We start from the raw sequence: 144,179 nt of genomic DNA on the forward strand, positions 1-144,179 counted from the left end.
ACCGATATAATATGGGCCATTGATTTGGTGAGGGCGATGGACAGCTGAGATTGAGTAGGGACTTCGCTATCGGCGGGGTCATGGAGGCTGCCACATAGAAACGCCGAAACCCATCGGACCCGAAATCCTTTATAAGCCGCGCTTTATATCTTTTCGGCTCCGCCCAGTCGGAGCCATATATAGGAATGAAGCGATAAAACATTAGCCATTGATCTGGGGCCCAAATGGATGGCTGAGATTTGGTCGGTGTTTCGCTATCAGAGCAAGCTGGGGGCAGGACATTATATACATATGACTGCCGATGCGATACGCCGATCGGGGAAATCTCAATCGGCCTTTATTGATCAGACCCCCATATATGCACTGTGTTAACACACGACTCCCCCCCGACTGTGATATCGCATCGGAGGGGGTCGAAATAGAACTCTTTTGCAATCGGAGAAAGGCCCAAGGTAAGTGATGCAAGCTTTTATGATCGGAGGCAGAATTTTGGATGTTTTGAAGGGATTTCAAGGCATCGGAAGGGGTCTGAAAGCCCAAAAAAGGGATTTTTCATGCCTTGGAAGGATTCCAAAGGCACCTGGGAGGATTTTTATTTGTTTTGAGAGGGGTTTAATGGCCTTTAAAAGGGTTTGTGCCTTGGAAAAGGTAGAAACAAGGCCAAAAGATGGTTTTTTTATACATATGAAGGGAAACTATGCAAAGGAATGAGTCCTTATGCATTTGGGAGATGGTTAAAGGGGGTATTGAGGGCTCTTGCTAAGTTTTAGATAAACTTAGCAATTCCCGAGGATATACATGGTTATTTTTCAACCAGGGGGAAGGGATAAGTATATAGGGGAGTTATATACATAGTTTTAGTAGGGGAAGGGGAAATAGATAGGGAGCTACATAGTAAAATTAGGGGTTAATATGGATTTGAGATAAGAAAGCACTAAGTATGTGAATCTTAGGCTATTAAGAGGGAAAATGACTCATAGAAGCAGTATGGACCTTCCTTCAGTGAAGCAGATCTTCACGAAGGCAAATGATATGGAGAATGATGAAACTAAGAGGTATCAAGCAGATCTTGACCTCTTTGGGGAAAGTTAGTGAGTAATTTGGGGAAAGAGGAAGAAGGGGAGTTAGACATGCCTCGCTTGAAGTCCTCCAACTGAAAAACTACCTCAAACCAAAAATGAATTGCTTACCAAAAATTGGAACACAGCAGTGGCATTTAGACTAGCACACTCTCATGGACACTTCTTTGGCCATCTGTAGCAAATATGGAGCTTTGCAGCATGCATAGTACAACATATTTGGCATGTAAAAATGTCGATCATGAAAGATGATTAACCTACTGCAGCAGGAGGCTAACAGTGGCTCCACTTGGGGATGACTTTTCCTTGTGAAAAGCCAAGAACAGCAGGTCAGACTGCCTTGTATTCAATTGTTGCTGTGCTCTGCAAAATTCCCTTGGCTGGCTGCCTTATTGATCCTACCTACCTACCTACCCTAACCAGCACTTACTTTGCTGTTAGGTGAAGTGAAATAACCAATGCAGCCATTTAAGCAAAATAGACATCAGTGAGCTTTGCTGCTTGTGCTTGCCGGTGAGAAAAACTGAGATCTTGCAATCTGATTTGACTTTGTTAATATTTGAGAAGATCAGGAAGCTACTGACCTCCTTTGCTGTGTTTAAACACTGTACAAAACTATCCTGCAACATATATATACAATTGCTGGGCCGAAATAAAAAACTGTACAAAAGTTTGGGACAGTTATCATGCCTTGGAGTCGGGAGATCATCAATAACTCGATACTGAGCCTTGCAGCCTGCTAATGGAGAAAAGCGTTGATCTCTTTCATCATTCTACCTACCAGCAGATAGGTCATTCAAAACTTGTAGAGGTGCTTGCAATTTATTACAATCTGGCTCGAATAGGACTTGATTGATCTGCGCAGGCTGCTCCTCTTCTTCTTCTTCGAATAACTCAGATGGCTGAAAACAAAGAGGTAGGGGATCCACTTGGATCATTTGATCATATGTTGCTGCTTCTAAGTCTTCCTCAATCTGATATTCGATGGCTCTTTGGGGCTGCAAAACTAGAGGCAATACCTTTGGAACAATATTTTGATTAACCTCCAGGCGGTCAATAGCAACACAAGGTGACACTTGATCATACAAAGCATGATAATTATCCTTGATAAATATATTAAGATAATCTGCAAAAGCCTGGATATGTTTCTGGGTAGTAATACCATTCTCTCCATCAAATCTAGGGAGATACTCGGGATGATTTGCAGGCAAAGGATTCAGCATAGGAGGCAAAATGAGAGGCTTATATCTATCAGGAACTTTACGAGACACAGGAGTATATACAGGAACTGTAAGACTGGGCTCTATTTTTGGTTCCTCCTTGGCTGTATGATGATCTTCAACAGCATTTGAAGACTGCTGCTCTAATGTGCAAGGAGGCTTTTCAACAAGATTTTCCAAAGGAAAAACATAAAAATCTGATATAGAATCATCTTTAAAATACAATATACACAGCAAAACTTTATGGAGAAAAAACATGACCGCTTGGATAGTAATCCAGGTCAAAAGCCTGATTTGCTCATATATCTCTTTTGGGTTCATTTCTCTAGTGGAGTCTTTATTATGAGGATGATGTGGAGTCGCCAGGTGGATGAATTAACCTTGAAGTGCTTGATCTCTGTCCACCATCACAGATCAGAGCTAAACATGAGAAGCTCTGAAGAAAAGGAACACTTTCTCCAGAAAACAAGGCAAACTGATGAAAATTGGGGGTATACAGTAATAAACAAATGATTTCAGGTCCCCAGTGGAGTCGCCATTATGTTATCACTCAGGTTGTCCATTTTGACTCCCAAAGGGATACGGCTGAGGTAACCACAAACCAATCTTTGGACTGCAGGTCCTAGCCTACATGCAGTCAGAGAGGGCTCTCTCTTTAGGATTTAACTTTGTTTAAGGGAATATTTTAGGCTAGATATGATGCACATGGGTTTTGTTTAAGTTTGGTGGGATGGTTGATCTATTCAAGCAGAGTTGGCATACAAAGTGTAAGAAGTTCAAACCATTGGGCATGGAGTCAATGAATGTGAACTGAAGGGTGTGTTTTCCTTGGCAAAAGAGGGGAATATGGAGTAGGATAGCTACACATGGCACAATGATTAATGCTGGAACAAGGATGAAATGGAGGTCAGGGGATGAGAGGCAATTAAGGATCTCTCATCCAGCCAAAGAGGGAAAGTGGATGAAGGCTAAATAGGAGCAATGAAGAGTTTCCTAGACAACATTCATATGTGAAGGAAATAGCTTAAACATGATCAATTAAGTATGCATATTCATCACTAATTCGGAGGAAAACATAGAAAAGTTACAAGAATTGAGCACAGAGGGCATGAAAACCATTTCTGAACTATTCCTTCTTCCTGCAACTTAGATTATGATATATAGATGATACAAATACATATAAGCTGACAACAGAGGGAGGAAAGACTTATTGGACTATGAGCAAGCACGAGAATTCCATATCAAGTTCTTCAGCCATCGAAAGCACAACCAGCCAGTTCAGATGCAAATATTCCACAAATCTTTGATTACAGAAGTTCTTAAGCTTATAGCGCAAGTCTAGAATGAGAAATACAACCAACCAACCCTTTGCACTATCCAGAGGGTGGTATAAATAGAGAAAATATCTACAAAATATCTACAACAGCAGATCTGATAGCAGATCTGGAGAAATGAATGCTTCTAACCTAACATTTATTGCAAATAAATGAAAGAATGCCTATCTACCAGCTGCGCAGGGACTGCAGCCATAAGAATGAATAAATTATTGGTCTTTTGAGCAATGCGCTGGCACTTCTGCAATAACTGTGCCTTGGGACTTGCTGCGCTGCTCATATGTGTCTTTGTACACTGTCTCTGCAAAATCTGGGCTTTAAACACTTGAATTGCCCCTCTAGGCGGTTCTGCTGCTGTAGAGTTGCTTTAATTCTCATAACTGTGATCTGGTGGGATTTGATGGCTCTGAGCTGCTTTATTGACTTTGATGGAGGCCTCTTTAATGTTCTGCTGCTTCGGGCTGCTGATATTTTGATCTGATACTCTTTGCCGCTTCCTCTGATACACTTTGACACTGAATCAGGCCACTTTCTCTCTCTGATACTCTTTAACTGTCTAATCGCCCCTTTATCTGCCAATTTAATGCAAGAATAACTACTGCAAATGCTTCCGTGGCCTTTGGGATGCTATTGGCGCTTGGCCGATCAAAAATGATGCTTAAATCTTCAAAAAATGCTGCGAAACGGAGGAGAAATGCATGCTAATAGATTGCTGAGGCAAAACCATGCGTTTGGATGTATTATGGGCATGAAGCGATTTCAAAATAGTCAAGGAAACCATCATTTCCTTTATACCTGGGCGGGCACAGGCGCCGCACACAAAACATTAAAAATGGCCCTTTTATTATAAACAGCCAGAATGCCATAAAAACATGAATTTTCATTGAAAAACGGCCAAATAGCGACACTGTTCATTGAATTAAATTGTGGCCGTTGGATCCCGCGTGGGCCGATCCAACGGCCCAGATCTTATCGCAATATCGGTGTCGGGCGGACCGGGGGGTGGCACATAAACAATCGCTGAAACTGCGCGGACCCGATATGCTATAGGCTCTTCCTTTTATTTGGAATCGTGTCCGGCCCATCGGCGATGTCATATCGGCGGATTTACAAAAATTTGGTTTGCGGACCCGAAATGCCTTTGTGCCCATTTTTAATGGAGATCGAGTCCGAACCATCGGAACCCATCATATTGGCGGATTTACATTTGAAACGGGTCCAACGGACCCGAAATCCCTTTCAAAACTGCCCTTTATAAATTATCGGCTCCGGAATATCGGAGACCTCCCTTTTCGCTGTGCCCGGGGACCTTACGGACCTGATAGCTTTTATAAGACTCGCCTTTATAATATTTCAGCTCTGCTGGTCGGAGCCATATACATGGGGTGATCACCGATAAAATATGGGCCGTTGATTTGGTGAGGGCGATGGACGGCTGAGATTGAGTCGGCACTTCGCTATCGGCGGGGTCATGGGGGCTGCCACATAGAAACGCCGAAACCCATCAGACTCGAAATCCTTTATAAGCCGCACTTTATATCTTTTCGGCTCCGCCCAGTCGGAGCCATATATAGGAATGAAGCGATAAAACATTAGCCATTGATCTGGGGCCCAAATGGATGGCTGAGATTTGGTCGGCGTTTCGCTGTCGGAGCAAGCTGGGGGCGGGACATTATATACATATGACTGCCGATGCGATACGCCGATCGGCGAAATCGCAATCGGCCTTTATTGATCGGACCCCCATATATGCATTGTGTTAACACACGACTTCCCTCCTGACTGTGATATCACATCGGAGGGGGTCCAAATAGAACTCTTTTGCAATCGGAGCAAGGCCCAAGGTAAGTGATGCGGGCTTTTATGATCGGAGGAAGAATTTTTGATGTTTTGAAGGGATTTCAAGGCATCGGAAGGGGTCCGAAAGCCCAAAAAAGGGATTTTTCATGCCTTGGAAGGATTCCAAAGGCACCTGGGAGGATTTTTATGTTTTTTGAGAGGGGTTTAATGGCCTTTAAAAGGGTTTGTGCCTTGGAAAAGGTAGAAACAAGGCCAAAAGATGGTTTTTTTATACATATGAAGGGAAACTATGCAAAGGAATGAGTCCTTATGAATTTGGGAGATGGTTAAAGGGGGTATTGAGGGCTCTTGCTAAGTTTCAGATAAACTTAGCAATTCCCAAGGATATATATGGTTATTTTTCAACCAGGGGGAAGGGATAAGTATATAGGGGAGTTATATACATAGTTTTAGTAGGGGAAGGGGAAATAGATAGGGAGCTACATAGTAAAATTAGGCGTTAATATGGATTTGAGATAAGAAAGTGCTAAGTATGTGAATCTTAGGCTATTAAGAGGGAAAATGACTCATAGAAGCAGTATGGACCTTCCTTGAGTGAAGCAGATCTTCACCAAGGCAAATGATATGGAGAATGATGAAACTAAGAGGTATCAAGCAGATCTTGACCTGTTTGGGGGAAGTTAGTGAGTAATTTGGGGAAAGAGGAAGAAGGGGAGTTAGACATGCCTCGCTTGAAGTCCTCCAACTGAAAAACTACCTCAAACCAAAAATAAATTGCTTACCAAAAATTGGAACACAGCAGTGGCAATTAGACTAGCACACTCTCATGGACACTTCTTTGGCCATCTGTAGCAAATATGGAGCTTTGCAGCATGCATATTATGACATATTTGGCATGTAAAAATGTCGATCATGAAAGATGATTAACCTGCTGCAGCAGGAGGCTAACAGTTACCACTGATATTTCTCTCCTTGGCCTAGGGAAATTTATGGAGTGTTAACACCAAGCACGAGGTGCTTGTTTCAATCCATACAATGCTTACTTGAGTTTGCACACATGCGCTTCTTTGTTGAAGGTCTCAAATACTTCCAGCTACTCAATGTACACCCCTTCCTAAATCACTCCATTGAGGAATGTTATCTTCACATCCATCTGATATATATTCCATCCCATTTGCACTGAAAGTGCTAGAATAGATCTGGTTGAACAATACCTTGCTACTGGAGCAAAGGTCTCCTCTTAATCAATTCTCTCCACCTAAGAGAACCATTTGGCCAAAAATTTGGCCTTTTGCTTCTCCCAACTCCCATATTTTGCTTTCTTTACCTTGTAAATCCATTTGTAACTCACAATTGACTTGTCTGTTAGTCTTGGGACCACTTCCCAAACATTGTTTCTGATCATGGAGTCATATTCATCAACCATGGAATCAATCTATATCGGTTGCTGCACTTTTTCCTCAAATGATAATGGTTCAATCTCTATACTCTCACTCATCAGATCCATGTAGTCAGTGTACCGATATAGTGACATACTATGTTTGTGTTGTGATGTGGGTGCTCCCACATGATCTCTAGCATCATGCATCAATATGTCAACCTCTCTGGTGTGCTTCCTTCCATCTCTAGAAGTCTCTGCATGAGTGGGTGCTTCCACTCTTTGATCCTTTGCATGGGGCTACTCCACATCATCCTAAGGTTCTTCCTTTGGAGTTAAAATCTCCTCATCTCCATGCACCTGAATCTCCCTCTCAAGGGAACATCTCATGGCCTTCTCTTCATTGAACTTCACATCTCTACGAACCACTATCATCATGTGATATGGTAGGTACTACCGATAGTTGTGAGGTGTATCAATGTAACCCAAAAATATGCCCAACTCAGTTATTGGCTCTAGCTTTTTCCTTGCATCATTGGTAACATGGTAGTGAATTGATGAATCAAATATCCTGAAGTGTGACAGATACCGTTTCTTACCTAAAAAATATTCTTCTGGTGTACTCATCCCAAGAATCCAATGAGGAATCTTGTTCTGCACATATATATCTTTGTTGCATGCTTCAGCCCACAAGTGCAAAGGTAGGCCCTGATCCTGTAACATTGCCCATGCATCTCCCACAATACTTTTGTTCTTCCTTTCAACCACCCAATTTTGTTGTGGGTTATGGGGTTTATTAACTCTCATCAAATTCCTTCTAATGCACATAAGTTCTTGAATTGATTCAACACATATTCTCCACCATTATTGCTCTTGACAGCCTCCACGTTCCTACTAGTGTCTTTCTCAACAAGTGCTTTATATTCACAAAATTCAGAGAACGTCTGATCTTTCTTCCACATGAAGATAATCCAGCACTTACGTGATAAATCATTTACACATATTACATAATACATGTGCTTGGACATGGAGGCTATCGAGAATGATCCACATAGATCTGAGTGAACTCTTTCAAGGATTGCTTATGCTCAACTGTGCTTATCATGAAAGGTGGCTTTGGTGTACTAACCCAATATACATCCTTTGCATGTATATCTATCCTCTAGTGCACCCTTGGGAATTCTTGTTGAAAATAGGAACAAGAAATGATAAAAATAGAATCCAGAATATTCCAATTTTAATTTGTCCTTGAATTAAAACTGTGAATTAAAATTCAAATTTAGTCTCACCAGCTATTTGAAAATAATTAATTAATTCATTATGGATTAATTAGTTGGAGAAATTCAAGTTAGAAGTCTTTGTGAAGTCATGCAATAGTTATCCCTTAAATTAAGGAGATTATCACTTAATTAAGGAGATAAGATTGAGTTATATTTGAGTTGTAATTAGTTAACTCAGTTTACTGAGTTAAGTCCAGTTAAATTAGTTCCAAACTGTTTGAGGAACTAATTGTGAGTTATCAGTCAGTTGATGCATGCATACACTCAACAAGTGTACTTCAGATAACTGAAGATTCTCTCATTAGAAACTCATGCATGTCTATTCTGAGAAAGACCCAGTTCAGCTATATGTCAAGGACAGTGTACTGTCAGTTGCATGTTTTCTCCTTTAAAGGAAACTCATGCATGCAGAAGGACTAAGGTTCCTTGAGGATTGCGTAGTTCTGACAGGGTGTGAGATCAGTGTGAGAGATTAGTGTTACACTTTGTAACAAGAGGATCACCCAGGAGAAACTACGCAAGGAAATAGGAGGCTTGGAAGGCAGAGGAGAAGGCTTGTGAGAAGTTTTGGTTGCTTGTGAACATCCAAGAGGATTGTAATGAGAGTTGGCTAGCTGTGAGATCTAAGGCTTTTTGTAATTATGATATATTTCCACCTTGTATGATAATACAGATAGTGAGGTTTTTTAGCTGAGGCTTTCCCCTAAGTATTTTCTGTGTTTCCTGTGCATTGATTCTTCTTCTTATGGTTATATGTGTTCAGCTCTGATTAAGCTAGATCTTTAAGCTTCCGCAAAGAAAATTGATAGTAGAAGTAGGTTATAGTATATTTTTTTGGTATGTTGCATTATCGGGTAAATCTACAGTCAGATTTACTACATGATCTTAGAGGTAGATTTGTAGAGAATTTGCAGAATTTCTACAATTCCTATAGAAATAAGTTGCATGATATTCAAAGCTCTGTGGTTCAAGTGACCCAATATTCTATGCCACAATCCACCAATGTCGCAGCTCTGCACCTTCTCTTCTTTTGTGCTCAAATCAGCATAATCTTCTACATCCAATTTGTAGAGTTTCTTCACCCGAACCCCGATCTGCTTCACTTGTCCTGAGGATTTTTGATGAATGAAAGTCTTTCCTTTGCTAAATATCACATCTTAGCCATGGTCCTCCAACATAGCAAATGAAACCAAATTCTTCTTCAGACCCGAAACATACATGACATATTTTAATGTGAGAGGAGAACTAAATTCCCTATGAAAAGTAACAATACCAATGTCGGTCATGTTATACCTTCCATCATTTCCCATTTCGATGTGTATCTAGAGGCCCTTCTCCTTCAAGTCACTAAATAATTCTTTGTTTCCGGTCATATAGAATGAGGCTCCATTATCCAGATACCGCACAATACCCATCACCAATGTCACCATGCAACTGATGCGGGTGAAATCCAACTTGAATTGTGAAGCAATAGCTTCACCTATCACTCCTCCTAAAGGATTCTTGTCAGCCTTCTTTTGCAGACACTTTGTGGCATAGTTTCCCAACTCATGACATTGAAAATATTTAATCTTTGACAGTTCCTTCTTCTTGCCACCCTGACTAGAATTAGATTTCGAATGGGATGAATACCCTTTCCCTTTCTTCTCCTTTCCAGCTAAGGCACAATTCTCCTCATCATCATGCTTGGATGAGGATCCATCTCAAGTGTTCTGTCGAATATCTTCTTGCACTAAGTCAGGCAACAAACATTCCCACTCTGGTAGCTTCTCCCTTCCATTTACCAAATCCTAGTATTTGTGCCAGCTCTTGGGAAGGCTTAGAAGTGTTAGGCTAGCTAGATCATTTTCAACAACTGTCACACCAACACTTCCAAGCTCATCCCGACATTGGGTGAACTTGTTCAAGCACTTTGGTATTGTGTCGTCCTTCTCCATCTTGATTTTCCTTAGCTTTTCCTTTAGTTCCAGCTTCCTGTGGTCAGTGTTGTTTCGAAATAGGTCTGTCAAGGCCTTCCAAATTGCATATGGAGTCTCCTTACCATAGAGGTTCGAGACAATATGATCTAGAACTCCTTCTAGGTTAAACCTTCTCACCTTTGCAACACATTTTATCCACTCTGCCTGATCTTGAGCATCAGTTACTAAAGGCTTATGAATATCTTTGTCTATGAATTCCTTAATTCCATTTTCTTCCAACACAGCCTCCATCTCTTCCTTCCAAGCAATATAGCTTGAACTACCCTCAAGGGAATATTTGAGTCTCAATCCATAGAATCACATCCTGCTAGCTTGGAAGTATGATACTACAAATTCGATCTCACTTGTAAAAGACAAACTCGTATTCTCCTCTTCTAGAGTGATTTCTCCTCTGATACCACGTAGAAATTCCTTGTCTATTCAATCTACTAATTTTAATTTACTAAAATAATAGACTTGAATGTAATCTAGTCAACAATGGAAACAATTAAACGATTGTGAAATCACGAAGCATACAAGAGAAACAATCCAATCAACACATTACACAATGATTTCCTAGGGAAAGCCACAACTAAAAACCCTTTCTATCTATATATTGCATAAGTAAGAAAATATGAGAATATTACAATGTTTTTCTCAAGCCCGAGCAACCTCTACACTATCTCTATCTGTCTCACAGCTTCCTAGACAAGCCCAATCCAATATTTAACCAATTTTATGCTTGCCCAATTCATTATTTCCTTTTGTTATTTCCTTGGGAATTATCACATTATTAATTAGGAAATTCCTCAATATGAATTGTGCAATCCTCATAGGCCTTCCTCTGACTGCATGCACCACCCGTACAATTCAGATAATTATACAAATCATAGTACATTGTCCCTGAACTCTAATCTCAATTGGGTAAATCGTAGATCTGACATGCATGAGTTATTTATGAGTAAATCATCAGTTAACTGGTTGATCACTACAGGAAGCACCACACTACTATACCTTCCACTAGTTCCTCCAACATTTGGAACTACTTTAACTGACTTTAACTTGGTTAAACTGAATTAATTAATTACAACTCAAAATAAACTCAACCAGGGTTCCTACAAAGTATGAGACGCTCTACATGACTCAAGTTATACCCTCAACTCGAATTAACTAACCCAACTACATCGAATTAACTTAGCTAACTAATACAAGTCGTCATGTGATGTGGAATTACAATTTTATTCCTAATTTAGTTCAAGGAAAAAATTAAATTAGGATTTTCTTGTTTCATTTTCAACAAGGATAAGTAAATATGTGGGATATTCCTAGGAGTCGATGGAGACCATCACGTCCTCAATAAATCCATCGAGGGATATTGTGGATCTATCTGCTAGTTGCAGGATTATAGTGATCTTCCTCGAGGCTCCTCGGAGGTTGAGCTTCAACATTGTTTTCTTAGTCATGAAATTGATTGCAGCCCCATGGTCAATCAATGTGTTGGGGACTACAATGTTGTTAGTGTGCAAATCCATTAGTGAGCTACAAGGATATAAGTTGTTTTGGGAGATAACCCTCCTAAGGATTAGATCAGACAACTTCCTAGCAACATTGATAGTGGGGGCATCTCTTTTTCTTCTTCCAGGCCTCTTGAAACACTCTTCCCTGATAATTTTGTTATAAATGGGAACATCTTTGATGGCCTAGAGAAGGGATATATTAACACACAATTTCTTCAATTATCCCATAAATTTAGCTTCTTCTAGGGTGTGTTTTTTAGGTTTCACCAACATTTCAGGATATGGAGGTATATTTTCTTGAGGGGTACTATCTTCCTTCTCTTCTTTAATATCTTCAGGTGGAGAAGGTGGGTGAGCATCTGGAAGTACCTTCCTAGACCTAAGGTTGATCTCCTCGATTTCCATAAAATAAGCAGGATATGATCGTTCCCCACTATAGACTTGTTGTGGATGCCTTTTGTTTGAGTTCGGATTGGGTTAGGCATGCATCTGAGGTTTCTTAGGTGTGTTACTATGAGGTAGTTTTGGTTGAAGTTGAGGAGGAGGAATTAAGTGAGGAGGTTGTGTTTCTTGAGGCATCCATCCTTATGAAGGGTTGCCCCATTGAGGAGGTTGAGGTTTATAAGACTAGAAATGTGGATTGATAGGATGAGGAGGGTACTGAGGAGTATAGGACCAAGGAGAGGCATGGACCAAGATGAGTGAGATGGAGGATACCAAGGCTGGAAGGGCGCATTCTGATTTGGATTGAAAGAAGGTTATTGTGCACCCTACATGCCTTATTGGTATGGTCGAGGGCCTTATGGCCTCCTTTGGTTGATGAAGTAAAGTTTCTTTGATTCATTCTCTGTCCCTTGGTATGCAACCTTCAGGCCTAGAAGAGACGAAAATTTATTTGTTGCATGGTTCTCCTCGCAAACAAAACAAATTTCTACACTATTTAGTGGGATCTCATTTCTGGGGTGCCTCTTTGTGCACCTAGTGTAAAAGATAGCTAGTTCCATTTCTTCCTCTTCTTGCTTCCTTTTAATTTTCATAGTATACATCTACAAGGAAAATGTGTGCATCATATCACTCTTACAATCTTCTAGAATACTCTTATCTCATGTTTGATGGTTGAGGTGGAGGGAGAAGAGTTGACCATGCCTTGACTAAACCTACCTCTCTTCCTTGTAGCCTTAGAATGGTTCTAGAAAAATATCTTGATGTCTTCATAGGTTATGTTAGAGTTAGTATTTGCATACTACCATCAGTGATAAAAAATCCTCTTTTCGTATCATATTAGGGTCCCATTCTGAAATTTTTGTCATTCCACTAGGTCGTCATGCAAAAGTTTGGTCACTGAAGGTTGAATTAGGGTTCCTTTACTCCTTTTAGAAATTTACCCCTTTTTGGCTCATTTCAACCTTGTTGAGTATCCGTTGTCCATAAAGTTAATGGCATCATTCCATCACGTCAGTCATGTCACCTTGAAATTCAGTCCTTCAAGGTCTCATTAGGTCTTTTAGAGTTTTTCAAGGTTTCATTAGGTCATTAGGGTTTCGAAGGTTCCAATAAAACTCCATTCCATTGCATAAGACCAAAAAGTAAAGGGTGATCAAATAACATCTATTCACCATGTGAAGATGATTTGTAAAGACAAATGCTTATTTAATCATGTAATTTTATGTTCACTATATGTAATAAGTATTGTTCCTAAGCTGCCAACTCAATCTCTATATGCCAAATTCATTAAATCAAAGTCAAATTCAAATATTTCTCAAAGACCATCAAAAGATCAATTTTTCAAAGGAAATAGTCAAGTGAAAGGGTCATGTTTCAAAAAGTTAAGTGAATGCCAAAGGGAGTTGTCTTTTCCCAAGGGTGTCCAAATCATCATTTTCCACAAGCACTAAACCCTAAGTTCCTCTCCTACTAAGCTAGGGTTGGCTATGGAATCAGAGACATAAGAGTAGAGGAGGCCTATGAGAGGTCATTTCAGCAAGTATGAAGCTATTCCAACTCATAAGCATCATGTATCCATCATTTTTCAAGAAGTCATTCCAAGGGACAAATTATTTGCCACACGTATGGCCAGTTTTGCTTCAAAGTATGTTTCCAACCAAACAGAGATGAATTTTACAAACATGCAATAAGTTTTTTCCCATAATAGTCCATGGATGACAAACCTCCTTCTGTTTTTACACAGGTGTTATGGTTTTGGAGAAATGTCAAAATACAGTCACTGCAAGAGAGTTGTTGCATTTCTTGAATGATCTTGGGAAAATCAATTTTTCTCCTAGTTGGAGTGTCCAAATGACTTTCTTGATGAGTCAAATGATAACGAGACAGAAATATATTTCCAATGAGCTATCATGAGATCAATTTGGAGGTGTGGAAGACCTACAAAAGTTTCCTGCAAGATCACACTTCATTTTTGCACTCTCATTCAGCACTTTTTGACCAGTCTTGGGAGAATTGATTTTTGAGGGGCTATAATTGATCATTTTCAGTCTTTGATAGGTCCATTGTGTAGCCAAGAGAGAGATATTTCCAACGAGCTATCATGGGCTCAATTTGGACTTTGTGAAGGCACTAAAAAGTCGATTTGAAGTCGGTGCTGCGCACTTCCTTCTGGTGCTACGCACTTGCCCAGAAATCAGCAGCATGGTCAAACACGCAACGCCCTAGGCACTGCACACTTCGTTGCACACGTTTTTTGGGGCACTTTTTGAAGAAATGGAGACCACCACTGGATTCATAATGACAAATACATCTAAAAAAACCATGTTTCTATCCTTAATTTGCAAAACTGGCAGGTGAAAAGGGCAAAAAACTAGCAAAAACTCACATTTATGCCCTCTTTTTTAGCTAGGCGCTGCGCACTTTACTAGTCTTGGGAGAATGAATTTTTGGAGGGTCTAATCAGGTCCATTTTGGAAACTAAAGGGTTATTTGGAAACTAGACATGACAAGCTTTCCAATGAGCTATTGTGGGCTCAATTTTGACACTAGGAAGGCACTCAAAAGCAGCCTACAAGATGGAGGGTGCACTTGACAAAAAAATGGCACACTTGACAGAAAGATGGCGCACTTGACAATTTGCCTAATTTTTCACTGTTTTTCTCCAGTTTTGATTTTCACCTATGGAAATTAACTTTTTACTGGTGTAATTGACATTGTAAATTTAATTATGGTCTTTTACTATTACCTAGGGGTAAATATATTGGGTTAATAGACTCCACTAGGTATAATGAATCTGTTTCAATGTAATTAGGGATGAGTCATTTTGACCACCCGACACTCTAGCTATTAGTTCAGATTTTGGTGGAACTGCTCCTCCTCTCATGGATTCGATCCCTGAGGTTGGGATGAGTTTGGTTTAATGTCTATATCTTCCCTTTCTTCACTCTTTTTAGAGGTTGGACTTAGTTGGATGTTGTACTAGTGATCAGAGACACTATTGTATCAGATTTGGCCAATATTAATAGATGAGTTGCAACTATTTCTTTGGGATGCATGTGGTATGGATGTTTAGCATTGTTTCTTCTTTTTTATGATTTGTATGAATGTTTTGTAAGCTCATAAACCATTTCATGTATGTTATATGGTAATTTTCAAGTTGATAAGAAGAATACATGTTTTCTCATGCTTTGTTTTGGGAAATTTATCATAATTTGTCCATTTTCTTTAGTTTAGGAAGAATAAATCTCCTATGCTCTTCCTAACTTCTCATCAATCTTAAACCATCTCATCAAACCACGTTTGAAGTGCTAAGCCTCCTTCCTACCTTGCCCCTTTGAATCTCTGCAATCATATCTGATTTGCCCTGACCTAGCCTATTTGACCTAATACCCTCATCCAACAATAACCCCATCAAATAAAATCAAAACAACCTCTACACATCAAAACTAGCCTAAAACCCTAATCCATATAACCCTCCTGGCTATGATTTTTTTGGAGAGAGCCCTCTTCGGCCTGGTAAGGCTAGCTACCAAGTCAAAAGATAGGTTTGTGGTTACCTCAGCTAGACTCTTCCTTAGCCTTGGAGATCTAGAGGAGTGATAACAGGTTAGATGGTAAATATCTCCACCAGAAAGCATATTAAGGGTCTCCATTACATCCTCCTCGATCCCATGAAGGAGTACATGTAGAAATTCCTTGTAGGTTCAAATTGGATATTGTAATATGCTAAAACAATTTACTTGAATCTACTCTACTCATCAATAGAAACAATAAACTATCGATGAAATCATGAACCGTCAAAGAGAAAGAATTCGATCACACATAACACGATTATTTTATGGGGAAATCCACAGCTAAAAACCCTTGTTATCGGTATATTGCATTATTCATAAAATATGAGAAGATTATAATGATTTTCTCAAGTCCGAGCAACCTTTGCACAATCTTTATCTATCTCACTACTTCCCAGATAAGCTCAATCCAATACTCAGCCAATTCTGCTACTTGTCAAGCTCTTATTTCCTTGTGCAATTTCCTTGGAAATTAGCCCATATTTACTTTGGAAATTCCACAAAGATGAATTGTGCAATCCTCATAGGCCTTCCTCTGATTGCATGCACCATATGTACAATTCAGATGATTATACAACTGATAGTACACTGTCCCTGAACTCCAATCTCAACTGGGTATTTCTCTGATCTGACATGCATGAGTTAATTATGAGTAAATCTTCAATTTACTGGTTTATCACTACTGGTTACACTCCACTACTACAGGTTACACCTCACTGCTAGATCACCCACTAATTCCTCCATCAGTTGGAACTATTTTAACTGAATTTAACTCATTTAGGCTAAATTAAATAATTAGAACTCAAAATAAACTCAACTAGTGCTCCTAAAAAGTAGGAGATACTCTAAATGACTCAATTTAGACCCTAAACTTGAATTAACTGAGCCAAGTAAGTCAAATTAACTTAGTTAACTATTACATGCTACCATGATACAATTTAATTCCTAATTTAATTCAAGGAAAAAATTAAATCATGATTTTCTTGTCGCATTTTCAACACTCCCTCTCAACAAGAAAGGGAATATCTGCTACCCTGATCATGACTATGTGAAACTCAAATTTGTAGCTTGACAATGCCTCTCTCAAAATATTTGCATCCTGCTCCTCTGTAGGAATGTACTCGAGCAACATGATTCCTCTGCACAGAATATCTGCTACCCCGATCATGACTATGTGAAACTCAAATTTGTATCTTGACAATGCCTTTCTCAAAATATTTGCATCCTGCTCCTCTATAGGAATTTACTCGAGCAACATGATTCCTCTGCACACAATCTCGTATATGGTAATACTGGAGGTAAATATGCTTGGACCGATCATGAAAAATTGGATTCTCATAGAGTTTGATACAACTCTAATTGTCACATTAAATAACTGTATGATCCATATGTTGACCAAATAATTCAACAAGGATCTTCCTCATCTAGATAGCCTCACAAGCTTCTTGACTAGCATCCATGTACTCTACCTTTGCTGAACTGAGTGCTACTGATCTCTGCTTCTTGTTGTACCAAGAAACTGTTGTTGAACCAATACTGAAGATTCCCCCTAATGTGCTCTTACTGTTAGATGGACTCCCTGCCCAATATACATCTGTGAAGCCTTGAAGCTTCACTCCCTCTTTCCATTTGTACTAAAGATCAAACTGAGTGGTGCCTCTAAGGTATCTCAACACATGTTTAGTTGCCTTCCAGTAGAGTTTGGTTGGCTTAACCATGGCCTGACTAAGTTGTTTAACTGCAAATCTCATGTTTGGTCTTGTGTTCACCAAATCATTAAGTGAACCCACAACATGTCTATAAATAGTAGCACCCACCACTTCACCTGAAGTAGCATCTTCCTTCCTCCAATTACCTGCTAGAGGAGTCTCCATGGGTTTGTTTCTCTCCATGTGGAACTTCTTCGGTATCTCGTTGGCATACTTTCCCTAAGAATCAAACATCTCCTCATCTCGTTGCCATACTTCCATACCAAGAAAGTAATGTATGAGCCCCATGTCCTTCTTCTTGAATTCTCTTGCAAGATCCTCTTTGCAATATTTTATCAGCTTCTCATCACCTGTTAGAATCAAATCATCAACATATAATACCATAATCAACAATTTACGTTGAACCATAATATGGTAAATGTTATTATCTGCTTCACCTTTGGTGAAGGCCAACCCGATGAAACAACCGCCAATTCTAATTTACCAAGCACGGGGTGCTTGTTTTAGTCGATACATTGCTCGCTTGAGTCTACACAGATGTGACTCTCTATTGAAGGTCTCAAATCCATATGGATGATCAATAGACACCTCTTCCTCAATCATACCATTAAGGAATGTTGTCTTCACATCCATAGGATGTATATTCCATCCCATATGCGCTGACATTGTTATAATAGATTTGATTGAAGACTACATTTCTATTGGAGCAAAGGTCTGATCGTAATCAATTCCCTCCACCTAAGAGAACCCTCTAGCCACAAATTTGGCCTTGTATTTCTCCACACTACCATCTTCTACTTGCTTTACCTCATAAATCCATTTGGAACTCACCACTGACTTGTCTATTGGTCTTGGGACTACTTCCCAAACACTATTTCTGATAATGGAGTCATACTCCTCAACCATGGAATCAACTCATATTGGTTTTTGTACTTCTTCCTCGAATGAGGATGGCGCAATGTCTACACTCTCACTCATCATAGCTATGTATCCAGTGTACTAATCTGGTGACCTCCTCTAACTGCTTTGTGATGTGGGTGCTCCCACATTCTCTCTAGCATCATCCATCAATATTTCGACCTCTATGGTGCACTTCCTTCCATCTCTGGAAGTCTCTGCATGAGTGTGTGCTTCCACTCTCTTATCCTTTGTATATGTCTACTCCACATCATCCTGAGGTTCCTCCTATGGAGCTAAAATCTCCTCATATTCATGTAACTAAAGCTCCCTCTCAAGGGAGCATATCATGGCCTTCTCTTTATTGAACTTCACATCTCTACGAACCACTGTCATCCTATTGGATCACAAGCACACTCGATAATTGTGAGGTGTATTTGTGTACTCCATAAATATGCCCATCTTGGTTGTTGGCTCTAGCTTTCTCCATGCATCCTTGGTAACATGAGAGTATACTAATGAACCAAAGATCTTGAAGTGTGCCACATCTAGTATCTTACCTAGAAAATATTCTTTTGGTGTATTCATGTTGAGAATTTGATGTGGCCTTATCTTCTGCAAATAAACAGTTGTGTTGCATGCTTCAACCCACAAGTGCAACGGTAGGCCCTGGTCATGTAACATCACCTGTGAAACTCCCACAATACTTCTATTCTTCATTTCAACAACCCCATTTTGCGATGGGTTATGAGGTTCTATTAACTCCCTCTCAATGCCTTTTGATGTGCATAAGTTATTGAATTCATTCAACACATATTCTCCACCATTATCTCTTATGAGAGATTTAACTTTCTTGCTAGTATCTTTCTCGGCAAGTGCTTTAAATTCACAAAATCTAGCAAATGTATGATCTTTCTTCCACATGAAGAAAATCGAGCACTTACGAGAAAAATCATCAACAAATATTGCATAATGCCTATGCTGAGGCGTGGATGCTGTCGAGAATGGTCCACACACATCTGAGTGAACTCTATCAAGGATCACTTGCGCTTGGTTGTCTTCATCATGAAAGGTGTTAGCACCTAAATCTGCCTTAGGTTGAAGGAAGGCAAAAATTAGGGTAACCACAAACCACGCTCAATCTGGTAGCTAGCCCTACCAGAGCAGTAGAGGGCTCTCTCCGAGTCACGCTCAGTGAATAGATAATCGAAAATGGTCTGAGATGACTTACAATGAAATATTTACCTTAGGCTAGTAAGTGAATAGGGATTCTGGAAACAATTTTCATGAATGACCGGGCTTCTGGGATGTTATGGGACCGGCGCTCAACAAAGAACAGAGAATTTAATAAAAAGGAACAGATTATTCCGTGAGGCAAGGTAGGCGGAAAATGTAACAATTTAGTTTGAGGTAGCGCGGCATGAATAGATTGCTGAAGAAAGTGAAAAGGGCATAGTGACATGAATCCTTTTCAACAAAAGAATAACACTGAACATGAAATTTTCCCACAGGCAGAGCAATAAAATTGAATTCTACCTAATCTCACTCAGAAAATTTCACTGGAAATGAACATGAATCGAATTATGAAACATAACGAAATACATGTGAAAACATAAGAGACACATTTGTTACACTCACAACCACAAGAATCTCATGAAACAGAGCCACTGCCTTTCATTAATTCTCTGTCAAAAATACACAGTGAAGAAACAAAGTTTCTTTCCCATAGTCTCCCAGAAGTTACAAGCCAACCAACCCTTTGCAAATAGCTTGCATACAATATATAGAATGTGTAAGGAAGAGATAGAACGCCCAAGGGTTGGGGAGTTACTCAAATCATTACAAAATGGAGATGAAGAGCCAACCATCAGCTACAGGTGCAGCGCTACAAACATGACATTTGGCTTGGGTGACCATTTGCCTTCCTTCGCCACTTGGATAGAAGCCAATCTGGAGAAAAAATACTTTAAATTCTGCCTTTGGTGCCAAAAAACCGAAGTTTAGATGAGCGGGCCCACTTGGAGAAGTCGCGAACCGAAATTTCGCGAAACGGAAGCAAATTGGCAATTTTTCCTATGTGTGTCGCGCCATTTTCTCTGTGCGTCGCGCTACTTTGGGGAATATTTTGGGGCACTTGTAGGTGTCCAAAATGTGCCCAAGTGGGTTTTTTAGAAATCCTATCCTGTCTACTTTCTAACCCCACTGGAATTTTTGAATTTGGTGCTCATTTTCCCATCCAAATATTCATTCTCCCAAGACTGCTTTCTGTGTTGCAAAAAGGTGGCAAAGAGGTCATTTTTGTGTGTTTTTTGACCTTTAGGAGACCTAGATTTTGCCCAAATCTCTTGCCCGGACAACAGTAGTAGTAATTTTCCATGTTGAATATGAATATACAAGCCATTCCTCATTTGGAGCCCTAGAATTTTAGCGTCGCGCCAGTGGCGCGGCGCACAGGGAGAAAATCCCTGTTTTTTACCCAAAAAATTACCAAGTGACCAAAATTTCCCCAAATTTTTTGAAATTTGGGCTGGAGGATATCTATGGGGTGCTATGATGGGCCAATTAAGCCTCAGCCAAGATTTGAAGTAGATCTTGCTCTTTTTCCCTCTTTGCCCTTCTTGTTGCTTTCCTCAATTTTGCTTTCAAGTTCCTTATCCGGGCTTGTGCACTCATGTTTCGCACCCTGTAACGGAAAGCCATATGTCTCAATAGAGCAAGGTCCTGGTCAGCTTTGTCCAGTAGCCTCTCCAAATGCATGTTGACCCTCTCAAGGTTGGCCTCCCGATCCTCATTGATTGCTTGCTCCAAATATGTGAGCACAACCCTTCTTCTTTGAGCAGCTTGGTGATGCTCACGAATATTTTGCAGCTCCATGATCGTCTGTTTGTCCTCAAGCTATTTTTTTCTCTACTCCAGGTATTTCATGTTCCACTTGGCCCTCTCTAAGTCAAGGGACAAGGACTCAATCACTGACTGCTGCTCCTGGATGATCTCTGTGAGCTCCTCATTTGTTGGTTCTGCATCTGTCTCATCATCCTAGAGGAGAAAAACTCGGTCTCTCGCTCACTCGATGGCCCTTCCTCCTTCACTGGCTCCTTTCCCTTACCCTACTCTTGTGATGCTGATGTCGGAAGCGAGGCCCCTTCCACCCCTGGTGGAGATAACACTCGCTTTGCTGCCGCAAATAAGGGTCTACTGCCTTTCTGATAGGTGATGTATACTGGCATAGTGGCAGTCTCATAGTGGCAGTCTCATGTCGCTCATATTGATGAGATGGGACCCCTACCTCATGCTCTACCTCTGAAACCACCTGTGGAGTGCTGAAGAAGTCACAGGAGATGAAGTCCTCCCAAGCAATACGATGCAATCCCAACTGATGGTCTACCAAAATCCGGATAAGGGCAAAGTGATACACACTGTTAAGCTGCTGTCGAGGGGTCTTGTGATGCATGAAATTTCTCATCCTCTCTATGTTCCCGCAGATGAAAAATGGGAGGTTCATCATCCAAACCTTGGTAAAGTGCATGAGCAACCTGATGTGGTATGCATACAGGCGAGAAAACCTCCCCTTGCAACTAAAGTATTTCATGATCAATTTCATGGCCGGGGCATACTCATCTTTGAGAAATCTGAATGGAAAAACTCTCGTGAGGTGGCTCAAATAGCTGCCTTTGATGTAAGGCTCATAATGATGCCTTTCAACCTTCTTCTTCTTGTGCCATTGCTCTCCAATGTTTGGTATGCCTATTGCCACTGATATGGTTTTGGGTGTCAATGTGAAAGTGACCCCAGCCAAGATAGACTGTCCTCCATGTAGGTGAAGTGAAAAAAGACGGGCCAACTCATGATGAACTCTAACATTTGCCACCCTCTGACAAAATTCGAAACATGCTAAGTGTTGGAAACAAGACATAGCAAGAGGGCATGCCTGCAACTCAGTGAGGGTGTTTGGCTCATCTCTAAGATGTCTGCCACTCCGGTGATGTCTCCTTTGGGCCCTTTCTCCCGAAGATGTGTCACTGTGGGTCTCCTCCTCATACTCTGATGAAACTTCGGATGCCATTACTGCTATTTGTACCCTGAGTTTTATGCTTCCCTTGAATTCCAATGAAGCTGGTAGTTGCTCTAAAAATCTTCCACCAAGGGGACAATACAACAAGGAGTATTAGGAGGGGAATGATGAAAGGGGAATAGGGGTTTAAAGGGAGAGATTTTTCAGGGATTTGGGAGTAGTTTGGGTATAGTGTTGATGGGGTAGGGTTTGAAACACCTTGGCAGCACTGTTACTATAGCACAAACCCTAGGATTATGTTTTTTTTGTGTCTTCCTTTGTTGGCTTTATAAAAATGTTTGCATTTGATTTATACCCCTACAACCATGCTATTCCTTTCAAGTTTGATGCAAGAATGGAGGTAGGTGGTCTGCCTTTCAAATTTGGTGAGCATCCAAAAATTTTTAGGCAAATTGATTGGTTTCTAGGCTTTATACCTCTGTGCACCACGCGCAATGCCCAGTGCATCCCGCCAGTGGCGGATTTACACAGTGGACGGGCTCTGTGTGCACCGCGCACAATGAGTGCACCGCGCTCCTTGGTGTGTGCGCTGCGCACCCTGAAATCACCCTAAGTCGCTCCTAATCTTTTGACTCTTCGACCATGCACCCCTCTCCCACAGCTTGGCTTGCACAATGAGCTGGTCTTGTGGTGACTTTGAGTTGACCAAATAGTGGAGGAATAGGGAGAGGGTTATGATAGTGATTTAGGGTGGGGTTTTAGGAAAAATGAGAGGTGAGGGGAAAAAGGTGAGTGGAGTGAAACCTTGGCACTAACAACACAATTTTGCAACCCCAGCCATCGTTTTATTGGTGATTTTCTTATGGTTGACCTTATGCTTTTGGGTGACATTCAAACATCTTATGAACACCATATCATTGAAAAAATCCTCTTGAATTGATGGCATTCACCAAAATTTGGAGTGCTTTGGCAACGTGTTTCGGCCCCTAGACTGTGTACGTCCCGCGCAAATCCCAGTGTACCATGCACTGGGTATGTGTCGCGCCTGTTTAAATCTTCAACTACGGGCTGGCTACATGTGCGCCGCGCCCGGTGAGTGTGCCGCGCTCCTGAGTATGTGTGTCGTGCCCTCTAAAACCTGCTCCCACTCACTTCCAACGCTCCAATCTCACATTCACGCCTTTGCAATGTCTTCTCCAAGTCTTGTAGCAGCACAATGCCTTTGATTTGGGTCAAAACATGTCTTTATAGCCTTGGAGGAGATGGGTTTAATTTTTGCTTCCTTGAAAACCCATTTTTCTAATGTTGTGTTTTGCACTTTTTCACTGATTTCTAAACACACTGATTTTCACTTTCCCTTTGACCTTTTGGCTCAAATGATGAAATTTTTGACACATCTTTGCAGGGACTGTGTGACAGGGCATTTGGCCACGGAAACCACGACTGTATCTAAAAAAATCAACTGTCGATTTTTGGAAAATTTTGTCATAAATGACCTTGTTTGACTTTTCTTCAAAACAGAGTTTTGAAGAAGAGTCGAAGTCTATCCACGTGACGATGAAGCTCTCTGAACCATAGCTGTGTAAGGGCCTCCCTCTGGCCTGCATGGCTTTACTGGACATGTTTCAAAGACCAAATTGATGAATTCCTAGACCCAAACATAGAAAATGACTTTGTCCTGTAAAGGACCAGACCTTGATTGTCATGGACTTTGGTGATTGTTGACAAAAGACCTGAGCCAGCAGGAGCCAGACATGAAGGAAAATGATTAGCATGACTTTCTCCGTCAGATCATGGCATGCCCCTAGCGAAATGTAGCTGAGTGAATGGAGCGGGACACCTAAAATTGAAATGCACAAAGAGTTTTGATCTCTGACAGAGGGCTGACCAGACCGACTCTAACATTGGCTCCAATGGGGGATGGTAGCTCCTTGGAGGTGCCAAGAAAAACAGATATATGGAGGAGCTAGACAGTGCCTTTTTTCCATTGGGCTATGGAGTCATCATTTCGATAAACAACACAGGACTCTGACTTATTTATGAAACTGAAATGACCAAGAAATTGGCTCTACTTGACATTGAAATAACTCAAAAACTAACTTTACAGACTGAAACCAAACTGAAATAAAAATGGTATTTACAATGATAGTGGAAGCAACGTTAATAGATCAGCAGTGATACCGCTTGAGCAGCCGACCATTGATTGGCCATCCAGGACAATCTTCCCCGTTCATTTCCTTCAGAAGAAAGGCATTCTGACCCCTATATGCTGCAATCCTGAAAGGACCTTTCCAAAGATTTTCGAACTTTCCATGCTTGCCTTTCTCTTCATTCCTCGCATCCCACTTCAGCACCACATCCTCCAACTGAAATTTATCTGCTTTTGCTTTTCTGTCATAGATTTTCTTTATCTTCTCCTGCAACTTGGATGTGTTCTTGAAAACTTCTTCTCTTGTTTGTTGCAAGTGGATCATTTGATTCAACCTTCTCTGCATGGGATCTTCTTCCCTGCCGGCCTCCTGAAGAAGTCTGACCACCATGGCAGCAAGAGAAGCTGGGAATACTGTGTCAACTCCATAAACAAACTCAAATGGTGACATACCAATGGACTTTTTCTGACTGATCCAATCTTCCCAAAGCACATGGACCAACCTCTTATTCCAGCTCTTCTTATTTATTTCCAGCAGCTTCTTGATGATGTTGACCAATGATTTATTCGAGGATTCTGCCAATCCATTGCCTTGCAGATGATAGGCAGTTGAATGACCCAAAACTATGTGATATTTATGACAAAATTCTACCATCCTTTTCGATTTGAAAGCTGCTGCATTATCGGTGATTACTTTGTTTGGACAACCAAAGTGAGACAAGATGTTATTTTCGAGAAATGAAATGATTACTGTGTCAGTGGCTTGTCTGGTAGGAGCTGCCTCAATCCATTTTGTGAAATATTCCGTCGCTGTAAGGATCCATCTATACTATCCGAAAGAGGTGAGATGAATTTCCCCAATGAAATCCAACCCCCACTGCTGGAAAGGAGCGCTCACCTCAATAGGATTAAGTGGAAAAGGCTGTAATTTATGTTTCCCTTCGAAAATTTGACATTTATGACAGCGCTTGACCATCTTATACACATCAGCAAACAAAGTAGGCCAGTAGTACCCTGCTCTCAAGATTTTGTTCGTTGTTGACTTCCAAAAACGGTGACCACCACACTCTCCTCTGTGGAAATCCTCCATGACTTTCTTTGCCTCCTCTTCCACCAAACAATTTAAGAAAATGCCATTGGGATCTTTCCAATACAGTGCAGAATTCAAAATACAAAACTTGGCAGCCTTCAATTTGAGTGTTCTCGCTTTTTTTCTAGTCATGCCAGGCGGTGGCAACAGATTCTTCAGCACATATATTATATCAGAATACCATGGGGACAAAGCAAACATTTCGAATACCTGAATGGATGATATTTCCTCATTCTCATCGGACATGGCAGCGATCAGATTTATGTCCAAGGCATGCAAGTTTGATTCAGCCATTAGCTTCGCCAACCCCTGTCCTTTGACCAGCTTTGTGGGCTTTATTTCCACATCATATTCCAACAAGGCTGCAATCCATTTGCCTCTTCTCCCTTCCGGATTGGTCTGCACTAAAACATCTTTTACAGCAGTATTAGGAACATAGGCTAGAATGTGAGAATGTAGGATATATACCCGGAAATCCTTCAATGCCTTCACCAATGCCAGGGCTTGCTTCTCAATGATGTTGTACTTTAAAGCTGCATCCCTTATAGCCCTGCTGAATAATGCAATGGGTCTTTCATGATCATTTCTCTTCTGCAATAATACCGCTGCCATAGTGTGCTCAGAAGCAAATGAAAACAATATGAAATCCTGAGTGTAGTCCGAGCTGACTAGAACTGGAGCTGAAGAAAGGGCCAATTTGACCAAGTTGAAAGATTTTACAGCCTCCTCTGTCCATTTCACCTGGCTGTCCTTCTTAAGCATGTTGGTCATTTCTCTTAAGTGTTCTGCAAGATTAGGCACAAAGCGACACAGAAAATTCATTTTACCATTGAATGATTGTATCTCTTTTTTGTTCCTAGGCAGATCGATTTGCTGAATTGCTTGCACACGTGCTGGGTCTATACGAATGCCATCCTTTGAAATGATGTGCCCAAGTAATTTGCCTTCCTCCATGGCGAACAAGCTCTTCTTAGGATTCAACGATAGACCATATTTCCTGCACTTTTGAAAGACAATTTTTAGGTGATGCATGTGCTCTTCATCAGATTTGGAAAATACCGTCAAATCATCCAAGTACACCACCAAAAACACATCCTTCTCATTTGCAAATCCAAGTCCATTGCTCGCTGAAATGTGGCACCTACATTCTTTAAACCGAAGGGCATTTTGGTATAGTGAAAGGTTCCCCATGGAGTGGTGAATGCTGTTTTGTCTCTATCATCTTCATGGACAAAAATTTGGTTATATCTAGAATAACCATCAAGCAGTGACATACGAGATGCCCCCACTACTTACTGAAGTATATGGTCCATCTTGGGCAGTGGATAGTTGTCCTTCAATGAAACTTTATTTAGATTTCTGAAATCAATGCATAGGCGGATCTCATCGGTCTTCTTGCGTACATGCACTAAGTTAGATATCCAATCTAAAAATCTGATGGGCACAATGATACCTAACTTGTACAACCTGTTTACCTCCTTTTCGATAGATGGTAGCAACTTTGGATTTATCCTTCTCAGCTTCTGTCTAAAGGGTTTTTGATTGGGCTTGATGGGTATTTTGTGCTGAATAATATTTGTATCATAGGTCTTTAAATCAGAATAGTCCCAAGAAAACACATCTGCAAATGAAGCCATCAAACTGATGTATTTGTCCTTGATCTTTGGCGGTAATGCTTTGGACAATTTCACCAACCTTGGATTGGCATCTGTACCGATGTTGACTTCTTCTACACCCTTCTCTGTTGGCTGTAATGTTGGATTGTGGGCTACATCATCTTGATCAGAAAGTTCCTCTAGAGGTATCAAGCCTTTAGGAATGATGTTATTTTTCAGCTGCAATACGTCCATTTCATTGATCTGCACTTCATCTGTACCATTCCCTTTGCCCTCATCATTTTCTACATCAATTGAGGTTTCTTTGAACTTGCCTTTGTTTAGCAGAAAATCCTTAATCTCCTCATCATCTTGAAACACTTGCCAATATCGCTGATTGTCTGGAATGGTTGGACGATGCTTGACATGGATTTCAAATTTATTGCTGGAGTTCATGGGGATCTTCAAGCTGATCGCTGCCTTGGCAAGAGCATCAGGAATATTATTTCGTATACGAGGTACACATGTTGAGGTGTATTCTCAAAATAACTTCAAGATGTCTAAAACTGCATTACGATAAGCCCGCATCCTAGGATGTTTTGCTTGATACTCACCTCTGACCTATTTTATTACCAACTTGGAGTCGCCATATACCAAAATCATTTTTGCATTAAGCTTTCTAAGAATCTTCAGGCCAGCAATCAGAGCTTCATACTCAGCTTCATTGTTTGAACACTCAAAGGCCAGCTTGTAAGAGCAAACCCTCACACTTCTAGGCACTTCGTTTGGGGCGGAGAAAGGACTGCGTACCCAAATTCCAATTCCAGCGCCATCATTTCCTACTGCTCCATCGAAATCCATGGTCCACAAGCCTTCTTCCTCCTCTTGTAAGTGCTGGAAATCTGTTTGTCGTGCCTTGTCTGCTTGCTATCCATTACTTTCATCTGATTGCCCAACATTTTCCTACTTTTCTTGTCTTTCTTTCTTCAAAATTTCTCTGAAATTTTCTATTATTTTTGGAATGTCATCTGCTTCTAATATCTGACTATCTATCTCATTTAAACTATCTGAAAACAAAACAAAAGACTCTAAATCTGTATGTACATAGTTAATAGGATGATTTATATGTTTCTCCTTGCTTGTGATCATATATTTCATTTTATATTCTCGATATAACTTCCTCATTTGTCCAAACACCAGGATTGTTGCATAGGAGAAATCCAGTTGTAGTGTCCCTTTCAATTTCGCTACCCAAGACCTGGAAAGAAGCATGCCAAACCTTGGAGGAATATCTGCTACCACCACATCCATCAATACATTTTTCATAGGAAGCTGATCCAAACTCACAACTAAGTCTTTGATGAGTCCTATACATCTTACTCTGCTGGAATTGAATGAATAGAGATCATGATATTGCCGGGTGATGTCCAGACCAAGCTTATCCATGACAGCCTTGGGCATGAGATTGTGAGAAGCTTCGGAATCAAACATGGCATTGTGTAACACAAAATCATGCAATCGTAAACTGATATAGAAGGGTGACACATCGCTATCAGGAGACTCACCATTCGATGCTGGTCCAAAAATCATTTCAGGCTGATCATCTTCTACATTTACCATGTCGGACATTGGGTCCAAATTCAACATTTTAGTAATCTATCCTCTATAACTATTGTTCTTCATTATTTCAGTCAAGGAGATGGATACCTTTAACTTAGAAATCTCGTTTTCTAAGCTAAAAGCGGGAGTCTTTTCTACCTCTTTGACTGGGATCTCTTTCCTTTCCTTTTCTTTTGATGTGGTTGGTTGCTGTGATTGTTCTGCTGATTTTGATTTGCTGCTCTCCGGACCAACTGCCTCCTTTCCTTTTCTTTGTGTAGCTGATGAATCATTTTTTGTTGTTTCACCCTCCTTCTTTTTCTGAATTGGTTTAGCCGGCACATCTCTGTTTCTAAGTGAATATTGCTGCTATTGTGAGGACAAAGCATTCATATATCCCCTTTGATATTCTTCTGATTCTTCTTCCAACACAGTGTCGCTAGCTAGAATAAAATCAGTGTCTTGGTGTGCAGCTGAATTCGCTGCACATTCTTCCTCTTCGGTAATGTAAGTAGGTAGCTCATCTGGAGAAAAGAGATGGTTTTCTTCGCCTATTACATTGCCGTCCTCATCTGACTTCGGTCCATGCACAAAATTCTACTGTAGAGGTGTTTGTACCGACTGTTGTGCTGTCTGCTCTTGAGTTCGCTGATCTCTCTGTCTTATTCTATATTGTGGCTGCTGCTGGCCACGAAAGTTAGGATTCCTAACTTGTGGCTCGGACTTGTCAAGTTTTACCATTTCAAGCATTTGCTCTACCTTTTTGAGAAGTTGATCCATTGAAGAAGATTCTTCTTTCACCGTGGTTTTCTTCTCTGCTTTCGCTCTAGCTCTTTTGGATAGCAGATTTGCCTCAACGCTAACCGCAATTTTCTGCATGTATTCCATTGTGGCCAGTTCTCTTTCTCTTGATTGGTACGCCATGTCAGCATCAAAACCATCTGGAAACTTCATCATTGCTAGTCCCACAGGCGGCTTTAGATGATCTGGAATTTCGTTATAGACTGCATTAAATCTAACACAATAGTCTTGGACTGACTCACCAGCGTTCCATTTGATTTGTTCATATTCGGCCAGAATTTGAAGGGGATTCTTTTTCACTTCCCACCGGTTCAAAAATTGTCTTTGTAGTTCAGCCAAGGTAGTGATACTTGCTGCCGGCAAACCTCTGAACCATTTCCTCACATCACCTACAAATGTCTGTACAAAGAGCCTCATTGCCACGTTCTCTGCATCAATCTCATGAAGTTCATAGAAGTCTGCCATTTTGTCTACATGTTGCTGAGCAGTAATGCTGTTAGGAGTGCCATCAAAAAATAGGATTTTACTTTGATAATCCGTTGGCATATCATCTAGAACTTGGGGTAGAACAAGGGGTGCAAAATGGGCAGCCATCATTCTTGGTGGATTTGGCCTTGGAGGTGTTGGAGGAGTGTGCACAGTTTGCAAGGGGCTTGCAATTGGAGTTTGGGGCTGTGTTGCAATGTAATTATCAATTAATCTATTAGCTCTTTCTATTTCGAGGTCTACAAGAAATTTCAGATTGGGGACAGTATAATCAACAGCCCTTTCGGATTTAGACTCAGACAATGATATCTCAAACCGTTCGTCAAACTCAAGCTCTTCAAGATACTAAAAAATGTCAGGACATGAATGGGATTTGAACATGGGAGTTATGGTGCTTTCTTGACGAAGGAGTCTTGGGATCAAATTGGGGTTCTCATAAATATGAGGAGGATCCGGGTCTGGATTGGCTCTGGTATATCATCTCGAAGCCAACGTGCTATTGAGAAAAATCACAGGACACAACCAACTTACTTAGCCTTTCCAATCCTAAGCTTATCATCTGGAAGCTTAGAATTATTATGAAACAAGGGGATTTGATTTCAACTTAGTTCCCCAGTGGAGTCGCCACTATGTTAGCACCTAAATCTGCCTTAGGCTGAAGGAAGGAAAAAATTAGGGTAACCACAAACCACGCTCAGTCTGGTAGCTAGCCCTACCAGAGCAGGAGAGGGATCTCTCCGAGTCATGCTCAGTGAATAGATAATCGAAAATGGTCTGAGATGACTTACAATGAAATATTTACCTTAGGCTAGTAAGTGAATAGGGATTCTGGAAACAATTTTCATGAATGACCAAGCTTCTGGGATGTTATGGGACCGGCGCTCAGCAAAGAATAGAGAATTTAATACAAAGGCACATATTATTCCGTGAGGCAAGGTAGGCGGAAAATGTAACAATTTAGTTTGAGGTACCATGGCATGAATAGATTTCTGAAGAAAGTGAAAAGGGCATAGTGACATGAACCCTTTTCAACAGAAGAATAACACTGAACATGAAATTTTCCCATAGGCAGAGCAATAAAATTGAATTCTACTTAATCTCACTCAGAAAATTTCACTGGAAATGAACATGAATCGAATTATGAAACATAACGAAATACATATGAAAAAATAAGAGACACATTTGTTACACTCACAACCACAAGAATCTCATGAAACAGAGCCACTGCCTTTCATTAATTCTATGTCAAAAATACACAGTGAAGAAACAAAGTTTCTTTCCCACAGTCTCCAAGAAGTTACAAGCCAACCAACCCTTTGCAAATAGCTTGCATATAATATATAGAATGTGTAAGGAAGAGATAGAACTCCCAAGGGTTGGGGAGTTACTCGAATCATTACAAAATGGAGATGAAGAGCCAACCATCAACTACAGGTGCAGCGCTACAAACATGACATTTGGCTTGGGTGACCATTTGCCTTCCTTTGCCACTTCGATAGAAGCAAATCTGGAGAAAAAATACTTTAAATGCCGCCTTTGGTGCCAAAAAACTGAAGTGTAGATGAGAGGGCCCACTTGGAGAAGTCGCGAACCGAAATTTCGCGAAACGGAAGCAAATTGGCAATTTTTCCTCTGTGCGCCGCGCCATTTTCTCTGTGCATTGTGCTACTTTGGGGCCTGTTTTGGGGCACTTGCAGGTATCCAAAATGTACCCAAGTGGGTTTGTTGGAAATCCTGTCCTATCTACTTTCTAACCCCACTGGAATTTTTGAATTTGGTGCTCATTTTCCCCTCCAAATCTTCATTCTCCCAAGACTGCTTTCTGTGTTGAAAAAAAGTGGCAGAGAGGTCATTTTTGTGTGTTTTTTGACCTTTAGGAGACCTATATTTTGCCCAAATATCTTTCCCGGACACCAGTAGTCGTAATTTTCCATGCTAAATCCGAATCTGCAAGCCATTCCTCATTTGGAGCCCTAGAATTTTAGCGTCGCACCAGTGGCACGGCGCACAGGGAGAAAATCCCTGTTTTTTACCCAAAAAATTACCAAGTGACCAAAATTTCCCCAAAATTTTTGAAATTTGGGCTGGAGGATCTCTATGGGGTGCTATGATGGGCCAAGGAAGCCTTAGCCAAGATTCGAAGTCGATCTTGCTCTTTTGCCCTCTTTGCCCTTCTTGTTGCTTTCCTCAATTTTGCTTTCAAGTTCCTTATCCGGGCCTGTGCACTCATGTTTCGCACCCTGTAACGGAAATCCATATGTCTTAATAGAGCAAGGTCCTGGTTGGCTTAGTCCAGAAACCTCTCAAAATTCATGTTGACCCTCTCAAGGTTGGCCTCCTGATCCTCATTGATTGCTTGCTCCAAAGATGTGAGCGCAACCCTTCTTCTTTGAGCAGCTTGGCGATGCTCACGAATATTTTGCAGCTCCATGATCGTCTGTTGGTCCTCAAGCTATTTGTTTCTCTGCTCCAGGTATTTCATGTTCCACTTGGCCCTCTCCAAGTCAAGGGACAAGGACTCAATCACTGACTGCTGCTCCTGGATGATCTCTGTGAGCTCCTCATTTGTTGGTTCTGCATCTGTCTCATCATCCTGGAGGAGAACAAACTCCGTCTCTTGCTCACCTGATGGCCCTTCCTCCCACACCGGCTCCTTGCCCTTACCCTGCTCCTGTGATGCTGATGTCAGAAGCGAGGCCCTTTCCACCCTGGGTGGAGATAACACTCGCTTTGCTGCCGCAAATAAGGGTCTACTGCCTTTCTGATAGGTGATGTATACTGGCATAGTGGCAGTCTCATGTCGCTCATACTGATGAGATGGGCCCCCTACCTCATGCTCTGCCTCTGAAACCACCTGTGGAGTGCTGAAGAAGTCACGGGAGATGAAGTCCTCCCAAGAAATACCCTGCAATCCCAACTGATGGTCTACCAAAATCCAGATAAGGGCAAAGTGATACACACTGTTAAGCTGCTATCGAGGGGTCTTGTGCTGCATGAAATTTCTCATCCTCTCTATGTTCCCGCAGATGAAAAATGGGAGGTTCATCATCCGAACCCTGGTAAAGTGCATGAGCAACCTGATGTGGTATGCATAAAGGCGAGAAAACCTCCCCTCGCAACTGAAGTATTTCATGATCAATTTCATGAGCGGGGCATACTCATCTTTCAAAAATCTGAATGGAAAAACTCTTGCGAGGTGGCTCAAACAGCTGTCTTTGATGTAAGGCTCATAATGATGCCTTTCTACCTTCTTCTTCTTGTGCCACTGCTCTCCAATGTTTGGTATGCCTGTTGCCACTGATATGGTTTCGGGTGTCAATGTGAAAGTGACCCCAGCCAAGATAGATTGTCCTCCATGCAGGTGAAGCACAAAAAGACGGGCCAACTCATGATGAACTCTGACATTTGCCACCCTCTGACAAAATTCGAAACATGCTAAGTGTTGGAAACAAGACATAGCAAGAGGGCATGCCTGCAACTCAGTGAGGGTGTGTGGCTCATCTCTAAGATGTCTGTCACTCTGGTAATGTCTCCTTTGGGTCCTTTCTCCCGAAGTTGTGTCACTGTGGGTCTCCTCCTCATACTCTGATGAAACTTTGGATGCCATTATTGCTATTTGTACCCTGAGTTTTATGCTGCCCTTGAATTCCAATGAAGCTAGTAGTTGCTCTGAAAATCTACCACCAGGGGGACAATAAAACAAGGAGTATTAGGAGGGGAATGATGAAAGGGGAATAGGGGTTTAAAGGGAGAGATTTGTCAGGGATTTGGGAGTAGTTTGGGTATAGTGTTGATGGGGTAGGGTTTGAAACACCTTGGCAGCACTGTTACTTTAGCACAAACCATAGGATTATCTTTTCTTTGTGTCTTCCTTTGTTGGCTTTATAAAAATGTTTGCATTTGATTTATACCCCTACAACCATGCTATTCCTTTCAATTTTGATGCAAGAATGGAGGTAGGTGGCCTACCTTTTAAACTTGGTGAGCATCCAAAATTTTTTAGGCAAATTGATTGGTTTTTGGGCTTTATACCTCTGTGCGCCGCGCACAATGCCCAGTGCGCCACACCAGTGGTGGATTTACACAGTGGATGTGCTCTGTGTGCGTCACACTCCTTGGTGTGTGCGCCATGTTGGGCGATTTAGTTGTCTGCTAAATCCCTGTCATTTAATTTGTCAATCCGGGGTATCGTAAACTTAGAAGAAAACCAAAATATATGGGACCTCAGATGAAACAACTGTAGGAAGTTTGTTTAGAATGGAAATGCATATTACAAATCTAAACTATTAGATCTATTTTATGAAAGCATAAAAAAAAATGTTTGATCAATGGAATTATTTTACTTTAGAAGATAGAGAAGAGTCTCTTGTTCAAGAGTCCTGATTGTCCTTCTACAATCTTCCTATAATAACATTACCAAACACCTAAGAAAGCAAGAAAGAAAGCATATAAATGAAAGCAAGTAAATATTGTTTTTAGTTCAATTCTTAGCTCATGGAGAAGAGTCTCCTAACTTAGGAGGACTTGATTGCCCTTCTCACATAAAAACTATATACTGAAAGGGAATCAATATTCACATAAATGTAATCTAGGAAAGCATATGAGAAAGTAAATCTTATTTCAATTTAATCTAGCTCATGGAGAAGAGACTCCTAACTTAGGAGTTCCTGGTTGTCCTTCTCACATCAAAACTAGCTACTGAAAGGAGATCAACCTTCACACAACAAAACATGGCCACAACATGAATTCATACTGAAATTATCTACAAGTATTTACAACAAAGAAATAAGATGAACATCATAATTAAAATTAGTATATTCACAACATTACTTTACAACAAAGTGTACTTATCTCAGTATGGGGATCCTTCCATTCCTCAATGAGCACACGTGAACAACTATCACACCTTAAGAATCAAACAACACTCATAACTCATGATTTGGAGAAAGTGGTATTATTCATGTTGAATGAACATAATCTAATGCTAATGAATAACTGATAATTGTTTTCTCTCCCTCCTCTACTTTGAAGGATGCTCCTCTTATTTATACATGAATTAGGGATATCTTCTCAATAAATGTAGATCCCTTAAATATCTACTAGACCCATACTTGTCTCAAACTTATCCCTAAATACTAGATACAAATCCCATGACACATCAAAATCTCCATGATCTTTCTCCTTGGAATATGGTCCACCTCTTGAGTTGAAATTCGAATTTGATCTTGGGAGGCCACATAAGGGTGCCTTGGAAACTTCCAAATGATCTACACATGTCATCAAACTCAAGCCACTTTTAGGTATAAGCAAATACATGTTATTTATCTAACTTTTAATCATAGATTCACTCTAAATACATGAAATTAATAACTTTGGAAAATGTAGATATGAACCCATATGGTATTGGAAATATAGAGTTATGTAATGATAATGTGCTGAAATGAGGTGACAAAATGAGGATAAAGATGAAAATGGAGTGAAAATGTATGTTAATTTGGCGGCCCAACATACCCCCCAACTTAAGTTATTGCATGTCCTCGTGCAATCTATTACATTGATCATGATTTGAGCTTTTGAATTGTCTTGCTTTTACATGAACTTTGGCTAATATCAATTTTTTAACTTCACATAATTTTCTTTTTGACAACCTTGTTCCTTTTTGCAAAGTCTTCTCTCTTAAAAACACTTGATTGCAACATATTATTTTGGTTGGTTCTTGGGTGACAACCAAAATTTGATTAGTATTGGTTCTTGTGTAACAATACTTTCATTGTTTTTCTGTTGCATCAAAAGACTTTGAAAAAATTTAATCAACCATTCTTTCTTTGATCATTATTTGCAAAACATGTAACATTTGAATCATAATGTAATAGTAGTTGTTTGGAAAAAGTATGTTGGTTAGGATGATATGTGTAGAAAGGACATATATGACATATGGAAGGTGATAATGGAGTATGAATGTGAATATGAACATGGTGAAACATTTTCCAAAAATTATAATTTTAGTATTAAAGGAATTGTATGATAAAAAGCTAGAAAAGAACATACCTTTACTTACCTGAGTGGACAAACTGTGTATATATAGAAAAGTGTAGCTTCTGTTGTTGAATCATGGAATGAAGAATACACGAATGTGATCTGTGTCTTGGTTGCATATATGATGGATGAAGTCGCGAATGTGGATCTTTTATTGCTACTACTGAATTTGTTGAATCTACTCCTGAATCATATAGTCTTCATCTCGTCCCATATTGTGGCACAATTCTTTCCATGTGAATGAATGTGTCGATGTCGAACATGGAAAGAATTCATTGGATTACCGACCATTGATGAATGTCGTTAACCAATGCGAGGCAAACTCACCATTAATTTCAATGAGTGCCAAGGTACCCAAGTACATCTTGCGAAGTGTGAATGAATGAGCTGATGTCGAGCCACTTGCAAGATCCAACAAACAAGAGACATTAATGTATTCCCATTGTTCATTGGCGAGAAGACTTGCCATTAAGGCATGCAAGCCTCAAGGTACTAATAATGACTCTAGTATTTGTCCCAGATAAGGTGTTGAGGTCGATGGGTCAAGACTTGCTGAAAGGTGGGCCTTAAGGAATCCCACATCAGTCAACGTGAGTTCATACAAAATGATTGGTAGGACTATAGATACAAGATATTATGGCCAAACAGTTTTTATGGCAAGGAAAGCAAGGCAATGTAGAGAGATGGGTGGTTTATTCATGAGGCAAAAAGATGAACTGAAAGGTAGGCAAAAATGTATGCGACTCACAAAAGTAGACATGTATGAAGTCATGATGGATAAGGCAATGAACCAATGGACTTTAACATGGATGACTGATGAGGCTTTGAAGGAGAAGTGTAGGTAACATATCATGACGCAAAAGATTTTTGTCTATTGACAAATGTCCCGACATATGTAATTAGCTCCTTCAAGCTTCCAATGATGAATGTGATTTCTGGAGATCACATCGGCATGGAATTATCGCGCACCCGTAAAAGCTCAATACAAATCCTGCATGAAAACCGTGAGAGTTTTTTTTTTGAAGGACATAAAATGCAAGTATAAATGTTAGCAACAAAATAAAATGAATTTTTTTACCTGTTGCCTTTGCGCGCAAGTTCCTTTGAAGTAACTCCAAGAAAATATAAATTGTTTTCAAGAGGTATGAAATGTCCATTTGCAATTTATTTGTTTTTTCAATTGTTTTTGATGTTCATTTGTTTTTTTTTGTTTTTAATTATTTTTATTTGATTTTTCAAATTTTTTTATTGTTTTGGTTTTTTTTTTTTAATTTTTATTTATTAATTTGTTTTTTGACTTTTTTTTAAACTAAAATAATTATTTATTAATTAAATATACACATTGGAAAAAAAAATGAAAATCTATAATGATCAAACTAAATTAAATTAATATTAATAATAAACTAAAAACTAAATCTAAATTGGAATAAAAGTAAAAGAAAATGAAAATTATAAATTCAAATAACATTAGTACAAATTCTAAATCTAAGAAAAAGTAAATTTAAACTAAATTAAAAATAAAATATGAGTAATACCAAATATTTATTCGATCCAACCGCCAACATTCTCCTCCTCTTCATTTTAATTCTCTTCCTCTTCAGATTAGCTATCACCCTGGATCCAGAAATGGGAAGCCATGGATGAAACTTGTTCCAAATGTTCACTGAAAACTTCAAACTGAATGAAAGAAACCCCAGAAAACTCTGATATTGATCAAACGCCCCGCCGAAAATAACAGAGAGGTTTTACAAACTTGAACTAGCACAATGACTTTTCAAATCTCAGGTCTTCCTACATAATTCTTCTGAAATAGTGCTTGTTTCTAGGCATTACTTGGAATAATGATAACCTTTAGCCTAGAACGTAGACTCATCTGTGTAAGTTGAACAACTCATCCTCTCACTGCTAAGAAATGATCCCCACAGACAACATTGAGAGCAGTCACGTTGGTGGCTAAGGCACTATTTCAGTCTCCACTAGAAGGTGATAACCAACAATGCAAACCTCAGATATATGGCACACAGACGATAAACCCATAGGCACAATGAATAGTTTAGAAAATTTGATAACTCCCATGCACAGGAAGAGTAAGATAGATAACCTCAGTCAACAAGTGTGCACGGCCTTCCTCAAGGTCAGAATCGATCTATGGTAAGGATATATGCACAACAACTTACAAGGAAGAGTTTAGCTTCTCGAAACAAAGAGACATGGTCGATCTGAAAAATTCAGCGTCTTTCTCTTGATATAGAAAAGAGCAGTCGGCTTCTTGAACTTCACAATGTGATCTGGCTTGGGAACAAGCTTTTGGTCCGTGACATGCTTCAATGACTCAGTCTGAGTTCGGCTTCTGCACAGAAGGAGCTTCATGGAATTGACTCATAAAAGCTGTTTTTAGAGCATCGTAGGCCGGCTGCACTAGTTGGCTGATAACAATTCCCGTGACCAAAATAGTCCCTCCTCCAGTTGAAGTGAACTGGAAAGCGCTGGGGCACATCGAGGGTGGTGTTCCCCACGGTGATACCCTTAATTCCAACAAAATACCATGCCGTAACTATAGGACTCGACAACAGGGTGGATCCCCAAAGGAATTATGATAACGTAATTTCGTCCATTCGTTCTCTCCTGTGTTCTCTTTAAATAGATCCCAGAGTTACATCCCCAACCGAATTCCATTTGTTGTGTCAAAATTCGGTCTGATAGAATCCGCGTTCTCTTTAAATAGATCCCAGAGCTGTACCCCCAACCGAATTCCATTTTTTGTGCTAAAATTTGATCTGATAGAATCTAATGATTTGCTATGAATTCTTCGTTTAAGTCTGCAGAAAACGGTGTTTTTGGTCCTTCCAGCTCACTCAATGGGTCGATTTCGTTGATTTCGCTTGGATTTTTCTGCTCACACCTCCACAAAAGTGGCGAAATTTTGGACAATTACATCCTCTAGATACGTCTTAACTGCTTGGGCAGTTTCTCTTGTATTTAAAATGAACACGTAAATTAGACCCTCTCGCCTTCGCAGATTTGGTGGGATTGTTGAGCTTGACCCTATATCATTCCAATAAATAAGATTTTTGAAAGATTCATGGACTGGGAAATCGAGATCCTATGGAGAGAGATCACAGGAAATCACATCAAGATAGGATAGCAACGAATTAAAACAGAGAGGCCGATTTTAGGAGGATTTTTCTCTAACCAAGTTTAGCAGATGCGTGCAAAATTGAGGGCAGTTGAACCCGCCACAAAAGAATTTTCAATAGCTAGATTTCTTCATGTACATTGCCGATTCTGGAGCTGAAGATTGCTCATGCCAGAGAAATTGAAATTTTGGATCAAAATAACCCACAGCAGAATGATAGATGGTGGATAGTAGTTGGTTTTGATTTGTTTACATTTAAACTTTTCTTCTTGTCTTGATTCACTCGATATGAAGTTGCCTTAGATGATGGCGTGACTAACAACCTTCAATCCAAATATGAGATAACATAGATATAGAAATGTGATTTCAGTTTTAGCTTCCCGAAAACCATAGGTTGTCAGTAAAGGTGCGCTGAGTTGTAAAGGGCGCTTGAGCCAACCAGAGTTATGAATGACTTACCGAAGGGAGTTTGCACATTCTCCGTATAAGTGTCGGTATAGACTTTGATGGTGACATGTTTCTGGTTATTTGCTGCAATTAAATTGATAGCTGCTTAGTGAAATCACATCACAGAAAATATCCATGGCTTGATGATGCCTTAACCCCATCTCCCAAGTAGATCTTTCATCAATAGTTGTTCACAAGTTGTGGAGGTCATTGCCTGGTATTCTGCCTTTGCACAGGTCCTTTTGGATCGAGCTAAGATGACTGCCGCTACCGCACGAGAGTTTCTGCCAAAGAGTTCCCCATAGAAATGACCCAACTGTGAGGTACAAAATCTTGCTCCTGCCACAAGTCGAAATGAACTCGAGTGCAATCATTATAAAAGAAATGAATCAATCTCGCTACTACAATAATGCGATAACGATGAACTCACTGGTCAGGTATAACACTGTTTTGAACGTATCGGTACTGCCCACTGTTTTTTTTTTTTTTTTAATTGAAATTATTTTCTAATGATTTTTTTAAACTAACTTAAAAATGCTTTTTTTTTAAACCAATTTATTTTTTATTTTTTTATTTTTATTTTTATTTTTTTTTATTTTTTTTTTTTAACTTGAAAAAATGGATTTATTTTGTTTTCTTCTTAATTAATTTATTTTCTATTTTTTAAACTAAAATAAATCAATTTTTTGTTAACTATTTCTATTCCTAATTTGTTTATGTTACTACAAAAATAAATTTAGATAAATAAATAAAAATAAAAAGGAATTAAATTTATTCCTAAGAATTTTTATGTTAAAATAAAAATCTTTAAAAAAAAAATGAATTTATTTCTATTTTTTTTTTATTTTTATATTGTTTTAAAATCATTTTTTTTTTAAGAATTTAAATTTTATTCTAATCCTAAAACAATATGGAAAATTTATTGATTTAGGATGAAATTTTTTAGCAAATGGAGACAACTATATTGCAAACCCTGAAAACATTTATAAACATTCTACTTTCTGATCCTCGAGATCGTGTGAAAACTCAGGAGGAGAGCATACTTATTCGAAACATAAAATATGATCCTACCTACTCTATGCTAATTGAAAATTACAAACTATTACATGTAATTAAATTTCCAGTGTAACCATTCACGCAATAGTAGTAAAAATATATTCATTTTCAATTTCCCAATTTTAAAATGAAAATATACAAGGATGATCGAATCTAGTTTTTGTGAGTGTGATTTAAGGAAATAAAAACGAAATTGATCTAACCTCGTATTTGTTTGAAACCATCGAAACCACCTTTCGATAAAGCTTTCATAGGCGTGATTTCCACTCTCATTCAGATCATGCTGCAACTTCTCTTCGTCCTCCTCAGTCTCCTGTTCAAACAATTGTTCATCGTCAGATATACAGGATTCTTCGAATGTAAATTCATTGTTTTCTTCTGGAGGAGTAGTTAAGTTTTTGGTTGCTGTCAATATTTCTTCTTCGCAAGAAGAGGAGATCCTAACACTTGCTAGGAACTGAGCGAGTTGTTCCAAACTTATACCCATCGTTTTTCCATATATACATATGGATCTTTATTGTGTTTTTTTTGTTTTTTTAGTGAATGGGGGTTTTTTTATTTGTGTTCTATTTCTATGTTTTCTATATGAGAATAAACTTAAATGAAAATTCCTAAATGCAATTAACCCTAAATAAAAATGATCCTAAATAAAAATTCTTCCTAAACAATCCTCCTAACTAACTTACATCTAAGTTTGCTTCCCTGGCAACGGCGCCAAAATGTTGGGCGATTTAGTTGTCTGCTAAATCCCTGTCATTTAATTTGTCAATCCGGGGTATCGTAAACTTAGAAGCAAACCAAAATATATGGGACCTCAGATGAAACAGGTGTAGGAAGTTTGTTTAGAATGGAAATGCATATTACAAATCTAAACTATCAGATCTATTTTATGAAAGCATAAAAAAAAAATGTTTGATCAATGGAATTATTTTACTTTAGAAGATAGAGAAGAGTCTCTTGTTCAAGAGTCCTGATTGTCCTTCTACAATCTTCCTATAATAACATTACCAAACACCTAAAAAAGCAAGAAAGAAAGCATATAAATGAAAGCAAGTAAATATCGTTTTCAGTTCAATTCTTAGCTCATGGAGAAGAGTCTCCTAACTTAGGAGGACTTGATTGCCCTTCTCACATAAAAACTATATACTGAAAGGGAATCAATATTCACATAAATGTAATCTAGGAAAGCATATGAGAAAGTAAATCTTATTTCAATTTAATCTAGCTCATGGAGAAGAGACTCCTAACTTAGGAGTTCCTGGTTGTCCTTCTCACATCAAAACTAGCTACTGAAAGGAGATCAACCTTCACACAACAAAACATGGCCACACCATGAATTCATACTGAAATTATCTACAAGCATTTACAACAAATAAATAAGATGAACATCATAATTAAAATTAGTATATTCACAACATTACTTTACAACAAAGTGTACTTATCTCAGTATGGGGATCCTTCCATTCCTCAATGAGCACACGTGAACAACTATCACACCTTAAGAATCAAACAACACTCATAACTCATGATTTGGAGAAAGTGGTATTATTCATGTTGAATGAACATAAATCTGATGCTAATGAATAACTGATAATTGTTTTCTCTCCCTCCTCTCCTTTGAAGGATGCTCCTCTTATTTATACATGAATTAGGGATATCTACTCAATAAATGTAGATCCCTTAAATATCTACTAGACCCATACTTGTCTCAACTTATCCCTAAATACTAGATACAAATCCCATGACACATCAAAATCTCCATGATCTTTCTCCTTGGAATATGGTCCACCTCTTGAGCTGAAATTCGAATTTGATCTTGGGAGGCCACATAAGGGTGCCTTGGAAACTTCCAAATGATCTACACATGTCATCAAACTCAAGCCACTTTTAGGTATAAGCAAATACATGTTATTTCTCTAACTTTTAATCATAAATTCACTCTAAATACATGAAATTAATAACTTTGGAAAATGTAGATATGAACCCATATGGTATTGGAAATATAGAGTTATGTAATGATAATGTGCTAAAATGAGGTGACAAAATGAGGATAAAGATGAAAATGGAGTGAAAATGTATGTTACTTTGGCGGCCCAACACGCCGCGCGCCCTGAAATCACCCTAAGTCGCTCCTAATCTTTTGACTCTTCGACCATGCACCCCTCTCCCACAGCTTGGCTTGCACAATGAGCTGGACTTGTGGTGACTTTGAGTTGACCAAATAGTGGAGGAATAGGGAGAGGGTTATGATAGTGATTTAAGGTGGGGTTTTACGAAAAATGATCAAGGGGAGATGGGAAATATAAGAGGTGAGGGGAAAAAGGTGAGTGGAGTGAAACCTTGGCACTAACAACACAATTTTGCAACCCCAGCCATCGTTTTCTTGGTGATTTTCTTATGGTTGACCTTATGCTTTTGGGTGACATTCAAACATCTTATGAACACCATATCATTGACAAAATTGATGAACCGGTGATGTCATAAGGCCTACCTCTTGAATTGATGGCGTTCACCGAAATTTGGAGTGCTTTGGCAACGTGTTTCGGCCCCTGGACTATGTGCGTCGCGCGCAAATCCCAATGCGCCACGCGCTGGGTATGCACCGCACCTGTGAAAATCTTCAACTGTGGGCTGGCTGCGTGTGCACTGCGGCCATTGAGTGTGCCGCACTCCTGAGTATGTGTGTCGTGCCCTCTAAAACCTGCTCCCACTCACTTCCAACGCTCCAATCTCACATTCGCGCCTTTGCAATGTCTTCTCCAAGTCTTGTAGCAGCATAATGCCTTTGATTTGGGTCAAAACATGTATTTATAGCCTTGGAGGAGATGGGTTTAATTTTTTCTTTCTTGAAAACCCATTTTTCTAATGTTGTGTTTTGCACTTTTTCACTGATTTTTAAACACACTGATTTTCACTTTCCCTTTGACCTTTTGGCTCAAATGATGAAATTTTCGGCACATCTTTGCAGGGACTGTATGACAGGGCATTTGGCCACGGAAACCATGACTGTATCTGAAAAAGTCAACTGGCGATTTTTGGAAAATTTTGTCATAAATGACCTTGTTTGACTTTTCTTCAAAACAAAGTTTTGAAGAAGAGTCGAAGTCTATCCATGTGACGATGAAGCTCTCTAAACCATAGCTGTGTAAGGGCCTCCCTCTGGCCTGCATGGCTTTATTGGACATGTTTCAAAGACAAAATTGATGAATTCCTAGACCCAAACATAGAAAATGACTTTGTCCTGTAAAGGACCAGACCTTGACTGTCATGGACTTTGGTGATTGTTGACAAAAGACCTGAGCCAGCAGGAGCCAAACATAAAGGAAAATGATTAGCATGACTTTCTCTGTCAGATCATGGCATGCCCCTAGCGAAATGCAGCTGAGTGAATGGAGCGAGACACCTAAAATTGAAATGCACAAAGAGTTTTGAACTCTGACGAAGGGCTGACCAGGCCGACTCTAACAAAAGGAATCTTTGGTCTATTTCCCCAATGTACACCCTTTGCATGTGTCTCTCTACTCTAGTGTACCCTTGGGAGGTCCTATAGAAATTTGTTGGATGATCTTCAAAGCTCCATTGTGCAAGTGACCCAATATTCTATGCCACAACTCATTGATGTCTCGGCTTTGTACCTTCTCTACTTTTGTTCTCAAAGCAAAGAAATCTTCTACATCTAATTTGTAGAGATTCTTCAGCTAAACCCTGATCTGATTCAACTATCGATAGGAAATTTTAAGAAGGAAACCCTTTCCCTTGCCAAATATCACATTGTAACCACGGTCCACCAACATGGAAACTTAAACCAAATTCCTCTTAAAAATTGGAACATACATGAAATATTTTAATGTGAGAGGAGGACCAGGCTCCCTCTTAACGGTAACTGTATCGATTTTATTTGCGCTATACCTTCCATCATCTCCCATATTGGTGTGCATATGGAGATCTTTCTCCTCCAAGTCACTGAAGAACTCTTTGTTGCCGATCATATGGAATGACACTCCAAAATATAGGTACAACACACTACCTATCATCGATGTCACCATGCAAGCGATGAGGGTGAACTCCAACTCGAATTGTGAAGCAAGAGTTTCACCTTCCACTCCTCCTGAGGGCTTCTTACTGACCTTCTTTTGCAGACACTTTGTGGCATAGTGTCCTAGCTCGTGACAGTGAAAACATTTAATATTCGACATGTCCTTCTTCTTGCCGCCCTGAATGGAATTTGATTTGGTATGGGATGACTTCCCTTTCCCTTTCTTTGCATTTTGAGCTATGCACATTTCTCCTCATCATCATTTTTGGATGAGGATCCATCTATGGTGTTAAGAAAAAACCTCTTTTTGTACCAAGTTGAACCACAATTTCTCCCTCTCATTAACTAATTCATGGTAGTTTTGCTAGCTCTTGGGAAGGCCTAGAAGTGTTAGGCCCACTAGATCGTCTTCAAAAACTATAACACTGACACTTCCAAGCTCATCCTGACATTGGGTGAACTTGGTCAAGTACTTCGCTATTCTGTCCCCCTTCTCCATATAGATTTTTCTGAGCTTGTCCTTCAGTGACAACTTCATGTGGTCACTGTTGTTTTGAAATAGGTTTGTCAAGGCATTCCACATTTCAAATCAAGTTTCCTTACTATGCATATTCGAGACAATATGATCTCGAACTCCTTCTATAATAATCCTTCTCGCTTTTGCCACACATTTTCTCCACTCTGCCAGATCTTGAGCATCAACTGGCTTAGGAATATCTTTGTCTATGAATTCCTTAAACTCATTGCCTTCCAACACTGTCTCCATATTGTCCTTCCAAGCAATATGTTTTTAACTACCCTCAAGTTCATATTCAAGTCTCAATCCGTGTAACGACATCCAGCTGGCTGTAAAGTATGATACTACAAATTTGATTTCTCCTGCAAAAGACAAACTCATATTATTCTCTTCTATAGTCATTTCATCTTTGATACCATGTAGAAATTCCTTGTAGATTCAAACTGCATATTGTAATATGCTAAAACAATTGACTTGAATCTACTCTACTCATTAGCAGAAACAATAAACGAACGATGAAATCACAAAGCATAAAAGAGAAAGAATCCAATCACACACAACATAATGATTTTCTGGGGAAAGCCACATGTAAAAACTCCTACTATCTTTATATTTCATTAATCATAAAATATGAAAAGATTACAATGATTTTCTCAAGCCCGAGCAACCTCTGCATTATCTCTATCTGCGTTACTAATTCCCCGACACGCTCAAGCCAATACTTAACCAATTATTTTGCATGCCAATCTCCTATTTCATTGAGCAGTTTCCTTGGGAATTAACCCATATTTTATTGGGAAATTGCACAATTATGAATTGTGAAATCCTCATACGTCTTCCTCTAATTTCATGCACCATCTGTTCAATTCAGATGGTTATACAATTGATACTACATGGTCCCTGAACTCCAATCTCAACTGGGTCTTTCTCTTATCTAACATGCATGAATTAATTATGAGTGAATATTTAGTTTACTGGTTGATCACTACTGGTTACACCCCACTACTATAGGTTACACCCCACTGTTGGATCTCCCACTAATTCCTCCATCAGTTGGAACTAGTTTAACTAAATTTAACTTAGTTAGAATGAATTAAATAATTACAACTCAAAATAAACTCAACCAGAACTCCTAAAAAGTAGGAGACACTCTACATGACTCAAGTTAGACCCTAAACTCAAATTAATTGTGCCAACTAAATCAAATTAACTTATTTAACTATTAGAAGTTGTCATGATATATGGAATTACAATTTTGTTCCTAATTTAATTCAAGGACAAAATTAAATTAGGATTTTCTTGTTGCGTTTTCAATAGTACAAGCTTTAGCGACTCAAGGTCAAGGGTGTAGTTAGCCCTTCTATAGTTTATTTGGAACCTTTCCTCATAATATTCTAAGGAATCATCTGGCCCTAGGGTCATCCTAAATATCTCCTCTTTTGTCTCCCTAGACCTATAATACACCCTATATTTCTGAGTAAACGCTTGTTGCATTTTGTTGTGGGGAAAAATGCCTATGCAGGACGATCCTATCCACCTAAGGTGTGACAGTGCCTTAGCAACAAACGAGTACAACTATTCTGGTTTCTTCCTTTATGAAATGTGAAAGAAGAGAGATCAATAGACTTACCGGTGTCTTCCGTTTGTCCCTCGATCCGGTCTCTCTTCTCTTTGGGAGTTCACAGCTACTTGCCTTCTTGCTTATCCAGCTTCAACTTCCTGCAAGATCACAAGAGAACAGCTACTTGCGACAAGAGAAGAACTCTACTCAAAGACAGATGTTCACATTCATAACTAGTTTAGGATTAGAAATAAACTAAACATGCTAATACATTCATACATCAAAAATACATCAGCATATAGGAGAAACCAAGATAGCTTTATTGATGAATAACAAGGTTCAGGAAGAGATACAACCCAGAGGGCTCCAATCCAGCATCTCCTTCCCAGCAAATGGAATTCCTCTCTTTTCCCCCTTCAAAGCATTAAGCACCCAATGATTCCAGTCTCAAACCAACATCAATTCTTTGCAATAACAAAATTCCAGCCTCTAGATCTCATGGAGGAGAGATCCATATATAGATGTTTGGAGAGAGGATGAGTCAGCTTGAGATCTGACTAGTGTCCTCTCCCTCTGTCAGTTCTTGAGTCCACTTGGAGGTTCTTGCTTCCACTTGGAGATTTGGAACCTCTTACTCATCACCAGTCGAATTCCCTGAGGCAAGTGTCATTTTGGAAGCTTCCTGGGTTTTGACACCTTGAGAAATGAGCCTGCCACTTGTCCATTCTCGTTCAGCGCAGGTAGCCAGTGTTCCAGTTGACATTCAACGCAGGTAGCCAGTGTTGGCTTTGACATTCAGCGCAAACAGCTAGTGTAGCCACTGAAATGATCCTGAATTGACTTGTTTTTGAGCAGTTTTTGGTGGAGAACTTCTGTGAATTGCTGTGGTTTGTTAGCCTTGTTCCTCTAGGGGTAGGAACAACATGTTTAGGGACTTTGGATCCCTTAGATTATGGACATTTCATGCTCAATGCTGTAAGGCACAAAAATGTCTATAACAGTTGCCCCCTAAAGTATGAGGCTGTTTATCGGGCGAAATGCTTTATCAGGGGGATCCGAAGTTCATCCAATGCTAGGAGGAGACCTGTAATAAGATACAATACAATACATTATTTCTCATACTGCTTTCACGATCTAGCTGAGGCGGGCATTCCCATGCTCAGCTTTATAAATTCATTTTTCTGTACATAGAACAGACAATCGTTTGATGGAAGACTGATAATTTTGATGAAATTATCATCCTTTGAGTAGGATGATTATCTGCTGCAATGATGTACATGTCAATGTATTTATCTTTCCTGAATATATATCGCAGCCCGGATGGATGAAACTAGATCCGGGGTCTTCAAACTCGTTCGATCTTCACTCTAAGTACAAGTCGATCCATGTGAGAAATGTTCTGAAGTCGAACATGGAAAGACATCGCTTGATTACCGGTCAATGATGTAAACCGTTAACAAGCGCGAGAAGAATCACCGATAATGATAATGACCCTCAAGGTACTGCAGTACAATTCATGTGGTGTGAATAAAGGACTTGGCGTCGAACACCACGCAAAATCTTTCGGTCGAAGGTCATTGATGTATACCTGTCGCCGGAAGTGGGAAACTTGCCATTGTGGCATGCAAGCTTCAAAGTACTGAAGGGGTTGTTCCTAGATCAACTTCTTGGATAATGAGCTGATGTCGACAAGAAGCGATCCGTCACAGGAGGGCCTTAATGAATCCCACATCAGTGACACGGAACGGAGCTAATGATTTTAATGGAGGTGAAAATGATCTGTGACATACGATTCAGGGTGGCGGTCATGAAAGGATGAAGGATAATGTATGGCAGTGGATGGGACACGGTTGACTCTTCTGAATGACTTCTCTTGAACATGTGGCAACACTGATACGATGGATCGGTAGCATTACCCCAAATATGGATGGTATGGCTAGACCATGGATGTGACCGGTAAATGAAACAACCCAACCCGATTGTGGTACGGAGGAAAAGTGTCATGTTCAAGAGCGACTTGCTACCATCAAAGTTTTCTTTAGTTTCTCCCAATTTTTCCCCAGTCATTGCTGACCAGTACCTCTTTATTTTTGTCAAGCTTGAGGAGGATACATATGCTTGTTCTATAACCTGCCCTTCGGGCAAGCCCATCGCTATGTTTTAACGAGCCTAGCGATAGTGAAACTCGTTCTCGTCTAAAGACAAGTTTGTCGCTATTTAACGATTTTAACGAGTCTAATGACAAGGATAACTCGGTCCTTTTCATTTTTAGAGAGTCTGAAAAGGTACATAAAGTTAACTCCAAAAGTCCTTTTTCGTCATCTAATCCCTTAAGTCCGAAAATTTATAAAACAATACAGAAGGGATGAGATTTCGATAGTTTTAACGAGCCGAACAAAACAAGCGCTCGATCTTTTTGTGCTATAATCCCTCAGGTCCAAAAAGATTAAAATCTACAGGAGGGATAGCTCTTCCGGTCGCTTTAACGAGCTGGAAGGCCAAAACTCGGCAATCTTTTCATATTTTACGAGTCAGTTGAAAAGAGCTTAAAGAAGACTCGTCTTTTGAGGAACGAGTGATAAATAGGGATAACAGCTGATTCCAGGTACAGGTTGGAATTTTCCAATCTCGGCAGTGTCACAAGGATGGCTAGGTGAAATCACTCTTCGCAGCTGTTCCTCAAAATGGGTAAACAAACATATGGAGGTGAACGATCGGCCAAATGAAAAGTGGAGGTGACGGTGCAAACACGACCAAGGCTTTAATGACTGATGATATTACATTCACAGTGGTTATTTACCGGGATGGTTCATTTTTTATTTTAAAATGAGCTTAAACGCTGGTGGAAACACTTGTTCATTGCTTATGTTTATTTTTTAATGAGCATGAAGTCCGCGTTAAAACTGCTCGGATCTTGCGTTTATTTTTTAACGAGCATGAACTTTGTGCTAAAACTGCTCGATTACCCAGTCATATGATAAGAGTGTCTCATCAAGATTCTATTTTTTATGGAGCTTCATCTCACTAAGCTTTGCTCCGCATCCTTTCTTTATGCAAGTTAGGAAACGGCTAACCCAAAAAACAGATAAATAACCGCTCTTTGCTTGCACTCCAAAAGGTTTGCATGCCCCCAGGTATAAAGTACGATTTCAAGGTTACCTCTACTTCATTTCCGTCAAAACATTCATTTCACCGAGAGAGGCCTACCTCTTTCAGGTTACCCAAAGATTGTCTCGTTAATCTTTCAAACAAAACACTTCCTCGGCAATGTCTACCGAAATAGACAAAGGTGAGCGACGTAGCCCGCCAACTCACATAACTTTGACAAAAGAATCTTATTCTAGAATAACCCTCTTCCTAGACGGACGGGGTACAGACTAGTCATATTCTCCCGTGGAAACCTACTCTATACCCAAAGTTTCCCTGCCGAAGCAGACTAGGACGCATGCCCCCTGGGTTCTAGTCATATCCTCCCGGATTACTCGCGCTCATCAGGAGGACGGACCGTGGGTTGAGACACTTCTTGTGTGAAGAGACCATTTAGGGATGGTACATGACTATTTGTGATGCGTGATCCGGGATACGATAGTTGGTCTACGAGCTTGACCACTCTTCCTTCATGCGGAAAACACATTACTCTAAAGAGTGAGGAGACGATGGCTCCCATGCAATATATATAGTCTCGTCCAAGGAGTAGGTTATAATCCAAGGGTCCTTGAACGACCATCACGTTCATTTGAATGGTCTTCCCTTTCAATGTTATGGGCACATTGGGGAGGATCCCTAAAGGTTGACTGGTTCCTTTATCAAAGCCCGATAGATTTTTCATTTCAGGCAAAAGCGCTGGCGAACCAAGCGCTTTCCAAGCAATAGAGGAAAGGATACTCACAGATGCCCCCTCATCAATGATAGTGCCAGCCATTACCATTCTGTATATTTGAATGATAATCCTGAATGGTATGCTTGCTGGCAACCGGGGTCTGCCTAGTTGGTTCCAGTCGAAGGACACAACCAGGTTGCTTGGTGGTGGGACCGAATAGACGGCCGGATATCGCTCTGATGAACTTCCTTCCTGCGATAAAGGAATGGGTGCATTGCCCCCTTGTTCATCAGAGTGAGTGTTGATGAAGAGAATTTGGACGGTGTCGTCTTTATTCTCCTCTGTGATGGTATCATTCGAAGATAGAGCCTCTGAAGGCAAAACTGGGTCAACTGCCGTATCAACCTATTGACTTTCGTCAGGCATGGATCCAGACGGTTCATCTTCAATGATAGGTGCCTCGGCCGACCATCTGGGCGGGCCAGCCGGGTTCTCAACTAGTGAAGGACTTGGCAGGAGTTTTTGATATCCAGGAGGAAATTGCGCTCGTAAAATCGGGCGATCTTCCAAAACTCTTTTGGCCTCATCTAAGAAGGGACAACGGTGGATGGCGTGATCGCCTTCACACAGTTTGCAGGGAAATCTAGCTTTCCCTCTCTGTCTTGGGACTTCACTTTCACTAGTCGACGGTGAGCAATCAACATGGCTATCAGAGGTTGATGCTACCGAATTGTGCAAACGGGGAGACCAGTCCCTTAGTATTCGAGGGATACAGGGACAATCTTTGTGGAAATGGTCTCCCTTGCATATGACACATGGCGATTTAGGCCTGGTCAGTGCTGTGTGTGGATTTTTGTTAGACGACACTTGTTTGCCCCCAGTCGCCTTTGGCTCCTTCTTCTTCTTCTCTTTCTTCTTCTTTTCCTTCTTCTCTTTAGGAACTTGGTTTTTTGTTTTACCAGTTCCGTCAAGCGAAGAGGAAGGAGGAGAGGAAGAGTTAGATGAGGTAGAAGGCTGGTTGGCAACTCTGGTCTGGTCTGACTGTTGACTCGACTGTTCAGAAATGGTGGTGTTCTGAACGACATTGGTTGAAAAGAGCCAAACTGGCAGGCCAATTGTCAGTCCTGGAAGCGACAATGTGGTCATGTGGGGCGCACCAACATCTCCCCAAGAGGAGAAGGGAAGGGGATTTCCACCAAGGGGAATTCCTTGGTTGGTGTGCTCCATTTTTTCAACCTAAAGATCAACGCAGGAATTAAAGGGTGATTGTTCCGTTTAAAATAAATTTTAACGACGCTTTAGACACAACTTGCTTTTTCACTTTTAAAGAGTCGAGAAAAAGCTAAAGATGACTCTAGTCTCCTTCGATGTTTTAACGAGCCCGAAGTGACAAATGCTCGGATGGAATTTTTCCGTTATAGAGTCTGAAAAAGGCCAAAAGGAACTGCTCTGGAGTTCTAGGCAGAGGGTGTGCCAAACTTTTCGCAAAACCGCAGAATACTTTTTAGGGTACGGGCGGTCGATCTTCCTGAATGCTGTGTTCAGTGCATTGCGATCAGTAGGGCGGCCGACACGGCTTCCTAAGGATAAAGGTTTTATGCCTATAGGGGTCTCCCAATATATACGCGACGGTACGTGGGAGCACAATCCGTACTGGCGCTATCGTCCCTCAGGAGGAATCACCCACCATCCACGAGATCGACAGTCACCAGGCTTAACGACGCCGGAACACGTCTCTAGCCTAGACCTCTATGTTGTGCGTTATGTTGCAAAGCATTGTTAAGTTCATTCAATTTATTTTAGGTTGATATTTTTAGAAGTTTGCCTTTCAAGGTTCACCACGAGATGTATGATACAATTCCTAAATGCAGTCTAAAGATGATAAGCAAGCTTTATATCTTTTCAACTTTGAAAATCCTAGCTACTAAGGGAAAAGAAAGACACCATCTTTTCTCAAAGAGCAATCAGCACACTCTAATGCACTTTTCCTAAATCCAACATGCAAACTATCAAATGCAAATGCACAATGCATGTGTTTGTTTTCCGCTTTCTTAGTATTGATGCCTACAAAGAAAGCTTTTTTGTACAACTTTGAATTTGCTTTTAAATGATTAATACAAACAAGTTTACTTTTTCGAAATCAGAGAGGGTAGAAGAGATTACAACACTTAACGATTTTAGAAATAAAGACTTGTTTCGACACTTAAAAGAGACAAATTCAAACCAATAAGCAAAAGTAAATGTATAATCAATCTGCAAACAGCCAATGAATTCTCTTCTAAGATCACAATCAACAGATCTGAATCAAGGGCTACAGGATGACTATTTCACTCATGCAAAGGAAAACTGTAAATGATGCCACAAACACATAAAAACACTCACAGTATTTTTGTACAAAAGGAGGCGGAATCTAAGCAGAGAAAAGGAGTTATCAGACTGGTACCTATGCTGGTTACAGGCTGCAAAAATCAGAGATCAAAACAAGGCAAAACAGAGCAGAGAACCCCAGCTGCACAAGAGCAAACTGGTTCAGCGCAACCTCAACACAGGGGTTTTGACATTCAGCGCAGGTAGCCTTCATGGGACCTGCGTTGAAATGCAGAATCCCTTCACTGGGTCTGCGCTGAAGGAGAAACTCTCATTTCCCTCAGGTTCTGGGTCACAGATTGCTCTTTAATTCACTGTTTTAGGCCAAATAAAAGCAACAAGCAAGGTGTAATCAAAGGGATGCTTTGAAAGGCTACTAAGATCTATCACAAGGATCATCAAATCATTTGTGAATCCATTGTTCAAATCATAGACCAGTCCAGCAACTGGATCAAAGCAACAACTGTCTACTTTGCATCCGGGAAAGATACAGTTCGATTGTTGCTGTCAAGTCTATGAAAGAAACAATGATAGGAACACAAATAAAATGACTAAACAAATCTCCCCAGCGGAGTTGCCAATTTGTTGTGGGGAAAAATGCCTATGCAGGACGATCCTATCCACCTAAGGTGTGACAGTGCCTTAGCAACAAACGAGTACAGCTATTCTGGTTTCTTCCTTTATGAAATGTGAAAGAAGAGAGATCAATAGACTTACCGGTGTCTTCCGTTTGTCCCTCGATCCGGTCTCTCTTCTCTTTGGGAGTTCACAGCTACTTGCCTTCTTGCTTATCCAGCTTCAACTTCCTGCAAGATCACAAGAGAACAGCTACTTGCGACAAGAGAAGAACTCTACTCAAAGACAGATGTTCACATTCATAACTAGTTTAGGATTAGAAATAAACTAAACATGCTAATACATTCATACATCAAAAATACATCAGCATATAGGAGAAACCAAGATAGCTTTATTGATAAATAACATGGTTCAGGAAGAGATACAACCCAGAGGGCTCCAATCCAGCATCTCCTTCCCAGCAAATGGAATTCCTCTCTTTTCCCCCTTCAAAGCATTAAGCACCCAATGATTCCAGTCTCAAACCAACATCAATTCTTTGCAATAACAAAATTCCAGCCTCTAGATCTCATGGAGGAGAGATCCATATATAGATGTTTGGAGAGAGGATGAGTCAGCTTGAGATCTGAATAGTGTCCTCTCCCTCTGTCAGTTCTTGAGTCCACTTGGAGGTTCTTGCTTCCACTTGGAGATCTGGAACCTCTTACTCATCACCAGTCGAATTCCCTGAGGCAAGTGTCATTTTGGAAGCTTCCTGGATTTTGACACCTTGAGAAATGAGCCTGCCACTTGTCCATTCTCGTTCAGCGCAGGTAGCCAGTGTTCCAGTTGACATTCAACGCAGGTAGCCAGTGTTGGCTTTGACATTTAGCGCAAACAGCTAGTGTAGCCACTGAAATGATCCTGAATTGACTTGTTTTTGAGCAGTTTTTGGTGGAGAACTTCTGTGAATTGCTGTGGTTTGTTAGCCTTGTTCCTCTAGGGGTAGGAACAACATGTTTAGGGACTTTGGATCCCTTAGATTATGGACATTTCATGCTCAATGCTGTAAGGCACAAAAATGTCTATAACACATTTGTGCCCGGGTAGTGATGTTTCCTCTAGGAAAGCTCATTAACCAGTGAAAGGTTGCATCCTTAAGGTAGAGGGGGACAACTTCAACTTCAGAAGTATAATCATAGGTCCTACAAACCACATCAAATTCAAACATGAATGTGTCAGGGTCCTCAGAGGTTAGGCCATGGAAATGTGGCAGACCATTAGGGCTTATATTTTTCATCCAGGGCTCCCCTTTGGTTTCTTAGATAAGAAAAAGTTGAGTTTTCCTATTTTGAACCATGTTTTGGGTAGGTGATATAGGCTCTTCCTCCCCTATGGGTCCCCCAAATATTTTTGGTTGCTCACCTAAGGGACTCTCCAACTCTTATTTGGTCAGAGTAGGATGTCCACAGTCACCAAAGAAGAGTGATGGTTAACTGCTAGAAGGGGTGGTGGTTTTTGTTAGTAATTTCCCTTTACTATCCCTAATCCTATGAGGCATGAAAGTATTTGTGCTTTTGGTGTTTATTTTCCTCTTTTTTGAAAAAATTTTCAAATAAAAAATGTTATGGCAAAGACACAGAAATATGAAAAAAGAAAGGAAAATTCTAAGTAGAAACAACACCTACTTGGAAATGTCCCTAGCAATGGTGCCAAAGAGTGATGAACCCCAGTATTGTAACAAGGGTGTTGCAACTCCCAAAGCTACATGACTTATTTATCAACCCAATGTTCATACAAACTTAAGAGGTGACAATGTTATATGCACAATAGGCTATGCTTTACTGATGTCACTTTCAGACAATGGATCAGACCAAGGTATTCAAAGACCCTTCTACCAACTAAATTGACATTTTCAAGGAAAATAATTATATGAAAGGAAAGAACTAATCTATCTGCAAAGAATGGAAAGGCTACTTTCTCAAATATAAGAGCTACACTACTTGCAGAAATGTAAAGTCTATGCAACTTGAAAAAATGTAAAGATTAGGCTACTTGCAGAAATGTAAATTCTATGCTACTTGTAGGAATGTAAACACTAATCTAATTTCATAATGTAAAATTTTCATTGAAAAGGAAACCTAACCTATGTAATGGAAATAACAGTGCTTGTAATTGAAACCCTAACTTTAGAAGCATGAATCTAAGAAAAGTAGTCCTAGTCTACCTTACATAAGTAAATGAGAATGAAATCAACCTTTAATGACTATATTCAAAGAGATTAGCTTTAGTGATAGTATTCAATAGAAATCTCATGAGACAATCAAGCAAATCATTACTGTATAATCAAACTCATAAATCCATCAACTAAACCTAATTGCAGAAACGTGTTCCGATGAAGGAAAGGCAAGTTGTAAGTGGTCTTTGGTCTCCCTTAATCATGGTTTCAGAGCCTAGGGAAAATTATTCAAGGCTATAAGGAAAAAATAAATCTTTAGGAGAAATTATGGCTAAGCTTGCACAGTCCTATAGGATGCTACATAATTTCTACAAGATGCTATAGGATTTCCGTGTTTTGCTACATGATTGAATCTGTGAGCATTATAAGGGCGGAAAAGGCGATTTAAAGGTAGGAAATGGTATATTAGGGTATATGAAGTTTGTATGAGGATTTTTCCAAGCCTGGTACCCTTCAGAGGCCCACATTGCACAAAAACAAATGCATATGGTGTCCTTTAATGACCCAGAAATGTACTTTCGATGACAGAGTTATGAAGGGATTTATGGGGTAGAAGGAAGGGAGATGATGGTGGGACAATGAGAATGAATGATTTTGCTAACCCTATAGTTCCACAATAGTACTAGCACACCACAGAAAGTGACTCAAATCTTCCAATCAACTAGAACATGTCAAAAAGTAAAATTGTAGAGAAATGAAATGATAAGTAAAGGTTGAGTTGAATTTTATTAGAGTATAGCTACTGCATTGGAAATATAACATATCCCATATTCTACACAATATCTTAATTCCAAATGGAATATTATTTCTATGCTTAAAAAAACCACTAACTTAAATCACTATCTTATAGTAAATAGAGATGCAATAAAGAGCACTAATTTAAGATCTAAAAATTGTAAAGGAAAGTAACCATATGTTTTTAGCTTCCTACTACATATTTGATCCAGGTGGATATTGGTGGCCACCTGCCAAGTCCACCTGGACCCCCACCATTGTCTTTCTCAGCATTTTCAATTTCCTTAATTGTAGCGCAACTTACTATTTTTAGCAGTTTTTCGGGTCTTGAACTTCCGGAGCCGTTTTGAGGCCCTAAACGACGTTTTTTGGGGAATCCAGGGGAAACATGGGTCCATGCAATGGACCGATGTTGCCTGTTCCATCAATGATAGTGCTCAGATAGATCTTTCTAATGAGCTATTGTACGCGTCAAACGGAGATCATATGCCAAAGTTACGACCCCGGGAAGTTGGTGTACCAATTTACCCCCAAACGGGGCCCACAGTTTGGCGTTTCATCTCCTAGGGTTAGGTTTTGGAATGTTAAGGGTTTTCCATTGTTTCTCAACAATAAATAGGCCTTCAAGCCTCATTGTAACACAGTTCAGAGGCATGTAGCCACCACATCTCTTCTCAGAGATAAGCTACCATCGCCCTAGCTGGTTTATTTCCATTTCTGGTTGTAAGCATATTTCAGTATTTTCCATTAATGAAATGAAGTATTATTTCCGCTGCATCTTTGTGTATATGGTTATCTCTGTAATTTGTTGCGTTCCTGTTTAAATCCGGATCAGTGGTATCAGAGCCGTCTGCTTTTTCTCTGTTTTTCTTTGCATGTCCCCAACAAGGTCGGGATATAAGGAGTTAGGGCTTGAACTGGTTGAACCTTTGCAAGACCAGCCTCTCAAATCCCGACGGCCTCCCATGGCGGACGAGAAGAAAGACGAGGGGGCAGGAGATCCCATCAAAATCTTGCTCGAAGAAGCCCTCGAGCGACAACGGAACGCGATGATGGACAACTTTGCCCAGATCCTTCAGCGGCTACCCAGAAGCAATGCATCGGCTTCCAGCAGCTACTCTGGAAACGCCACACCCTTTAAGGTACAAGTTAATTTTGAAATCCCCATATTCGAGGGTCAGATAGACGCAGATGCCGTAGATAAATGGTTAAATCTGCTAGAGGGTTATTTTTCTGTTCATGAATTTTCGAGTCGGGAAAAGATTGTTTTTGCTCTTCTAAAAGCAGCCCCCCACGTCAAGGACTGGTGGGAAACCTACTGCGAGCAGAAGGATGAAAGTACTGGCTCACTATTCTCAGCCGCACCCACCTGGGATTCATTCCGGGATGCCATCAAGGAGCAGTACTACCCTGTCGGAAGCTATGAGGATGAATACATAAAGTGGACCACGCTGCGGTAGGGAAGGGACCAAGATGTGCCGGAGTTCACCAATCTTTTCCATACCCTTCGCACAAAGTTGGGTATCAAGGACTCGGAGCAACATTTGATACTCAAATACCGTGGCTGCCTGCACAAGTACATCCAGGAAGAAATACAATTCCTAAACATCCCCTCGCTCGGCGCAGCATACCGATATGCCGTCAAGGTCGAGCAGAAGTTTAAACAAAAGAAGCGAGACTTTGGATCTGCGAATCCAAAGCAGGGGAAAGGTGCCCCTAAACCACAGAACAAAGGACAAAGCCAAGGCGGGACAGCCCAAGACAACCAGCCGAAGCTGCAAGCAAAGAACAGCGCCGCGAAGCCGAAAAAGGACACTGGAAAATGGTGTGAGTTCCATAAGAGCTCCACTCACAACACAAGTGAGTGTCGGGCCAAGCAGTCACTGGTGGCTGAGCTAAAGGTTTCAGAATTAGATGCATGTTCCGACTCTGAGTCAAAACCCGATAAGGGGTATGAAAAAGGGAAGCAGATCATTGATGCGGATCCCAGCGCCACTGTTGCTACCGCAAAGATCCAGAAAAATGAACCCGAAGATCCAGAGGAGGAGGAGCGTCTCTTCCACTCTCAGATGTGGGTAAAGGGCTCCCCGATACAGTTCATTGTTGATAGCGGGAGTCAAAAGAACCTCATTTCGGCAGAGGTCGTGAAGCGGTTGGGCTTACCGACCACAGCACATCCACAACCATACACCATTGGGTGGCTTCACCAAGGACGAGATCTTCGCGTGAGCCAGTAGTGTCGCCTTCCATACAACATCAAGCCCTTCACGGATGAGGTATTGTGTGACATTGCTCCCCTTGAAGTTTGTGATGTATTACTAGGACAACCATACTTGTGGAAGCGACATGCTGTGTATGAATCAAGGCCCCGTGCTGTTATTATTACATTGGGAAATAAGTTGTTCAGGATACCAGAGCTAGCACCACCTGCCGCCCTCTCTTTGATTACTGCAAAACAATGCAATAAGATCATTTCCAAAACCAGGAAATTTGTTTTCCTGATGATACGCCCTCAAGGAAAGAAGAAGAAAGTGGCTGCGGCCTCCAAACGGGGTCCCTCTGCACGACAACTACAGATGGACAAGGTTGTGGAGGAGTACGAGGACATCTTCACCTCCCCGGCAGGGGTTCCTCTGCACTGTCAAGTCAAGCACTCCATCGATCTGACCCCAGGTGCGCCGCTACCCAATGGACCAATTTATCGGCGCTCCGTTCTGGAGAACGATGAAATCAAGAGGCAGATTCAGGAGCTCCTGCAGAAAGGTCACATCCATCCGAGTTCATCACCCTGTGGGAGCCCGATCGTGTTGGTACAGAAGAAGGATGGGACATGGAGACTCTGTATTGACTATCGGGCGCTGAACAAGATCACTGTTCGTAATAGGTACCCGATCCCGCGGATTGATGACCTCCTAGACCAACTAAAGGGGGCGAAATATTTCAGCAAGATCGATCTGAAGTCAGGATATCACCAGGTACCAATCGAACCCTCCGATGTGTGGAAGACTGCCTTCAAATCCAAGGAGGGCCTCTTCGAATGGTTGGTCATGCCTTTCGGATTAACGAATGCTCCTGCAACCTTTATGAGGCTAATGGATGACATCTTGCGGCCATTCACCAACTCCTTTGTAGTAGTATACTTGGATGACATTCTGATCTTCAGCCAGAGTTGGGAAGAGCACCTCCACCACATCCGACAGGTTCTCCAAACACTGCGGCAACACAAGCTATGTGCCAATTTGGAGAAATGCACTTTTGGCATGACCCAGGTTCAGTATCTGGGATACATCATTGATGAACAGGGGGTGCATGTCGATCCGGCCAAGATCCAAGTCATTCGGGATTGGCCCTCTCCAACCACTCTAACAGAGCTCCGCAGCTTTCTAGGTCTTGCCAACTTCTACCATAGGTTTGTGTTGGGGTTTTCTCATATTTCTTGGCCCTTGAGTCAAGTCACCAAGGGCGGGGCGAAAGCAAAATTATTTTGGTCTGAATCTCAACAGAAGGCATTCAGGGAATTGAAGGATCGCCTCTGCGCAGCACCAGTGCTCGCGTTACCAGATTTACAACAACCATTTGAGGTCGAGACAGATGCCTCTGACTATGCTATTGGGGCAGTCCTTACTCAACATGGACATCCAGTGGCATATCACAGTGAAACACTTTCAGACACAGTCCGGAAGTACCCCACTTATGATAAAGATATGTATTCCATTGTATAGGCCTGCCGACAATGGAAGCATTACATTTTGGGGAAGGAAACGGTCATCCACACAGACCACCGACCTCTGCAGTTCATACAGACCCAAGGGAAATTGCAGAATGATCGCCATCAGAAGTGGTCTACATACCTGCAACAGTTTCACTTGAATATCAAGTATAAAAAGGGCAGCACCAATAATGTTGCAGATTGCCTCAGTCGGCCACCGATCATGGCGCTGACCACCGTGCTCAACTCTTGTGGGCACGAGACTGCTGATTGGCCACTTCTCTACAAAAGCGACCCAGAATTCGGCCACACATACTAGACACTCTTGGAAGGTCGGCATGTTGCAAATTTTCACCTCTAGGACGCCCTATTATGCCACCTCGGTCACCTTTGTGTTCCTTCAAGCGAGCGTGCCAAGATGATTTGGGAAGCACACTACAGTCGGGCTGCTGGGCATTTCGGGGTCGAGAAAACAGTGGCAGTACTACAAAATTATTTCTATTGGCCAAATCTTCGACAGGATGTTGGGAAGTACATCCGATCATGTACTGCCTATGCCATTGCCAAACCGACCATTAAGAAGCACGGCCTCTATACCCCGTTGCCTACCCCTACTCAAACTTGGGAATCCATCTCCATGGATTACATGTCAGGCCTTCCTTCCACCAAGCATGGAAATGACTGTGTTTTTGTGGTCGTCGACAGGTTCTCGAAGATGGCCATTATGATGGCCTGCAAGAAGAATATCACAGCAGAAGCCACTGCTAAACTCTTCTTTGAGCGAGTGTGGGTGCACTTTGGGATCCCACAGTCTATCATCTCAGATCGGGACAGTCGGTTTCTCAGCACATTTTGGTCCAGTCTCTGGTCAATGCTGGACACCAAACTCACGAAGTCCATAGCCTTCCATCCTCAAACTGATGGCCAGACAGAGGTTGTCAACAGGATGATTGTGCACATTCTGCGCATGTATAACTCAAAGCATCCACGCACATGGGACGAGAGCCTCCCCTATGTTCAGCACAGCTACAAGCGAGCTCTTCACAGCTCCACTGGCCATAGCCCTTTTCAGGTGGGTTTGGGATTCCAGCCACTATGCCCCATTGATGTGGCCATGCCCCTTGCAGCTACTCACATGAATTCAGCTCATGTCCAGTCCGAAACAGATAAGGCCACCAGCTTCATTGAGCGCATCCAACATATTCGCCAGCAGGTCCATGACATTCTTGAGAAATCAAATGCCAAGTACAAGCAGCGACATGATCAACACCGGGTGCCACACAAGTTTCAGGTGGGCGACAAAGTCTGGTTGCATTTGCAAAAGGAACGCCTTACTGGAGCCTATCGGAAATTGAGACCACTCCGATATGGTCCTTACACCATTACTAAGGCGATGGGAGACAATGCATTTGAGCTCAGCATTTCCCCATTCCTTGGCCTGCACCCAGTGTTCAATGTCGACCGCCTTCGGCCATACTTTCCAACATTGCTAGACACATCCGACATTACAGAACAGCTCAAACCCACAGAATTAAATCCAGATTGCATGGAACAAGCTGCAACTGATCGGATCATGGACACACAGATCAAGAACACTCGCCAACAGAATATCCAACTGTATCGAGTTGTCAAAGCAGGCCAACTCCTTTAGCAGGGCAAGTGGCTCACCAGGGAACAAGTTCAGCAGAAGTTTCCTCATCTCATGGAGGAGCTCAACGCAATGGGGACCATTGCTTCCTAAGGGGGGAGGAATGATCCAGGTGGATATTGGTGGCCACCTGCCAAGTCCACCTGGACCCCCACCATTGTCTTTCTCAGCATTTTCAGTTTCCTTAATTGTAGCGCAACTTACTATTTTTAGCAGTTTTTCGGGTCCTGAACTTTCGAAGCCGTTTTGAGGCCCTAAACGACGTTTTTTGGGGAATCCAGGGGCAACATGGGTCCATGCAATGGACCGATGTTTCCCGTTCCAAAAATGATAGTGCTCAGATAGATCTTTCTAATGATCTATTGTACGCGTCAAACGGAGATCATATGCCAAAGTTACGACCCCGGGAAGTTGGTGTACCAATTTACCCCCAAACGGGGCCCACAGTTTGGCGTTTCATCTCCTAGGGTTAGGTTTTGGAATGTTAAGGGTTTTCCATTGTTTCTCAACAATAAATAGGCCTTCGAGCCTCATTGTAACACAGTTCAAAGGCATGTAGCCACCACATCTCTTCTCAGAGATAAGCTACCATTGCCCTAGCTGGTTTATTTCCATTTCTGGTTGTAAGCATATTTCAGTATTTTCCATTAATGAAATGAAGTATTATTTCCGCTGCATCTTTGTGTATATGGTTATCTCTGTAATTTGTTGCATTCCTGTTTAAATCCAGATCAATATTCCTCAACAACACTTCCCACAAGAGAGGTGGTAGATATACCTACACCAACAACTTTTAAGATCAAACTCTACTAATAAAGAAAGGAGATGCTATTATGAATGACAACGCATGAACAAAATACACAAAGAGAGATTAGAGCCCTTGGGTTGGTCCCTTACCCAAGGGGACTCAACCATATAAAATAAACTCAAATGGAAGATAATGGTAAGCTTTTCATTGACATATAACATAGTTCAAGTACATCATGTAAAGGAATGGAAATTCCTAGCTTTTAGTAGCTCCTATATGCTCCAAAATTTTGAATCCCCTTGAGCCCTTAGGCTTGATTATTTATACAAAATTGGCTGAGGGGAAAATTCCTTGGTAAGAGGGTGTTGCTTTCCTCCAAAATATCTAAAAAAGTGGATCTAGATCCCTTATATCCTCACAATTCCTTGAGTGCATCAGATGTTAACATATCTTCGAGTTGCATGTAAGTGATTTTAGGGGTCAAGTCAAGTTGTAGGTGAGTAAATGCAATGGAAACGACTCCTACATCTTCTTCAATTGCCTCCAACGTATCTCTACATAGTAAATTCACTCAAATGCACTATTTTATTGCACATTAATCACATTAGGCCACGAAATATGACAAACATCCTTTAGTCTCCCTATTAAGCACATTATAGTAAAAAATATGTTAATAAATGTGAGAAAACAGGAAATTATAGGTTGTAAGATGGCATAATGGTCCTTTTGACATACCTATTAATGAGGCCCATCACATGTGTCATAGTGTTGCCACTTGCCCAATCTAGTCCCAACACCTATGTGTCTATGTCAGAGTGCCACGTCGTTGGTCATCTATGGAGGTCCACTTGGAATCCATCTACAACTACCACATGTCATGATTTGATTGGTCCATGTGGCAAAGGCTAAGAGACATGGGGGGTGTGACCTTTGTTAAATTGTGCACAAATTAGAGTTTCATCCACGATTCATGAAATCTATAACAACCATATCTATATTGAGATGCATGACTTTTAACCTTGTTAACTAGTGCACATGTTCATGCACCATCTACCATTGATTGCTCATAAAGACACATATTTGATCTAAATATGCATGACATTTAACAAATTTTGTGTTTTTCCCTTTTTTCCATTGTCATCTTCAAACTAATGTGTCTTCTCATTCCCGGAGGAGTATGACCAAGTGTGATATATTGCTGGAAAGGTTTCAGAGAGGAGTATACCACAATTCCATGTATAGATTCATTTGAACATCATTAAAAAAAAAAGCAGTATTCTTCAAACAACTTTGTCATCATTGATGTGATATTTCAAGTCATCGAACTAATGTTATATTCAACAATCTACTTATTTTTACCTCCCTTTGACATGAATGACACTAGTTTTTGTCAATGATAACACCATGTCCAACATTTGATGTTTTGAAACAAGCCTTGTTGTCTAGCTATTACTCAACCATCTTGATTTTAATTGAAACTTTTTGTTATATCCTATGGCCTCTAAATCCACCATAGGTATGGTTCTTGTCCAAGAAGACAATATGCATAATTAATATTCTCTTTATTACCTTATAAAATGTGTTATCAATCCAGAGCTTCATTATTCCAACATTGAGAAGTTGGCTTTGGCAATGGTTATTATTTTCTAGTGTTTACAAAATTACATACTCTTGTGAAAGACCACCGTAATCATGGAATCCAACCCCATGAAGCATATCCATAGTTGTCATATCATTGGGGGAAATACTCAAAGTGGATTATTATTCTTCAGGAGTTTGAATTGTAATTTGTGGTTGCTAAATACAAGAAATCCATGGCATTCGCCAAGACAATGTTTGAGTTACCACAAGTTGATGAAGAAGTTGTGGATTAGGACTTAATGCCTAATGATTCCTTATTCCTCATTATCTCCTCTGATCCATGGTATGGGGGAATTCTAATTTATCTCCAAAATCAACAATTTTGGTTTGAATTATCTCGCAATGAACATTGACGCATACACCATTAGGCTAGGAAATATTTTATTATAACTGATATTATTTATTTCCAAAATGTTTATGTAATTTTATGTCGATGTCTCACTCATGAGGAAGATGAACGAGTTTTAAATTATTTGCAAGATATAGCATGTGGTAGTCATTTGTCTAGGCATGCCACTGTTCAAAAAATCTTGTGTGTTGGTTACTTTTTGCCTTCAATCTCTAAGATCCTAACCACATCCCTTTCTGATTTTACTTCCTGCCTTGTTTTCCTAGGGAACTCTGATGGTGCATTTAAGTACTTAGTGCCCCATTCTTGGATCACTTCAATGGCTGCATGAATCACCTTCAAAAAATTCATATTCTCCTATGATCACTTTTGCATTGTATGCAATGGCATCACCACCTTATGCAGAGTGATCAGCTCCTCATACAGTTGTCTCATAGTCACTCCCAATGATTGGATATCCTCAAATATAGATGCCCATTACTCTCTCATGTTATAATTAGTGAGAGACAACATTTGGTTCTTGGTTAGAAGATGACCAATTTGTTGCCCTGCAATAGCTAGATCCTTTTCCAGTTGCTTGTTTTCCTCCATGAAGAAATATGTGGTTACTTTTATAGTTGTTGCAAAGGATAAATTTGTTGTTGCGATTATCTTCAGATTCTTCTTGGCATTGGACACAATTACCCTCTTTGTATGAATGGAAACGGGATGAACTAGGTCATTATGAAAATACTTCCACCTTTCCTACACAATTCTATTCTTTAACTGGTCAAAGGTAAGGTTGGGAATATCCATTACCATATCATCAACTGGGGGAGACATTCACATTTCACTTAATGGGATGTGGCCACCAGTAAGAGGAGGTGAAGGCTGATTGTTGGCTTGTTTTGCAATGGGCACAATGTTGAACTCTTGGTTATCCTTCTCTCACTCAACCTCCATGTCTTGGGCCTATAGCTACTCCGAAATTTCTCTTAAAAAATGCTCATCCTGCTTTTGCATGCTTTCTTCATCCGCCAATTGTTTTTTTGTTCTTCCTCAAGTTGTTTCTGTCTCGCTTATTATTCTTCCTTCCTTCTCAATTCTTCTTATTCATGCGTGTTCTCTTTCTTTCCTTTCCTGTTATTTTTTATGTATATGTTCCTCTTCTTTCTTTTGTTCCTCCTCCTATCTCTTTTCTTCTTCCTATTTCTTCTTCTTTATATCTTCTGATTGATTACTCCTCTTCTCTACTACAACAACCGCTCTCAAAATGATAATATCTACTTTAAAATTCCGATTCTACTCCACTTCAGGATTATGCACAACTTTCCTCTTATACTTAGAAAGACTAACTACTATGGGAACTTCCTGTTCATTCCCTTCCTAGACAAAATTATATTCATGAACTACACTACAACGGTCTGGCTCATTTCCTAGTGCATGTAGTTGGGAAGCATTGTAACAACTATCTATCTTATCTTCCTCTTTTTGGCAATAAGACTCATAAGCCCAAGAAAAATGAAACTTATCATAGTGTCTTTTACATACTCCTATGGGACCATATATGTGAAAGCTCATCTCACCAAATTTAAGGTTGCTAAGTTGCTCAACTTTTGCTTCTGTGGCCTTTAGGTTCCTGAGCTCCTAAGTTCCCACTTGTAGGGCAGAGGAAGGCGAAGGTGCCTTCTTCTTCTTCTGCAACAACTAAGGTAAACATGTGCTTAGATGATAAGAAATCTCATGAATGACCACATTTTTTGTCACATACCTCGGAAAAAGACATGGAGGCTTCTGAGAAATGAACACTTTAAGGTATGTTCCCTGAGGTGAAGAAAACCAATCTACTATTTTTTCCATTGCTTTCCTAGCCTTGTAGGACATGCAAGAAGCTTCTTCTTCAAAGATCGTTAGATAAAGAACCATGAAGAAGTGCTTAGAAATATTCTCATATACTCCTATGTAACTGTATATATTGGCCATACTTTGCAATAAACAATTATAGGGAGCTCCCATGGGGTCCACCTCCAATCTAGACCTGGGAATTCATGGAGAGTAAAAATACGATCCAATAAGTAGGTAGACGTGTAAAATTATGGTTTCTTTACTTGAGGTGAGTTTTTCACCTTATTCAAATTGGTCTTTAGTTGTTGGGATAACATATGTGACCAATTGAATAATTTTCCTTTTGTGATGAGTGGATACAACATGAATATCCACCCTTCGGGGAAAGATTCAGTATTCCAACATCCATAGATCTTGCAGCACATAGCCATCAATTATTGGTAGATTTTTCTGAGGGGCTTGGTCTTGTAAGTATTGTCAAGCTTCTGGAAAAAATTGGTTGGTTCCTGCTACCATGACTTGATCGCTTCTTTGGTATTCAAATAACACCAAGCTGCATAAATAAAAAATCCAAGGGTTTCTCAGGCATGGGAATTTTGTATTATAGGTGAAAGTTATGGCACTAGTATGAGTCAAGTTATTTCCCACTGACATTTTTTAGCACCATGTTATGAGTGTCTAGACCCTACAATATCCACTTGATGACATCGACATAAGGTAGAACTGGATGCCTGTAGGAAACTTTGTGGAACCCTGACTTATGAATGTTTTCATAGACTTCTCTATCATCCAAATTTGTTGTGAACTCCTTTTAATTGAACACATCTTTGATAGTGATCCATGTGATAGTAGAATCCTTTTCAATAAAGAATTCAGTGGTGATAAGATATGAACCCTTGTTAAGCTATTGTCAATGGCTTCTTCAGTACTACTTTGAATGAACTCCTTGGAATATCCTTTATTTGGAGGGATGGTATTGCTTGATTATTAAAGACTAATGTGTTCTGGATTTGTAGTTCCCAATGAAATTGATGCACTCATGGAAATAAAAATTTAGTTCATAGATCAGTTGAAAAATCAACTCACGGAAAAGCAATAGTCACTAAGAAAAGGGATTGCGCAATGTTGGGCATAAGAGGGGCAGTTTGACCTGACTGGCCACTGGAATTACAAATTGTGCAACTTTTGAAGGAGGATTGGCAGTTTCTATTTGCAAGGGAGCATAAGTTCCAAGGTTACTTGGGAGCGGGAGCGGAAGTTGTTGAAGAATCAAGGGCAATTAGGTGTAGTTAGATTCATTAGGGGATTTTTGAGGTGTAAAATGGGCCTCCTAAGAAAAATGTACAACAAAAATAAAATTGATAAGAACCAATAGGATTCAAGATTATTATGTCAACCTTGGGATATGATTCACCATTTTAGGATTAAAAAAGTAAAAAGATTAAAAAATAATAAAATAATAATACTACTTTTTCAACTCGCATTTTCAACTTATCTCCCTAAGGTTTTACTCAAATTTCAAGCAAGAGTACTCGTTGGATGCAGAATTTGATTCCTCATCCAAGGAGTACCCATGTTGCATAATTTTGATGGACCCTACTACACGAAAAATGAGAAATGCATGAGAAACGTGATTGCAATCACATTTTTCATGCATTTCTCATTGTTCATGTAGCAAGGTCCATCAAAAGTATACAACATGGGTACTCCTTGGATGAGGAAACAAATTTTGCATCCAACGAGTGTTTCCTCTCGAAATTTCAGTAAACCCATAGGGAGATAAGATCAAAATATGAGTTAAAAAAATAGTTTTTCTTTTTTCACTCTAAAATTTGATGATGTAATCTAATATTATTTTATTATTTCCACTATTATTTTATAATTTCCTTAGGATGCCCATTTTAGACCTCAAAAATCCCCTAATGCTTCTTAACTTGATAACAATTTGTGAAGCACTTTTACAATTATCTTAGCTTGATCTTCTTCTTATTATTAGTGTGTGTGTTTTATCAAAATGCTACCAAAAACAAAAAGGCAAGAGCACAAATGTTCGCTCTCTGCCATGGCCAAAACCTATCTCTTTTAGAGAGGAAAACCCTTCAGTAAGTTTCTTTTATTGAAGTTTCTTATTTATCATTGCCAAATCCTAGACCATTGACTAGGATGTCCTCCAAGCATAAGTTAAGTCCTTCCTTTTTTTTTCACTTGGCTCCCCGACACATAGACTTCCTCCTTTTGGCACTTTTCTCCCCAACACTTCATCCTCCTTCTTTGTTTCTTGTCTAGAGGTAGACCTTCCTTGACTGAGCCTTCTAGATGATATGTTCTTCTTCTATCCTTTTCTCAAGTAGACTTCTTCTTTTGTTGACGAAACAAGGTCCTTCTTGAGGTATGGGTGTATGATTGTAATATTGTTCTGTTGCCCTTTCTTTCCCACGTGTGGAAGGTACCCTTAGAGAATTAGGGTCCTTTCACCTTCGCTACAGAGAGATACTTCTTCTCTTGACTTAGGAGGCCTTATAGGCCTAACATATAGCCCAAACACTAGCGTATCTTGCATTGAAATGCTATTGTTGATGTATACGCAATCTTCCCTCTTCTACCTCGGATGTGTGACTATTTTCTGACCTAGAAATAGTCCCTTTACTTCGTTTTGACTTCCTTCCTTCCTTGCTTTGCTTCTAGACCCTTAGACTTGTCTTTTCCTTCACTTTCCTTCATTGTGATTCTTCACTGATTTCAGAGGTGAGTTGAGGCCATTATGAGGGAGTCGACAACCTCTATATATAGAGGATTTTCCCTCCTTTAGGCTGACTTAAGGCCAACTTGTTGACTGTAGGCTAAATAGCCTATTTTTCATTGTTTTTCTTCTTTTGGAGGACGTTGCTACATGGAGAGGAGTTGACTTTGCTTGGAGGTATTCCTTTGATCTTTCTACCATTTTATACATAGTGTAACATGCCTCAAAGGACCTTACATAAGTACATTGACTCTTTGAATTCCTAGAAGCACTTAAATATGTGCTTGACCTACTTCAATGAGCAAGAAACTCATTGATAAATATCATAAAAATAATTTCTCTTTTCTTTAATAAATACAAATATCAAAGATACATTTATGAAGATACATTTATAAATTGAGTGGGGTGGATTCATTCTTTGCATATATGCTTAATGTGAAGTTTCCCTAATCCTCAGGTAGAGCATTGGGTACAACAGTTGTTATTTCTCTGTCAGACATGACTTACCTTAGCTCTTGAAGTTGATCCCTCATCTCAAAGATCTTCATGAAGTAGGGAGTTATTCCTTCCTTTTACATCTTCATCTTGTACAACTAATTTCGAAGAGATATCAATTCTCCAGTTGTGCTTACTGAGAATATCTCTACTAGTTTATCATAGATTTATTTTGATGTTTCAATTTTGGAGACATAAGGAATGAGGGTGTCTTTGATGGATTCTATTAGAATCCTTTTAGCTCTTGTCTCATCCTTATTATACTTGGCTAAAGCTTGAGTTTTCTCCTTAGTAGCAATAGTAACATTCCCTTTGATGTGTTCTACGAGTTCATTCTCCTTGAGAATTAAATCCATCCTCTTCTTCCATGCAAGAAAGTTATTGGTACCTACCAAATTTATTGCTTTCCTTGTAAAATGACATTGATGTATATTCAAAAGGGGACATATACTTACGTGATATATTTTGAGATGTAGTAGAATTTATTTCTCCTAGAAGACTTGATGGCTCACCTTCCTTAGATCTTGATGCTTTTCAAGTTGCTTTCTCCAAGGGGGCTTGCTTGATGATGAGATTTTCTTGATGACTTGTAGCTTGATGTAGGTCCTTCTTTGATCTACTCTTCTTGTAGGTGCCTTTGTGTAAGGCTCTTATTACTTCTTTGTAGTATTTCTTCGTGAAATATAGATGGTATACCTTCTTGTACTTGATGTGACAGAGACTTCTTGGCTAGATGCTTCAACTTTTGTAGATGTTCTTCCTTGATGAGTGTTCTTGAGATGCCCTTTCCTTGATGTGTCACCTTAGCTTTGATACCATGTTGAAGAATCAAGGGAAATCAGGTGTAGTTAGATTCTTCTTGGCTTGATAACAATTTGTGAAGCAATATTACAATTATCTTAGCTTGATCTTCTTCTTATTATTAGTGTGTGTGTTTCATCAAACTTCTACCAAAAACATAAAGACGAGAGCACAAATGTTGGCTCTCTGCCAGGGCCAAAACCTATCTCTTTTAGAGAGGAAAATGCATCGGTAAGTTTCCTTGACTAGGATGTCCTCCAAGCATAAGTTAAGTCCTTCCTCTTTTCTGCACTTGGTTCCCTAACACATAGACTTCCTCCTTTCGACACTTTTCTCCCTAGCACTTCGTCCTCCTTCTTTGTTTCTTGTCTAAAGATAGACCTTCCTTGAGTGAGATTTATAGATGCGATGTTCCTCTTCTATCATTTTCTCAAGTAGACTTCTTATTTTGTTGACCGAACGGGTTCCTACTTGAGGTATGGGTGTATGAATGTAATGTTGTTTTGTTGTCCTAGTTTTCCCACATGTGGAGGGTACCCTTAGAGAATTAGGGTCCTTTCACCTTTGCGAGAGAGAGAGAGACTTCTTAACTTGACTTGGGAGGCCTTGTAGGCCTAATATCTAGCCCAAACACTAACAAATCTTACACTGAAAAGATATTGTTGTTATATCTGCAATCTACCCTCTTCTACCTCACACGTGTGACTATTTTCTGCCCTAGAAATAGTCCCTTTTACTTCGTTTTGACTTCCTTCCTCCCTTGCTTTTCTTGGAGACCCTTAGAATTGTATTTCCTTCACTTTCCTTGGTTGTCCTTCTTCGTTGATTTCAAAGGTGAGTTGAGTCCATTATGAGGGAGTGGAAAACCTCTATATATATAGGATTATCCCTCCTTTAGGCCGACTTGCCTATTTTTCATCGTTTTTCATCTTTTGGAGAACATTGTTGCATGGAGAGGACTTGAATTTTCTTGGAGGTATTCCTTTGATCTTTATACCATTTTATACATAGTGTAACATGCCCTCAAAGGGTCTTACATAAATACATTAACTCTTTGACTTGCTAGAAGCACTTAAATATGTTCTTGACCTACTTCAATGAGAAAGAAACTCATTGATAAATATCATAAAAATAATTTATGTTTTCTTGAATATTTACAAATATCAAAGATACATTTATGAAGACCGAACCTAGTTACACTTTCTTCAATAGAAGCGAGAGAAGAAGCGGGAGTGGGGACCAACATTTTCAAAAGCTCCCATTTCGGGAGCAAATCTAAAGCGAATTTTTATATATTTTGATGCATATATGTCAACAAAATCATTTAGAATGATGAATTAGGTATAAAAATAAATAAAACCATGGATTGAACCATATAACATCAATCATATAGAAGTTATAATATTCATCAACCACATCGACAAGTTAGTAACATACAACATACTGATTCAAAAAAAATTGCTGAGAAAGTTCATCAATTTGAACAAGATCGTTTGTAGGTTTCAAAGACAAAATCACCTTTGTCTTGATGATGAACCACATTTAATGGTTCGAAACGTCGACCAAAAACTCATGATGTGATTAATCCGAAAGAATTTATCAAAAACATACAACATATTGAGTATCACGATTCATCAATCTTAAAGTTTCAAGCTTTCAACATTCAATATATAAAATTTGTCATCATTTATCACTAAATTTTTACTTGTAACCATTACCATTATGAAGTAACCAAACTATAACAAAGAATATCTAACATGAAATGAAATGTTTCAACTTTCAACTTTCGCAAAGCATCATATTCATAATTCATTACCAATGAGTTATAAATGCCAACTTCAAACTTCAAACTTAAATTATCATATATTGTTTACAAAAAATACTATAATAAATACGAAAGAGCCAATATTTTTAAAAAGTACTAGAAACTAGAAAAGACAAGTAAATATATTATCTACTTCTTCACCCTCTTGCCATGGAAAAATTCTAATTTCTTGTCTCATGCTTTATTGGGAGTCTCTTCCTACATGGTCGAACGACCTTGGTGCTCTTGATCCTTGGGAGTCTCCCTCACAAAGAGGGCTTGGTACTCTTTATTAAATAACAAGCTTCATTCTCGAGTACTTGCAAAAATCCAATGGAAACATTGAAATTCCCAACAATCCTAAAGTCCTGAAAAAATGAGAAGTCTGTTGGATTTCGAGTGAGATCTAAAATTCTAATTGTAATAACTCCCTCTATCACTCCTTAAAAGGCAATGAGATAATTTTCTTTTAGGGAGCGTGCTCTCGGGGTTGCTCCCAATTCTTTCCCTCCCAGAGCGCACTCTAGGAAAGGATTCGACAGGGGGGGAGGGGGGCACTCCCCCGCAACCATGAGCCTGGCTAAGGATTGGATCTGTGTAATGCACAATTATTGCTAGAGAGAGAGAACATGCCTGTACAATGTACAATTTTAGAGGTCAAGGGGGTTTCTCTATTGATTGTGATTGTGAAATGCATAGTTGGGGACCAAATTATTTCATAGTGCATAGTTGTAGATACCAAGAGGGGTTCACTATTGGAATAAATTCTGCAATGTGCAATTTTGGAGGGAAGAAGACTCAAAGGATTTCACAGTTTGCATTGGAAAGAGGAAAGCTCTAGATCTCCTGACTAAAGAGGGGAATGATATATTGGCCTGATTTTCATAAAAACAAGTCAATCACATAGAGTAAGCAAAATAATGAAAGGACAAGGACATGCATGCATAAATACACCTAGAATCAATTATTAATGGTAGGCAAAAAGAAAAAGTGGAAAACAACACTTGCAAAAGCAAAAGAAAAAGTGGAAAAAAGTGACAGTTGAGAAACCTACCCGGAAAATAACCACACAAATGGAATCCAAATCTACTTGTGCTTGTGAGAATGACTATAACTCCAATGGAAAGTGTGAAAATTATCTCTGTGATCTTTTTCGTATACAGATAAGCACTCACGACTATAACTCCAATGGAAAGTGTGAAAATTATCTCTATGATTTTTTTCTTATACAGATAAGCACTCACGATATTAGGGTTAGGGTTTTGGGTGCAGATGCCTAAAATCAAGGATCCATCTCTAGTCAACTAGTAGATGTTTGATGACCAAATTGGAAACATGTGCCACACTGCTACATGGGAATGTAAAATTCCTATTTTATAGGAGTGAAAAGTTGGCTAACTCTAGGTAGCTGACATTTCACTAGTTGAAGGGACTATATAGTTCATTGTGACAAGGGATAGTGGTGTTCACTCTCTTAGTGGATTGCAGGTTACTACCACATAAAACTGTGAAATTTGCTTTCACAGGTTTATGGTGCAACTTCCTTACTCAAGGGATTGTGTATTTCACTCCGAAAATGAGTTGTGTAGTTCACTGTGACAGAGGATTGCATAATTCCTCAAAGCAAGGCATGAAATTAGTGTTGATCAAAGAAGACTTAACCTGTTTTCACAAAAGGTGCGTTGCTTATCTTCAGGGGTTGAGTGCTACTGTTGAAAAGACCTAACAATCATAATGGAATTCCCAGTAGTTGTTAAAAGCAAATCAAATTTAGGAAATCACAAGCTTAAAATAAAAGAATGAGTCGTTGCGACACTTAGTAAACATGAAGAAAAATTGACACAAGTTAAAACAATATTTCTTATGGTCAAAGGGAGGCTCCAAAACCAACGAATCAGAAAAGTTTTGGAGGATGGTTGTAGCAGCTACAACAGACTCCAAGAGAAGTTATAGAAAAGGAAAACCTCAAATTGAATGTTTCAATTGCCACAAGCATGGTCATTATGCCCTAGACTATCCAAGAAAGAGAGATTCACCAAGATCTAACTGTGGCTTCAACAACAATAGGTTTAATGATAGAAGAAGAGGTGATGATAGAATAAGGATAGATGATAGAAGAAGGAGAGATGCTTATGATGATCATGAAGAAGGCCATCCTCCACAAAAGAGATCAAGGAACTCAAGGTATGAAAAAAATATTGTTTTTTCATAATCTAAATATATTTTTATTTATGCTCTTTCTAGTTCCTCTCCTTTAGATTCATCCGATATTTGGTTAGTACATTATGGGGCTTCTAGACATTTCTTTGGGTACAAGGAAGTCCTCCGAAATATGGTTGAGAGGGAGGTAAATCTAAATATTATTCTTGCATACAAATCCACTCATCCTATAGGGGGTTTTGGTTCTATCAAATTTCGTTTAGACTCTGGGTAATCCGTTCTTCTTCATGATGTCATGTATGTTCTGGGATTAAAGAAGAACTTAGTGTGTATATTTTCCTTGGAAGACAAAGGAATGAGAGTAGCCTTCGTAAAAGGAAAATTCCTCACATGTCTTGTGGAATATCACATGAGAGATGCTTTCACCTTGGGATCTAGAATTGAAGGACTCCATAGAGTCAATGGAAGACCACTGTGAGATACGATTCATGATGTCAATCATCAAAGTGAGCTATATCACCAAAGGTTCACACATCTACATTATGAATCCCTGCCTAAAGTAAGAAAATTGGTTTCTAGGATGCCTGATGTTCAAGCTAGTCATGATGCAATATGTCTGAGATGTTCTAGTGGAAATACGACAAGGGGACCATCCCCCTCTAGCAAAAGAAAGACCAATGATATTCTACTACTCATCGACTCTGACTTATGTGTACTGAACCTAGTGCACTCCCTTGGTTGCCATATCTACTACATAATATTTATTGATGACTTCTCCAAGAAAACATGGATATTTTTTTTTGAAGCATGAGGACGAATAAGTTGACATGTTCAAGTACTTCAAGACATTGATAGAGAATCAAGCATGGAAGAGAATAAAAGTTTGCAACTCTGACAATGGTGGAAAATATGCCTCAAATGCGTTTGTTGACTTTTTCAAAGAGGCTGGAATCGAGAAAGAGACTATTGTATCATATAATCTCGAGAAAAATGGTGTGGCTAAAAGAAAGAACAAGTCTACCATGGAATATACCAAAGCCATGTTGCATGAACAAAAGTTGATGAAGTTCCTTTGGGGAGAAGCCTCGAATACAATGGTTTATGTTCAAAACAAGTTTCCTCATCAAGCTCTAGATAATAAAAAAAATCCCAAACACGTTTTCATGGGTGTAAAGCCTGATATTAGTCATCTAAGGATATTTGGTTGCCCCATATACTTTCATGTGCCAAAGGACAAGAGGAATAAGTTGGAAGTCACTGGAAAGAAAGGTACATTTGTTGGGCACTGTGACAAATCTAAAGCTTTTAGAATATATGTGCTTGGTCAAAAGAAAATCGAGTTTAGAAGGGATGTAACCTTTGATGAGGATGTTGCCCTTGGAAAATCAAGGGACCTTCCTCCTCCTCCTCCTGTTGAAAAGAAGAATGATGATATGTACTTAATTGATGGCACTTCTATTCTTGAGCTAGAGAAATGTGTTGATGATGATCCCATAGAGCCTATGAACCCATTGGCTTCACCTCCAAGTCATCCCCCAACCAAGAATAGACCTATTTAGCTTCATGATACATTACATGATGTCAAAATACATGTTCTTGCTAAAGGAAGCTTTATAGAAAGAAAGAAGCCATGTCGATACCAAGGATACATTGTAGATATGAGCTCCATCATACAGGTTGAACCTACCACTTTTGAAGAAGCAGTGAAAGAGAAAGTTTGGAAGGATTCCATGGCCAAAGAGAATGAGTCATATATTTGATGTTGTCCCGCGACCTAAAGGGAAATTTGTTGTGACCTCAAAATGGATATACATGATCAAGCATGGAGTTGATGGAAGTATCGAAAAATACAAAGTAAGGTTTGTGGTTAGAGGTTTCTCCTAGAAAGTGGGAGAATATTATTATTATATATTTGCGCTAGTTTTCTAATACAATACTATATATTCTATTATTTCTCTTGCTGAAATTCAACGATGGACCCTTCACCGGATGGATGTAAATACTTTTTTTCCTCATGGCATACTACAAGAAGAAGTATATGTTGAGCAGCCTCATGGATTTGAAGTAATGGACAAGAAAACTCATGTTTGCAGGTTGAATAAATCTCTATATGGCTTGAAGCAAGCCCCCAAATCTGAGTATGCCCACATTGATAGCTACCTGGTGAAGCTTGGATTCACGAGAAGAAATGCTAGCCTAAATCTTTACTTAAAAGTGTTCCAAGGTATGCCTATAGTTTTGGTTTTATATGTTGATGATTTATTATTGACAGGTAGTGAGCCTCTGATAATTGAATGTAAGAGGGAGATGGTCTCTAAGATTGAGATGAAGGATCTTGGTTTGATGTAATACTTCCTCAGATTAAAGGCATGACAAAGACCTGGTGATATTTTCCTTTCTCAAGGAAAAAAGTCATGAAGTTGTTGGAAATATTTGGAATTATAGAATGCAAGTCCCTGGTCACTGTGATGGAGATGAATTTCAAGAAGTTATGTGGAGATGTTGTTAGACCTGACTTGGCAAATCCCTCTAAGTACCGATAGTTGATTAGGGCATTGATGTTCCTCGTGAACACTTGTCCACGCATATTTTTTTGTAGTCATCAATTTTAGTCAATTCATGAATGAGCCCCTGATGCACACCAAACTTTTGCCAAGCATGTACTGAAATATTTGCATGGATGATCAATCTTGGTCTCAGATATACTACCAAAGATGTTAGACTACATGGATAAATTGATGTTGACTTGGCTGGAAATGTTATTGACAGGAAGAGCACATCAGGTTGTTGTTTTATCTTGGCATCTTCCATGATATCTTGGATGAGAAAGAAACAAAATTTTGTAACCTTGAGCATGGTCGAGGCATAGTATATTGCTGCTAGCATGGCTAGTTGCAAGGAAGTTTAGTTAAGAAATCTCTTTCGAGAGTTTTTTAACTAGGTCTTGGATACAACAATGATATATTGCGACAATAAGAGTAGGATTTGATTGGTAGATAATCTCATATTTCATGACAATTCCAAGCATATTGAGATCATGTATCACTATATATATGACATTGTGCAAAGAGAAGCAATGAGACTCCATCATATTTCGACTAATGAGCAGATAGCAGACATACTCACAAAGGATTTTCCAAAAGGGAATTTATTGGTATTTAGAGAGTAGATTGGACTAGTGGATGTGACCCTCTCAGGTAAGGGTCCTGACTAATCAAGGACATTGAGCTATGCTCTTCCCCAATGTTTGAACTCTTGATCGAGGAATTGATCCAAAGAGCTCTTTGGGTTAAGGGAGCTCGTGGACAATGGGCGTGTTTGATCCTTACCACACGGTAAGTGTGTATCTCCCCTATTGTCATTGTAGGGTTTTTTTTATTATCCTTAACTCACAATAAGTGTGTATCTCCCCCTATCGAAAATACCCCAGTATGCATCCTACCCACAAGATGAGCTTATCTGGATTGCCACCCATCTAGCCAATGGGTGAGGAGACTTGGGCGTGTCTGATCCTTACCTTTCATGGTAGGTGTGTATCTCCCCCAAGTTCCTTGGGTTGTGTCTGATCCTTACCATTTATGGTAAGTGTGTATCTCCTCCCAAGGTAGTGGATGCACGTGTTCTACCACTTGACTCTTCAAGGTCGATACAGGAAGATCAAAAAACAATAAGATAGTTGTGATCCTTAACTCAAGGTAAGTTGTATCCCACATATTTCCCTTGGATTGAGGGTGGTAGCTTGAGATCCCCTATGATGTCAAATTCTTCTTCTTTTAGATTTGATAAAATTCAGCAGATGAGAAGAGACAACATTTGGCTTGATGATGATGAGACATTTGAGATAAGACTTATGGTGCAGTCATAATTTCTCCCTAGCTGAGAGGGAGCATTAATTTGGTAGCTCAGGGACAAATTCTCTCCTTTGGATAACCTTCCTCATCTAGAGAAGACCCTATTTTCCCTTGGAACAATTTAATTTGGTCAAGGAAAAATATATTTTTAATGAGAAAACCTACATGTGCACAAAAGTTTAAGTCAGCCTAAAGGACAAATTAGGTCTCCAAAGAAGCATAGAAATACAGGACAAGTCAACCTCATTTGGACACACTTCTCCCACATCTTCTTCTTCTCCTGGTGGTTTGTACAAATCTGAAAATTATAGGTCCCTTTCACACATGTGAGTAAGAGAGACAATTTCAGGAGGGCTGAAATCTATCTTTGATCAACCTTTGACCCGCGTTGAAGTTTTGGTGTTTGTGCATACTTTGACTTGGTTTGACTTGGGATTTTGGATCTATTTTGGAGGTCAATCATTTCTCTAGAGAGACCAAAATTTTTTGGGCACTTTTACCATGCTTGACCATAGATCTAAAGCTACCTTTTGACCACAAGAGTTGACTTTGACCTTGATCAATTTTGGAGGCATTTTTGGGACTATTTTGACTTGAATTTTACCAGAAAAAAAGGAAAAAATTTATGCTACCAAGATCAAAAATTTTGGAGGCTCTTTGATTGTTGAATGTTAACTAGTTAGGGCATCATTTAGTGTTGTTAAGTATTGTTGAATTTGACCTTATATGACTTGTTGAACATAATTGAATTTTTTGCTCATATCTTTGATATTGGTTGATAGATTTCTTGGATAGCCTAAGAATTGACTTTGACTCTTTTATTAATGGATTGAATCATTGTATCTCTCTGTTCAACATTTTATTACAACATAATAAGAAGAAGAATTTGAAAGGGTTCCCCCCTTGTGGGGTTTTTCTCTGGTCATTGACCAAATGTTATATCTCTTGCTATTTCTCATGATTGTATTCTATTGTACATTGCATTTACTATTCTATCTATAACTAATATTTGTTACTGGAACCGTAAATTGATTGCTAATTGAAGAAAATAATTGGGCTAGAGTGATTGTAAGAACATAGAATAGTGGAAAAATCACAAAGTCATCCCATTTTTTAGAAATGGCCCTAATGCCTCAAGTAAAGGAATTTTATTCTTGGATTCTATAGCTTAGCGTAGGAGACAAAGATCATTCTTTTAAGGAGAAAGTTGTGGCTTCATTTTCCACTATTGGAACAAGTGATACATCTTTGTAATTGTGTATCTTGGCGCTTTGACTTAATATTTTGAAGATCTTAGAGCCATGCATACTTTCATGAATGTATCGAAAATGTTGAAAGGAATTTATTTTGATGTTTTTGGTATATGTTTATGTTTATATGCACTAAAGAAAATGAATTATTTTTTGAGCTTTAGTACACATATTAATTGAAATGTGTTTCTTGTTTTCTTTCATGATCATTGTTAGTTTGAGAACTACTTTTCATATTAATTAACGATTTTCTCTATACATTTGTGTGTCTTTATTTGAGTGGTACTATTATTATTCTTCTAGAGGAACTCTTCTTTTTTACTTTGTCCATGAAAGTACTTTATACACATTTCAATTGTATGTTTCACAGAGCTAACATTGCTTGTTTGTCTCAAAAGTTATATGATTTCTCTTTTACGTTGTTATTTGTAGCCAAGGAAAATTTTTAAGTTCATCATTATGGCAGTCGAGCCAATTTCCTAGATGGGAACTTTATCCCAAATGGTTTGACGTCTAATTGGAATTCATACCAAGGAGACCCCCCCTGTGTTGGTGGATTTCCAGCACCGTCAAAACTACCTTATTATATGCTTAAATGGGAAATTGGTTGTATGATTTGATGGGAATGCTCTGTAAGTATTGTGAGTCGCGTCCTTTTCATTCATTTATTTTTTAGTCTTGGTTGAGTTTCTGCCATGGCATCTAAGTTTGATCCTTTGTTTCCCACTTTCTACTATCATCTGCTTGTTACTTGTGCCTAAAATTGTTTTCTCTATTGGTCTTGGTGTTAGCTCCCATATCTTGTTCTTTTATATCTGGTCCACTTCCTCATTCATGGTATCTATCCAGTGTTCATCTTTGCTTTCTTTAGAAAAAAAATAGGTTCAATCATGGACAACATGGAAATATGAGTTTGATCTGATGTTTTAACATTTTTCCTTCTTGTTTGAAACCATGCATCCTTGTTACTAATAATTTGATCTTCAGGATGGTTCTTTTGTACATACCTTGAAGGTTCTTTCAAATGGATCTTTATTTGCTCAACATCTTCAAAATGTTCTTCCACTTCTTCACTAATTGTCTGATCAAGTAGATTCATGTTTCATATATCCTTTCTCTTGATAGGTAGCTCCTCGTCAACTTTTTATCTATATAATAAACAATCGTATATATTCTTTTGTTGTAACACATGGCATACCCTTTGATTTTTGTTGAGTGCCTATTTTCATTGTGAGAAACACCCTCCAAAAATTTTCTTACACTTGAATTTTGGAGCCGATTAAGGATATTGTGATATATCATCCCATGGTCATTTCATCGTCGTCTAATGATTCACAAAATATTAAGTCCTTTTCTAAGTTTCAAAGTCACTTTCTCACACATGTTCTTTCTGCGATGAATCCACAAACACACATATTTATATGCAAGCTCATATTAGATTTGTGAAACTTTTGAAGGTAACTCTTGTGCAATGACTAGTGATAGTGCATGTACAATCCATAAGTATAGTGTACTATGCAATACATATCAATAGATAGTGTGCACTCTCCACTGACAGTCTCCCTCACTTCAATTGCAATTTCACTTTCATTTCGGTGAGTTTTCTCAATTGTCTCTTTAGCACACCTTTTATTTCTCAAGTGTCACATTCACATTCGTAATTGTCATTTTTTCACTTTGATAAGTGTCATTTTCATCTTATCTTTTCTCTAGCATGTGCCACTTCCACTTTCTTTAAACTTTTGCAAGTGTCGATTACACTTTTTGCTTACTTTTGTAAGTGTTATTAGCTGGCATGGGAAGTGTCACACATTATGTAAGAAGATTTATGTCTCATTTTAAGGGGAAACTTTGGTGTCAATGGGTCCTATTCATACTACTGTCATCATTATCATTGCAAAATGTAGCTTAAATGTTGCACCTAGTAAAAGGGAGTCAATTGTACATTGTTAAAGGGACGTTTTGATGCATTCTCCTGCACTATTGAAACCTATTCATCATAAATACATGCATTAGACATAGTTCCCAATTCTTGGGCATTGTCATACAAGTGTCATCACAAAATGTACCCTATATGTTGCACTTCGAGAAGAGTATTGTTTCGTCATCGCATTAATGGGATCATGTTGTTTATGAGTGTTGAGTGTGGTATGTTATGTTTTTTATTGTTTGAGTGTGTGATAATGTTCAATTCTTAACTTAGTTTAATATTTTCTTCACTGATCCCACACATTCAAATTTTGTAAGTTCTTCTGCCCAATCAACTTGACCTCACTCAACCTTCTTAAACTTTGCATTGCATAATGACAAGCCTCAAGTTCATCCCTTACCTCCTGGAACTGTGCAATGCACGGTTTGTTCCTCCAAGGACTATGCATTGCATAGTCATATTTCTCATGGATTGCCACCCTACTCTTAGAAATTGTGTGATCCTTCCTTTGAAGAGCTAGACATGGCTTCTCTAACTTAGCATATGAGATAAGATAATTCTTTGGAGAAGAGAGAAGTGACTCAATGTTCCACTATTGGAGCTAGTGGCTCGTTGTTGTAACTATGTACTTGGATCTTTCACTTTATAATCAAAATATCACTAAGCCAACACATTTTCATGCATGTATCATGAATATTGTAAGACTATTATTTAAATCTTTGCGGTATATGTTTTACTCATATGTACTAAGTAAATTGAACTACTTCATTGGCTTTGGTACTTATCTTATTGAATGTGTGTTGTATTTTCTTTAATGTTTGATGTGTTTAGGTGAACTCCTTCACTAGATAACTAAAAAATATTTCCTTGCTCTCGTGTGCCTCTCGTAGGAGAGTACTATTACTTTCCTTCTAGAGACTCACTCTTACTTCCCTCTCATGAAATCCTCCTTTTACACATTGCAATTGGTGTTTCACAGTGTCAACTTTATTGCTGATTTTAAAGGTTATCTACATACTCTCTTATGTTATTCGTTGTAGTTGGGGCAAACCTTTAAGTTATGGTGGTTGGGACGATACTCTAGATGGGGATCCTACTCCAAACAATGTGAGTTCAGATTGGGACTTCACATCAAGGAGGACCCCTTGGTTGATGGATTTCCAACACCATCAATATTTGGAGCTAGAAGGAGGGTCAGATGACAAGTTAATTCCATTGAGTCTATTTTGAATTTATTATCTTAAATGGATCATCCCCAAATCATACTCTCAAGGTCTTTCACTAATATATATGATGGTAAACTTTCAATCCCTAATGAGTCTCTTTATAAATTGTCTCAATTGAAATTGATGGTGAGGGTGAAATATATGTAGTCAACCACATCTCTAATTTTCTATTTTTTGTGAATTTTATAACATAGATTATGAATATGTTGCTCTCATAGTTTTCGCCCTCTCCCTTGAAGGTCAAATCAACCGGTGGTGTCATACCTTACCATCTTCTTGCATACATTCTTTTGAAAACCTCATCGAGGAGCTTCATGTAGCCTTCGATAAGTATGATTACCGAGATGTCTTTAAAAGGACCAATCAACTAAGAATGAATCCATATGAATCAATTGAAGATTTTTCTAATTGATTCCTTCACCTTTTTTATGAATTTCCTAAACAAGATACGAATTGGGATTTATTTAAACAAAAGTTTGAGCATTTGTTTCATATTCCTTTACATGGCGTGCCAAAAACCCCTTATGTTTCTATTGCCCCAACTTTTGTAAATCATGAGACACCTTTGATTTTAGAGGATGAACATATTATTCCTTTTGTTCCTTGTCCTCCTCGTTTTTCAGTTCCGATGTGGGTGCCTCCCCGCGATGATGTCGATGCTGGGAAATTTGAAAATCAAAATGTTGATCCTTCTCTTCAATATCCATCTACTTTCAATGAATCATATTTGATGGAGGAAACTTTGGGATGGTTTATGAAGCCTAAGGTGAAGATAACTCCCTCCAATTTCCAAGAAGAAATTAACAGTCATAACTTCAATCCTGAATCTGATTTGAATACCTGTCGTCCTTTAGCATCTCCTTCTCAAGATGCCTTGTCCCTTGATTTTCTTGATCAACCTCTTCCAAATCTAAATAGGCGATCAGGTACAAGGTAGTCACATCTCAAAGGTAAAGGAGAAGGAAGGTGATGGCTCTTTTGATCTTTCTTCTATTTTTCAAAGTCCTTTATGTAAAGATTGTGTTTCTTCGTTCTTGGTTGATTTTGAATTTGCTAATTTCGACAGTCAATCAAATGAAATCAATTTTCTTAATCAATCTGAAGTATTAGGAAGTCATCATTCGGATGAGGATGACTCCATTGATATATATGATGATGGAAGCCCAAGTGCACAAATTGATCTTTCAGTTTATCAAGAAGATTTTGTTTCAAAAGATTTAGATATTAAATCTGATTTGGTCAAAGAATATTCTCTTATGAACACTTCTTCCTCTTCAAATCCCTCTCCCTTATGCTCTATTATTTGTAATGCATCAACTTGTGATGAAGATACTCCATTCTCTTCAAGTTCATCATCTAATGAGTTGAATCTTTAAATGACACATGATAGTGAGATTATCCATAATGAAGAATAAAGCATTCAAAACCATTGAGAATTCATTCCATCCCTTATCATCTCTTATTTTACATGAGGACATCTCTTAAAATAAATTTTCTCATGATATTTCTTTGATTTGTGAATATTTAGATTTGCGATCGGAAGACTATTATGACTTGAGTAATCTGTTTATTTAGGTTGAAAAAAATTATCAAACCAATGAGGTACATGGTTTCCATCCAGATAATGGTGATCTTGTTAATTTAACTAAAATTAGTCATCCACATGGAATTTGTGATTTGAATCAGTTCTCAAAATGTTGTTATCTATATTTTCAAAGTCCTGAAACTTGCGAGGAAGTTGAGGCACTTCAAATCTTTTTTATGGTTATGTCAGGTTCTTGTAATCCTGGAAGGATCCCTTAACCATGTTAGATATGGGTTTCCTCCAAAAAATCTTTACTTCATATTGTTTCACTGGATGCAAAGTTTTCCTTGATGGATTTTGGGATTTGTCGTCATAATTTTTCTATCTCTCGAGATCGAGTTTCTTATTAGATCAATGATACCGCTATAATGAATTCATCTTCCTCTAGACCTCTTGTATCTAACTTGGGATTGGAATGTATGTCTTTCATGAATGCACACAATTGTGAAGTTGATTAATGTAAATATTATCTTCGACTGAAGAATTTATATCTATTGAACTCTATGGTGAACAATCAATGCCTAATCTTCTTAGAGAATGTTACTCAACTAATAATTTTTGTTTTGACCCAATCAATCATTTTGAGAATTATTGAATTCTTGAATCATTTAGTGGATAAAAACCCCCATGTTGATATGGATTCTAGATCGTATTTGATATATCCTTCTAAACTTTTATCAACATGTTATTGGTTTCCCAAATTTGCAAGGCCAACAATTGCTTTTAATACTGAAAGATTTCATATTATTGTTCTAGTATGGAATGGGAAACAAATGGAACCAATCGAGAATCTAGAATTCCATATGTTGATTCATCAACCAGGGCTTAACACTGATCCTAACAACTATCATTCACTGAATCATTTTCCCATTAATACATATATTGATAGTCATCCTACATCACTTGATCCTGTCAATTCTCCTTATAAATCGAGCATGCTGATTGAAAGTTGATTTTTCCAAGAGTTTCGGGGTTTTCAAGAGGATTTTTTTGGATTTCATGACCGAAATTATGATTAACTAGAAGCATCTTACCTAGCAAGCCCTTATGCTAAATATAAGTTTTGATCTTTTTGGATGTTTGCTAAGTAGGACAACATAGTTGCAAGTACATTCACAAGAAGGTATCAAGGTTTGTTTGATTGTTGTATTGAGAAGGTAAGGTTTCACAATGGTTAAGGTTAGTTGTTATGGCACATATTTCTGCCTTTCGGAAATACCTTTGATAGCTTGTGCAAGCTATTCAAGTTCTTATATTTTTTGTTGCACATCATTATATAATGGTTTTAATTGTTGGCGTCTTTGTGTTTTCATGTTGGGAGAAGTTACGATGGTTACATTGGTAATTTTATTACACTTGACCTTGACCTTCTAGTTGGTTAGGTTAGGAGTAGGTCTAGTTGTATTCTAGTTTCCCTTTACGCACTCATCCTGTGGTTGCTCTCCATTTGGTCTTTTCTTTTCTTTTGTTTTGGTTTGCATGTTGCTTTATGTTTAGCCTCCATTTTGTTTTCTGTTTGGTCTTGTTTCTTTTCTTTCATGTTTTTATTAATCAGATTTTTCATGAGAGATGTCTCTTGTTGGCTCAAAATACAATGTGGCAAATTCTAAAAAGGGAACTATGATGGCTAAAAATTCTTGGCTAATATGTTACCTCTTCTCTATTTGTGTTTATATATCTTCAAAGTTGATGATGTTTCAATGAAAAATATGATTCGTTCCAGATGAAAATCCTTTGATTGAACTATGAAACCTGTATCTTTATTAGGATCTTCCATTTTGACTCTGCCTTGTATTAAATGGTGTTTTGACATGTTGACTCAATCAAGCAAAGAAGGGAAAGGAGAAAAACTTTAGACGAGCATATTAACTTCAGTGATATTTCAAATACCTTAAATAAGGAACCAACATCTTCTTCTCTCAATAAGTTAGGATTTCTCTTCCAGACCAAAGAAATAATAAGTGTCGAATCACAGTTCTATAAATAAAATAAATAAAGGGTGAAAGAAGAGAAAGGCTTCCTGCGTGGGGAGGTGAAGCAAGAAACTTTGTTGGGTTATTGTTTAGGCTTGCTGACAGTGAATCAATGCTTGTGGTTCCTTGAGGTGAACTGTCTAGGATTTCTGGAAGCAGAACAACACTAGGGAATGTGCTTAAAAAGCTTGGTATAATTTTACCCTCCTCTATCAAAAAAGTTGAGGTTTGACTAGCCTTATTTTAATTTGTTTGAAGCTAAGCAAGGAATAGGAGAAATTTTATCTTTAACCAGCATAAGTGGAAAATTCAGGGTAATTCACATGGTGAATATATAATTCTTAAAAGATCGATATCTTGCACGTAAAGATGAAACTTGAGCAGATAAGTTAAAGTTCTACTAGGGAGTCGCTAAGTGTTGTCGTTGTAACAAACACCCTCTAAAAGTTTGCTTACAATTGAATTTTGGAGCCTACTGAGGATCTTGCGATCTATCATCCCATGGTAATTTCATGGTCATATAATGTTTCAAAAAGTATTAAGTCTTGTCCTAACTTTCAAAGTCACTTTCTCACACATGTTCTGTCTGCAATGAATCCATAAACACACATATTCTATGCAAGCTCATATGAGAATTATGCAACTCATGAAGGTAAGGTTGGAAAAATCACTAATGATAGTGGTTTCACATTCCATAAGCATATCAACAATTAGTGAGCACTCTCCATTGATAGTATCCCTCACTTTCATTGCAATTGCACTTGTATTTTGGTGAGTTTTCTCAATTGTCTCTCTAGCGAACCTTTGTTTTCTCAAGTGTCTCTTTCTTATTTGCAACTATAGTTTTTTCTTACATTCACTTTTATAAGTTTGTTTTTCATGTAATCTTCACTTTGGCATGTGTCTCTTCTACTTTCTTTAATCCTTTGCACTTTTGTCTTACTTTCGTAAGGGTCGTCTTTTGGAATGGGAAGTGTCGCACATTATGAAAGAAGAGCTATGGTTCATTTAAAAGTAAAAAATTGGTGTCCAAGGGTCCTACTTATCATATATACAGGTATTCGATCCATTCCTAAAGTTTCATGCATTGTCGTACTAATGTCGTCACTATTGTTGCAAAGTGTATCTTAAGTGTCCCACCTAGTCGAAGGGCGTCAATTGCACATTCTTAAAGGGAAGCTATAATGAATTATTTTTCACTATTGTGTCATATTCATCATAAATACATGCATTAGACATTCACCAAGTTTTGAGCCATTTCGTACAAGTGTCACCACTTTTGTTGCAAAGTGTACCCTAAGTGTCACACTTGGAGGAGAGTATTATTTCGCCTTCATGTTAAAGGGACCATGTTGTTTTTGAGTGTTGAGTGTTCTATGTTATGTCATTGATTATTTTAGTGTGTTATCATGTTCAATTCTTACCTTGGTTTCATATTTTCTTCACTGGTCCCAAACTTACTCAAATTTTAGAAGATCCTCTGACCAATCGACTTGACCTCACTTAGCCTCCTTGAACTACACATTGAGCAATAATAAGCCTCAAGATGATCCCTTGCCTCTTGGAACTATGCAATGCGTAGTTACTTCCTCCAAGTACTGCACATTGTGCAATCACAATGACCAACGATTACCTCCTTACTCTCAGAAAATGTGTGATTCTGCCTCCCATCCTATCTCTTGTCATGCATTACAAAGTCCTAGTCATCAAGTTATCTCCCTAAGTCCTTGAACTACACAACTGTGCAATCAACTAACTAGTCTCCCTTTATAAATCCACATTAGGTAGTCTTAGTGGGAAATCTTGCCTCATTGAGCTCCTCAAATGTGCACTCTTCATGCCTAAGCCTTCAGAACTGCACATTGCGTAGCCTTAATCTTCTTTCCCATACTCCTAGCCTCTAGAACTGTGCACTACGCAATACCTAATCCTTCCTCTTAGTTTAGTACCCAATTCTAGCTCAATCAGTAGTCTTCATGAAGTAAGTTGGAAAAGGAGTTTTTCATACTAATTTTGTCATATTATGAATAATTTCCAATTTCAGGTATTAAATATATTCATGATAGGAATATGATTGAAGATAAGGAGAAGGATACCATACTATAAGACAGTTATGAAGCCATGAATATAGGTCGATCATTGCATAAGAAGATGAACCAACACTAGTTTGCGATAGAAGACTAAAGATTAGGACCACAATCCATACGATTCAGCACCTTAGAGGGTGAAGAATAAGAACAAAGCAGTTCTCTCATGAAGATGAAGTACTAAACAAACATTTCATGAATATTGAAGAAAAAGTAGCAAGAGGAACAACTTAACATTGCCACTTCATCATGGATCCCATGTCATTATTGTCAAGGTGTGACTTGTACCAATGCCATCACAATGTCATGTGTGTCCATGTGACTTTCCATATCATTTGTGGATTTAATGATGTAGTTATCAACATGGAAGGATAATATGTAATGAGTGGAATTCCAAGAGTCATATGTGGAATATGAAAAGTCACATAGTCATATATTTAGAAAAGAGTCTTTAGGAAATGTCCAAAAGTCATATAGAAGTCCAAAGGTCACATTATAAGTCTAAGAGTCATGAGGGAACCTCAAGAGTCATGGGGATATGAAACATCATCCCTCTTGTTATAAATACACACTCATAACTCAAGAAAAGGGCTTTTGAAGGCTTAGCCTTTGGAGAGCTAGCCTTGGCTTCTCTATCCTAGGATAAGAGAGATGATAATTCTTTGGAGAAGAAAGAAGTGACTTAATGTTCCACTATTTTAGCTAGTGGCTCGCCATTGTAACTGTGTGCTTGGATCTTTCACCTTATAATTAGAAGCTCGCTAAGACAACATAATTTCATGCATGTATCGTGAATATTATAACACTATTCTTTAGATATTTGTGGTATATGTTTTCCTCATATGTACTAAGGAAATTGAACTACTTCATTAGATTTGGTACTTATCTTGTTGAATGTGTGTTGTATTTGATTTAATGTTCATTATGTCTATGTGAACTATTTTTATAGATAACTAATTAATATTTCCTTTCTCTCGTTTTCCTCTCCTAGGATATTACTATTAATTTCCTTCTGTAGACTCGCTCTTACTTCCCTCTCGTGAAATCCTCCTTTTACACATTGTAATTGGTGTTTCACAGTGTCAAATTTCTTGTTGATTTAAAAGGTTATGTGCATACTCTCTTATGTTATTCATTGCAGCTGAGGAAAACTTTAAGTTGTGATGGTCGAGTCGATATTACTCTGGATGGGGCTCCTACTCCAAATACTGTGAGGTCAGATTGTGACTTCACATCGGGGAGACCACCTTGGTTAACAACTTCCAGCACCGTCAATAGTCAGTACTAGAAGGAGGGTCAGATGACAAGATGAGACCATTGAGTCTATTTTGAGTCTCTTATCTTAAATGGCTCATCCCCTAATCATACTCCCGAGGTGTTCCACTAATAAATTGGATGGTAAACTTTCAATCCTAATGTGTCTCTTTATAACTTTCCTGTACTAAAATTTAATGGTGAAGGTGAAATATCCATAGCCGGGCACATCTTTAATTTTCTCTATTTTTGTGAATTTTATAAAATTGATTTTGAAGATGTTGCTCTTATACTTTTCTTGCTCACCCTTCAAGGTCGAGTTAACTGATGGTTTCATACATTTCCATCTTCGTCCATACATTCTTCTGAACACTTCATCTAGGAGTATCATTTAGCATTTGATAAGTATGATTGTTGGGATGTCCTTAAAAGGACTAATCAACTAGGAATGAACCCAAATGAGTTAATTGAGGATTTTTCTAATTGATTCCTTCACCTTTGTTATGAATTTCCTGTAGAAGATACGCATTTGGATTTATTTAAACAAAAGTTTGATCATTTTGTTCATATCTCTTTACATGGTGAACCTAAACCCCCTGAAGTTTCTGCCACCCAAAATTTTGTAAATCATGAGACACCTCTAATTTTATAGGAACCTACTATTCCTTTTTGTTTCCATTGTAGTGTTGGCAATGATGTCAACATGGTCTTGGTGTTGTTCATCATATGCCTTATGTCTACTTGATGATGAATAATTGTCCTCATGGTGTGTGACGAGTGTTTGGATTGTTGGTCTTGTTGGTTGGCATTGATGTCATTATACTTATGACATGATCTAGTGCAGGAATGGGACGCTAAGTAGAGATGGATTTAGGACATCTTGTGTTCATTGAATATGTTGTTGATACAAGTGATTGGATTGTTTCTACAAGTGTTACATATGCTTCTACATGTGTAGTAAGCATTGGATATGTTGCTACATGTGTTGGAGGCACCTCTATAGTTAGAGGTAGTTCAATGAACTGATGTTATTATTTCATGTGTTGGAGATGTTTGGATAGGTTTTCATTGATGCTACAGGTGCTAGAGGTGTTTTAAAATGTTTTCATTGTTTCTTGAGAAGCTAGAGTGTTTCTGGGAAAGCTAGTGTCTATTCAGATCTGCTAGTCCCACTAAGACGGGTAGCTATCTTAGAAACAAACAATTCAAAGTAACTTGTGTTTTCCTTTATGAGAGATAGATGAGAGAGAAGAAGAGAGTACCAACCTCAGTCTTTCACTTGGCTCCTTGTTTGTTTCCTCTCCCCTTTGATAGAGCTTTCGATACTCCTTTCTCACTTGTCCCACTTTAAGGAACACCTGTAGAGTCAAAGCAGCAAAATACCACCAAAGCATAGAGATCTATAGCCATAAACAATGTAGAATCAGATGTACATTAACCATACAAATGCATACACAAATACAAGATTCAGAAATATACAAGTATATGGAGGAAAACTCAAATAGATTTATAGATAGAAGTAGTAGAAGAGAGGATTACAACCCAGCTGTCTAATCCAGCACCATCCTCCCAGCATGAAAGCCTCTTCACCTCATGAAAAGCTAGATCAGCCAACAATACAATGCTTCACAGAGAAACAAAAAACACTTCCTTACAAAATACAAAATTCCAGCCTCTAGATCTCTAGGATGATGGATCCATATATAGATATTTGCAGGGGGGTGAGTCAGCTTCTGGGATTTTGATTAGTGTCATTTCACTGATAGTTCTTGGAACCACTTGGAGATTTCATGATCTCTTACTCATCCTAGGGCGAATTCAGAGAGGCAAGTGTCATATGAGCAGTTTCTAGAAGATTCTCTGGGTTTCCACCTAACAAACCGCATCTTCCATTTGTCTGCTCTCGAAAATTGCACCCTAGAGAAGGGCTTTCTAGTATGCATCGCACCCTTTGTGTGTAACAGGTGAGATGCATCGCACCCTCAGCATGGAGCAGTCTGTATGGTCTAGTTTTGACCAATTCTGAGCAATTTTTCAGGGAGAACTTCTGGGAAATGATGTAATCAGTTGACCTTGTTCCTTTAGGGTATGAAACAACACTTTTAGGGGTTTAGAAGCCCTTGTTTTATGGACATATGTGATTGGGGTTGCAGTGCCCAAATATGTCTATAATAGTTGCCCCCTAAAGCATGAGGTCATAAATCTTCTGATGTTGGGTGAAATGCTTTATCATGAGGATCTGAGGTTTTTCGAACTGGAAGGTGACCTGTAATAAGATACAATACAATACATTATCTTCATAATGTTTTCATGATCTAGCTGAGGCGGGCATTCCCATGCTCAGCTTTATAAATTCATTTTCATGTACATAGGACAGATAATCGTCTATGTGGCAGACTGATGATTCTAGTAGAGCCATTGTTGTAGGGAAAAGTATCCGACTCAGATGACCCTATCCCACTCTAAGGGTGATAGTTCCTTAGCAACAACTGTAAAACAAACTACTTAAGGTTTACTTCTTTATGAAAGCAAAAGAGAATGGAGAAATGCACTAACCGTTGCCTTGCGCTTAATGTCGAATCCAAACTCTTCTCTTTGGCCGCTTGCTCCTAGCTCCCTGTTCTTTTGCTTGCCCAGCTACAATGAGATCTTGCAAAATAACAAAGAAGGAAACTACAAGAGGCATGCAATCATAACTGGTTCATGGATTAGTGTAAACCAAACATGCAATCATCACAATATATTATTGAAACAAGAGCACATAGAAGAACCTCAATAGCTTTTATTAATGAAGAAGTAAAGGTTCTGAGAGTATTACAACCATTGAAGGCTCCAACCCAGCAACACCTCCCAGCAGAAAGAATTTCTCCTCTTCACCTCTCTCAAACAATCACCCAATAGTTCTATAGTGAAACCAACAGCATATCATTACTTTGCACAAAATTCCAGCCTCTCGAGCTCATAGGAGAGAGCTCAATATATAGATGAATTGAGAAAGGATGAGTCAGCTTGCAACTGATGTGTAGCTGCCTTGTGTCCTCTCTCTCTTCAGTTAATCTTTAGTTGATCTTCAGTTCTTGAGTCCACTTGGTGAACCTTGCTTCCACTTGGAGAAACAAAGCCTCTGACTCATCACAAGGCGAAATCCCTGATCCAAGTGTCATTTTTGGAAGATTCCAGAGAAATGACTCAGTGTGCCACATGTCCAAACTCGCTCAACGTAGGTGGGCTTTGTTCTACCTGCTTTGCAACGCAGGTACACCATGGAGCAGTTGTGTTTCAGCGCAGAAGCCTAGTGGAGCACCTGCTTTGATTTCAGGATTGCTTGTTTTTGAGTGTTTTCAGGTGGAGAACTGATCTGAGAGCTGTTGGTTTGCTGACCTTGTTCCTCTAGGGGTAGGAACATCATGTTTAGGGAACTTTGGATCCCTTGGATTATTGACAATTCATGCTTGTTGCTGTAAGGCACAAATTTGTCTATAACAGATGCCCCCTAAAGTATGAGGTTGTTTATCGGGTGAAATGCTTTATTGAGAGGATCCGAAGTTCATTCAATCTGCTGAGAAGTGTCCTATAATAAGATACAATACGATACATTATTTTTCATACATTTTCATGATCTAGCTGAGGCGGGCATTCCCATGCTCAGCTTTATAAATACATTTTGGTACATAGAACAGACAATCGTCTGATGTAGACTGATAATTCTCTGCTGAAATTATCATCCTTTGAGAAGGATGATCATCTGCTGCAATGATGTACATATCAAATGTCTTTATATCCTGAATATATATCGCAGCTCGGATGGATGAAACTAGATCCGGGGTCTTCAATCTCTTCCGATCTTCACTCGATGTACAAGTCGATCCATGTGAGAATTTCTTGAAGTCGAACATGGAAAGACATCGCTTGATTACCGGCCAATGATGTAAACCGTTAACAAGCGCGAGAGGAATCACCGATAAGGATGATGACCCTCAAGGTACAGCAGTACAATTCACATGGTGGGAATAAAGGACTTGGCGTCGACCACCATGCAAAATCCTCTGGTCAAAGGTCATTGATGTATACCTGTCGCCGGAAGTGAGAAACTTGCCATTGAGGCATGCAAGCTTCAAAGTACTGAAGGGGGTTGTTCCTAGATCAACTCCTTGGATAATGAGCTGATGTCGACAAGGAGCGATCCGTCAAAGGAGGGCCTTAATGAATCCCACATCAGTGACACGGAACGGAGCTAGTGATTGTGATGAGGTGAAAACAAACTGTGATGTATGATTCAGGGTGGCGGTCATGAAGTGGATGAAGGATAATGTATGGCAGTGGATGGGACACAGTTGACTCTTTGCAGAACCACATCTCTTGAACATATAACGACACTGATGTGATGGATCGGTAGCATTACCCCAATTGTGGATGGTGTGGCGAGGACCATGGTTATGAGACCGGTGAATGAAACAACCCAACCCGATGTGATACGGAGGACAAAGTGTCATGTTCAAGAGTGACTTGCTACCATTAATGCTGTGAGGTTCTCCCAATTTTTCCCCAGTCATTGCTGACCAGTACCTCTTTATTTTTGTCAAGCTTGAGGAGGATAACATATGCTTGTTCTATAACCTGCCCTTCGGGCAAGCCCATCGCTATGTTTTAACGAGCCTAGCGATAGGGAAACTCGTTCTCGTCTAAAGACAAGTTTGTCGCTATTTAATCATTTTAACGAGTCTAACGACAAGGAAAACTCGGTCCTTTTCATTTTTAGAGAGTCTAAAAAGGTACGGAAAGTTAACTCCAAAATTCCTTTTTCGTCTTCTAATCCCTTAAGTCCGAAAAAGTATAAAACAATACAAAAGGGATGAATCTTCAATTGCTTTAACGAGCCGAACAAAACAAGCGCTCGATCTTTTTGTGCAATAATCCCTCAGGTCCAAAAAGATTAAAATCTAGAGGAGGGATAGCTTTCCAGTCGCTTTAACGAGCTGGAAGGCCAAAACTCGGCAATCTTTTCATATTTTACGAGTCAGTGAAAAGAGCTTAAAGACGACTCGTCTTTCGAGGAACGAGTGATTAACAGGGCAGCAGCAGATTCCAGGTACAGGTTGGAATATTCAAATCACGGCAGTGTCACAAGGATGGCTTAGTGGAATCACTCTTCGCAGCTGTTCCTCAAAATGGGTAAACAAACATATGGAGATGAACGATTGGCCAAATGAACGGATGGAGGTGAGACTGCAAGAACACGACCAAGGGCTTTAATATGGCTGTCAAAGGTTACATTTACCAAGGTTATTTACCTGTTCATTTTTTCTGGGTGAGCTTGAACTCTAGGGGAAGATTGCTCACAACTTATGTTTATTTTTTAACGAGCATGAACTATGCGCTAAAACTGCTCGGATCTTGCGTTTATTTTTTAACGAGCATGAACTGTGTGCTAAAACTGCTCGAACATACCAGTCATAATACAAGAAATGCCTCAGGTGAGGTAGTCATATTTAAGGAGCTATACCTCACTAGTTACTCCAATTTGGCAAGTTTTAACTTTTGCCCCACATCCTTTCTTTATGCAAGCTGAAAACGGCTAATCCTACGAGTTTAACGGGTTAGACCTACAGGTTTAAAGGGAGGACCTAAAAATTTAAAAAATAAATAGTCGTCCCATGCTTGCACTCAAAAAGGTTTGCATGCCCCCAGGTATAAAGTATAATTTCGAGGTGCTGCCTCTTACTTATTATCCGAAAAATAGTTCTATTCGCTGCCGCAAACTAAACTCTCTTTTCGGCGGTGTCTATCATTAGGTTGCTAAGGATGGTGACTACTCGTTGCAGCAATTTCATCTCTTTCTTTAAAGACTGCCCCTACTTATCCTTCAAAACATATTGTTTTAATGGGTGAGGCTTGACATTCAAAGATGGTGGCTACTTGCTGCCACAAATGGATCTCCTCCTTAGGAGAGCTTACTTATTTAGACAAGGGGAGCGAGAAGCAGATTATCTCACTCACATAACTTTGACAAAAGAATCTTATTCTAGAACAACCCTCCCTTCCTTCTTTCGGACGGGGTACGGACTAGTCATATTCTTCTGCGGAAATCAACTTTATACCCAAGGTTTCCTCTGCCCAAGGCAGGCCAGGGTGCATGCCCCCTGGGTCCCAGTTCCTTCTTTCCGAATTACTCGCATTCATCAGGAAGTAGAACCGGGGGTGGAGGCATTCCTTGAGTGAATAGACCGTTAAGGGATGGTATTTGACTATTTGCAATGCGTGATCCTGGAAATGAAAGTTGGTCTACGAGCTTGACCATTCTTCCTTCGTGCGGAAAACACATGACTCTAAAGAGTGAGGACACTATTGCCTCCATGCAATATATATAGTCTCGTCCAAGGAGTAAGTTATAAACCAAGGGTCCTTGGACGACCATGATGTTCATATGAACTGTCTTCCCTTTCAATGTAATTGGAACATTGGGGAGAATCCCTAACGGGTGACTGGTTCCTTTATCAAAACCTGATAGATTTCTCATCTCAGGTAAAAGCGCCGGGCAACCCAGTGCTTTCCAAGCAATAGAGGAAAGGATACTCACAGATGCCCCTTCATCAATGATAGTTCCATCCATCACCATTCTGTAGATTTGGACTATGATTCTGAATGGGATACTGGCTGGTAACCGGGGTCTGCCTAGTTGATTCCAATCAAAGGATACAACTAGGTTGCTTGGTGGTGGGACCGAATATACGGCCGGATACGACCCTGACGATGTTCCTTCCTGCGATAAAGGAATGGGCGCATTTCCCTGATGCTCATCAGAGTCTGTGTTGATGAAAAGAATCTGGACGGTGTCATCCTTATTCTCTTCTGTGAGGGTGTCATTTGAAGATGAATCTTCAACGACGGAGTCATTGGACGATGAAACCTCTGAAGGAAGAACCGGGTCAACTGCCGTTTCGACCTTTAGACTTTCGTCTGGTCTGGATTCAGTAGGTTCATTCTCAATGACCGACACTTCAGCTGACCACTTGAGCGGGCCAGCTGGATTTTCAACTATCGAGGGATTAGGCACGAGTTTTTGGTATCCAGGAGGAAGTCGTAACGGTGATACCGGACGATCTTCCAAAACTCTCTTTGCCTCATCTAAGAATGGACATCGGTGGATGGCATGATCGCCTTCACACAACATACAGGGTGATCTTGGTCTCCCTTTTCGTCCTTCACTCTCGCTAGTTGACGGATTGCAATCAACATGACTACCAGAGGTTGATGCTACCGGATTGTGCAACCTGGGGGACCAGTCCCTTAGTATCCGGGGAATACAAGGACAATCACGATGGAAGTGGGTCCCTTTGCAAATGACACATGGCGATTTAGGCCCGGTCGGTGCAGTGTGTGGATTTTTGTCAGATGTCTTTTGCTTGCCCCCAGTCGCCTTCGCCATAGGCCCCTTCTGCTTCTTTTCTTTCTTCTTCTTTTCCTTCTTCTCCATGGGAGGCTGACTTTTGCCGGCTCTACCTTGTGAAGAAGAAGGATCAGAAGAAGAAATGTAAGAAGTGGAAGGCTGGTGGGCAGCTCTAGACTGGTCTGACTGTTGATTCGACTGCTCAGGATTTGTGGCGATTTGAACTACATTAGTTGAAAAGAGCCATACAGGTAGGCCAATTGTCAATCCTGGAAGTGACAATGTGGTCATATGAGGCGCACCAACATCTCCCCAAGAGGAGAAGGGATTTGGACTTCCACCAAGGTTACTTCCTTGGTTGGTGGGCTCCATACTTTTCAACTGAAAGATCAACTTGGGAATAAGAGGTGATTATGTTCCGTTTAAAATAAATTTTATTAACGACGCTTTTAGACACAAACTTGCTTTTTCATGTTTTAAGAGTCAAGAAAAAGCTAAAGATGACTCTAGTCTCCTTCGATGTATTAACGAGCCCGAAGTGACAAATGCTCGGATGGACTTTTTCAGTTATAGAGTTTGAAAAAGGCCAAAAGAAACTTCTCTGGAGTTCTAGGCAGAGGGTGTGCCAAACTTTTCGTGAAACCACAGAATACGTTTTACGGTACGGGTGGTCGATCTTCGTGAATGCTGTGTTCACTGCATCGCGATCAGTAGGGCGGCCGACACGGCTTCCTATGGATAAAGGCTTTGTTCCTATAGGGGTCTCCCAATATATACGCGACGGTACGTGGGAGCACAAGTCCGTATTAGTGCCACCGACTCTCAGGAGGAATCACCCACCTTCGTAGAGATCGACAGTCACTATGTTTAACGACGCCGGAACACGTCTCTACCTAGACCTCTATTTGTTTGCGTTATGTTACAAAGCGTTGTTATGTAAATTGGATTTATTTTAATGTTGATCTTGCTTAGCAGTTTGCCTTTTAGGATCACCATGAGATGTATGTAACAAATTCTTGAATGCAGTCTAAGATGAGAAGTAAACTTTTCAATCTTTCAACTTTGAAAACCTTAACTACTGAGGGAAAATAAAGGCAAATCTTTTCACACAGATCATAGAGCACACACTAAATGCAAATTTTTCCTAAATCGTCAAGCAAACAGTCAAATGCAAAATGCACAATGCATGTATTTTCTTTTCCCTTTCTTAATGTGGATGGGTTACAAAAAGAAAGTTGTTATATAACTTTGATTTCGATTTAAAGCGAAAGTAAACAAGCTTGTCCAAAATCAAAAGACACCTTAAGATTCACTTGCTTAATCACTGGAAATGCATGAAATCAAACCATAATGACGAAAGTAAATGACTAATCAGCTATGGACAGCAAACAAGCTAACTCTTTAGACCAGCAAAATGTCTAACACAGGTTCAGATCTAAGAGGCCAAAGTAAGACTAGTTCACTTTCGTTATGGGAAATTGTAAATGATGTAAGAAATACCAAAGAACAAGAACAATTTCGTTATATAACAGAGGCGGAATGATGGCAAGTAATATTGGTTTCAGAACAGGTGCAAGACTGGTAACTGGCAACCAAATCAATAGTGAAAACAGGCAAGAAAAAGGGAGGAAACCCCAAATGCACTAGGCAAATTTGGGCCAACGCAGGTGCTGCACAGCCAGTCTGGCTCTCAGCGCAGGTAGCCCCTTCGGGACCTGCGTTGCAAAGTAGGTAGCCTGTGTACTACCTGCTTTGGAAAACGAAAGTTGCGTTTTCACAGTTTCCGGGTCATAATTTTCTCAAAAATGCACAGTTTTTGCTCAAATCAGAAACAATCAGTCAAGCACACTCAAAGGGATGATTAGGGAGGTGAAAAGCTATCACTAAGAGCTTACAAGGATCCTTGTAGATCAGCTCTTTAAATCATGAACTTGCTCAGAAATGAGCCAGAGTAGCTGCCCTCTACTTCGCTTTTGATATAGTCAAAAGCTTTTCGATTTGGTACTCTTTTGTTCAGGAAATGAATAGCAAGATACTACAAACACAATCAAACGGATACGATCCCCAGCGGAGTCGCCAGTTTGTTCTAGGGAAAAGTATCCGACTCGGATGACCCTATCCCACTCTAAGGGTGATAGTTCCTTAGCAACAACTGTAAAACAAACTACTTAAGGTTTACTTCTTTATGAAAGCAAAAGAGAATGGAGAAATGCACTAACCGTTGCCTTGCGCTTAATGTCGAATCCAAACTCTTCTCTTTGGCCGCTTGCTCCTAGCTCCCTGTTCTTTTGCTTGCCCAGCTACAATGAGATCCTGCAAAATAACAAAGAAGGAAACTACAAGAGGCATGCAATCATAACTGGTTCATGGATTAGTGTAAACCAAACATGCAATCATCACAATATATTATTGAAACAAGAGCACATAGAAGAACCTCAATAGCTTTTATTAATGAAGAAGTAAAGGTTCTGAGAGTATTACAACCATTGAAGGCTCCAACCCAGCAACACCTCCCAGCAGAAAGAATTTCTCCTCTTCACCTCTCTCAAACAATCACCCAATAGTTCTATAGTGAAACCAACAGCATATCATTACTTTGCACAAAATTCCAGCCTCTCGAGCTCATAGGAGAGAGCTCAATATATAGATGAATTGAGAAAGGATGAGTCAGCTTGCAACTGATGTGTAGCTGCCTTGTGTCCTCTCTCTCTTCAGTTAATCTTTAGTTGATCTTCAGTTCTTGAGTCCACTTGGTGAACCTTGCTTCCACTTGGAGAAACAAAGCCTCTGACTCATCACAAGGCGAAATCCCTGATCCAAGTGTCATTTTTGGAAGATTCCAGAGCAATGACTCAGTGTGCCACATGTCCAAACTCGCTCAACGCAGGTGGGCTTTGTTCTACCTGCTTTGCAACGCAGGTACACCATGGAGCAGTTGTGTTTCAGCGCAGAAGCCTAGTGGAGCACCTGCTTTGATTTCAGGATTGCTTGTTTTTGAGTGTTTTCAGGTGGAGAACTGATCTGAGAGCTGTTGGTTTGCTGACCTTGTTCCTCTAGGGGTAGGAACATCATGTTTAGGGAACTTTGGATCCCTTGGATTATTGACAATTCATGCTTGTTGCTGTAAGGCACAAATTTGTCTATAACAGCCATCATCCCTTAGCTTGAATGATTATCTGTGTAGCTATGATGTACATTTGATGTCTTTATTTTCCTAAATATATTGCAGCCCAGATAGATGAAACTAGATCCAAGGTCTTCAAACTCGTTCAATTTTCACCCGAAGTACAAGTCGATCCATGTGAAAAGATGTTTTGGTGTCGAACATGGAAAGACATCGCCTGATTACCAGTCAATGATGTAAGTTGTTAACAGGCATGAGAGGAATCACCGATAATGATAATGACCCTCAAGGTACTACAGTACAATTCACGTGGTGTGAATACATAAGTCGATGTTGAACACCACGCAAAATCTTTCAGTTGAAGGCCATTGATGTAAACCTGTCGCCGGAAGTGAGAAACTTGCCATTGAGGCATGCAAGATTCAAAGTACTGAAAGGGTTGTTCTAAGTCAACTTCTTGGATAATGAGTTGATGTCGACAAGAAGTGACCTGTCGTAGGAGGGCCTTAATGAATCCCACATCTATGACACGAAGCGGAGCAAATGATTTTGTCGAGGTGAAAACAATCTGATGATACAAGGTTCAGGGTTGTAGTCATGAAAGAATGGAGCGTGAAGGTATTGCAGCGGATGACGTGTAAGCTGGGTTGGTGAATCCTCTGAGTGACTTCTCTTGAACATATCGGCGAAACTGAAATCAATTGGTAGTGTTAACCCCAAAAATGGATGGTACGGATGACCAATGGTGATATGACCGGTGAATGCAATAACCCAACCCAACTCAATCATGGTGATGAAGTGAAAGTGTCATGTTCAAGAGCAACATGCTACCAACGAATTTCTTCAAGTTTTCTTCCCTTCTTCCCCAGTCATCGCTGATCAGTACCTATTTATTTTTGTCAAGCTTGAGGAGGATAATATATGCTTGTTCTATAATTTTCCCTTCGGGAAAACCTGTCGCTATGCTTTAGCAAGCCTAGCGACAGTGAAACTCGCTCTTGTCCATATGGACAAGTATGTCACTATTGTTTTAACAATTTTAACGACAAAGATAACTCGGTCCTTTTCAGTTTTAGAGAGTCTGAAAAGAGACGGAAAGGAAACTCTAGTAGTCCTTTTTCATAGTATAATCCCTTAAGTCAAAAAAAGTATAAAATAATACGAAAGGGATGACTTCTCGATAGTTTTAGCGAGCCAAACAAGACAAGCGCTCGATCTTTTTGTGTAATGATCCCTCAGGTCCAAAAAGATTACAATATAGAGGAGGGATGGCACTTCCAATCACTTTAACGATCTGGAGAGGCCAATTCCTCAGCAATATTTTCATATTTTACAAGTCTAAAAAGAGCTTAAAAGAGACTTGTTTTTGAGGAACGAGTGATGTTTTCGGGTAGCAACTGGTTCCAGGTAAGTTTGGAACTTTCCAATCACAGTAGTGTAAAGAAGGTGGCTAACAGAATCACTTGTCACAGCTGTTCCTCAAAAGGGTAAACAATCAAGTGGAGGTGTATGATTGGCTAAAAGAGTGGAGGTGATGGTAAGAACATGACCAAGGCTCAATAGGCTGATAGTAATGCGATCACAAACATTATTTACCGAAAGGTGGATTCATTTTTTAATGAGCTTGAATCTTTCAGAAACTATGCTCATTGTGAAGTTATTTTTTAACGAGCTTGAACTTTGCGAAAACATTGCTCGTTATAATAGTCAAAGATTTTCAATTCACCATTAACAATATGTTATTTTGACGGTTGTACTACCTGTTCAATTGCCCCATCAAATTTATTAGAAATGTAAATACATGCTTGAAAAATGAGTTAAAAACCAACATCTTACTTTAATTATGTGAACAGTAACATAAAAGTAGTTTTACCTCTCATTTTTACCATTTCGTTCAAATTTGGGATTGTTGGAGCTCTGGAGGTGTTTTCCCCCTTGATTTTCATTGGTTGATTCCGGGAGATTTGGTGGACTATTTAGCGTTGTCTAGACCAAGAAGGAGCTAACCCTGAGCTCTTCAATTGCATTCTTTCCTTTTCTGATTCTGAGCATCTTTTCCTGTTTTTCTGGGCCTCAGGGGTTTAAACAATTCATTCTCTCCCCATCGCACCTAATATACATCAAAAGGTGCGATGCATACTGAGCTGGCCATTGGCCAGTCAGTATCCATCCCACCCTGTACACAGCTAGGGTGCGATGGGCACAAGGAGGAAGTTTGTGCACTGTTTTTTCATGGAAATTTTCCCTGTTTTTTGTCCAAATCAGGATCCTAATTCTTCTCTTGTTTGTTTTTCGGAGATTCAATCAAAGTGGTCATTACACGGTGTGAATGCAAGCATGAAGAAGAGGATATGATTGCCTTACATGATCTGGGTATGGTTACTGCATTGCAAAACTGTGGCTTGCTCAAATTCTTCCACATATCCAGCATGAGGCAACAAATCAATTTGTTGCAATATCTTCTCGACGCATGGGATCCTACCAACCAAGTGGTCCAGATTAGAGGTAAATCCATCCCTTTGATAGTTGAGGATATCTATTTCTTGACCGAGTTGTCGAGGAGTGGTGCCCCTCTCTCACTATCAGGATTCACCGATGGGGGTGAATCTGTGAGGGATTACATTCGCCGATTCTGTAGAGATGGATCTCAGCTGAGCAGGGATGGCAAGATCAGTATTCGAGATGTCATTGACCGGTCCTTGAGGACTATCTTATTCACCTTTTCTAGATTGGCTAGTAACGCGGCTTTTCACTTGGCCAACATGTCCTATATGCAGTATGCCTTGGAATGCCTTGAACCAAAGGTATTCAACTAGTGTGATGCAGTACTTCCGGTTATAAAAGAACATCTTACCAAGGTGAAGAATAGAAGATCCAAGAACCTTAGTTATTGTTCTATTCTGACCACTTTCGCCTTGGAGAGGATCCCACTGATGCAGCCACAGTATATTTCAGTCGGACTGCCAGCACCAAAGGAACCACGGTGCAGAGATGGGTTGATCTTATGGCTAGACACGCTGGTCAGTCACAGATTTAATTCTCTGATGCCTTCTTTGAGTGGTTCAATCATCAGCAGATGGTCTACGCCAAGTATCCATATGTTGGGATGGATTTCCGGGGTGACCCAGATTTGGTGCTACCGGCTGGCGAGCAGTGGGGTGTTATAGGTAAAAAGATCTAACCATATCTTAGTTCATTGCTTTTATAATGTTCTTGTGTTTTTTAAATGTTATCAAGACTAATCAAACCCATATATTTGTGCAGATATTGGACCAGTGTGACCAGTAGTGCGCCCGAGCGTAGCAGCTGTTGTTCCAGCAGGAGAGGCTATAGGGAGGGTTGTCCTTCGCGATCTGGATGTAGCCAAGACCCTTGCAGTATTGCAGGATCAGATCGAGGGTCTCACCCTTGGTATTCAGGATTTCAGGAGCGATGAGTTACCTCTGAGATTACAGCACAATACCACTAGCGTGCCGAGTCGATGGACTAGGCTCTTACGTATGATCGCACAAGCGATGACTTGTTATCTCCAACACCATTAGTCTAGGGTGCTTCCTGTATTTTTGAGTTTTTGGGTCATACGAACGATTTTGTCTTGGACACAGAACATTTTGTAAAAAACTATAAACAGTTAAATATTTTTTTTGATTTTCGGAGTTTTATTTTGGTTAAGTTAAATGATCCTGATGCAAATGTTGATTAAAATGCTTTTTCTTTTATAAATTCTGCAAATGTCTATCTAACACATAATTTGCTACTGAATCAGTTAATGTGTTTAAGTTTCTGGAAATGTATTGATATTGAATCGAATAAAACTGCCTTTCCAAAATCCTGACCCTTAGGAACATACGATAGATCGCTGGATTCTGAATGGCATAGATGCCAGCAAGCTATAGGATGATGAGCTGTGAGTCTAGCCTAACAACAAGTCGGTGTATGCCATGTGCAATGGCATCAGAGAGAAGCTCTATCAGCGCACTATACCCAGTGATGTTGTTCGTTGACCAACCAATACATACCCCTCTGAAACTCACTAACTCGTCGCTTGGATCAAAAATGGCCCAGGCTACAGAAGATAGGTTCTGTGTACAACGACTAGCTCTGTCGGCGTATCTAACAAATGATTCCAATAGGTCCGACATCTGCAACAAATGCAAAAGTGGATTACCTAACCAAAATGATCACTCTTGACGAAAACAAAAACGTAACAAAATCATATGAAGAGATTACTACACTTAGTCAAGCATAGTAATGCTTAAGATACAACCTGTTTTGGGGTTGCGACAGTGGAATCCCATCGTAATCTACTAGCTCATAGGCTCCTTTGGCTAATACTCACTTAATAATGTAGGGACCCATCCACAATGATTAGAACTTACCTGCTCCCAATTTATCGGATTCCTGATCGTAAAGTAAGATCAGGTCACCTTCTGAGAAGAAACGGGGTTTGACATTCTTGTCAAATTGCATCTTGACTCGTTTCTTATGAGCTTCGTTATCCAAGGTGGTGTCACGATAGGTTTCATCCAGTTGGATTAATTCCAAGAAACGAGTCTCTTCCTCTGAAGTTCTGGGAGAAGGTCAACTGCGAGCTTGAGAGATGAAATTTCACACTGAATCAATAAGACCGCTTCTAGGCCATACACCAACTGAAAGGGTGTAAATCCAGTTGCATTTCTCACAATGTCCTATATGCCCACAAGGCCGAGTACAGGAATAGGTGCCAACTCCGTTTGTGGACTCCAATCATCCTTTGCAGCATGCACTTTAGGACTTTGTCGATGGCCTCAACTTGTTTGTTAACTTACAGATAATACGGAGTAGAACTGTCATGGGACAACCCAAATTTGGCAACCAATTCAACCATCATGTGATTGCAGAAATGTGATCCATGGTCTGTGACTATAGCTTGTGGAACACCAAATCTAGAGACTACATGATTGAAAAAGAAAAGAGTCGTTGTTTCACTGCTGTTGTATAATGTAGGCATCACCTCGGCCCATTTTGTAAAATAGTCAACTGCGACTATGATATACCCATGCCCCCCAGCCGAGGTGGGGTTACATGTCATGCAATCTATGCTCTATTTGGCTAATGGCCCAACAACAACTACTGGATGCAGAGGTGCAGGTGGTATTCTAGTTTTGTGGTCGAAGATTTGACAAGCATGGCAACTTCTGACTGTAATTATGCAATATTTGAACATAGTAGGCCAGAAGTAGCCTGCTCGTAAGATATTTTCCACCGTAGCGTAACCAAATTGATGCCCCCCACACGCACCTGAATGAAAATCATTCAAGACTTTTTCAGCCTCCTCATGCGTGAGGCATCTTTGCAGAACTGTATTGATACCGTGACGGTAAAGTGTATCACCGACGATCATGTAGTCTTTTGCTTGGTATCGAGTACGTCATTGTTCTGAGCGAGCGGTATTAGGCCTATATGCTTGGGTTTGGAGATAGATCAGTATATCTCCATACCACGGATCGCTTGATGATATCAAAAACAAAGATTCATCCATGATTGATGCTTTGGATGTTGAATTGTTGGATGACGATGAGAAGTTGCGTAGTAACTCCGTGAAAACTAGAGATTTATTTTATTTGGGATTTACGAATTCCAGATCAAACTCTTGCAGAATGGCTATCCATTTTGAATATTTTCCCCCTAGTAACTAACGTGACAGAATGTAAGTCATAGGGTTGCAATCTGACAAAATGGTAGTTTTGCGAAAGAGGATATAGTGTCTAAATCCCTCTACTACTTGAACAGCTGCAAGAGCCAGCTTTCCAACATAGGAGTACTTGCTTTCTGTATCATTTAAGTTTTGACTTAAACAATAGACAAGATGTTTGATTCCATTTTCTTCTTGAACTAAAACCATTGCGATGGTCGTATTTGTTGCAGCTAGATACAGGTTAAAGTCTTTTTGATAGTCAGGAGCATACATTAATGATGATTTTATTAGGGATTCCTTTAGAGAATCAAAGGAAGCTTGCACAACCTAATCCCAATTAAAGGATACTTCTTTTTTCAAAAGACGCGTATAACATTTAGCAAGTTCGGTGTAATTTGGAATGAACCTCCTCATAAAATTTGCTTTCCCTTGGAGTTTCTGAATCTAAAGAAAATTTGAAGGTGGAGGCATATCGATGATTGCTTGAACCTCAAATGGGTTGAGTCGAATCCTATCCTTAGAAACTACGAAACCAACTAAATGACCAGAATAGAGACAAAACACACACTTGTGTGGATTGAGTCATATCTTGTAGTGTCGGCAACATAGAAATATAGCTCTCAAATGTTGTGGATGGTCAATCTGCTTTCGCGAATGAGCTGGTAGATCATCGAGATATGGTTGAACAATGTTCTTGATGCCATGGAAAGCATAGTTCATTGCCCTCTGAAAAGTTTCCCCTGTGTTCTTTAAACCGAAAGGTGTTTTGCGGTATGTGAATGTGCCCCACGGACATATAAATGCAGTCTTCGACTGGTCCTGTGGGTGGATATTTATTTGATTATACCCGGAAAATCCACCCATGAATGAAAAGATTTCACATCCGACGCATTCATCAATTATCTGGTCGATGAAGGGTGTAGGGTAGTTGTCCTTTGGACAGGCTTGATTTACAACGCTGTAATCAACGCACACTCTAATCGTTCCTTGCTTTTTCATTACAGGAAATGATATTTGATACCCAATCAGTTAGAGGAACCAGGTAAATGAAACCAGCATGTAAAAGTTTTTCAACTTCTGCCTTAATGGCAGTGACTTTCTTCGAGTGTACCTGCCGAATCTGTTGTCATACCAGTTTGACATCTAGATACATCTTGATTTCATTTTAAACGATGCTCGAATTAATGCCTGATATTTCTTCATATGACCATGCAAAGACATCTCTAAATTCGTGAAAGAGAGCACAATATATTTCCAGTTCTGAAGAAGAGCAAGTTTTTCCAACATGAATATTCTCTACAACATTTGGTTTGGTCGAGATATTTATGGCGATAGTTTCTTCAATATTGGACAGATTTCGCTTGGAATCCACCGTATTTACAGTATTTGATAGAAAATAAAAAGCTGAAGGATGAATAAGGCCTTTGGAATAATCTTCATTGTAATCCAGAAGATGGGAACGATGGTGGTAATCTTCCCATGGTGCCTCTTCTATCATCATTGACTGAATGAATCCTTTGTCTGTAGAATGTACATGCGACCAAGGATCTAAAGAGGTGCCATATTCCTTGACCTATCTATCCAAACACTCGATGAGCGTTGATTTGGGTTTGCCGCACAGGCCAAGAAAATTGATTGCTACAATATTTCTATTGGGCTTGGAGGCAATACCTTGCGATGATGCATGCTAACAAAATTCTTGGAAATCTTATGAATCCTTGTAGATATAGAAGATACCATATTGTAGGTTTCCACCATGGCCACTTTCGCCGGATTACTTGGAGGCGGTAGGGCAAAAGTACCCATTAAGGTAGGATCTTTTAGGAGGCCTACTCCAATATTTTGAACCAATTGGGAGCTTCCATGGATCATTGGAATGCTTCCCATAACTTGTGAACTGTTGGGGAGGAAGTTTTGGTGGTCAACGATTGTAATTCCTCCTTGGAAGGGAAATGCAATCTTTCTAAAGTATGTTGACACAACAGCAGCCATAACATAAATCCAGGGCCTTCTTAGTAAGATATTGTAATCGAGGTTTCCATCAATAACATCGACGTCAATTTCCACTGTCTTGCCGCCCAGTTCAACTTGCAAGTAACTTAAAATCTCGTATAGGGTGTATGTTCATCTATCGAATGCTTTTAATGTCATTGATGATCTTAACAAGGGTGGTGAGTCTAAAGTCTTCCAGCAACTCATTGACATAATTCAGGTAGATGCCCCCTCATCAATGATTGTTCGATGAACAATTTTGTTGAGCGCTTTTACTTGTACGAAGAAAGCGAGTTGAGCCGGTAACTAAGGTTTGTATCCTTTATGATTAAAGGCCACAAGATTGGAATCTGCTGGGTCAATCCCACCTATTGCTGATAATAGAGCCTGCTTTTGGGAGGGGCAATTTTGCAGTACTTCAAGTGTCGACATAGCGGACGACGATTGGGCTAGATCCTCTACTATATTATAATTCTGTGCTGCTCGAGCACGAGGATTAAATGTCGATTTGTGTACTACTCCCTTTGGCAGCTTTATTGTTAGCTCAAGAATGATGGGTGGCACAACTTTGGTTGAAGTTGTTGTCAAAATACTAGGTTGATCTGTAGCCTTGTTGTTCGGCATCTGTGGATTCCCATAATCTTTATTCCTTGTCGATATCAAAGCATCATTTTTCTATTTCGAAATGGAAAACATAAGCACTTGGGATGGGGAAGCATTGTCGCTAGCAACCAGATTGGTTTCTAGGTTTGGAAACGGATCAGTCAATACCACCGAGGTGTTTGAATTCTTAAAGAATTTCTTTATCTCAGCTTGATGCGGACAATCTTTCTTCCAATGGTCCTCATCGTATATGAGACATGGCCGATTAGGTTTCTTTTGCCCAGAAGGGTTTCCAGAAGATTTTTCAGGAGTTGAATATTCCTGTTTCTTCTTTTTGTTTTTCCCTTTCTTCTTGCCCCCTGGTTGCTTTCGTTCTTTGCCTTTGTCGGACGAGACGACATTAACCTTCGAGGCAGGAAGTTTGTCATTTGCATTTTTACTGGAAACTACAAGGGCTTTACCTGATGGGGCCTTTGCAGTTTGCGTACTTGAGGTGCCAATCATGTTGTCGCTGGCATGAGAGTCCCTGTTCGATTTAGGAGGAGGAGGAACAGAAAATTCTGGTCTAGGAGCATCAGGAATTTTGTCATAGAGCATGCCAGACTGAGTATAGATCAAGTCTAGATATTGCACACAAGAAATGACTTGCTCTTCAGTGACAACTCCTCCCTTGGCCACATCTTCTGTAATAGAAGGTAACGATGACTTGATAAACCATTCAGCTAGAAGCTGATCAGGAACATATGTCTTTACCATTCGATGACGACGTCACCACTCATGAATATGATCAGATATGTGAGTGGCTGTTGTCTGTTTAAAATTGGTAAGGAGCTCCGTTCCTGTTTTGTACCTTATTGGTAACTAAAAAAGGGTTAAAATGGTGGTGGCCAGGGTACTAAAGTTATCGAATGAAACTCTAGGCAATTCGATGTACCATTTCATTGCCGAGCCAGTTAGCATTCGCTAAAAAAGGTGAAGCCCAATCGAATCATCATTGAGGGTGTTGGATGAAAACCACAGATGAAAGGTCATCACATGATTCGATGGATCTTCACCTAGATTTCCATTGAACTTAGGAATATCTGATGGAAGTTTATGAGGAATCGTTGGCCACCAAGGGGCATAAGCAAATGGATCATTTGTTAGTCGATTCAGATCTGGTAATTCTAAAGTTGCTATGAAAGGAAACTGTTGATTCAGGTTTGGTGAAGCATACCCAGGATAAGATGGGATCGCCTAAGCAGTGGGTCTTTGCGTACCAACATAATGTATTTGATGTTGATAACTTTGATAAGGTTGATGGGCATAACCATTATAATATGATTGTTGGTAACCGTTTTGAATATACGACTACCCATTACCTACAAAGCTTTGTTGCTCAGGTCCTCGGTAAGCTTGCTGGAATTGCAGTTGTTTATATTGCACTAGCCATGGCTGTGAGACCATTTTCTGTTGTCCAATACTTGATGTTTGACCAAGATGAGGGGTGATAGTACCTGTTTTAGCCTGAGTCGCTTCCGTTAAGGAGCCACTAATCGGCAGTTGTGATTGAGTTGTAGAGACAAGAGGCTGTTGTATTACAACCTAAGAGACTTGAGGTTAACATAAAATAGGTAGCGCTTGTACTTGCGACACCATCACAATAGCCGACGTAGTGGGAATGTTTGACACAGGTTGATTTTGTTGCGTTGAATATACAACTCTTGGCTGTTGAGGTAGTATTGGTATCCAATCATTGGATGCAATTCCAGCTTGACCCAAATTTTGTTGTGAACTCTCATATGGTTGCTCTCGGAGGGAACAATGAAAAGGCATACTGCCCCATATGGTGGCAATCCAGTGTTCAAAGGGTAAATTGGTCTTTGGAGACTGGACTGCCCAAATTGATACTGATGTGAAGGATCAATTTGTTGAGTCTCAACATAAGAAACTCCAAATAAGATTCCAGATGAACAAATAGGAATAGACCATGCTGTTGAAACAGTCCCTGGGTGGACTCCATCTAGTGGTTAAGAACTAGTTGGGACAAATGGTATACCAGCGAACATTGTTGGAGTAGCAGCAGGAAGTTCTGCTGCTGCTGTGTCAAATGACACAATCCTAGATGTCAATGGTTGTTCAGACATACTGAGTCTATCCAAAAGATTTCCTAGCGATTCGACAGGAACTTGCGATGAAGGGTGATCAAAAGTACTAACTTTTGTAGTAGAAGGATATATGTGAATCCCAGTTCCAAAATGCAATGGGATAATAGATGGAATATCCTCTGTAATCTCTTCTATAGCAATCAGTCCAGGTGGAAGAGGTAGACCGTCAGGTCCGTAAAATATTTCTGATGCCGGAGAAGGTATAGACTCTACGGCGACAGATGTTGGAGGGGTAACACCTTTTGAACCAGCCCTAGATGGAGCTAGATCAGGAATAGAAGTGTTTACAGTTACACTAGGATCAGTTCTAATGTCCTCTTGTAACTACAAAACTTCTTCTATAGAGGCAGGGGTACCAGAAATAATCGGAGTAACTGGAGTCTCTGATGATGTTGAAACACAAGTTTCAAATAAACTAGGAGATTTCGACCCAGTTAAACAAGATCGCTTGGCCCAGAATGGTTGCATTTTCGGAGTCAAAGACGGTTGACTCATTAGTCTCCGCGAAAGACATGGTTTTGATTGACTTTCTTCCACGATTGCGGATTACTTGATCAACTCAAAATTAAAAGGGGAAAATGTTATTCTGAATTAAATGAATTTTATGACGCTTTGACACAACTTGCTTTTTCAATTTTTAAGAGTCGAGAGAAAGCTAAAGATGACTCTAGTCGCCTTTTATTTTTAATGAGCTTGAAGTGACAAGTGCTTAGATGGACCTTTCCTTTTAAGGAGTCTGAAAGGGAACGAAAGTGACTACTCTGGAAATCTAAACAGAGGGATTACCAAAACAATCGCAAAACTGCAATATGCACCTCAGTGGTAAATTATAGAGAAATTACCAAGGACTTTACATATGGTAGTCAATCTTCCTGGATGTTGTGTTCAATGCATTGCGATCGATAGGGCGGTAGACACGGCTTCCTAAGGATAAATGATATCAGCCTATTGTGGTCTCCTAATATATACTCGACGGTACGTGGGAGCACAAGTCTGTACTAGCACTTGTCGTATCAAAGAGGAGGAATCACCCAACCTACGATGAAAACGATAGTTACCAGGCTTTACGACGCCGGAATACGTCTCTAACCTAGACTTCTAGATGTTGTGCGTTATGTTCCAAAGCGTTTTTATGTTCATTAAGGTTTATTTTACAGTTGATCTTTCTTAAGAAGTTTGCCTTTCAAGGTTCACCGCATGATGTAGATGTACAATTCTAAATATACAATCTAAGATGATAAACAGTTGTTTATTTTCTTTTAGCAATGAAAATCCTAGCTACTAAGGAAAGAAGAGTAAGATTCTTTCAACATAGAGCAGAGAGCACACACTAAATGCACTTTTCCTAAATCAATTTCTGCATGCAATCTAAATGCAAATGCACATGTATGTATTTGTTTTTTAGTTTCCTTAATGTGAGAATGACAAAAAGAAAACTAAGTATAGATCTGAACTACTTTTCTTCAAAGTGACACTTTAGCAATTTCTTTTCAAAAACGAAAGGAAGACTAAGACGGCACTTTCAATTTTGAATGAAAACTGCTTTCGACACTTCAAATGTCTAATAATTCAAACCAAACACAATGGAAAAAGTGTAATCGACTATCTAAAAGAGGAAGACTTTACGACACTCTTTTTCTTGACTGAAAAAGATAGTTGCGACACTTTCAAATCAAAAGATGACAGTTCGATTAAGCTATTTTTTGCAAAGGAGGACTGTAAATGATGAAAAATACATAAAAAACATTCACAATTCCTTATCAATAGAGGCTGAATAATGTAAAGGAAGAAGGTTTCAATAGTGATATACTAATCATAGACAACAAAACTACTGAATAGAGCTGAAAACAATGAAGAAAAAACCAAAATCTGGAGAGAGGAACAGTCTCATTCAATCATCGCACCTGTCCTTAAGGGAAACAGGGATGCATATCTCCTGCAGCACACGGGAGGTGCAATGCATCCAGACTGCCAATGAGAGACAGTGCGATGGTCCAGGGACGAGAATGAGCTTGGTTTTCACAAACAGTTTGCAACTAAGGTCAGGAATTTAGACTGAGCTTATGATAGGCAGTAAACACAAAGTATAGGGGCTGATCTAATGAGGTTATTGAGCTACCACCAAGGCACTTAGGATGTTTGCAAGTCAGATGTTCAGTTCATAAACTAACCCAAATATTAACTGAAGTAGCGTTGATCTACTTTGCAGTTTCATGGAAAAATCAATTCGAAGGCTAGCTGGCTTAACTTCAGGCTCCGTCTGTAGTTTATAAAGCAAACAAAAGTAACAAACAAACAAACTATTCGCTCCCTAGTGGAGTCGCCATTTTTTTCTGGGAAAACTAGTGTCTATTCAGATCTTATAGTCCCACTAAGACTGGTAGCTATCTTAGAAACAAACAATTCAAAGTAACTTGTGTTTTCCTTTATGAGAGATAGCTGAGAGAGAAGTAGAGAGTACCAACCTCAGTCTTTCGCTTGCCTCCTTGCTTGTTTCCTCTCCCCTTTGATAGAGCTTTCGCCACTCCTTTCTCACTTGTTCCGCTTTAAAGAACACCTGTAGAGTCAAAGCAGCAAAATACCATCAAAGCATAGAGATCTATAACCATAAACAATTTAGAATCAAAGGTGCATTAACCATACAAATGCATACACAAATACAAGATTTATAAATATACAAGTATATGGAGGAAAACTCAAATAGCTTTATTGATAGAAGTAGTAGATGAGAGGATTACAACCCAACTGTCCAATCCATCACCATCCTCCCAGCATGAAAGCCCTCTTCACCTCATGAAAAGCTAGATCACCCAACAATACAATGCTTCACAGAGAAACCAACATCACTTCCTTACAAAATACAAAATTCCAGCCTTTGGATCTCTAGGATGAGGGATCCATATATAGATATTTGCAAGGGGGTGAGTCAGCTTCTGGGATTTTGATTAGTGTCATTTCGCTGATAGTTCTTGGTTCCACTTGGAGATTTCATGATCTCTTACTCATCCCTGGGCAAATTCAGAGAGGCAAGTATCATATGAGCAGTTTCTAGAAGATTCTCTAGGTTTCCACCCAGCAAACTACCTCTGACATTTGTCTGCTCTCGCTCATCTCACCCTATAGAAGGGATTTTCAGTATACATCACACCCTTTGTGTGTAACAGGTGAGATGCATCACACCCTTAGCATGGAGCAGTCTGTATGGTCCAGTTTTGACCACTTTTGAGCAGTTTTTCAGGGAGAACTTCTGGGAAATGATGTAATCAGTTGACCTTGTTCCTTTAGGGTATGAAACAACAATTTTAGGGGTTTAGAATCCCTTGGTTTACGGACATATGTGATTGGGGTTGCAGTGCCCAAATATGTCTATAACATAGAGGTATTGGTCATGATGAGGAGTTTGGTAGACTAGGGACTATAGGTCATTTATTTGTTGCAAATTTTCTCAGCCTATGTTATTAGTTACAGATTTGTTACAGAGGCTTGGAGGTGTGTTCAAGAGTTGATGAAAGTGCTCCTGAAGTTTGGTAGATATTTGAGTTGATTTGATTTATTTTTCTTCCATCCTTTGCCACAGTCACATGGATGATGGGTCATGAGAGCGACTATAATTTTATAGTCGCTAGCAGACATGCCTATGTGTGCGACTAAAGAGATCCAGTCAATTTTATCCAATGTTGTTCATGCGACTAAACTTTTTCAAAGAAAATTCTCTGCATTCCTATTGCAACTCAGCTAATTTTGGTATTGTGGTGATGTTCTTAATAAAAACATTTTAGTATATGGTTGGAAAAGGTAGTGGGCCTCTAGAAGCAATTAAAGGTTCAAAATATAAAGAGGCAAGTGGAGTTAGTGGCTTGATCAAGTCAATGAGATGAATCCGGATAAAATCAAGCATATGAATAGAGTTTTTGGAGCTCAATAGTTCTTGGTAATTATTTATTTTAGTACCTTAGTTCATCCATATTTTGGAGGAACCTCAATGATAGTATGGTTGATTCTCTTAATGTTTGGATTGATTGTGAGCTTGGAGGATTATGTGCAAGATGTGTAAGTTGTGTGATGTAGAATTTCTGAAGCAATTTGCAAGTGTTGCAGCAAATAACTAGTGTTTTTTTTGTTAAGCCAAGATATTATGTAGAGAGTGAGGAGGTGAAATAATTATTTGTTGTAGTTTTATTGGAGATTGGTAAAAGCCTGTATTTTTTGGTTGTATGTAGTAGTTGTTTGTGAGAAGATTGATTATTGTAGAGAGGGATTTGCTGATGCATTTTTCATATTATTTTATGTAATGTTGGTGTTATTCGTTTTATTTCAGAGTATTTGTTTGTGTACCTTGAAGAGATTATTTTTGTGGCATTCATATTGAGTAGTTCTTAGTTCTAGTCTGAAAATGTATGAAACGAGGACCACATAGAGGACTGGAGTTGGAGGATTCCGATGAAATCAATTTAAGTGAGCGGTTTTTCTCAATCCAATCGTGGTTGGATAGTTTGGAAGAAACTGGGCGAGGCTCGTTAGTTGTGGTGGCTTCCAGCATATAGGAGTTTGTAGAGTCGATTGATAGTTCAGGAGCAACCGTGTGAGGATCGTTGGTTGTGGTGGCTTCTAATGGATGGTAGTCCGTATATCCGCATGAAAAAGAATCTACATTTTATAGTAGCTAGTTGTAACTCTATGTAAATAATTTTCTTAACATAATAAAATATTTGAGTAGCATAGCAACAGTGGGTGGGTTTTTCCCTAGAGATGGTTTTCCACCATAAATACTTGTGTCCCTTTGTTGAATGTTTTCATGGTTTCTGGATTATGTTTGATGCTCTAATCTATGATTATGTGTTTCAGATTTATGCATGATTAATGAATAATAATTTGGAGAAAAAGTTATAAGTGCCTTCACTACTAATTCACCCCCCCCCCCCCCCCTCTCAGTAGTGATCTAGTTTCCAACAATTGGTATCAGAGAGGGGCTCTCGGTTGTAGCTTAATCACTGGAGAGTGGATATTGAATTTTTTGCAATATTTTTGCAAATTTTTTGAAATGCATCAGCAAGGAATTCCAATGCTTCATGAAGGTAAATTTGCAAGTTGGAAGATGAAATTGGATTCATATTTTCTATCTCTTGATGAAAATATTTTGCTATCAGTAGAGTATGGAGTTAAAGATGATTTTAATGATAAAGCTAAAGAAATTATTTTTCATGGAATTTCAAGATCTAATAAGTTGTATCTGAAGCATTGTGAGACAGCAAACAAGATGTTGGACAGGCTACAGAATCTATATCTTAGAGGAAAATTCTAGATTTCAGAGATGGAGAAAAATGCAAAGGATTTAACATATTGCAGTGGTAAATCAAGCCTCCTCTCAAGAAGAAGATGAAAGTACAAATTTCCCACAAGATGGATATGAAATCCTTAGTGATAGTAGTGATAGATCGAACATCAATCAATAGGAACAACAAGAAGAGATCATTAGTAAAGATGAAAAGAAATCAAAGATAATGGTTCTAAAATCATAAATTAAAAGGCTCACAACTGAAAATAAATATCAACAAATGTTTCTACAAATGTTTGATGAAAAGGAGTGTGAATTCAAAGAAGAAATGTAAAATCTAAAAGCTCAGCTGGAAGAAGGAAGAAAAATTGAAAATGTAATCAGGAAACAGTATAAGGAGTTGGTGGATGAGTGCCAAAAATTGAAAGCTAAAGCAAAATATGAAAGAGAAGAATTAGAAAGGATTAGATCTAATGCTCAAGCAACAAGGAGAAAATCAGAAAATGTTGGAGCAGCTAGTAGTAGCATGAAAAAGGAGAATCGTCAATAAAATCACCAGCCATGCAAGAAGCAGAAGAATAAGAGGAGGCGGCAAAAGAAAAAGAATAGAATTGGAAAATGTCACAACTATGGAATTTGCAGACATATACCAACAATCTGCAATAATAGAGAGATCAAATCTTCTAACTAAAAGGAGAATCCAAGGAGAAGTTACATAAAGCCTGCATACAAAGAATATCACCATCATTCAGGTATAAAAATTCATTTTTATAGTTATTTTTTCTCATGTAATGATTTTGGCCATAGGGATATTGACTGTAGGGTGCATGCATGGATTAAAACTCATATCAGTAGAAGATATCAAGCTATTCCTCAGTTCCTTAGTCACATTAAATGTTTTGTGTGTGACAATATTGGCCATAAGGCCAAGGCTTGTAAGATTCCCATGTGTTATAGGATATTGAATCAGAGAGGAAAATATGAAAGGCCAATAACACAAGAAGAAGAAGGATCAGTTGATGAAATTTTGGAGGAGAAAAGAGAGACAAGGAACTCCCACCAAAAATCGAGGTTTTATTTATCTCAAAGGGGGCATATGGTTGCATCATGACATACATGTATATTTTTATATGTGCATCCATATATGAAAGAGTTCATGAAGAAAAAATTGCATATTGTAGGAGATGCATGAGTTCAGGGGGAGTTCATGAGGTTTGAAGTGCATTTCTATTTCTGACATATTTCTATTCTAGTTTGATTTTAGTTGGATCAAATATATTGTTACTAATGGTTTTTGGAGCAGCTACATATTGAGTTCTTGTTGATGTTTTTGGAGATATGACACCCACATGGTTGTCTTATGTGCATGATCAAAGCGTGATGGAGGATCACACATTCATGGGGAGCATTGTTGCTTTCTAATGGAGTTGTAGATGGTTGGCATTGTGTTCCTATGTAGGAGCATGTAGTACATATGTTTAGCATTGATTTGATTTCTTTTTTATGTTCCTTCCGTTGAGAATAGTTTATGTGTTGGAATATTATTTCTTATATCTTCTATTTGTAGATGTATCATGTTGTTTCTCATGTGTTTTTGGATGGATGATACATGAGGAGGATGGTTAGTCTTGCTCATGTGTTTTGATGCATGATGGTGATGAGATATTGTGCATTTATGGAGAGGATGAAATTATGTGTTGCTCACAATACTTTACTGTTGGATCTTATGTTGTTGTTCATGATATATAGTGATGTTTTGTTGCGCATTGATTTTCTTCTAGTATTGTTGTTGCTATCGATTGATGTGTTGCTTATAGCCTTAGTTGATGATATATTATGTTGATGGTCAATGAGCCTCATGATGATGAGGATATGTATTTGTTGTTAACCTATGACATATCCCTATGTTGTTGCTATCAGTTGATTTTCTTGTTGATGCACATGTGGAGCATGGTGGTGGTTGCTAGTGGTTATCATGATTTTTGCTGCAGGATCTTCTTTGTTGGGATGGTGCTGAGTGGCCATGCAATATCATATGATGTTGTAAGTTCCTCTATTTTTTGCTGCTATGTATTGTGAGCTTATTTCATTTCTCATGGAGATCTCATATTTGATGCACATGCCAAATATTACATTTTTATTATTGTTTCTATATGAAGCATATTTCATTGTTCATTGATGCCATGTACTCGAATTATATTACCATATTGGGCATGCATAGATGAGAGCAAACTTATGTGCAGATGTAAAAGTCATGTACATTTATTGTTTTATCTTGCTAGCATGTTTCTCATGGAGAGACCCATGGTGTCTAGTATGTCTTGTCATTAGTTATCTATGGGTCAATGGAAGTCCAAGTCATGTATTATTTTTTATAACATTCATGTATCCCCACTACATTGGGTGCATGATGTAAACTTGGGTCCATAAAATTCTTGGTTGGTGATAGAAGAGTGTTAACACCAAAATATCACACACCTTCTAGTACAATCCAGAAGACATTAAAAGTGTCCTACAGAATGCACAGGTGGAAATTTTTCAGTAGAATACATTATGAAGTTTAAAAACTCAAATTTATCCTAAGGTCCAAAGTTTATAAAGGAAAATAAATTAAGTCCAAGCATATATTTCTTCGATAAACATGCGTGTGCGTGACATAACCTCCAAAAGCCGCTTATTAGCAGAAGATGATGACTCGGCAATCCGGGACCACTTTACACACTTGGGGTCGACTCTCTGACATGATATCAGCCCAGTACAACTGAATTCCATTTTCCTTAAAGATATGTAGCCCTCAATGGAATCCTCTTGTCCTAATTATGTTTATTTATCATACATGTACCAAAAAAGGGAAGAAGGATTTAAAAAACTCTATATAAATAGGCCATGGGAGAACCAAAGCATGAGACATTGTTATGCTGGCAATTTTTTTTAGCAAACCACGATTACATTGTTGAAGCCAAGGAAGTGAAGAGAACTAGCATGCTGACCAAATTGCTTCTAAGAAACCCAATAACTTAGTGAGAGAAGAGGGGTCTAAGATTGGAGAGTCTTCACACTTATTTGAGAGAGTGGAGAAACTTGCAAAGAGATTGAGGAAAGAAACCCCCTTGCTGAGGATTTTTGAGCTCCATAGCTCAAAGAATTCTCTTCAAGTGTTTGAGATTCCAATTGTATTCAACCTCTACCACCAACAATCAATAAAGGGATATTTTTCCATATATTATTGATGTGTTTTCTCCATTTGAGAATATATTTCTTTATGTACCTCTTTTTTTAGTTCATGTTCATGTATGCATTGTTTCCACTACTTAAAATGTTTTGTTTATTTAAGTTTGTCCACTAACAACACCAATTTTGACTGTGATCCTTTGCAGGGAACAATCTACTGCTAAGGGGGTGTCTTTTGGTACACTTGTGCTCCAAAAAACACTATAATAGGAATGGCGGTCATATTAATCTCTTTTCATTAATCTAGAGATTGTTTTTGTAGGACCTCCTCTTTACACAATCGTCATACAAGGCGTTCTTCACCTCCCTGGATTTTTTACGTACCCCTGGGATTTATTCTGAGCCTGCAGAAGTAAAAAATAATTTGATTCTTCTCTCCCACACTCATTTTCCTTTAACAAACAAGAGCGCACATTTGTTTCTTTAAAAACTGTGAGTGCGTGTCTGTGTCAGAAAAAACCGCACTGTAAACAGAAAGCAAGAAAATCCTTGTATTGTTCATTTTTCTCATGTGATTGGAAGCCTTTAGTGAATTACCTTCAACTCTACATTCAATATTTTGTTTTTAGTACCCCTGGTTGCTTGATGAACCATAATTTTTCAAGCAATTGAAGTTTTTTTATGTATTTGCAAAATACCCGCATAGCTTAATTAGGGAGAAAAGTAAGTGGAAAAAATCCACATATGTTTTCAAATTATTTTGCTTAAATTTTCTGCAAATCAAATAGCTTAATTAGTGAAGCAAGTACGTGGCCCATTATCCATGAATATTTTTGCTAACCAAATCATTTTTTTGGGACTAGGAGCAAATGTTACTGGAGAAAGTAAGTAATCTCTACTTCCCTTGCGTCTCTTAGATGAACCTAGGATTGCATATCCAGAAATATACCCCACATAGTTTAGTAAGAAAAAATTAAATGGCCCATAATCCAAAAATATATTTCTTTTTTCCATGCAAGGAATAATCAACACTTAGTGTAATTAGAAGGATATTGAAAAGGATCATCGCATATCCACGTCTTATCACACTTTATATGTTCACTTGCATCACCCACTAAGCCTTCATACACTTTGTACTGAAGAAAGCCTCTAGTTTTTTAGATCTTTGGGTAGTTAGTCTATTTTGGCTTACAAAATCACTCCATGAGTGAATTAAGACTCCTTAAAAACAACCATAACTTGAACCAATTCAATTTCCTCACAGGGGCCACCAAACAATTTATAGTTCAAGTTAGGACCATTGTGGGTAGGTATCCCATAAGCCACCATGGTCATGTTACACATTTGAATCATAGGTGTTGACTTTCTAGGTAGCTTAAAATCCTTCAGTCTTCCCATGAAAAATAATACCTGAGCATGGCAGAGACCTGATTCAGAGGGGGTTCGGCTTAGGTCCAGTGCATGCGGTACTCTTTGGGTCTACCTGACCCTTCTAATGCTCGGTACTGGTAACTGAATACCAAGAAGCTAAAGACTTGAATTCTCACATGGGACGAAGGTACTTAGTGACTAAATATAGGGCATCCTTTTCGTATATGTGATAGTGTTGGTAGCACTTAAGCCTCATTACCATTACTTTGGTTGATTCTTCGGCCACTGGAAAGTGTCGCTAGTTCTTTCGGGATGTTGCCCCAGGACTCATTAGAGGAAATATTCGCAAGGCCCGGTTACTTTAAGAGTGGACAGGATGATTAGGTATTCATAGGGTTTTTTATCATACACAATAAACAAAAAACTTTTTCATGTTTGCTTGTTACATAGTTTAAATTAAAGTAAAATAAATCGTTTATATTTTCTCTTTATTTTATGTATGTGATCTAATTGCATTGATATTTATCTCCTTCCCTCACTAAACAGAAAGTAGCGCACACTCTAAATCAACACAATAGGGGACCTCACGGCTTCCCGTTGATCTAGACATTTTTTAAACCTCCCCCCATTGTTGAGAGGTGTGTTAGGACTCCCATCGTTTAGGCAGAGAGGACGTCACTCAACCACCATTATTGGGTCTTCCTTTATTGGTGCATCTTTGCTCAGAACTCCTCCTTGGAAAAGTACACCCTTCACCACTCTAGAAGGATCCCCATATGCTACCCCCTTTGGGAGTGCACACACCTCTCCTCCAGACAGTCCCCAAGATACCCATCGAGGTAATTCTCTCGTGACATCCCCACAGAGGACTCTGTTGCATATAGTTGTCCAGAATCATTTTATGGTGGCAGGTAATGCACAGATCCCATTCTTAGCCTCACTAAACCTACCATATTTAAGAAAGCTAACCAATGACCCAATCTCCCATGGCCAAAATTGGCTAGTTATCCCCACCAAGATCCCTTCAAACATTCTAAAGTTTGAGGGAAAACAAGGCAAAGACCCAGGAAACCATGTCATGAAATTTCACTTATGGTGTTCGTCTAATAGTATCACAGAAGATACTATTAGATTATGACTATTTCAACACACCCTAATTGGGCTCACCGTGAAATGGTATGTGGACCAACCCTCTATGTCACATGTGAACTTTAGCTCATTAGCTACTGCTTTCCTCACCTTCTTCTAGCTCCCAGTCCACCATGATTCAGGTCTGGAACTCCTCACCAACTTCAAACAAACACCCGCTACTCACATCTTGGACCATCTCCATGAATGGAGAAAACACCGTAGCATGTGCAAAACCTAGTTTGAAGATAAAGTCCTCCTGGACATATTCCTGAGATCCCTCACATCTGAAATCTCTAAGGACATGGAAAATTCATCCTCGCAAACTGAGGAATAAGCCATTAGTAAAGCCCAGTAGCTAGAGATTATCTATACCCAATATGGGTACATTTATCATGTGCTTCGAGATGCGGCATGCATGTAAACTTATAAAGAGATCCCACACACATCTAATAGTGTTGACTAATTAATGGGGTCCCTATCCCAAAATCACCATAGCAACAACTACCAAAACCGTGGGTATTCTTTCAATGGCCAAGCATGTGATGCTACCCATAACACACCACCATTGCAACATTCAGGGTACTATAATGGTCAAACCACACCTATGCATAATATAGTCAACAGGGTTAACCAATATCAGCCCACGCAAGGAGGCACGTATCTTCCCGCTCAGGGAAACCAATAATCCTCTTGTAGTACGGACAAAACGTCTTCTCCCCCGAGTTAGTATATTGACCAGGTACAAGGAAACCAATATTCTCCTTTCCCAACACAACAACAGAACATCCCACTAACGCAAAATAATGCACGGGTAAATCTATTGCAACCTTCTCTAGATTCACAACAACAACCAAAGGAACAAATGAATTCAATTAATCCTTCCAACGCTGCTAAGAAAAAATAAAAAAGAAAGACAAAGAGAGAACCCTAGTCAGGGGGGAAACAATCAACAGCAACCCCCAAGGACACCGAGAAGGGATAGCCCCAAATTGAACCAAAACCAGGGTACGACCAACAATAATGCATAGAAACAAGGCAAGAACACTAGTCTGCAGATTAATTATGCATATACTATCTGTGGAGAGTACGGTCATTATACCCACCACTTTCCTCAACTTCATGACCTAAAAAGGATACAAGACAATAGGGGGCAAGGCGATTAACAAGCTGTAGTGATGTTGGACCCCTTCCCCCATTAGGGAGTCATTAACACCCAACAACAAATTCCCCAAACTCATCCATCTGGAGCGAACCTCCATAACGACCCTAATCATGATATTTTCATGAAAGGGGAAGATATCATTTTGCAAACAAGGAATTGAAGTTATGAAGCCCCTCCAGAGCCCAATTTGTCCACCTTGGCTACGAAAATACCTATAGGGCCATTGACTATGCCTCAACCTTTTGTAGAAGCCATGCCGAAAATGGTCAAAGGACCCTTACAGCACACAACACAGAACTCGAAAGAAGCCCATAACTATAGCATAGTCGACAACTTAGCATAATCACCATCAGCTATGTCAGCGCTTGAAGTCTTGTAAATGTGCCCAACCTAATGGAAAACCCTACATTCCGCTCTAGACACAATCGACCCATCTGATTCCTTCCTCATGGTATTCAACTTCAACAAAGCTACTCCATGGCTACCCCCAACCGTCGCTTTCCAAATCACTGTCTCAGTCCAGAATATCAACATCCATCATTGCATCGTCAACAAAGGGGCTTCCACATGCATCATGTCCAAATCCATTTGGCAAAAATTAGGATCCCCTGAACTTAAGCCTTCTTACATAACACTCAGATCATATGACATACGCCCTTCAACCCTCGTCGGTTTATACCCTAGCATGCCAAATAAGTTGGATGGAAAACTATGTTAATAGACATTGAAGTACTCGACGCCCAATTGTATTACAAGATCCTCCTAGTTCTAAGCTATAGGTACGAAATGCTCATAGTCACCTCATCAGTGTTTAGAGCAATTATGTTCCCCCACGATGGGAAGGTCATTACCATTGATCAACTCACATACTATGAGAAGGCAACTTTACCCACACTATATGGCATGTTTCCCTTAGTATCATCCTCCCATGAGGTGATCACTACTTACACTGAGCTTAGCTCAGGCCAGTTTAAGCTGGATTTAAGACTTCTGTGGTTAATATCTTCTTTATTAGAAACCAGAGAACCCACAGTAAAAACCATTATTTCTATCAACGTTTCAAATCCCAACAGGGATCCATCATCAGGACAACTATTGAGTGTTGATAGAAGAAGAGCTTGATAGGGAGATATAAATAGTTATGAAGAAAGCTGTTTTGATTTAAGGAAAAAATGAAAGTCGGCTGTTTAATAATTAATAATATCAAAATATTTAATTTAATCTATTTATTATTTATTTATTTATTTAATTATTTAATTAATTTTTGTTTATTTTAATTTTTAATTTTATTTATTTTTAATTTAGGTTTATTTTAGTTTTAATTATATAATATTAATTTCTGATGATAAATTAATATTAATAATAAATAGTAAAGGTTTCTTAGTAAAATACTTTCTCTCTTAATAATTAATAATTTTTTTTCTCTTTCTTAATAATAATCTTGCATATAATAATTTGAAATAATTTATAATAATAGTATCTTGTAGTTAAATTTATTAATAATCTAAATTTTTTGATAATAATAATTAATGATAAAAATAAGAAGAATAATAATAAATAGTAAGTATTATAATTGTTATAAATAATTATTGTTAATAGTTTTAATAAATAATAAATAATAGTAATAAATACTAAATATTAGTAATAATGAGTTAATTTATCAAAATTAATGAGATTTTATTAATTTGAATATTAATTAGATTATTTTAGGGGGTTACTTGGATCAATTCTTAATTTTTTGAATTAATGATAATACTAATAATTATAATCTATAATAATAATTAGTGATAGTTAATAATAATAATTTTTAATAATCATAAGTAGTAATTTTAATGATAATTAATAATACTATTGATACTAAATAGTCATAATTAATAGTCAATACAAATTATGAATTATCTACCACTTAAATATTATTAATTTAGTAGATTAATAATTATTATATTTGAATATTAATTATTAATGCCATGAGTTTGATTAAAAAGGAAATACTTACTGAGGGAAACCCTGGGAAGCATTAGAGGTCATAATTTCTCTGATTAAACCTATCAAACCTCCTAGGAACATTCCCAGGAGACCATTCGATAAGACAAGATCTTGTCCCAAATACCGAAGCATTGGTGTACATGATGACTTCATCAAACACCACCCAAAAATCAGAACTAGTTTTAGATACGACACCACCAACAATAGATAAATTCATTACCTTACCTTGTGCTATTACACAAACCCCCATTTTATGCCCCCCAACCATATTTTTCTCGCGCCAAGCCACAGCAACTCATACATTACCAAATATGGCTCTCGTGATACCAGTTTGGTATCTAGTCCCCATGACCATGTCAGTCGAGATGAGACACATTCCAATAGGAGATATCCATGTACCTCCATCTCAAGAAACCACCCTTACTCGAAACCATCCTACACCTACACCATCCGGTGCCTACAAAAAGGCTAAACAACATGGTAGAAAAGGAGAGTCCTAAAACTCATCTACGGCCCTACAACCCTGTGCATTATGTGAAGAATTTGGGCACCCAACCTACATATGCCCTGAATTAGATCAGTTAACAACTCTCATGAACGCCACCAAAACATTGCCAATAGTAGCTCCACCAAAAGGAGCAAAAAACGTACCTTTGCGTAATAAAGAAATATGTACCAGCCATGAGTGCACTATATGCGAAAAACATGGGTACTGTACTCATCATTGTCCTGACTGTTAGCGCTTGAAATTTCACCTCAGGCTGAGAAAGGTAAACCTCAAGGCTACATCAAACCATTTAGCCTCGTAGCTAGCCCTACGAGGCAGGAGAAGGCTCTCTCCGGTCAATCTCAGCAGATCTTCAATGGGATGAGATGACCAACAAGGTAACACTGATATTAGGCTAGTAAACTAATCAGAAAGATTGATTTGGGGTTTTTTGAGTTTTTGGTGGCAAATTGAGGGGATGGCAATTTTGGGTGCGGGGATTGGACACAGTTTCGGCAGGGGGTTCCTTGGGGCGAGGTAGGAGACAACGTTGATGCCTTTAACTGAGGTGAATGGTCAAGAATGAAAGATGAGGAGCTAAAGAGAGCAAACAATCACTTTGAATTCTCTTTAGACAGAAGAAAACATTGAAATTAAACAAATTTAAAAGCAGAGCATGGCTAGCATGAATTCATACTTTAACACTTCATTTGTTTAATGTGCAGCAGTAAAAGAAAGGAAATGAATCACATAACAATCTTACAAGAACATTGAGAAACACACCATCAACACATGAGTCCACAAGAATCCCAAAGAGGACTGCAAAACCCTGGTCTTCCTTAGCCAAAAATTGCAGAGATACAAGTAAAATAATACAATGATAGCTTCTCCCTCAAGAGTCCAACCTTCCAACCTCTGAAAATGATTAAGAAAATACATAATATAGGCAAGCCAACCTCTTCCCTTGCCTCTAGGGGTCGAGCTCATCTTTCTAGGAGCTGTTTCAACTAATTCTAAACTGAGCACTAAAATCTAGGCAGTCAAAACAACTTGCCTCTATAAACTAGGAAACCAATCCATTCATTAAATATTTACCCTTGACATGAATGAATCTTCTAGAAGTGTTAAACAAGAGTAAAAGTGTCTTAGAGTTACAATAATTACATCAAAGATAATCATATTCAACCCCAAAAAGTCAAACCAAGTCAAACTGTGCTTTTCTGAGCTGTAGAGTGAAATCTGGCAAAGTCTGCTCAACGGGTCGCGCCCCCCTGCTCAACGGGTCGCGCACATTGGGAGCTCTGTTTGAGGCACTTGCAGGTGTCAGAATTGGGTGCAGGATAGCTCGTTGGAAAGTTCTGTGAGTCTAATTTCCAACCCAACTAGAATTTTTGAATTTGGAGGTCATTTGCTCTGTCAAAAACCAATTCTCCCAAGACAGCTTTCTGCAGTTCAAAAAAGTGGCAGAAAGTCAAATTTTGCATGTATTTTGACCTTCTGGAGGCCCAAAACCCCATAAAAACTCAAGTCCATCCATAGGCATATGTAACTTTGCATGAAAAATCTAGAAATGCTGAGTTTTTGCAAAAAGGAGCTGCCATGACAAAGGGTCTCACCGGGGGTGAGACCCGTTGAGGAGCCAAAACCTATAAATTTCCAAAAAATACCAAAATTACCCAAAATTCTCAAAATTTTTTGGGATTTGAGATGTGGCTAGGCTATTGAGTGCCTTGATCCTTCAGTGAGGCCTCAGCCAAGATATGGAGGGGATCGGGCCTCTTTCTCCTTTTTTGTGCCTTGACCAACCGCCTTGGATCTGACGATTGTAATTTTTCCATTTCTCTAAAACCATGACACCTGTACAAAAAGTGAAGGAGGTTTTTCTTCTTTGGCATGTTGTGGACAAAAACCTCTCTCAGTTTTCCAAAATTCATCTTTTATTGCTCTGGAACATCATTTGAGTGCGACTTGTCCCGATGTGTGAAACAAGGAATTTTGTCGAAATGGAGCGAAATGAAGGGGATAGGGGGCTTCTAAATTCTTGGAGAAATTTTTGGAAGTAGGGAGGGATGTTAGGAAGTAGGGGAAAGTGGAATCTCAGAGATTGAGTGAGGGGAAGGGGTCAAAAAGGGCAAAACACAGGCCAAACCTAGAAAATTGCCAGATTGTAGCTAGAAACTAGGGTTTGTGCAAAAATGAGGAATTTGGCGGATCTAAGGGATGGGAAGTGTTTGATAAGGTACTTTAAGGATAGGGGAAGGTGTATGAACATCAGGAAACAATTTTTGTCGGTGATTTGACCATCCAAGAGAAATTGGCTTTCAAAACCCTAGGAGAGGGAAATGACCTTGCCAAGGCACAACTGAAGCATGAACAAGATGTAAAATGACTCATTAGACACTGACATGACAATGAAAACCATATGAATGATGATAGAATCAGCTGAATGGTGACATGGACCAACATTTTGACAACTTTAGAAGGAGTTAAGGCAAACCCTAGACCTAATGCCTAGTGACCAAATTTTGCTTGAAAACTCTTTGAAATGACAAAATTTGACTTGGAAACTCTGAGACCACTTTGTAAGAGCATATTTGATCACTGGAGGAAGGCTGGGAAGACTAACACTAACATTGGATCCAATGGGGATGGTAGCTCCTTGGAGGTGCCAAGAACCGTAGACCTCTGGGAGAGCAGACCAGTGCTTGCAACCATTGGGCGATGGAGTCATTATTTACACCTTTGACACAAAACTTTGACACATTTATTGAATGAAAACTTTGACTGAAAACTGACTGAAACTTAACTGAAGCTTGACTCAAACCGACTCGATGGCAAACTGAAATAACTTGAAAAAATTCACTCAATAGACCAAACACAAATGACTCATGATTGACTTAACTAAAACAAGAGAAGGGCAGCAGTCCATCAAGATGTGAAATCATGATGACAACCACCGGTGTTTCTTACAAGACTATATACATCAAACTATATCAAAATGCCAATGCAACCAATCAAGCAGATGCCTTCTTGATTGATTCTCCTGATTAGATCTTCTGGTCAACAATACAAACCTATCACTGGGCATCCAAAAACATAGTTGACCATGATCTCCTTCATCACTGAACACTGCAATAAACACTATCACTGCTGGCTGCAACAAATTTGCCATTGGATCCTGAAGAACATGAAGATTTACCTCTTGTTGAAAGAAGAAGGTGTCCTTTGTTTCAAATTCTGATCTGCCTTCATCATGTGCTTCGGTAAAAGTATGCTCATGGGCGTCAAAAAACTCTGAACAAGTAGGTGAGCAGATCTCTTCTTGGAAAAGCATTTCAACACATGAAACATATGAAGAGGAATCTGAAATGTTTTGTTCTTATGTGGTTTGACAATATGGTAGGTGATCTTCATATGATATAACAACCAGATTATCATCTTTGTGAAGAAAAACATTATCTGTTTGCTGATCTACAAAACAATCATCTTCTTCAATAGAGGAAGGAGTTTCCCCAACACTTTCCTGACTATGTGTGCATTGCAAATCTGCTATAGCTTGGGCTGTAACAAGACCTTTCAAAAGCTGATCTATCTCCTCTTCAGACAAAGGAGACAATGCCTTTTGTTCTCTTCTGCTTACACAGTAATTATCTTCACATGATAAGGCACTCAAACTATCATTTATTACTGAATTATTGAAAGGAGATTCATCACTTACTTGCACAAAGGTCTCACCTTGCTGTTCATGAACATCTGAATCCAAAACTCTGTCTATGATCTCAACAACAAAATTCTCCTTTTCAGGATTCAGCACAAGGTATGCTTGGTCATCATGATCTGAATGTTGATCTGAAATAGCTGACTTGACTGCATCACATTCTGAAATTGAATCTTGACTACCTTGCACGCTGTCTTCTTCTGTGAGCAGATATGAAATAGAACCCTCTCGTTCATCATCTTCCACCATATGACCATCTTCAACCTGCTGATCTTGATTCTGCTGCAAAATGTCCTGATCATCTTGATGGGAATTCTCTAAGTTTTCTTTATGCTGCTGAAATGGATTCTCATACAGAGCCTCCATAATCTCATCATCCATAAAATTATCATCTTCATAATACTTCTCAAGGCTTTCAATAAAATTATGTACATGGCTACAACAGTTCTGAACTAAAATCAAAGATGGATATGATTCTTTATACTTTTCAAAGAACACGGTATGAAAATCCCTTAAACAATAAATTGAAGCAGATGGCAAACTTTCATACCAGGATCGGGCTTCATCTTCCAGAGTAGCCATAAACATTTTCATCAAACAGTCCTCAGGAAAATTGATCTTTAACTTGCGAATATGCATATCAAATCTAATCAGATGTAAAGCAGCATCCTTCTTACCATCAGCGTTAAATGTGGGCAGATTCCTTGACCAATCTACCTTGGGCATCTTATTCGGAAAACCTGGAATGTGATCTCGGCTCAAGGGAGCATATCTTCTTGCAATCTGATCCATCTTGAAAAGCTCAAAGCTACTGATCTCTCTGCAGTGAAGTCACCATGAAGCACTGATCTCAGTGAAGGAGTCGCCAGTGAATGATTTCAGCCTTTCAAGTGTCTGATCGTTGTCCACTATCAACAATCAGATCTGAACTTGATACATGTACTGGGGTGAAATGCAAATGAAGTGTTGTATTCACAAGCTCACGGAGATGGACTGAAGCAGCGTTTATCTACTTCCGCTTATGCAAAGCAAAAGCGTTTCGAAGGCTACCTGGCATAACTTCAGGCTCCGTCTAAGACTTATGAAACAAACACATCAATCAACAGACAAGTTTGTTCTCCCCAGTATGGTCGCCAGTATGTTAGCGCTTGAAATTTCACCTCAGGCTGAGAAAGGTAAACCTCAAGGCTACATCAAACCATTTAGCCTCGTAGCTAGCCCTACGGGGCAGGAGAAGGCTCTCTCCGGTCAATCTCGGCAGATCTTCAATGGGATGAGATGACCAACAAGGTAACACTGATATTAGGCTAGTAAACTGATCAGAATGATTGATTTGGGGTTTTTTGAGTTTTTGGTGGCAAATTGAGGGGATGGCAATTTTGGGTGCGGGGATTGGACACAGTTTCTGCAGGGGGTTCCTTGGGGTGAGGTAGGAGACAGCGTTGATGCCTTTAACTGAGGTGAATGGTCAAGAATGAAAGATGAGGAGCTAAAGAGAGCAAACAATCACTTTGAATTCTCTTTAGACAGAAGAAAACATTGAAATTAAACAAATTTAAAAGCAGAGCATGGCTAGCATGAATTCATACTTTAACACTTCATTTGTTTAATGTGCAGCAGTAAAAGAAAGGAAATGAATCACATAACAAGCTTACAAGAACATTGAGAAACACACCATCAACACATGAGTCCACAAGAATCCCAAAGAGGACTGCAAAACCCTGGTCTTCCTTAGCCAAAAATTGCAGAGATACAAGTGAAATAATACAATGATAACTTCTCCCTCAAGAGTCCAACCTTCCAACCTCTGAAAATGATTAAGAAAATACATAATATATGCAAGCCAACCTCTTCCCTTGCCTCTAGGGGTCGAGCTCATCCTTCTAGGAGCTGTTTCAACTAATTCTAAACTGAGCACTAAAATCTAGGCAGTCAAAACAACTTGCCTCTATAAACTAGGAAACCAATCCATTCATTAAATATTTACCCTTTACATGAATGAATCTTCTAGAAGTGTTAAACAAGAGTAAAAGTGTCTTAGAGTTACAATAATTAAATCAAAGATAATCATCTTCAACCCCAAAAAGTCAAACCAAGTCAAACTGTGCTTTTCCGAGCTGTAGAGTGAAATCTGGCAAAGTCTGCTCAACGGGTCGCGCCCCCCTGCTCAACGGGTTGCGCACATTGGGAGCTCTGTTTGAGGCACTTGCAGGTGTCAGAATTGGGTGCAGGATAGCTCGTTGGAAAGGTCTGTGAGTCTACTTTCCAACCCAACTAGAATTTTTGAATTTGGAGGTCATTTGCCCTGTCAAAAACTAATTCTCCCAAGACAGCTTTCTGCAGTTCAAAAAAGTGGCAGAAAGTCAAATTTTGCATGTATTTTGACCTTCTGGAGGCCCAAAACCCCATAAAAACTCAAGTCCATCCATAGGCATATGTAACTTTGCATGAAAAATCTAGAAATGCTGAGTTTTTGCAAAAAGGAGCTGCCATGACAAAGGGTCTCACCGGGGGTGAGTCCCGTTGAGGAGCCAAAACCTGTAAATTTCCAAAAAATGCCAAAATTACCCAAAATTCTCAAAAAAATTTGGGATTTGAGCTGTGGCTAGGCTATCGAGTGCCTTGATCCTTCAGTGAGGCCTCAGCCGAGATATGGAGGGGATCGGGCCTCTTTCTCCTTTTTTGTGCCTTGACCAACCACCTTGGATCTGGCGATTGTAATTTTGGACAAAAACCTCTCTCAGTTTTCCAAAATTCATCTTTTATTGCTCTGGAACATCATTTGAGTGCGACTTGTCCCGATGTGTGAAACAAGGAATTTTGTCGAAATGGAGCGAAATGAAGGGGATAGGGGGCTTCTAAATTCTTGGGGAAATTTTTGGAAGTAGGGAGGGATGTTAGGAAGCAGGGGAAAGTGGAATCTCAGAGATTGAGTGAGGGGAAGGAGTCCAAAAGGGCAAAACATAGGCCAAACCTAGAAAATTGCCAGATTGTAGCTAGAAACTAGGGTTTGTGCAAAAATGAGGAATTTGGCGGATCTAAGGGATGGGAAGTGTTTGATAAGGTACTTTAAGGATAGGGGAAGGTGTATGAACATCAGGAAACAAGTTTTGTCGGTGATTTGACCATCCAAGAGAAATTGGCTTTCAAAACCCTAGGAGAGGGAAATGACCTTGCCAAGGCACAACTGAAGCATGAACAAGATGTAAAATGACTCATTAGACACTGACATGACAATGAAAACCCTATGAATGATGATAGAATCAGCTGAATGGTGACATGGACCAACATTTTGACAACTTTAGAAGGAGTTAAGGCAAACCCTAGACCTAATGCCTAGTGACCAAATTTTGCTTGAAAACTCTTTGAAATGACAAAATTTGACTTGGAAACTATGAGACCACTTTGTAAGAGCATATTTGATCACTAGAGGAAGGCTGGGAATACTGACACTAACACTGACATCCCTCGATACAGAGAAACATTAAACACACTCATTCAAACCAATATGAATGAGCCAATAATGCCAAGCAACTCTCAAATGGACAATAAATGCCAAAACATCTTCTACATTCAAGAAGAGGAATCTTCATGCTCTAAAAATTGGCCTACAACACATGAAGGCAGCATAAGTAGCAACACCCATACTCTTCTTTACCATGTGCTATGTGTGACAAACCTACTCATCTAATGAACCTCTGCCCCGAACTACAGACACATTCCCAAAACCACCCACCTACCTAGGTTGCTCAAAAAAGAAAACCTAGGCGCCAACGACATATATGCACGATCTGTGAGGAAAAGCATCATACGAAGACTTGCCCGCACCTTCTCAAGTTTCACAAAGAATTGAGTTTTGTACATAAATGCATGAACAAAAACCCTGATCTATTAGACTCAGATATAAAATTTGCAAAACCCACTCCCCCACTTGGTGAAGAAGGATCCCTAGATATCTTATGTGTGTTTGAGGAGAAAAGGCAGACAATAAAATTATACATTTCACCTCACATCACCATCACCAGGCCGGACTAGGCAAAAAGTAACCCAAAACCATCTGGCCAAGAAAATAAACCATCACATGTGGCCTATGTTATAAACCCAATCATTTGATCAATAAATGTCACAAACTAAGTAGGTTCAACAACATTTTCCACAGTGGCCCACATCCCCCACAAGTACCTCTCCAACCAAGAGAAGATCACATGATTTTATTGACGCATATGCTCTCAACTCCACCATATAACGAGTTTTCAGTACCTTGCATGGTTTCGTGCAGTAAGAGCATCACTAAAACCAATCTATACCAACCAACCACGTCGTAACAAGACCACGAATCAAAGATGGATACCCCCACAGGATATTCTATCGAGCAACAACAACGAGGCATCAACATCCCATACTATGAGTAGTACCACCTCTCATACATTCTATTCGGTCAGTATCAAACCACTACAGGTAAACTCTACTAAATCTTCTCATAACATGAATGATACCTATATAATGTACACATGTCCAAAAAAGGAATCCCTGGTAAAAGAGGGTAAAGGCCTCGTTCGATTGCCACATCACCCTTGGACATTCATCGAGGGGGAGTTAGTCCTCTTCTACGATGTCGCCCAGGAAACAGTTGGACTTGGAAAACTCGAAACTTTTCGAAAGGGCCCATACATCATCAAGAATTGCCTCCGCAAGGGGGAATACATACTATCAGAGCTTGATGGGACTTGCCTAAAAAGTCTCATCAATGGTCTATACCTCAAAAAATTTCATCCATAAAATGCTAGAGTAAACATGTATGTACAGTGACTTATTTTTTATGATGATCACCTCAACATGAATTTATTCTAAACAAACCATTCTCTCATTACATGTCAACAGATGGATCTTCCACCAGCTTATCACCATGGGTTCGTTAACGTTGTGTCTCGATGGTCACAAAATCTCGCTGCTACAACATGGACCATATACTCCCCTTACCGAACACCTCATCTCTTTCATGGACTTTGTATCGAGTCAACCACCAACAATCAAGCAGAATATGATGGCCTCATAGGCCTATTGGTTGATGCCCACCACCTAGGTATCTATCTCCTGCATGGATTCCTTGATTCCCAGCTAATAGTATCGCAGTTAAACATGACTTTTAAAATCTATGATCCATGGCTTTTTCAGAAATATGTGCATGAACAAAGGTTAGCTAGATATTTTGATCAAATCACATTTACACATATACCAAGAGATCAAAATCATATAGTTGATCATATCGCTAATCAAATCCTAGACTGGCATACATCACATATATATAACCATCAAGATATATAAAACATCAAGATAAGATACATCCAGAAACATAAATGCAGACATACACTAAAATTATATACGCATGTATCGTGTTGACACCTAATTATTGGGATTGGGTGGACATTTGTAAATAATGTAAATAGTAAATAATGGAAAATGAAGAGACATTAGGAGGTGAATCCCAAGAGTCTCTCCCTCCTGTATATAACCATGACTAATATTGATGAATAAACAATTTGATTTGAGGAGTTACCTCCTGGCCTAACATGGTATCAGATCCAGCTCTATTTTTGGCATCCCATTTTGCCCTTGTAACTCCCTTCTGCCATTTTTTTTGTAGTCTGTCCTCCACCCCTCTGTCACGTTGAACAATCCTATCTCTGTTCTGAATATTTTTTAAAAATAACACCACTGTCTCATGGTTCAAATAGTTCATGGCATTCTCTTAACGGTGCCCGCGGATATGTCTACCTCTATTCATATTTTTGTTGCATGGAGGACTGTGGAGAAATGAGTTATGATACGAGTCGAAATATTCTCCTTAGAGCTGCGATATTGGCATGACTGTGTTTTGTGCATGCCTAGTGAATATTTCTTAACATTGAAACCTCTATTGGTATCACCACTAATTTTGTGTTGGCGTGGAGACTGTGAGTGTGTTTTCTTCCAAGACTGTTGAAATGCAGTATTTATGCATTCATTCTTGCATTGGATTTTTATGAGTGTGAATTTTAATATCGCTAGTATTTTAATATGATAAGTGTGGTATGGTGAATGTTTCCTCCCTCAGTATTCTAGTGATTGTTTCCTCCCTCGTCATTCTGGTGACTGTTTCCGCCCTCAGCCCCTCGGCCACTCCCCGGTCATAACGTCCCTATGTGGCATGTTCATTGTCTTAAACAGTGCAGAACTGACTCCCATATTTTGGCTTTGTGACATTAACTCTCCCATACCGATCCCTAACTCCTATACATAGTCGGCCGAAACTCCTGCACAGTTAGCCCCTGTGGTTTCTCCTTCATCCTTTCACATATTTGGTTAAACTCACAACAAACACAGGTTTACCTACCACTAGTTTATAATCTCAGTCATTAACCATATATATAACTCATATATAATACCTTCTCCCTTGCCACTCTGCTCACAACTCTGATACCACCACTCAGTGCCACTCCAAACATGTGTTTTCCATTGCACTAGTTAACACTTTCCCCACAAACCACCTCCCCCATATAATACCTCTATCCTCTATATGTCAGAGTGCAATTTTTACAAAAAAATACCACTAGAAGTGCATCTTTTTTCACCACAAGAGTTATTTGTTTTACACAATACACATTTTTAAAATGCATTCATTGATATCTATCATGGGAGTGGTTTTCACTAGAAAGGAGAACTATCCTTAGTGGTCTCATAAGATAAAACACACTCTCATTTTCAATGAGTTGTGGAAAGGAGTTCGTGAAGGTGTAGGAGACAATGCAACTAAAAATCCCACTTCGGACAAGGAGTTCGCCATTTGGGAAAATAGGAAAAACAAGGCCTATACCTTGATTTCAACATCTGTAAATGAAGAGGTGAATCTCTATATTTAACCATTTTTAAATGCTTTTGAAGCCTTACAGAAGTTGAAGGAACTCTATGACTCACACTCTAAACTTGAAGTTGTCCGATTGATTATTAAATTTTTCAGTCATGAATTAAAAATGATGATACTCTTGCTTTGGCATCAGAAGTAAGATCTAGTATGCATGATATAAAAGTCACTAATGTTGAACTAGACATTCTTCTTATAGATTTTCTCAAGGCACTTTATCCCAATCATTCAAATTATCTTAAGTCATTGCAAGCAAATGGAAACCTCAAAGAGATTACGTTTGACTCCCTTGTGAAAAAGTTTTTTGAGAGAGAAAAGGCTTTTGGGAAAAATGTAGTTCCTCAGTCTTCTAAAGAAGTTGTGTGTCTTGTACATAGAGAGAAGGACCATGCTCAATATTCTTCTAGAGGAAGAGGTGGTCGAAGAGGAATGGGAATAATAAATTTCAGAGGTAGGGGTGCAGACACTCTCAAGGAGAAAAGTATGATCTTCATTGCATACGTTGCAATAGAGATGGATCACATGATGCATCCACATGCAAGTTGCCTTGGGAAAAAATTGAGAAGGAAAGAAATCAAGCCAAAGGTAAAACCAATGACAAAGAGAAAGGTAAAGCACCTGAATCCACTCACTATGTTGTGGCACATTGTAATATTGGAGTAAATGAAGACTTGGTTAATGCTTCACTTGCTTCTTGGAAAAATGATTGGTTTCTTGATTCAGGAGTAACTTTCCCCGTGAGTTTTAGAAGATGCTTTTTTGAATAATTTAGTGATAATGTTGATGGAGCAGTATACTTTGCAGATAAATCAAAACTCAAGCCATTAGGGCTTGGCACAATCAGGCTCAAATTTCATGTTCTTCCAAACTTTCTTCTGCATGATGTTTTATATCTCCCACAGTTGAGGAGAAATTTGTTTTCCTTGGTCCACATCTGCCAACAGGGCACTCCATTCATATGTTTTATGGCAAAGTTGAGGTCATAAAAGCATCAGATCACTCACCTGTCATGATGGGGATAGAATAAGAAAGACTTCTGAAGCTACAAGGTACCTCTGCTCGTGCACAAAATTTCTCATACAATTATCATTATGATGAAGGCACGTTTCCATCAATTCTTTTATGGCATGCTAGATTTGGACACTTGAACTATGAAAGCCTTCGCTTGTTGAAGAAAATTGGTGTCACTGGCTTGCCTACAATTCCTAGGAAACTTAAGCAATGTGATGCTTGTATTCTAGGAAAGCATAGCAAATAGTATTTTCATGATTCACATTCCAAAGCACATAGAAAACTTGAACTCATTCATTCATATTTATGTGCTCAATGCCTATTCCTTCTGCAAATAGAAATAAATATACGATGACATTTATTGATGACTACACCATAATGTGTTGGGTTTATCTATTGAAGAAAAAATTGGATTCTTTTCAAACATTCAAGAACTTTTGTACATGGATTGAAAATGATGCACAATCTCATATTGGCTCTATTATGTTTTTCAAGAATGTAAAATTGATTTTTTGGGCTGATGCAGTTCTATGTGCTATTTATGTAAAGAATATATGTCCATCTAATGCTATTAGAAACAAGACTCCTTATGAAATGTGGTATGGACACATTCCTTCGGTAAAGCATCTCAGGGTCTTTGGTTCCACCTGTTATGCCTTGATACCAAAGTTAAAAAGAAACAAACTTGGTGCAAGGAGTCATAAGTGTATCTTCTTAGGGTATTCAAATACCTCCAAAGAATACAGTCTCTATGAGGAAGTTAATAATAAGTTTGTTTTATCTAGAGATGTAATCTTTCTTGAATCTTCCAAAGTTGACATTGTTTTTGAGCGGCAGCTTGATAACTTGGATAGATTCGGACATGAAAAATCATTCCAAGAATTTTATAATCAGATTCCACATATTGAAGAGGGAATTCCTGTACTAGATCAATCTGTGGAATCTTCTTTTGAAGCACTCTCTCCCCTTCATGAAGCTCAAGCCACTGATGATACTTTAAGTGATGTGATTGATAGAATTGGGAGACTCAATCTTGATTCAGTCCCAACTCAGTCAACTGAGGAGCCTAGGCCATCACAGAAAGGTCCTCCAAAATGGATGACAATGACACTTGAAAGTGTTCATCCTAATGAGGTTGGAAAGACAAGAACAAGAAATTCAACCAAGAAAAATGGAGGTGATGTAGATGATTCTCATTCACCTATTGATATGGATGTTTCTTATGATTATGAACTGAATTTGTCTACATATTTTAAACCAACATTCTTCAAAGCAACTGCTCCTCATGATGAATGGAAAGAAGTGATGCAAAAGGAGTATGATGCCTTGATAAACAATGGCACTTGGAAGCTGGTTGATCCTCCATTGGGAACGAAACAAATTGGCTACAAGTGGGTCTACAAGAACAAGTATAAATTTGATGGCTCACTTGACAAGCACAAAGCCAGGATTGTGGCAAAAGGTTTTGTAGAGAAGGAAGGGGTCGATTATGAGGAGAATTTTTCCCCCATAGAAAAATTGGCTACTATCCAAACACTTTTTGCCCTGGGAGCTCAGAACAGTTGGAAAGTCCATCAAATGGATGTAAAACCTGCTTTCTTGAATGGAGATATGAAAGAAAATGTTCTTATGTCCCAACAAGAAGGATTTGTTGTGAAGGGACATGAACATAAAGTATGAAAACTTGTGAAATCCTTGTATGGCCTCAAGCAAGCACCGTGAGCATGGTATGAAAAGTTAATTGAGCATCTTCTAAAACTCAACTTCAAATATTATGATCTTGATGATGCAACTTTGTTTTTCAAGAACGTTGGCAAAACTGTCAGGCCATGAGGTAACTCCTCAAATGATATTATGTTTATTCATTTGGGTTGTTCATAATTATATACATGAGGGAGTGACTCTTGAATTTCATCTCCCGATGACTCTTCATTTTCCCTTATTTATTATTTACACCATTTACAATTGTTCACCCAATCTCTATGATTAGGTGTCAACATTCCCCCCCTAATCTGAATGGATGTTGGTGAGTCCAAGCATCGTTCCTAATCTTTCAATATTTTCTCTTCCAAGCACTTTGGTGAATATGTCTACAATCTACTCATTAGTGGAACAATGGCGAAGATGGATTGTTTTTGCCTCAACATGATGTCGAATCAGATGATATTTTGTATTGATGTTCTTCATTCGAACATGGAACTTTGGGTTCTTCGCCAAATTTATTGCAGAGGTATTGTCAATCATGAGTGGAGTAGAATGCACTTGTTTTACTTGCAAATATTCCATAATTTTTCTGAGCCACGCAATTTCTTTTGTTGCCTCAGCTGCTACCACATATTCTGCCTCTGTTGTGGAATCTGTTGGAACTAATTTTTTGCTTGATCTCTAGGAGACAGCTCCTGATCCAAGACTCATAGCATAACCAAAAGTAGATACCCTAGTTTCTTTGTCTCCATCGAAGTCTGAATCAGAGTATCCAATTAATCTAAAGTCGCCCATCTGTGTATACTTGATTCCAAAGTCTTGAGTTCCCTTCAAGTACTTTAGAACTCTTTTTGCAGTAGACCAATGCCCCTCACAAGGCTTTTTCATAAACCTGGAGAGGATTCTAGCAACAAATGAAATGCCTGGTCTGGTAGTCGTCAAGTAGTTGAGACTTCCTACAAGCTGTCTATACTTTGTTGCATCCTCAAATTATTTTCCTTCAATGGATGGAGCTTTAAGTTTTGTTCCATTGGAGTAGTTAGAGGATGCAGTCAGCCATGCCAAACATTTTCAACAAATCTCCAATGTACTTCTTTTGAGAAAGGAATATGGACTTCAGATGTTGAGTTACTTCAATACCAAGATAGTAATTAACATAGCCCAAATCAGTCATTTCAAAACATTTCCTCAATTCCTTCTTTATGGATGCAATGTAGCTCTCATTGTTCTCTGTCATCAAAAGATCGTCTACATATACCACAAGTTATACAACTATTTTGCCAACTTTCTTGAAAAACAAAGTTGCATCATCAAGATCATAATGTTTGAAATTGAGTTTCAGAAGATGCTCAGTTAGTTTTTCATACCAGGCTTGTGGTGCTTGTTTGAGTCCATACAAGTATTTTACAAGTTTGAATACTTTATGTTCATGTCCTTTCACAGCAAATCCTTCATTTTGGGACATAAAAACATTCTCTTTTAGATATCCATTCAAGAAAGCATTTTTCACATCCATTTGATGGACTTTCCAACCATTCTGAGCTGTTAGCGCAAAGAGTGTTCGGATGGTAGCCCATTTTTCTGTGGGGGAAAAGGTCTCCTCATAATTGACGCCTTCCTTCTATGTAAAATCTTTTGTCACAAGCCTAGATTTGTGCTTGTCAAGTGAGCCATCAACTTTATACTTGTTCTTCTATACCCACTTGTAGCCAATTGGTTTGGTTCCCAATGGAGGATCAACCAGCTTCCAAGTGCCATTCTTTATCAAGGCATCATACTCCTTTTGCATCACTTCTTTCCATTCATCATGTGAAGCGCTTCTTTGAAGGAAGTTGGTTCAAAATATGTAGACAAATTCAATTCACAATCATAAGAAACATCCATATCAATAGGTGAATTAGAGTCATCTACATCACCTCCATTTTGTCGGGTTGAATTTCTTGTTCCTGTCTTTCCAACCTCATCAGGATGAACATTTTCAAGTGTCTTTTTCAGCCACTTTGGGGGACCTTTCTAAGATGGTCTAGGCTGCTCAGTTGATTGAGTTGGGATTGAATCAAGATTGATTCTCCCAATTCTTTCAATCGCATCACTCAAAGTATCATAAGTGGTTGGAGTTTCATGTGGGGGAGAGAATGCTTCAGAAGAAGATTCCACAGGTTAATCCAGTATAGGAATCCCCCTTCAAGATGTGGAATATGATTATCAAATTCTTGAAATGATTTTTCATTTGTGAATCTATCCAAGTGATCAAGTTGTCGCTCAACAACATTGTGAGCTTTGGATGGTTCAAGAAAGATTACATCTCTAGATACAACAAATGTTTTATTGACTTCATCATAGAGACGGTATTCTTTGGAGGTGTTTGAATACCCCAAGAAGATACACTTATGACTCCTTGCACCAAGTTTGTTTCTATGTACCTTTGGTATCAAGGCATAACAGGTGGAACCAAAGACCCTGAGATGCTTTATCGAAGGAATGTGCCCATACCACATTTCATAAGGATTCTTGTTTCTAATAGCATTAGATGGACATCTATTCTTTACATATACAACACATAGAACTACATCAGTGCAAAATATCAATTTTACATTCTTGAAAAACATCATGGAGCGCACCATATTTAAGATTGTCCTATTCATTCTTTCAGCTACTCCATTCTGTTGGGGATTATAAGGCATAGTTGTTTGATGTTTGATCCCATGTTGACGAAGATAGCTTTCAAATAAATTTGAAGTGTATTGTTTTCCATTATCAATACGAATAGAGCCAATATGAGATTGTGCATCATTTTCAATCCATGTATGAAAGTTCTTGAAAGTTTGAAAAGCATCAAATTTGTTCTTAAATAAATAAACCCAACCCATTTTGGTGTAGTCATCAATAAATGTCATCATATATTTATTTCCATTTGTAGAAGGAATAGGCATTGGACCACATAAATCTAAATGAATGAGTTCAAGTTTTCTATGTGCTTTGGAATGTGAATCATGAAAATACTGTTTGCAATGCTTTCCTAGAATGTAAGCATCACATTGCTTAAGTTTCCTAGGAATTGTAGGCAAACCAGTAACACCATTTTTCTTCAACAAGCGGAGGTTGTCATAGTTCAAGTGTCCAAATCTAGCATGCCATAATAAACTTGATGGAAATGTACCTTCATCAAAATGAGAATTTTATGAGAAATTTTGTGCACAAGCAAGAATCCTTTCTTCTTCTATCCCCATCATGACAAATGAGTGGTGTGATGTTTTTCTCACCTTAACCTTGCCATCAAACATATGAATGGAGTGTCCTTACTAGCAGATGTGGACCAAGGACAACAAGTTTCTCCTCATATGTGGGAGATATAAAATATCATGCAGAATAAATTCTGGAAGACTAGGGAATTTAAGCCTGATTGTGCCAAGCCCAGATGGCTTGAGTTTTGATTTGTACGAAAAGTATACTGCTCCATCAACATTGTCAGTAAATTGTTCAAACAAATCTCTTCTAAAATTCATGTGGCAAGTTGCTCCTGAATCAAGCAACCAATCATTTCTCCAAGAAGCAAGTGAAGCATTAAATAAGTCTTCATTTACTCCAATATTACAGTGTGCCACAACATAGTGAGTGGATTCAGGTGCTTTACCTTTATCCTTGTCATTAGTTTTACCTTTGGGTTGGTTTCTTTCTTGCTCAATTCTATCCCAAGGAAACTTGCATGTGGATGCATCATGTGATCCATCTCTATTGCAATGTATGAAATGCAAATATAAATTTTCACCTTGAGAGTGTCTACCCCCCCTGCGTCTGAAATTTCTTCAACCACCTCTTCCTCTAGAAGAATCTTGAGCAAGATTCTTCTCTCAATGTGCAATACACACATTCCCTTTAGAAGAGTGAGGAGCTATCTTCTTCCCAAAAGCTTTCACTCTTTCAGAATTTTTTTAACAACAGATTCAAAGGTAATTTCTTTGAGGTTTCCATTTGCTTGCAATGAGTCAAGATAATTTGAGTAAGTGGGATAAATTACCTTGACAAAAGCTATCAGCGGAATGTCTGGTTCAACATTAGTGACTTTGATATCATGCATAATAGATTTTACTTTTGATGCAAGAGCAAGAGGATCATCATTTTGTAATTCAAGGCTGAACAGTTTAATCATGAGTTTAACAACTTCAAGTGCAGAGTGTGAGTCATAGAGTTCCTTCAATTTTTGTAAGGCCTCGAAAGCATTTGAAAATGGCGAAATATGGTGACTCACCTCTTCATTTAATGATGTTGCAATCAAGGCATAAGCCTTGCTGTTCTTATTATCCCAAATGGTGAATTCCTTGTCTGAGGTAGGTTGTTCTGGTTCTTTGACTCCGTCTCCAACACACACTCCTTTCCACAGCTCATTAAAAATGAGAGTGTGTTTGATTTTCTGTGACCATTCAGGATAGTTCTCCTTGCTGGTGAAAACCACTCCCACAATAGATATCAATGAATGCATTTTAAAAATCTGTGCTGTAAAAATACTTCTCCTGGCAATGTAAAAAAAACAATTGCACCTCTAGTGTTAAAAAATGCAATTCTGGTGTGAAATTGGGAAAAAAAATCACTTTGATATATAGGACAAAGGTATTTTGTGGGGGAAAAATGGAAGGGAGGTATTAAAAAAATTCGGAGTTATTTACTGTGCAATGGAGTTATATGGAGGAGTGCATTTGTATGGATTGGGAGTGGTGTATGATGGGGACTCAAAGAATGGATTTATATGGAGGCACAGTGAGTGGTGGGACTGGCACTGTGAGTTAAGAGGGAGCGGATACCCTATTTCAGATATACATGGAGAAGCGACAACATGGAAGGAAGGGCCATATGGGAGCAGCGACAACATGGGAGGAGGGTCCGTATGGGCAATGTTTACACGCAACATTTTATAACAAGAGCGATCGCTGTGAAGTTTTATAACAGTGTGAAGAGACCGGATATATGTGGAGAGGCAAACGTATTGGAGAGCCAACATATTGGGAGAGTAGAGGGGAAGTTTGCGGATATCACATATTTCACAGTTATGATTCTGCTGCGTGTAACCTAGGAGTGGCCACACAACGTATATAACAAGCAGCGGTAGGCCTTTGTAATATGACAGCATGCAAGTCGTATGGAGTATGGGAGGTGCTCGACAGTGTGGGAGTGATGGTATGGGAGCATATACTTTCATAACAATGCATTCATAACAATAAGAAAAGGTGTATTAAATAGTGTGGGGGAGGTGTTATGAATGATACTAGTGTGAGGGAGGTGTTATGAAAACAACATTGAAACAATATGGCTCAGAGCCACAATGGCACCACAACAGTTGAGTCTTTTCCCATAGTGGCGTTCTCTCATTAGCCTTCGATTTTTCTTCTACAAGTTTTGGACTTAGCGGAGTTTTGATTTGGGAGTGCTAATATCCGAATTGGAGGTGTCAATAGTAGATGCTGGAATAGGCACCACAATACACTCAAAGGTGTCAGTTCTGCAATATGGGTAGAACAAAGGAAAAATAAGTAGAATAGGCAAAAAAGGAGTTATAAGGGCAGGAATGCTAAAAATAGAGTTGGCTCTAATACCATGTCAGGCCAGGAGGTAACTCCTCAAATGAGATTATGTTTATTCATTTGGGTTGTTCATAGCTATATACATGAGGGAGTGACTCTTGAGTTTCATCTCCCAGTGACTCTTCATTTTCCCTTATTTATTATTTACACTATTTACAATTGTTCACCCAATCCCTATGATTAGGTGTCAACAAAAACAGTCGTATATCTTGTGGTATATGTAGATGATCTTTTGATGACAGGGAACAACGAGAGC

This window comes from Pinus tabuliformis, chromosome 1_2 (genome assembly GCF_031772625.1).
Source record: "Pinus tabuliformis cultivar Carrire ecotype Pingquan chromosome 1_2, CPIR1, whole genome shotgun sequence".
In the NCBI taxonomy this organism is placed as follows: domain Eukaryota; kingdom Viridiplantae; phylum Streptophyta; class Pinopsida; order Pinales; family Pinaceae; genus Pinus; species Pinus tabuliformis.